Source organism: Cupressus sempervirens, chromosome 5 (genome assembly GCF_028749045.1).
Source record: "Cupressus sempervirens isolate cs-2001-9-10 chromosome 5, ASM2874904v1, whole genome shotgun sequence".
Lineage (NCBI taxonomy): Eukaryota > Viridiplantae > Streptophyta > Pinopsida > Cupressales > Cupressaceae > Cupressus > Cupressus sempervirens.
In genome coordinates this window covers 29014409-29158587 of record NC_143122.1, presented here as the reverse complement: position 1 = coordinate 29158587, position 144179 = coordinate 29014409, and the positions used below count along the sequence as shown (strand labels likewise).

General features: G+C 35.0%; 1 protein-coding gene across 1 annotated transcript; it reads right to left on the bottom strand.

Moving 5' to 3' along the window:
* Window positions 1-88386: 88386 nt before the first annotated feature.
* Window positions 88387-91009, bottom strand: LOC149554431 (uncharacterized). The gene is made up of 2 exons (XM_089828876.1): window positions 90943-91009; window positions 88387-88988 (listed from the first exon to the last, which is right to left on the bottom strand). Exons 1-2 carry the CDS (start codon window positions 91007-91009, stop codon window positions 88387-88389), a joined length of 669 nt encoding a protein of 222 aa, XP_089685002.1.
* Window positions 91010-144179: the final 53170 nt, after the last annotated feature.

The following is a 144179-nucleotide window of genomic DNA, read 5'->3' as shown; positions in this document are numbered from 1 at the left end:
ATTTCAGTTACAAATGGTTATCCAATATAATAGTTAAAAAATAATTTTTGAAATAGGAAATAATAGCCAACTACACATAACTAAATTTCATTGCCAGTATTCTCATCATCCACCATAATTTGTTTCACTAATTTCCAATTCTAGAAGGTGCTTGTAAATTCCTGAACAACATGAGAGTGAGGGTTCTTTAAGCTAAGTAGCTTCAACATGCATGCATCTTTTTGCCACCTTAGTTCTTTGATCCTTCTACTTTGCCTAGGCATGAGCTCCCTGTTTAGATATAGTGTTGATTCAATATTAGCCATTATTGTAAAATCTTGAGAAGTAGGGCTCTCACTATCTCTGATTTTAAACATGGCATCTTGAAACCTTTTCGTTAAAGTCTCCAATTTTTTTCTCCCATCGTTAAACTGCAAGATGCCAATAGGGTGTATTATTTGCATGTCTTTTAGTATCTTTTTATGCATTTCAATGACTTTGTGCTAAACTGTGGACACCTCCTCAATGGACGATTTATCAAGGGACTCTATCTAACTCATATTACTCTTCAAAATGAAGAGCATGCAAGGATCTATGAAATTCATAAGTTTTTCACTCATATTTTACTACACCATACTTTTCCACTTTATGCACCTAGAAAACAACCACTTGACATTGAATTTCATCTATTTCCCATGCAAGAACAAGAGTTTGAACTTCCCCAAATAACACTTCCCCTTCTGCATAAATGGTAGTGAAGTCTAAAATAAATTTGCTTCATTCCTTCATAATGAATCTTACCCATTCATTCATTTCCTCTTAAAGTAGTCCCCCCCTCTACGTTTTCTTAACCAATTGTTGATTTTGGAAGAACTGGGATCAAAAGACTGAGGAACTTGTATCAAAGGGAGGGCACCAACATTCATTAAAAAATTGATATATTCTGCCATGGTGATAATTAGCTTTTCAAGTTCCCTTTTTTCCTTTCTCTCCTTCTCTAACTGATTTAACATATGATCAGCCAAGAACTTGAAAATATGGTTGTTGGTGTCCCTAGTAAAAACTCCCAAGTCTACAGTGGTGACTTTGAAGTCTTCAGCTTCCACTTCACTTGAATATTCCTTCTATTTGTATGTGGTTACTTCTACTATCACCTTCGCCATGAAGGGTCCTTAGTTAGGCATGCATCATTCTTTATATTTTTGTTCTTTAGAGTACGGGAAACATATTTAGTGACTATGTCTTGAACCAACATAAACATTGTCTATAGACTACATTTCTTACTCATGGGATTAGACAACTAGGGTAAAATAATATTAGTCACCATTGATCCTTTATTAGTTCTAGGAGGAGTCATAAATTTGGATTGAACTGTGTTTGGAGTGGCTATCACCTCAACATCCACCTCTTGAGTGCCCGATAGAGTAAGTTCTTCACCTTTATGTTGTTCCTAGTCCATGGTGTTAACTCTTTGAACTGTCTCCTGAGTAGGCATTCCAAACTTCATTTTAGAGCTAGTTCTTGGAGCTATCAGTCAGTTTGAGGAAACTGCTTCTTTCTTCTTTTTAGCTATTGAAGTACCACCTGAAATATTGGATGAAAGTTGAATGTCAAAGGTTAAAGTTTTAGAGAAGGAAACAATCTTTGTATGTTTTTCAATTTGTTCTTCACTGACTAATTTCATATTTCTCCTTCTTAACTAGTTACTTGTGTAAGATAATATAGACTTAGTCTTGAGGTTTATATCATTCTCTTCATCCTAGTTCTAATCAAACTCAAGTTGAACCTATTCATTAACTTCTTCCCAACCCAGTTCAACAACTTTTGAACCATCTTCAATCATTCCTTCCATTTTGAATTTGAGTTTCAATGAGGTGATCTAGGAGATTGTTAACCTCAAGTGATCTCTTTTAATAATCTCACGTTTGATACTACAATCTTCCCACAAATCTTTAAGGAAAGGTACTGATTGAAAATGATCTTTAATCACAAGCACCAATATTGCAAACTTCTTATTATCAAAGTATCTTCTTCCTTGAAAGAACCCAAGATTAAAGTTCAACAGGTCTCTTTTGATTCTAGCAAAATTAGTCATCATATTAGAAGCTAATGAGTCAAGCTTAATAGGAAAAATAGATTCTCACCTTTCTTTAGGAAGATTATCTTTCATTACATAAAATATCTACCAGCATATCTTAGCTATGACAAAATAATCAAAGGCATACCAAGGCAAACTAATATATTCCTCTTCAAAGCCTCCTACTCTCAAATAAGTGAACCTAGGGAACTGGATGTAAAAACTCCCATAAGTTTTAATCAATCTTTGGGCTTCTAGAGATATCCTCTACATAGGATCATTCACGAGACTAAGGTGTACATTCCCCATAAAAACATCATGCAATTTTCTAAATTCTTCTAATGCTTTGTCTCTCTTTAATAAGGGGCAATACTAATATATTATTATATCATTATTCTAGGGTTCATGGGCAATGGAGGTAAGATCATTGGCACATGCAAGGAAATAAGTCAAACAAGAAGACATATTAAACCCATGTCTAGAAGCCTGAGAGTGTTTGAGTTGATTCCTTAATGAGTTAGCTATTAATTCTACCTAGTCTAGAAATTGTTTTCCAATTAGAACAATGTCTATGTAAAGAAAATTATCCACTAAACCCTTAGCTCAATGCAATAAAACCATTAGGTCATGTATGTAGGGTTTCATATGATCTTTAATGATTATTTTAGGAAACTTGTACCTCCATGATAAAATATTTGTATTTATTTTTTGGCCATTTGGTTGCAATATTTTGAAGGGTCTTTTCGGTATTTAACCAAGGACTAGGTAGGACCAAAATCATTAAACAAACACTCTGGTAATTTGAAGATAGATGAAATAGTTTCTCTTGAGATAGATAGAACTAGCTCCCCATTTTTATTCAGTAAACTCTTGGTTTTTACATCATAGTGATAAATACAAAGCTGAAGCAACTCTGGACTTAACAATGCAAGGGGAAAGGTGGTTGCTTCAAGGATACCACTTGTCAGGACCTCTAGAAACCCCTTAACCTCAGCTTGGTCTAGGAAATTTTCTTGGAACTTCTCTATCCCAACTCCCATAAAATTATTATAAAAAGTCATAGGCCTTTTGCACTCAAGACTAGAATCATTCCCAAAGAAATGTATGACAAACTTCATCTTAATAGAAAACAACAAATTTTTCAAATCATTCTACAAGATTACTACAAGCCAATACACATGCTTCAAAGAATTATGATACTTATACATTAAAGGCTCACTTTGAGGAAAATGTCCTTGCGATCATCATTATTCTCTTGACTATATGATTTAGCTCCCAAACCAAATATTTTCCCCTTACCACTTGTGTTACTATCTCATTACTCATATATGCTGATAACAATTCGGATAAGATATTTACATCATCATTTAGATGTCACCTCTAACACCTTAGTAACAACTATCTTTTCAAATTTCAACAACACTCTGAATGTAGATCTTTAGTATTAGAACTACTTTGAACTACTTTGAACCAAAGTTCAAAGAGGTTCAAAGTGGTTCAAAAGAAAGACAACAATGCACTTCATAGGTTCCACATGCAAGATCAAAAGTCAGTCTTAAACCTTTAGTTGAACTACTTTGAACTACTTTAAACCAATGTTCAAAGAGGTTCAAAGTGGTTTAAAAGAATTTACACAAGGATTTCATAACAAGGTTTGACTTTCAAGGCTAAGGTAAAACAAGATCTTGGGAGGTAGAATTATGTATGACTTCAAAGGAAAAAATTGGAGAGAGAAGAACAAGATAATGAAAAACTATGGTGACTCAAAAATTAGGGCTAACAGGGGATCTAACTGGGGACTGTATACATGGAGTGCATAGAGAACTCAAAATACTTGGAACAAAATTGAGTGAAAGTGAAGGAACAAGGAAGAAAAATGTAAAGAAAAAACTAAAGAAGGGAAACAAAGAATATATACAAAGGAAAGGACATGCAAAAGAACTATAACTTGAGTAATTTTAGATCTTGCCCATTGTAAGTAAAGGGAAAATCAGTATCATGAGGGTAACTTAGGCAAAATTCATTTGAATTGATGACTTCTGTGATAACAAAGGGTCCCTTCCATAAGGAATCAAATTTTCCATACATGCCCTATTGAAAATGGATTGAGGAAGACTATTAAAGAGAGAGATTTTTGAGAATAGATTGATACAAGTATGATCAATATACTTTAATCATTCTTTTGTCACCAATGTCAAACCTGCTATTTGCTAGTAAGACAACTTCTTATATGATTTGAGCACTATCACTTATTTGATTGATGAAGAGGATTTGACCAAAAAATGTAACAATAGCACCTAGAGGAAAGGTTGACTTATGATTATAAAAAGGAGTATAGGAATTCGTTAAGACATTGATAACATGATACATTGATAATCTACTTAAGGTTACAAAGGATGGTTACATGAAGAAAGTTTAGAAGAACAAGTTACAAAAAGTTTGTTTCCCAAGCTTGATCGAGTGGATAGTAGGTTCCAAGAAAAGTTTGTGCAAGCCAAGCAGAAAATTAGTTGGAGCCGAATAAAAGTTTATTCTAGTGTATATCAAGAAAAATAGTCGATGTTGAGTAAATTTTAGTTGATGCCAAGCACCAATAAAATTTAGTTCATGTCGAGTCATTTTATAGAGGATGCCAATTAATGTAGTATGTGTCAAGCATTAGAAGCTAGATAATATTGAGTGGCTGCATAATGTAGAAGATTGTGAATTTGATAGATCAGAGCTAACAAGTTTTTTTTCTTGGAATGTGTGAACCAGGTGGAAGATGAGGTTGATGAGCTAGTGGCCCATAATTCAATGAAAACCATTTCTAGGAAAATTCAAAGAGGATTCAAGAAGAAGTTTCTAGAAGAGATGCGAAATGAGGGATAGATTCATTGTATACCACCTAATCCATCATAACTCTAAATTGGATGATGGAGAATGAGCGACAAAAGATATTATTTTCCTATTTATAGGTATGGCTAGTCAAAAGCAAAGGATGTCATGTGTGAGAACCTAAGGAAGACAAGGAGTGAAGGGTTTTTCTTCATCAAGTGACCTAAGAGAAGAGTCTGCATTGGCATGTTAAGCAAGAAGGCTTAAGGGTATGAATGCTTGAAGGGTGAACAAGCTATCAGAGTTGATATGTATGAAGACCAAGTAGAATGGAGAACTAAAATAGTGATATATAATTTAAAAATGAAGTTTTAAGTTGTTATCAAATCAATCCTTACTATTACTCTCTAATAATTGTATCGGTCTAGGGTAAATCCTATAGATTAAGATTGACCTAACAGTAATTTGTAAATCCTTTAACTAGGTGACATTCCAAGTGAATCGTCTAAAGTCCTCTAACAAGGCTCACTCCTAAAAGGGTGATTGAAATTGTTTAACATGGTCACATCGAATAGTGTGTATTGTAACCTTTAATAGGGTTGGGCTTTCACAAGGCATCACTTCAAAAGAGTGAAAAAGAGTAGCATGTTACTAGTGTTTTTTGTAGACACCTGAATCTAATTACATCACTAGGTAATCTTATTTAATCATCTCCTAGGACATTATTTATTAAATATTTATTATTTAATTAAGTAATCATTATTCTCTAGTTAATTAATTAATTTAATTAACTATAGTCCAATTGATAAAATCAAATGATTACCCAAAATGAAATTATCAATTAAAACCCTATTCCTCTATTAAATTAAATAAATCCTCAAATCTATTTAATTTAATCCCACACCCCCTATTTATTAAATAAATCATTTAATAAATTATCCAAACCCCTACAAACATCCCTAAACCATACCTTTACCCCTAATCCAACCCATTGACCCATACTAACTTCACTTAGCCACCTAACTAACCCATCCCATCAAAGCTAAACCACTTGTCCCCTAACCCCCTTCCTAAGCTAAGTCTAATCCCCCTTCTAAACATGTGCACAACTTTAAGAAAGGGTTAAGACATGCTAACCCAAGCCAAACTTCGAAAGTCCCCCTTATCCTCTTTCATTCCTATCCAAGAGCATTAATGGCTCTTGCATGCCATTAATTCCTCTTACATCCCTCTTTATGTCTCTTACATCCCTCTTACACATTCATCCTCCCTTTTTAATACCTTTGACCAACCCTTATCCCATCCTCTCACACTCATCCTCCTTATGACAAGTGTCACTTCCCTATTGGCTCTAAACAAGCACAATCCATGTGCTTCCCTTTCAAAGCATCTTAGCCTTCCCTCATCATTCCCACATCCTTGCATCCTGACCCTCCATTTCTCTACCCCTTAGCCTATAAATAAAGCCCTTCGCTCTCACAATCCATCATCCACTTTTATGCAAACTTATAATGCCATTTTGAGAGCCTAAAAACTACCAAAATACCATCATAATGCTGAAATCCATCCATACCTCCATTGTTAAAACCCTCACCTATATAAACACTTGGTAAAAACCCCTCACCTATTAGAAGCTTGAGCACACTATGAGCATACATCCCCATCCATCAAGGATATATCATTCTTGGGTTTCCTTCCTTCTTGGTTATAACCTTGGTCTATATCATAAGTGTTAATATTTTTAGTATTGTGAATGCTATTGTTATTATTAGTATTCAATATTACACTACTAGTTTAGGTGTTACATTTTGGCACACCCAATGGGACCCCACTATGGGTCATTCATTCATCCATTTCAATCCATTTTTCTTACATAATAAAGATCTAATGTTTGTTGTTGTTTGAGTGTGTTGCATGGTGTTCTTGTTGTTTTTGGAGGTTGAAGAATGCATTTGGAAAGAAGACATATCCTCATATACTAAAAAATCAAAAAAATTATGGAAAAACTCACAACTATTAGTTTTGTTCACATGTAGTGTCGTCTGCATAGATGTACCATCATCTTCATTGTTTCATCATCTTCGAACTATCATCTCTATATTTTGGCATCTTTGAACCGTTGTCTTCACTATTTCATCGAGTCTAAACTATCATCTTTGATTCAATCGTCTTCACTTGAGAACAAACATCTTTGTTGTGAGTTGTTGCATCTGGCACCAATATTATTGTCTCCGCTTAACTATGGTTTCTGCAAGTTTTACAATGACCTCTATTTTGGTGTCTACATTTTTTTGGCATCTTTGAGTTCTATTGTCTCTATTTTTTTGTCGTCAATGTGATTTGGTATTCCTTGCACTTTTTTATGATTTTGAGTTTTGTCATCTATGCCTATTAATTGTTGGTTGCATTTTTAATTTTTTTTTAAAACTATAAATCAAAATTTGACTTTTGGTGGTTATGTGGAATTTGGTCTTTTCTAAGCATTTTTATACCTATAAAAAGGAACAAAAAAAGTTAATTTTTTTTCCCATAATTAAGCTTTCATTTTGTAGACTTTTTGGGTGACTAATCAACTTGATTTTTCTTGTAGCATTGCAGCTTGGAGCATCTTGATAACCTAACTAACCATGTTTTTTTTTTGTTTTTGTTGTTTTTCTTAGAACAAACTTGAGTGTTTAAAATTTTTTCTTTGCATGCATTTTGCTAAAATCAACCTTGAATGTCATGGACTAAAATATAATGTTTTCATTGGAATGCATGATCAAACACACTTTTGAATGTCAAAGGCTAAAAAGAATGAATGCAATAAACATTTGATTTTGGGTATTAGAGAAGATTTCAAATCGACACACTTCAACTTTGGGGCTTAAAAAGAACTTTGTTCAATCTTGAATTCTCTACAGTGAAAATATTCTTATTCCTTCCTTTTTAAAGATTTCATGCTTGATTTACTTTTTGTTGACTCGATTTTTTTTGTTTGCAATGTTGTCAAGTTGGAAAGAACCTTTGAACGCTAATCACATGTGTCTTCAAGTCATAAAATAATGCATCTAAAAGCTTCACAAATAGAATGAATCAAGTGCCTTGCATGTATTAGGATTGTGTCTTTTAGCACATCTTTGACTTCTCTATTTCTTGCAAAGTAGAAGCATTTAAATACATGATGCATGTACCAAAATTTGTTAGCAAGATCATTCACAACAACCTAGGAGTGCTTCTAGTGAGTTCATCCACCTCATGAAAGTGCATCCCATTTGGTGAGAAGCTCAAACTGGTAAATAACCTGGTCAGTATATAAATGAGGGGAAAGGTAAACTTTCTTTCTTTATCACCCAAGTTTTGGCGATGTGTTTCTGGGGGTAGCCCGAAGTGGGAAAACTTTCCCACAATTTTAGCATGTCTAGAATAGACTCTTAAGTGGATCACATACATAACAACTGTTTGGCAAGACTCCACAGACCTAAGTATGAACCAACTTAGTAGCTACCCTTTTATCCTTGGTATGTTATTTGTGATGCAAGGGAAACATCATCCCCCAAGATTACTCACCATTGTTCTCCCCTGGTAGAGGCATAAGGCCACCTTAGTTTCATCTCCAAGGGTCGTTGTTCCCACATAAGGGGAACTTCTATTTCTCATGCCTTGAAGATTCATTGATGTGTATCATTTGTTGATTGACTATTGTATCGACTCACCTCTTCAATTAGAGTAACATATTGCACTAGAATCATGAGACATCAAGTTGTGGGCCATTGAATAGCATATTGCAACCAAAATTTGACCTTAGGGATAAAGAGTGTGTTTGATTTGTCTTACTTGTACTCAAGATCCATGAAAAACATTTGTAAAAAAATACATGGTTTCTATGGTTACTATCAAATCATTTTGCTAAAAAGATCACTTGTTTGACTTTATCAAAGTTTCTTTGTCCTTTGAGAAACTATTTTCTCATAAACCATCATGTCAGAAAGATCCCATTCTTTTTATTTCAAAAATAGTTGTGAGCAAGTCCATTCGCAACAACTTTTGTCTCATTGGTTCAACTTGAGAATTTTTCAAAACTATCGTTGTTATCTCAAAAACAACTATTTAGTAGAATCTAGTTACCAAACAAACCTATTTTTTCTCTCCTTGGTCTAAAGTTGTCTCTTTCAAAATATTCTTGTTACCTATCCTACTTGACTGAAAACAACACATTTTTCTTCAAAATAGGTCTTCCTTACCTTTTCTCCAAAGGGTTGTTAACAAGTTTATTCGCAACAAATCTTAAGCCTAGTTTGCCCCACTTTCCTACTTTACCAGTTTTGGAAACATAGTTATTTCTTAGTTTATTTATGTTTCTAACCCAAGGTTAAAAGGTATACTTAGCATATTCACTGCCTATAAAATCCCACAGTTGTGAGAAAATCTCTTAGAGTGAACTAGACCAAGTTGAGAAAGATGGTGCAGACATTGCATTACAAACTGAGTGGAATTACAAAATTCAGAACATAACTCTCCAATGAGGTGTCAACCATAGCCTTATCCACAACTCTAGTGTTACTTACTTTGATTAAGCCCTTCTTTTTCCCACACCCACTTATGCACTTATCTCCTCATAGGATTAGTCTCTCACATAAATCCACCACCCCATTCAAGAATTTAAATAGAATCATCTCCTGCCATTTTTACATCAACCTTAGGTTTTTAAGAATCCTCAAAATATATCATTCAACCCTAGCACCCTCCACTATTTACTCATCACTTAGAAAAATTTAGCCTCACTTCATTAAACTTTGTTTCCCTAAAGAAGTTTCTATCCATCTCACCATCATAATTATCCTTAAAACTAAGCATTGTCTAGGATAGGTTGTCACTTGTAGCCCACATCTCCTTGAGAAAAAGGTTGGGTTACACACTTGATCCCTCTCTTTTTTCTAGAGTTTTGATATCACCATCACATTTTTAAGATCACACTTAAGTGAAACACAATCTCCTTCACTTAGTAGCATAACATTTAGGTTCTTAAAGGTCTCATTAAACACACTTATAATCATCCTTCTTGTATTTCATCCTTAGGGAAGTTATCCTTTCATGACATCCACCACATGTTTCGGTAAGAACACACAAAAAAAGAAGGACATGGATCCTAGTCATAGTAGTAGCACAACTTAGGCTCAACCATACCCTATAGTTTTCACAACACCATCAAATTCACCACCACAAACTCCTGAGGAAACATGTTCTTCAATATATATTGATGCTTTCATGAACCAACCTAGACATACAACCATTGTTAATGCTATCATAGATAGAAATAGGGAGACCGTCATGGAAAACTTCTTAAGAGACAGTGTTGGCACCTTTGATTTTGGATGACCACCGCCTCCCAACATTATAGATCCTACACATCCTCTATTTGGATGGAAACCACCATCCATAAAGTCATCTATCCCTCATGATCCTTTCTTTTCACCAAACAGTGGGTACTAACCAACACAAGGAGAACTAGTAGACTCTAATTTTCCCTCAATCCAAGTCACTACTCCCATTGCACAAAACACTCAGCCCATCCTCACTCAACCCTTAGTTCATACTAAATCCCTACCAACCACAAATGTATCATCTAAATCTACTTCCACCACCCATATCCCTGCTTCACAATATACCCCTTTTACACTTAACAACACTACATTTTCCTTTCCATCTCAAAACACATCCAATTCATTTACTAGTACCATAAACATCCAACCTACTTCCCTATACACTATAGGAATTCCTCCATTAGGGTTGAATACTTCATCTTCCATTCCCCCCAACATCACTATAAATCCATTTGTTGCTAGTTAAAGTACTTTGGCCTTAGTTCCTTTAGGACCTTGGAGTTTTGGTACAACACAAGCACCTACCACTAGCATCCCTTTCAACACTACATCCATGCCCATACCTTAGTCACATTCATCCCTTCCTCCTCAACTCCATTCATTACCACCCATTACCAACTAATTTTCCATGCCACCCTTAGGCAATAGCCAAATCTCCCCTCCATCATAATACCCAACTGTAAACACTCTCCCTCACATCAACTACCTGGCACCTATTAATACTTAGTTACTTTCTCAAGTAGGAGCACAACCAACATATATTAGGAAAGGTATACACTCCCAAAGCATGGCCCAAGTATTACCTACACTACCATCTTTTTAGCCATATTCATCACACCCATAGTATGCCCAGGGATCCCTGCGAAATTCTCTAGTAGGGAAACAACCTCACACCTATATTCCTCAACAACAATCTACCCAAAAAATGCAATAGTATGCCCAAACTACAATACAAAAACCCATAACATCCATCCCCATAGTAGTACAACCTATTTTTCAGCCACCACCATATGGAAGTCAAGGTTTTCCATATCAACCTTCAACATCTACTAAATATCCTACACCAGGGGCACTTGGACTGCGAGCACTCGTTACTCTGCCTATAAACTTCTAGTGGGAAGAGATGAAAAATGCTCTTAAAGCCATCAAGGATGGGACATACTTGAAAACTTTCAAATTCAAAAATTATTGTGTAAGAATTTGCCTTAGGGAAAAGTCACCCAAGACCAAGAAGCTCAACAACTAGCACAAAATATACCAATAGAGTATGATCAAAATAACAATATGAAATTCAATTGATCTACAAGTACACTAGGAGTGCTTATATATAAAGGCCTCTAGAATGCTTCTAGAATTTCTAGGAGTTAGCAATATGATAAGCCTCACAACTAAGAACATGTCCACCAAGAGTGGATTATATTCCATTAAGTACAGGAGCTAGTGCGATGATGAGGGGATAAGCCTACAAAGGTGTGTCATGTAAAATTATGTTTTAGACACCATGTGATAAATTAGAGCTGCTTACTTATGTGTTTTCAACATGAAAACTTAGTTAATTATGCAAACTCCTAGGTGTCCAAACCTAATAAATAATAAAATAATGTATTAACCTAAGTAAACTTAAGTAATGTATAATAATAATTAATTATTTACGCTAACACCCCCCTTAAGTGCAACTTAGGGGAATGCACTTAAGCTTACAAAATCTATAATGAAAATGAATGATGGGTCCCGATTGCTAGGCCTTGTTAGGTACCCATGTACAAATGCAATGTGATCTCTCTACAAATGGAGAAAGAGGGAAAACCTCATGGGAAAAACCCTCCCCCAAAAAGAGAGATGAAAAAAAAGATGGATGGATGGATGGAGTAATTAAGACCCCCCCATGACAACATACATCATGTACATACAATAGAGAAGTATGAGAAGGAAAAAACCCCATAAGAGGAAAAAGTCCCCCCCATAAGACAGAAGAAGAAGAAGAAGAAAGGAGACAAGGTAGTCAACCCCCCCAAAAATGTAGAATTTCAATCAGTGATAGATGCTCCAAGATGAATGTAGAAGATGATCCATGACTACTAAATAATGTTTCTCCCTTTAGGAAGAAACAATGTCATAGGTATATATGAGATGCTTTTTCAATGTGTAGAAAGAATCCTGAAGATGAATGGTGTCTCTAAAACCTAGTCAACTATCCCTATGTTAATACTGATGGTCACCCCTTCCAACACTACTAAAAAGAAAAAGTTTAGATCTCACAAGGATGGTTGTAGAACATATCCCAAAGAACCAATTTTCTCCTCGAATAATAAAGATACCTCTTGCAACTGCTATTCATAAGGATCCACAATCATATCAACCTTGTAAGACTGATCATGTAGAGAATGAACAAGAGGGTTAGAGTTTCCCCTTGCAACAACTAAATAAGGATCTTCTTCATCAAAGAGAAGATGAATATCATCAATAATGTCTCCCAAATCTGCTATGTAGGTCTCCACAAGAAAACCTAAAATATTTGTCATGTAGTCATCCCCTAGTGCTAGAACTAGAAGACAAGGTGTACCCAACTATATTCAATTACATGTACCTATCATTGTAGCAATGTATGCATGTGGAATGTGTTGATGTTGTGACCTTCTTCTGCATCTATCAATATGATCCCCCACAAGTGAACCTGTTGAATCACTATAATTATTTTCACTATTAGTTTCCACAATGTATGAAGTACGGAGAGGATTAGAGGATAATCTAGGTGAACTTTCCTCAAAGTGAACATTCCTCTCTATGAATATCTCATGGGTCTCAAGATCCATAAGTCTGTATGCCTTAACACTTTCTTCATATCCAATGAAAGTTCAAGGCCTTGGCGGTGGTGCCTTGCATTCCATTGAAGATATGTGTGCCCATGTTGGACAACCAAAAACTCTAAAGTGTTTCACAATTGGTTTTCTTCCATACCATGCCTCAAAAGAAGTCTTTCCATCTAAGACATTATGAGGAGACCTATTAAGCATGTGATTGGAACTGCTTATAGCTTTGACTTCAAGTGATGGATCAAGAGACTTAGCTTGAATCATGCAACTTGCCATTAACTTAAGAGTTATAATCCTCATTGCTATAACATTTGTCTTTTGCAGACTAAATGCTACTAGATTCTTAAGATCAATACCCTCAAGTTTACAAAATTCTCAAAGTCTTGAGTTCACATATCTACTTTCATTGTCCATACAAAGAACCTTGATGGCTTTCCTTGATTGCTTTTCAACATGGCTCTTGAAGGATAGAAATTTATCAAAAACTTTATTCTTGTGATCAAGAAAGTAGACCCATGTGTAGTGTGGAAAGTCATCAATGAAAGTGAGGATATAGTGACCCTTGCTAACTGATGTCACTGAAAAGGGGCTTGCTAGAATCGTGTGAACCAACTCAAGAACAACTGATGCTCTCGAAGACTTCCCTTTGTCAAACTTCTCTTCTAGATGCATATCCATTGAACAAGTTGAACATTCACCTATAGAAAAGTTGATTAATTAGACCTTTGACCATATGTTTTGAGATAAGTTGACGAAGATAGTGGAAGGAAAGATGTCTATACCACTCATGCCATAATTTACTTTGTGATTGAGATTGTATCAACAAGGTATGTGAAGGAGACTTAGGCACAAAGTGGGAGAAAGAATAAAGCCTTGTGTCATGATTGACTTTACCCACTGCAACCAATCAATCATCTTTAAGATTTTGCATAATTAATGAATCAAGAAGGAACTCATCTTTATTTCCACCTCCATAGTGAGTGATTTGGTAAATTGAAAGGAGATTTTTGCTAAGGTCAGGAATGTAGAGAACATCTTTGAACTCTCCATTTCCGATCTCAACTTGTCCTTTCCCTTCAACTTCCATTTTTGTATCATTTCCTACAGAGATGTGAGGTACCTTAGACTACTTAAATGAAGAAAAGTGTCCTTTTGAAGAACCCATATGATATGAGGCACCTAAGTCAAGAATCCATTCCCCTGAAGAACTTGAACTTGCCATAAATGCTTGCCCTTTTTCCTTTAAAGTGGATGGATTTGAATACTTGGAAGCATTTGGCACATTGATTTTGTTCTTCCTAAGTAAGTTTTCCAACTCATCTATTCTCTTAGTCATGTAGTGATGATCATCATGATTTTATTTCTTGCAATATGCACAAAATAATTTATCCTTCTTGTTGTTATTTCCCTTCTTGTTGGAACAAGAATTGCCTTGTTGTGAGAAGGAAGATTGTTGTATCTCTAATTGTGATTTTTGCTTCCACTGATTTTTCTTGTTGTTGGTAGAACTTTTTCCACTTTGATTTGATTGGTTCTCATTAGTAGCCACCAATTCTTTGGTCTTTGATGACGTGAGGATTACCATATCTATTAACTTGGATTGTTTCAATATCAACATTTTTGTGAATGCATCTAATGTAGGCTTAGTGAAGGCACTTCCCACGGTCAACCTATGAGTGTTGTAACTCAAAAAAATATATGCATACTCTTAAGGTAGCCTCTTAAGGATGTGATGAATCAATCTATCATCCTTCATGGGATTACCACAATATTTAAGTAGTGCTCTCAACTGATTAGCTTTGTTGACATAGTCTTGAATTGTGTCAAAAAAATTTAAGATCCAAGAGAAGTGGATCATCCTCAATTTGGAATCGCTTTTCCTCATCCACCTTACCATACAACCCTTCAAGTTTTTTCCAAGCACCCTTTGCATCCTTAAAGCTAAAAATGTGGAAGAAGAGATATCTACGAACACAACTCTTGATAATTCCTAAAGCCTGATTGTCTTTAATTTGCCAATCAACTAGTGTTGTAGCATCAGTGGGTTTTGTAATTGTACCATCAACATATATATTTAAAACTTTTTCCATTAGTATACTCTATACAATATCTTTCCATGTAGTGTAATTGTATGAAGTTAGAAGTAGAGTTTTAGGTGAACCAATGATGCAAAAAATTAAAAGAGCACAAGAGAGAAAGAGAGACACAAGACACATACCCCTATTCACACAATCAAAGAACCCCTCCAAAAATGATGCTTTTGGCACTTTGTATGTAGTGCATTTACAGTAGGCCACTGGTCAAAATGTATAAAGTAGACTTCTAATTTTTGTGTTTATTTGTTGTTTACAACCTCCTTTCGAAGTCTAAATCTGGTACTTAGCATTGTACCTCATTTCTACAACAATTTTGAAGTTTAATCAAAGTAATACAATGCAAAAAAAAGACCAAATTTTGAAAGTGGTATTTTTGTCCACACAACCCTATAATCTAATTATAGATCTAGAAAGTAGACAAAAAATTAAGCACTTTCAAAAAAAATGGAACCTAAATATGTGTCTAAATGAGCCCGTACAGAGTGTTTGAAGTTGTAAAATGCAAGATTGGATAGGTATAGTTGCCAAAAAATGCAATTTCTAACCAATTCATGCACCAAAACCAAAACAAAATAGCACCACTAAAAAGTTTGGGAAATTTTAGCCAAAATTTAAAAAAATCACACCTAATTTGGAGTGGATGACTGAGATATGGCCTCCTTAAGTCAGACTGTCAAATCAAAACTGCATATAAAGAGGGGTTTGAGTAGAAAAATGCTATGGTAAATTTGACGTCCAAATGGTCATCACTGTAGTGCAATCTAGTCTGTTGATGATGATTAAATGATCATTAATTTTGAAGTCATCAAAAGGTGATGTCAGCAAAAAAGCCCTCTTGACTAACGTGGCAGGTATGAATGTTGATGTTAGCTGCACAGAATGTACAAAAGTCTAATGACATGTTAGGGCTACTTAGGTGTCAGTTTTGTTCAATGTGGTAGTGAGCTAGCCTACTAACTTGGCAAGTTGGGGTTTGCACTGGCATGTGGCACCACATGGAGGATGCGTGGCCTAGTCTTTGGCTGACTAGATGGCTTACATGGCAGGGCCAACATGTCCAAGCCTATCAGTGAGGTGGGTCTACAAGCTGTTGCAGATCAAAAATGGTGAGAGGATGTTGTAGTTCATCGTCAATTTTTATATTGATGTCGCCAGTGGTTTAGTTCTTGGCCGCAGTTGAATTTTTCATCGACAAGAGAATTCAAATTGGCTAGAGGAAGCTATGGACAGTCGGTGATGAGTGCTACAGTGGCTGGAGCCAAAATTTGCAACAATTGATAGTAGTAGGGTGGCTGAAGATTGAGTTTTCCAGTGGATTTCGTTAGATTTTTTCCCATATGCATAACAAGGGAGAATGCATAGTAGGTTAAATGAACAGAGCTGCCAATGTTAAATCGGCTTAAGGGTCATTTTATGTGATTAACAGTGATGTGTAGTTCGCCATGTATTAATACCATGGTTTACGCTTGGCTGTGTTTGTAATGTGTTTAGTTGGTAGTGAAAAGTGGATGGAATATTTTGTCGAATATGCTATGGGGGTTGAGATTTCACCACCCAATTTCTACAAAAAGAAATTCTCTATAGGCCTAATCACCTAAAAAATTGAAAAAATATTTTGAAAAATTGCAAACAATTTTTGATTGAAATTATAGAGAAAATAAATTTAGATCAGAAATAAATTTGCAAATCTAAAAAATGATCATAATGAACGCAACAAATTGGGCCTTCGGGTGTCAGATTGCAAATTTTTTTGCCTCAAATCCTATGATGATATCTTCCTTGATGTAATCATCCTTAGAGCCTCTATGCTCTACCAATTATCCCTAAATCTTGTAAATTTGTCACCTGCTCACCTCGAACTCATTGATTGGGACCAACCAAGTGTTGTCCACGTTGATGAATTCTCCACAAAGCACACACTTATTAGATTCATGGGGGTAGAAACACCACATAAATGGCCACCACCACCATCAACATATGTCTAAAAATTGAATCCAATAGGTTACTTTGGGGAGGAGGAACTCTCTAGTCACAAAATTGAACTGAACAACGAAACCAAAAAGTAAACAAGCAAAGCAAAGTAATCCTTTGGTGAAAACTCTCTTGGAGCACCATTAGATGACCAAAAAAATGAAAAGAAAATAAAGGATGCATCTGATGGTGAAAACCTCTTGAGGCACCCAAAGATGGAGATTTCATCATCCCCCCACAAGATCACAGGCCTACCATATCACCAATCTTGAGAGGAAACTAGACTAATCAATATCAGTTTGACCAAAGTACCAAAGATCACATACATTGCAGCACCTCTACCACCTAAATAGAGAGAATTCCTCATTGAAGTCCTCCATGAAAATTTTGGTCACTTTGCATGGTCCTATCAAGACATGTCAGGGTTAGACCCCAAGATAGTGGTACATCATTTAATCGTAGATCCAAAAGCTAAGCCTATCAAGAAAATTCTCTAAAAGATGCACCCCAAAGTTGCTTTATTGGTCAAAGTAGAGTTAGAAAAATTGCTAAAGGCAAATATCATTCACCTGATTGACTATTCCAAATAGATATCCAACATGGTACCCGTCACAAAGCCTTCTGGTGATATTAGGATTTGCACAGACTTCAGAGATCTAAACAAGGCTTGCCTGAATGATGATTTCCCATTACCAAACATAGACATGATTGTTGATCTCATTACAGGCCATGAGCTATTGTCACTCATGGATGGTTTCTCTGGATACAATTAGATTTAAATAGCAAAGACAAACCAGCATAAGACAACATCTACCACCCCTTGGGGGACATTCTATTATAACATAATGCCATTCAAGTTAAAGAATGCCAAGGAAACATATTAGCGTACCATGACAATCATCTTCCCTGACCTCATCCATAAAAATCTTGAGGATTATGTAGATGATATCTTAGTCAAATCTCTTAATGCCCTTGATCACTTATCTCATCTTGAGGAAGTGTTTGATCGACTAGCTAAATATCATCTCATGCTCAACCCTAAGAAGTGTGTCATTGGCATTACCTCAAGAAAGCTCTTGGGATTCATTGTATCATGATGTGGTATTGAGATTGATCCTAAGAAGGTCAAGGCCATTATGGATATGGCTCCTCCTAATACACTCAAACAACTTTTCTCTCTTCAGGGGAAGCTACAATCAATCAAATGATTCATCTCCTAGCTCGTTGATAAGTGCCAACTGTTTACACATTTACTCAAGAAGGATCAAAATTTCAAGTGGGATCTCATTTTCCAATGCAACTTTGAACTAATAAAGAAATATTGTACTAATCCACCTATTTTGGTTCCTCTAGTTGTAGGTCATCCACTCATACCATACATCACAACTACCCCAATAGCACTAGGTGCTCTTCTAGCACAACTTGAGGATGCAAGAAAGGAAAGGGCTATTTATTACATTATTCATACTCTAGTAGGATATGAGCTCAATTATACACCAATGGAAAAGTCTTGCTTAGCTATGGTATTTGTTACTTAGAAGTTGTGTCATTACATGTTAAGCCACATTGTGCAACTCATATCCAAAATTGATTCTTTAAAGTATATGTTGTCACACACAGTGCTCATTGGGTGTCTGGATAAGCGGGTCATGCTTCTTAGTGAATTTGACATCCAATATGTCGATCAAAAGGCTATCAGAGACTAGGCTATAGCAGATCACTTGGTAGATGCACCTTTGGTTGTAGATCACCCTCTCATTATGGAATTTCTACACAAACACCTCTATTTAATAGAAGAAGAACCATCCTAGAAACTATACTTTGATGGATCTTACACCTCCCACGGCTTTGGTGTTGGCATACTCTTGGTCACACCTCAGGGAGATTACATTCCTAAATCTTTTAAACTATAGTTCAAGTGTAACAACAACATCTTAGAGTATGAGGCTCTTATTGCACGGCTCAAAATCATAGTTGAGTGGAATATCATAGAGTTATAGGTCTTTGGAGATTCACGACTTATCATCAAACATGTCCTAGATGAGTATCAGACCATAGAGGACAAACTACAACTTTACAAGGAGTTGGTAGATCAATTAAAGGAGCATTTTACTCAGATTCAATTCATATAGATATCCAAATTGTAAAATAAGGCCTCAGATGCCATGGCCACTATTGGCTCACTTCTGGAGATCCCTTGAGAGGCTGCATAGTATGAATTCTTAGTAGACTAGCTACATAAGCCTGCATATGAGAATGATGAAACAACACAGGTATGTGTCTTGGTTGGTCCCCAATCCCCATGGTACCATGAAATTCATGCTTACCTACAAAATGGTATCATATCTCCCCATCTCACACAAACCCAATGCCAAAACCTTATTTACAAAGCATCCTATTATACTAGCATAGCTCAAACCCTATATCATTGTGGCTATCATAATACTCTCTCTTGATATTTAGACCAAAATGAGGCTGCAATGGGCCTTAAAGAGGTACACATCAAACTCTATGATGCTAACACAAGCAGGATAGTTCTAGCTAAGAAAATCCTTCATGTTGGATATTATTGGCCTACTCTAGAGCATGATGCACGGGACTTTGTGAAATGTTGTCTACCCTATCAACAACATGGTAATATAATCTAAGCCCCAGCTCAAGATCTACAACCTATTGTGCAACCTTGTCCATTTGCATGTTGGGGATTTGACCTTGTTGGTGTTATAGCACCACTCTCTTTAGAAGGACACAAGTGCATAATCACTACCACTGATTATTTCATTAAATGGGTAGAAGAAATCCCCCTTGTCACTACCACGAGAGTTCAAGTTTCCAAGTTTATTCTCTATCATATCATATGTTACTTTGACATCTTGACTACCATTTTTATTGACTATGGAGGTAATTTTGAACATCTCAATATGGAGGAATTGTGTAGTTCCCTTCATATCCATCACCATTTTCTAGGCCATACTTCCCATAAGGTAATGATCAGGTGAAGGCAACTATGAAAACCATACTCAAAATTCTAAAGAAAGTTGTCAATAATTTTGATCGTGATTGGTATTTTCAAATCAACCCCACCCTATGGGCCTATCGTACCTCATTCCATAAATCCACAGGCACAACCCCATACTCCCTGGTTTATGGTGTTGAAGTAGTATTACCTATTGAAGTTGAACTCTCATCCCTATACGTTTCTTTGTGGGGTTAGATATCAAATGAGGATTATAGAGTAGCTAGACTTACCTAGCTAGATTTACTTGATGAAAAAAGAAATAGGCCTATGACAACCTCATGGTCTGCCAAAATTACCTCAAGTGCAACTTCAATAGGAAGATCCATCTGCACCAATTTCAAGAAGGAGACATGATCCTCAAATAAAACATGAAGGTCCAAGCTGACCACAAAAAGAAAGGAAAGTTTGAGCCCACATGGCTTGATCCTTACATGGTCACAACATCTTTTGGCTTAGGTGAAGTCCTAAATGATCCCACCAACACCATTCAACTCAAGAAATTCTATGCCTAAAAATCCTCAGTGTATCCTGCTCCCTCAAAATTGGAAAATGGAAGAGAAAAGAAACACAAAAAAATAGTAAAGAAAAATAAGCATCCAATGGTGAAAACTTGGCTATTCAAGCGCCTTGGATAGGTACCCTGGTGAAAACCTAGCAATTAGGCACTAGGTGTGCTTAACCTTTTTATTATCTATCAATGACATGCCTTTTTCTCCATCACCCACCACACCTCATTGCCCATCTTCCCATTTCTCAAAGTGTTCCAAGCATTCCATCCATGCAGTCCACCACACTCCAAGCATTTCCTTTTGGCATCCATTAGCTTATAACACCTACCTAAATCACATATTCTACAATGATTAGCATATTTATCCCACCTTTGTACCTTACCACATGTACCATATTAGATGTAGTTTATCCTTGTACCTTACCACATACACCATATCAAATGTAGTTTATCCTTGTACCTTACCATATGCACCATATCAGATGTAGTTCATCCTTGTACCTTACCCCATGTACCATATCAGATGTATTGTTATACCCTACCATGTGTATTATATTGGGTTTATTTTATCCTTTTTATCATGGCTATGTATCATATCCTTGTAACAACAATAGTATTCTATGTACCATACCCTAGTAACAAAAACAAACTTTGTGTATCATACCCATGTAACAACAGACATAATGTATCAATGCTATCTTCATATCCTGAGCTTTTCCCCATCATACACGCACACCCTACTATATTCTATCATACATTCTTGAATCATTTGCCCATTATATAGTCCTTCTTGTACACTTTTTTGAGTCTTATAGAGAAACCCCATGTCACTAGTCCATTGTCTGTAGATACGTATAGTTGCCAATTTTGTCCTCCTCCCAACCATACTGTTTCTAGGTCCTTACATGATGCATCCTTCCTCGTCCTTAACATTGGCCTGCCAATATCTATTTATCCCAATCTCTTTGGAAAAAGGTTACTTTATCATGGATTTATTCTTTCTTCTACTCTTTTTTTAATGTATTTGTGTAGGTCATTTCCAAGAGATTTGGGTGATTCCCTCCTCAAGGTTTCCATGATCTTTTATATCATGGTGTGTTGCGAATGGGGCAATTTGAGAGCAAGGTTTTGATCAGGTCTTTTTTGTCTTTTTTTCTAGCTTGTGAGTCAGTTAGATATGACCTTTGCATAGTCCAAACATGTGATCACTTGTGGTTACATGGTGCACTTTGGAAATATCATTTGCTTCTGGGTTACCTAGTATCATTTACACTCTGATTCCTCTAGGATTCATGAGTGATGTTGGGGCAATCCTTGAGTGTTTGTTTCAAGTTAGTCCTATGTAATATTGGTGCAAAGACCTTGATGTGCTAAGTAACCTTGGCATATCCCCAATATTCCTATATCAAAATAAGTGCTCAACTACATGGTGGTGCTCCCCTTTGGAACACCCCCATGCTCAAGCTTCAATAGATTACTTCACATCCCATCCTATCCAAGCATCCCATCCAATCAATCCTACCATCATGATCTAGCCAATCTATCAATCCCATAGTATCCAATCCTACATCAATCATAATCATAGCTCCCACATCAAATCATAATCATAGCTCTTGCATCAATCATAATCTAATTCATCACCAATACTAGAATCATAATCTCCCTAACCTTACCATCTTCCAAATCAATTCCCTAGGCTCAATTTCAAACAACCAATCACCCTCCCCCCTCCCCCTATAACTAGTGTTCTTTACCATTGCTTATCATTGTGCACAAGGTTTTCCTTTGTATCATTCTCCCTTAGTGAGAGTATGAACTTCCTTTAAGCCTCTTAGCCACTCTTAGTCCTCTCACTTACCCTTGATTCTTGTACTTTCAAGAAGCTGTTAGGCTTTGCCTTCTCTCCCCACCACCTTCTTGAGGGGGAATCATGCAATCCATTCTCTCCTCTTCTATTTGAGACTAGGGAAACTTTGTTGCCTTAAAAAATTTCTTCATATCATTTATATTTGAACTTCTTTGAAATAATGTTGTTCCAACACTACGTCAAAGAGGGGAAAAATGTAGACACCTACATCTGATTACATCACTAGGTAATCTTATTTAGTCATTTCCAAGGACATTATTGATTAAATATTTATTATTCAATTAATTAATCGTCATTCCCTAGTTAATTAATTAATTAAATTAACTATAGTCCAATTGATAAAATCAAATGATAACCCAAAATCAAATTATCAATTAAAATCCTATTCATCTATTAAATTAAATAAATTCTCAAATCTATGTAATTTAATCCCACATCCCCATTTATTAAATAAATCATTTAATAAATTATCCAAACCCCTAAAAACATTCCTAAACCCAACATTTACCCCTAATCCAACCCATTCACCCATACTAATTTCACTTAGCCACCTAACTAACCCATCCCATCAAAGCTAGACCACTTGCCCCCTAACCCCCTTCCTAAGCTAAATCTAATCCCCCTCCTAAACATGTGCACAACTTTAAGCAAGGGTTAAGACTTGCTAACCCAAGCCAAACTCAACAAGTCTCCCTTATCCTCTTCCATCCCTATCCAATAGCATTAATGGCTCTTACATGCCATTAATTCCTCTTACATCCCTCTTTATGTCTCTTGCATCCCTCTTATACACTCATCCTCCCTCATTACTCCCTTTGACCAACCCTTATCCCATCCTCTCACACTCATCCTCATTGTGACAAGTTTCACTCCCCTATTGGCTCTAAACAAGCACAATCCATGTGCTTCGCTTTCAAAGCATCTTAGCCTTCCCTCATCATTCCCCCATCCTTGCATCATGATCCTCCATTTCTCTAACCCTTAGCCTATAAATAAAGCCCTTCCCTCTCACAATCCATCATCTACTTTTATGCAAACTTATAATGCTATTTTGAGAGCCTAAAAACTACCAAAATACCATCATAATGTTGAAATCCATCCATACCTCCAATTTTAAAACCGTCACCTATATAAACACTTGGTAAAATCCACCCACCTATTGGAAGCTTGAGCACACTGTGAGCATATATACCCATCCATTAGGGACATATCTATGTCATTGTAGGTTATACCATAAGGAGCCTACCATTCTTGGTTTCCCTTCCTTCTTGGTGATAACCTTGGTCCTATCATAAGTGTTAATCTGTTTAGTATTGTGAATGCTTTTGTTAGTATTAGTATTCAATATTACACTGCTAGATTAGGTGATACAATTTTTTTCCAAATTAGATTTCCATGTAAATCATTCTGTCAAGTGTGTTGATGAATCTGTTCAGTTTCATGTTTACATTTATACAAGTTGATTTGATAGTAACCTACAAGTTTTAAGTGATTGCATAATCTTATGAATACATGCATGAAGATAAATGTTTTATGGGTTCACTTAGTTGTGAAAATTTTTATTTATACATTTGGCCCTTGAATAACTAATTCAACCCCCCCCCCCCCCCCCCCCCCCCCCCCGCCCCCCCCCCCACTCGGTTATTCTAAAAGTATTCCAACACACCCTTCGGCTCCCTTCTTTTATCCCATAACATAACTTCATCACCTTTCATGAAGTTGCAAGTTATAACTTTCATGTCAAGTATTTTATTGACCTTCATCTGATGTTCAGTAATATGATCCACCAATTTATCCCTTTCTTCTTCAAGATTATTCAGGTGGATCACCCTCTTTTCTGAAGAATCCTTAAAAAATGGATCCTCAATTATTGATTTCAACTTTGTAGGAGATAATTCTAGTGGTAGGGATACTTGGGCTCCCACTCCATAAACCAATTCAAAAGGGGCCATGCCAATGGCTCTCTTCAATGTGATTCTATCAATCCAAAATGCATCATACATCTTCTTGTGCTAGTTTCAAGTATTGTCACTCACCAATTTTTTATTTATTCTGACTAGGTTTTTGTTGTTAGATTCCACCTACCCATTACCCTGGGGGAAATAATCTAAAGAATGAGCCAAGGATATACTATGTTTATAGAAAAAGATCTAAATTTCTTCAGATGAAAAATAGGTGGCATTATCTACTACCATCTTCTGAGGGACCTTGAATCTAACAAAAACAAAATTCATTAGGAAATCACACACCACTTACGATGTTGCTTTCTTTGTAGGGATTGCCTCCACCCATTTGGTGAAGTAATTGGTGGTTGTCAAGCCATAGAAATGACCAATGATGGATGGTAGATCCAATGGCCCTATAAATCTATACCCCACTGATAGAAAGGCTCATCTATCACTACAAGCTTTAATGGTAATTCAGCGAGCTAAGGGCAGCCAGTGAATAGTTTGCACTTCTCACAATTTTTCACATATAGGTATGCATCTTTGAACATGCTAGGCTAGTAAAAAAATTTCTTAGAATCTTGAAAGTGGTCATCATAGAAGAAAAATTCCCATTGCACACATCTAAATGATACAACTTTAACAAATTCTCCTGTTGCTCACCATCCATGCACCTTAGGAAGGTTCCATCAATACCTCTTTTATACAATATACCCTATGAAATTACATAGTTGGCTACCTTCAACCTAAGGTTACATTTTTCTTTGTAGTTCAAATTCTTAAAAAATTCTCCATAGGTCAAGTAGTATAACACATTGGAGAACCAAGGATCAGTCAAGCTAACTAGTAGTACTATGGGGGTAGCCAACAAGTCTTTTTGCATAGGTTCTTTATTTTCAGCTATCAATTTACACAATCCTTGCCCTCTGACCAAACTAGTAGGTTTTATGGTGAGATCTTATTTTTGGATCCTGGCTACCCATAGAGCTCTCTTGTTCACTCCAGTCTCTTGTTGAATCAACACACTTTTAATTGCAATCTTTAATAAATATATAGTTGAATGCAAATGTAAAATATAATAACTAAATTTTTTTAGCACCTTCACCATAACAAATGCATGTTTATCCAGTTGAGAAAATTTCAACTCATGCTTTTTCAAAGGTATGCTCATGAAGGCAATTAGAGTTTCTTCATCCTTCTCATTTTCTGAGTCAGAATGTTAGATATGGTATGTTTTGAAGCATAGAAATATATGATAAAATCCTTCTTAAAATATGGGTTAATTAACATAGGAGCATTTGAAATGGTTGTCTCGATGTCCTTAAAGGCCTTTTACCTTCCTCTAACTATCTAAATGGATGCTTTTCACTCATCATGTTTAACATATGTTTCATCTTCTTTTAGAACTCAAGGACGAAGCTTCTTTAGAAATTTATTTGACCAAAGAAGGATTTCAAATCACTTCTATTGGTAGAGAGGTATAACCTTTGAATTTCCTTAATCCTGTCAAGATCAATTCTTATACTCTTCTTAGAAACAATGTTTCCTAGGAGCTTACCTTCTTCTATGAAGAAAATTAATTTTTTTATTAGGATTTAAAGATATCCTATGTTACCTACACCTATTTAACATCACTTCAAGGTCTCTCAAATGGTGTTTTCTCCTCGTAGAGTAGATGGTCAAGTCATCTAGATATATCACAATAATGTTATCCTATAAATCTTTGAAAGAAGAATTCATCACTCTTTGGAATGTTGTCCCTACGTTAATCAAGTTGAAAGGCATTTTGTTGTAAGGATAGGTACCTCATGGGGTAATGAAGTTCATTTTATGTTGGTCCTCTTCAAATACACTAATTTGATTATACCTTGAGTATCCCTCAAGCATAGATATGACTTCAATTCCAACAATGGACTACAAGACATGATCCATTATAGGAGGTGTGTAATTGTCCTTTAGGTTGGCCTGATTTAGATTCCTAAAATCCATGCAAATCCTTATTTCACCATTCTTCTTCCTTGTAAGAACAATGTTCACTATCCAATTTGAATGATGGATTGCGTATATAATGTTGGCTTTCACCATCTTTTCTACTTCTCTCAATATTGCTTCTAACACTTTGGGATTATAATTTCTGAGTTTTTTCCAATAGGGGGTCACCTCAGGTTTCAAAGGAATATGGTTTCTAAAGTCTTTTTTCCTAAAAGATTTTAAATCCTCATACCCCCAAGAAAAGACATCATTGTATCTTACCAATAGCTTCAACAGATTCTCCTTCTCTCTTTTAGAGAAGGTTTTCCAAATACAGATCCATCTAGGATCACCTTCATCATCAATATTAATTTTATCATACTCCTTCAAACCATCATTATGAGCCTCATCTCTTCTAATGGTGTTTTTGTCTTTTTGTCTAAAAATATGTTCAAGGGAAACCAATCCTTTTGAAATTTTGATTACTTTTCATTGAATCACTTCCCCAGACTCATCTAATTCTTCACCCATTGTCTTTCCATTTTCTCTAACCCTTCAAAAAAAAAATCAGCAAAGTTTCAAACACGTCCAATAAAATCTTTCAATTCTAAATCATTATCAAAGAGTTGTCAATAATCCAGATTGTGTGGTATATTAGGCCTATAGATCATTTCTATCCTATAATCATCATTCTTAAAATTAGGACGTGGTAGAAGCAACGAGGTAGAGATAGCCAAAGAATCAACTCTAGAGTTTTGGGACCAAGGGATAAACTAAATGGAGAAAGCCTCAAAGGATTCTAACTTATCCCAAACCAAATTCCTATAATGCTTCAATCTATCATTTTTTATAGAGAATTGATTTCTTACCTATTTCATGATCAACTTAGCATCACCTTTTACTCTTAGCTTCTTTATCCCTTTTGTTTTGGCTTCTTGCAATCCTAACAGTAGGGCTTCCTATTTTTTCATATTGTTTGTGTTTTTGAAATCTAACTTGAAAGAAAAAGGAAATAGTTCCCCTATGGGGGAAATCAAAACTACTCCAACACTCGATCCTAAATTAGAATGACTACCATTGAATTCCATCATCCACAAGGTTGTAACTTCAGGGTTGCTCTCACCTGCTTCAAGTAGACTATCAAGCAGAATTACATAGTTCTTGAATTGGCACTCTTTGTTCAATATTTGGGCTTTGGAATTATCTGAAGGCACCACCATGTTTTTTTTTGACTCTAGCTCCAATTTAATCTTCTTTTTACCCACAGGAATCAAAACTTCAAACTAGTCCATCTTAATCTCCCCTCCCATGTATTTGCAAAATGTCCTACTTAGCAACATTCTATAGCTAGTAGGGATATTGGCCACCAAGATAGTTAGATTTAACCTCTTATTTGGGCAAGTAGTGAGAATAGCTTGCACATCCTTGACTTGATCCATGAGGGGTACTTACTTCTCATCCATGGAGTAGCAAAATCTGATGGTTTTTGTGAGAGGGAGGTCAAGGGCTTTGTCCATAGGGGATAACATGATAGTATCAGAAGCTCCTAAATCATTTATACAATTGTTGAGTTTTTGCCCATTTAATAGCACAGAGATGTAAAAAGGGTTGGATTTCAATTTTTCAATTTCCCCTTCCATGGCATGAGTACTAGGTCCAACATTACGTTCTTCTAGAGTGCCTTCTTATACAAATGGTATTTTTAGGAATCATCGTGATCTCTGTGACATCATTAGTGAACTGAGCATTTGTGAGAGGTTCCCTTTTCACATATTGAACTAGCTTATCTAGTTCTTTGGGGTTCACTCTCAAGTATTCAGTCGAGGAGATAGAAATAGAGGAAGATTAGAGAATTCAATTATATCAAAGGAAAAAGAATTGATTATTGACTCTATTTTGGATAGGATCTTAAAATTTGTAGCTTTAGTATTCATCATGGAATCATTATGCACAAGATCTTTCCCTTTGGAACCTCGGCCATCAACATTAGTTCCTGTGTAAACTTTCTAATTTCTTTGATTTTGAGTTAGGATAACACATGCATGATCTTGCAATGTGACTAAAATATCTCCTCTCTCCATGTCATACTCATATTCTAAGAAATAGGAACCAAAACCTTTGGCTTCCTTCATTTTCTACTCATTGTTCTCCAACAATGACATCCCTTGTTGCATTGATTTGGACACATCTCAGTCAATTGGGACAAGTTCGTCTATCATGGTCTGTGGTTAAGTGAAATGAACACATAGTTTCCTTGGGTACCTCCTTAATTTGTAGCCTTTGTTGAGGGGTAGTTAAGAAGGGAGTTTTTCCATGACCTAGGTGATGCTATCTTTGACAAACGCCTTGATATGGGGATTGGTAAGGAGTGCTAGCTCTATTTTTTTTTTTCTTTTTAGCATAGCCATATCATTCATCAATCTTTGCATGAACGGATCAGTAGGAGTGGACATAGATGCATTCCTAGATTATTGAACATCTATTTTCCATTTTACTATTGTGATCAAGGAATCCTCTAGTTGGATTTCTTATCTTTGGGCAATGGCTAGATCAACTACTGCATCTTTTAGTAAATTAAGACTCACATTAGGTGAGACAACATTCACAAAGAAGATCTTCTAATTCTCACCATTTGGTCTGGAAGCAGCAAGGATTCTCTATAACAATCTATTGAATTTGGACATGAACTCTCTCATAGGTTCATGAATCTCTTTCTTTAACTAACTCAATTGAAGCGATAAGGAGCATCCATTATCAAGAGTTTTAAACCTAGTCTCGAAATCCATTTTCATATCATCCCATTTGGCTATAGAATGATGAGGTAGGTGATTGAACAAGTCAATTGTTGCATCAATAAGCATCTAAACAAAAAGCCTCACCGCTATCTCTTGAGTGGGTACACATATGACATCACATGCTATATGAAAAGCACTCAAGTGGTTATCTATAGACATTTTGTCATCACCAATGAATTTTGGCAAGATCTTAGTTGCACCTTTAGGCAATGCAACAAGATTAAGCCCAAGATTCAAGGCCCCTATATTCTATCCCCAAAGTTGATTAACAACCATAATGGGAAGTCTAAAATGCAATGACTAGATATTAATACAAGAGGGAATTAAAATTCTTGGTGGGAGTAAGGATTGCACAAGAGGTAAGACATGAGAAAATTTAGGAGGAGATCTAGGCCTACTACAAGATTTGGTCCTCCTCTTTCCTAGGGTGTTGAAGCCAGGGAGAAAGTTTAGGTTTTTCAAAGGCTCAAATTTTTCATCAAGGATTCCTTTATCTCTTTCTCCCCCTAGTATACTTTTTATCAGCTAGACTTGATTTTATTTTATGAGCTCAAGGTCCTTCTGGGGCTTGAGCAAGTCTATCCACCATTGTCACCTCTTGGGCTACAAGAAAACCTCTTAGAATTTTGCTGCATTCATCTTCCCTCTCGAAAACATTAAGAACTTGCTATAATTGTTGATTATTTTGTCACAATCTTTAGGCAACAAAGATTAGCTATGAAATCATGTCTTCCTATGTATCTTTGAACCCTAAGTCAGGCTACCAGATAGGGAAAACATCATTATGTGGTAGAACCACTGTAGTTCATTACCACTTTAAAGGGCTTAGACCTCTTTTATAGAGACTCCCCAATAGAGTCACCGAAAATTTGTTAGTGACCAAATTTTCTTTCCTTTTGAAATTTAATAACTTAATCTATGCCCAAGGTAGGAAATCAATAATGCTCACAACACTCCAATAAATGTTTTGTTAACCGTTTCCCTCTAATTTTTCATAGCTAAAACTCCCTTTTCAATTGATTATCAATGAACTTAAATTAACCAAATAGTAAACATAAATGCACCTTTTTGCCTGAAAGTGCTTAAGGATCTCTCACACACTCTTGGGTACAAAGGTAAAATTCACAAATTTTAGAAATTGAAAGAAGAATGAAAAGCACACAATCTTCTCATAAAAGAATAGAAACTAGGAAAAAACCCAAATTCTTCAACAACATGAAACTAAATCAAAATAAAGAAGGGTTCAAGTGCAACAATTTTAAAAACAACAATCGATATTGTCCACAATCAACATAATAGTTCTCAAGGTAATTGCTAGCGACTAAGTTCAAACTCTAAGTTTTAAACTATAACAAATACTGATAGATATATTGATGTAAACTTCTTAAGCACAAAGTCTTGAAAGAAACAACATTTGCATATACCTTCACTTACTGTCAATTACTATTCAAGGAAAGCTTTCCAAAAAGATACTATTGCTACAATTGTTATTCTATCAAATTAATTTTAACCCTTTCTAAGTTATATGCTTTATCATATATAGTTTTTCAAAATCCAAAATGTCTCAATCAAAACCGAGCCATTTCGATTACAAACGGTTATCAAATATAACAATTAAAAGTAGTTTTTGAAATAGGAAATAATAGATAACTATCGATAACTAAATCTCATTTCAGGTCTTCTCATCATTTGTCATAGTTTGTTTCACCAATTTCCAGCTCTAAAAGGTGTTTGTAAATCCTAAGCCACGTGAGAGTGAGGGCTCTTTAAGTTGAGAAACTTTGACCTACATGCATCTTTCTACCACCTTAGTTCTTTGACCCTTCTTCTTTGAATAGGCATGAGCTCCCTATTCAAATATATCATTGATTTGATATTAGCCACTATTGTAAAATCTTGGGAAGTAGGTCTCTCACTATCTCTGATTTCAAACATGGCATCTTGAAAGCTTTTTGTTAAAGTCTCTGAATCTGTGCCACCATCACTAACCTGCAAGATGCTAGTAGGGTTTATTATTTGCATGTCTTTTAGTATCTCTTTATGCATCCCATTGACTTTGTGCTCAACTACACACATCTCCTATATGACAGCCTTATAAAGGGAATCTTTCCAACTCATATTACTCTTCAAAATGAAGAGCATGCAAGGCTCTATGGACTTCATAGGATTTTCACTCAAGAATTTTATTACACCATACATTTTAGCTTCATGCACCTAGAAAACAACCTCTTGACATCGAATTCAATCTATTTTCCATTCAAGAACAAGAGTTTAAATGTCCCCCCATAATACTTCCCCTTTTGCATACGTGGTAGTGAAGTCCAAAATAAATTTTCTTCTTTCCTTCACAATAGATCCTCCCTATTCATTCATTGCCTCTGAAATTAGTCTCCCCCTCTGCATTTTCTTAACCAATTTCTGACTTTTGGAAGAACTAGGATCAAAAGACTGAGGAACTTGTATCAAAGGGAGGGCACCGACATTCACTAAAGAATTGATATATATTTCCATGGTGACAATCAACTTTTTGAGTTCCCTTTTTTTTCTTGCTGTCCTTATCTGACTAAGTTAACATATGATCAATTGAGAACTTGAAAATATAGTTTTCAATGTCCCTAGTAAGAACTCCCAAGTCTACAATGGTGACTTTAAAATATTTAGCTTCCACTTCACCTGAATCTTCCTTCTATCTATATGTGGCTATTTCCACTATCACCTTCCCCATGATAGGGTCCTTAGTCAAACATGCATCATTCTTTATCTTTTTATTATTTGGAGTAAGGGCAACATATTTAGTGATTATTTCTTTAAGCAACATAGACATTGGTTGTAGACTATGTTTCTTACTCACGAAATTATACAACTTGGGAAAAATAGTATTAGTCACCATCACTCCTTGATTAGTTCTAAGAGGAGCCATAAAGCTGGATTGAACTATGCTTAGAGTGTCATAAAGTGTGATTGAACTATGTTCAGATTATCTATCACCTTAGCATCCACCTCTTGAGCACGTGATGGAAAAAGATGTTCACCTTTATGTTGTTCTTGGTCCATGGTGTTAACTCTTTGAACATTCTCCTAAGTAGGCATTGCAAACTTGGTTTTAGATTTCATTCTTGGAGTCATTAGTTAGTTTGGAGACATTGCTTCTTTCTTCTTATTAGAAGTTGAATTACCACATACAATATTGGATGAAAGTGGAATGTCAAAAGTTAAAGGTTTATCGAAAGAAATGGCCATTGTATGTTTTGAAAATTTTTTTTCACTAATTGATTTCATACTTCCCCTTCTTAACCAATTATCTATTCAGGCTAATATAGACCTAGTCTTGAGGTTTATATCATCCTCTTCATCCCACTTCCAATAAAACTCAAGTTGAACCTATTCATTCACTTCTTCTCAACCCAATTCAAAAACTTCGAAACCATCTTTAGTCATTCCTTCGAGTTTGAATTTAAGTTTCAATGAGGTGATCTAGGAGATTTTTAACGTTGAGTGATCTCTTTTAATAATCTCACATTTTCTACCACAATCTTCTCACAAATCTTCAAGGAAAGGTACTAATTGAAAATGATCTTTAATGCTGAACACCAGTGTTGCAAGCTTCTTATTATGAAAGTCTCTTCTTCCTTGATAGAACCCAAGATTAAAGTTCAACAAGACACTTCCAATTGAAACAACATTAATCATTGTGTTAAATGCTAAATAGATGAGCTTAATAGGAAAAATAGATTCCCACCTTTCTTTAGGAAGATTATCTTTCATTACATAAAACATATGTCTGCATATCTCAAGTATGATAAAAAAATCCAAGGTATACCAGGGAAATTTAATAGTTTCCTCTTTGAACCCTCCTACTCTCAAATAAGTGCTTGGGAACAGGATGTAAAAACTTCCATAAGTTTTAATCAATATTTTGGCTTTAGGATCTATATCCTCTACATAGGAGCTTTCACGAGACTAAGGTGTACATTCCCCATAAAAAAATCATGCACTTTTCTAAATTTTCTTCTACCACTCTATCTCTCTTTAGCAAGGGGCAATACTAATATATTTTTATATCCTTATTCTAGGGTTCATGGGGAATGGAGGTAAGATCACTGGCACATGCAAGGAAATAAGTTAGATAAGAGGACATATAAAACCCCTGTCTAGATGCCTAAGAGTATTTGAGTTGATTCCTTAACAAGTTGGCTATTTATTCTACCTAGTCTATAAATTGTTTCCCAGTTAGAACAATATTAATGTAATGAAACATCTAGTCCTCAAAAAGAAAAACATCCATTGAACCCTTAGTTCAGTGCAATAAAACTATCAGGTCATATATGTAGGGTTTCATATGATCTTTAGTGATTATTTTAGGAAACCTTGAACATCCATGATAAAACATTTCTATCCATTTTCTGGCCATTTGGTTGCGATATTTCAAAGGGTCTTCCTGTTATTTAACCAAGGACTGGGTAGGACCAAAACTATCAAAGGAAGACTCTAGTAATTTGAAGATAGATGAAATATTTTCTCTGGAGATATATAGAACCAGTTCCCCATTACTATTTAGTATACTCTTGGTTTTTACATCATAGTGATAAATACAAAGCTGAAGCAATTTTGGACTTAACAATGTAGGGGGGAACAATGGCTGCTTCAAGGATACTGCTTATAAGGACCTTTAGACGCCCCTTAACTTCGACCTGGTCTAGGAAATTTTCTTGGAACTTCTCAACCCCAACCCCCATCAAATTAGTATCAGAAACAACAAGCCTTTTGCACTCAAGACTGGAAACATTCCTAAAGAAATGCATGATAGACTTCATCTTAACAAAAAAGAATAGAATTTCCAAATCATCCATCCAAGAGAAAATGACAACACAGAAGGAGGAAAGGGAGATTTTTCACATTCTCACCTATAATCTGCTTAAACCTAGAACACTCCCCTTCTTCTCCTACTGCTCAGCCCTCAACTTCCCTTAGTGTAGGAAAGAACAAATGAATTTTTAACTTTGGGATTAAAAAGGAAACTAGCATGCCAAAGAAAGTACCATTGAATTAAGAGGCATTTATGGTGAGATTACTATGGGCTAGTACACATGCTTTAAAGAATTATGATACTTATATATTAAATGCTTAGTTTAAGGAAAATTCCCTTGCAATCATCATTATTCTCCTGACAATATGATTTAGCTCCCAAACAAAATATTTGCCCCTTACCACTCATGTTACTAGCTCATTACTCATATATTCTAATAATAATTTGGATAATATGTTTACATCATCATCCATATATCACGTCTGACATCTTAGTAATAGTTGTCTTTTTAAATATCCACAACACTCCCAAATGTAGATCTTTAGAATCAGAACTACTTTGAACTAGTTTGAACCAAAGTTCAAAGAGGTTCAAAAGAAAGCCAATGAAACACTTGTTACGTTCCACTTGCAAGATCAAAAGTCAGTCTTAAACCTTTGGTTGAACTACTTTGAACTACTTTAAACCAAAGTTCAAAGAGGTTCAAAGTGGTTCAAAAGAATTTACACAAGGATCTCACAATAACATTTGACTTTCAAGGCTAAGGTAAAATGAGATCTTGGGAGGGAGAATTATGTATGACTTCAAAGGAAAATATTGGAGGGAGAAGAACAAGCTAATGGAAAACTATGGTGACTCAAAAATTAGGGCTAAAAATAAACAAATACAATTATTAGATATTTGATAAAATCTATCTTGCTTGGTATCCATTTGTGACGAGTATTTTTCTCGTAAGTGATTTCAAGGACTTATGGGATTACATTAGCAACTTAATTAGGAAAAATATTTTTAAAAATGATGAAATGAGCACATAGACCTAAAACCCTTACATATGGAATCCTAAGTGAAGCCCTAGGTTGTTGTAAGATTAGACATTTAAAAGAGTTGGTGTATAAATACTAAAACATGATGATGTAGAGTTATAGATATTTTATAGTACTCCAAATCAAAATATTCCTAGAATGATTTTTTTTAATGTGTAGTATTTTCAATGTTTTTTGAATGATAAATGTATGGACCTTAAATGCATTCAAATATAATACATAGCTTTAGATTTCATGGGAATGAGAATGAAAATGATATCTATTATACTTCAAATCATAAATCTCAAGGGCTAGTACTATGCAATGTGAGATTGTCTATAAAATAAGATTGATTGAGTAAAAGGTGTACTAATATTGTCCCACATGGTGAATATGTAGCCATAAAGGGCCCGTTCGTTGCAAGTATAGGAATGGAGAATAAGAATGCATATTGGGAATAGGAACAACTATTACAATAACAACTATTTTTTGGAATGGGTATAAGCTCATTTTAGAGGCAAAATGGGAATGTGTATTCCTATTCCCTATTCCAATTGACGAACCAAATGGAAAATAGAAAATGTATTCCAAATTTTATATTCGTATTCCAACAACCAAACAAACCCAAAGAGAATAAAATTTCAATATAGATAAGACATGGTTAGAAATACATGGGAGGATATGTAAAAAGGGAGGATAATAAATTGGGGGAAGACCAAACTTTATTCTATTGTGTATTTCATCTATAAACTCTTGGTTTTATCAAACCATTCCACTAATATGGACCCAAATCCAAATGGAAAGTGAGATAAGTATGGAAATTTCATCATTGTAATAAATTCTTTTTTATAATTTGTTTTTAAGTTTTTTTTTTTTTCTTTTTGACTAAATTCAAAACAAATTGTCTTAATAGAATATAAAATTATTGATTTGTTTTAGCTTGTATCCATATATAAGATATTTTTTGGTAATATTGTAGATGTTGTGATTTTTTGTGTATCTAAATTGACTTCAAATTTTTTGTTGAGTAGCTCTCATTAAATATCTACAAGCACTATCATTAATTATACTTAATACATTACTTACAAACATGATATTATATTTATTTGAGATATTTTGTTAGTGGATAAGAAAATAATCTTTATATTCATAAAAAAGAAAGGTAGGTGGTAGAAGATATCTTATCGAAATTCAAGTGGAACTCAAGTCCAAAAGAAAAGAAAAGAATGGTATAAATAAGGTCAAGCCCAAACATAAAAGAACAAAAAGATTGTTACACAAACGTATCACTTGAATGACTCAATACATGAAAAAAAAAAAACCATCACCAATTACTTTCCAACCATTTAAAACTATTTTATTAAGTACCTAAATTTTGAATCTTACGTAGTACCTAACATCATATATTTAATTGTTGGTAAATATATTGATTTTTTTTTTTTTAGATTATTATATTTCTAATTTAATTTGTAATATTTTGGGAGATCTTGTGGCAAACATTGTGACACTCTGATCCCATGCCCTCTTTTATCTCGACGTGACTTAATGCTCACTGTCGCTTCCCCTATATTCTCGGAGTCCCATTAAATATTCTGAGCCTTGATTGCTCTTGAGAAATATTCTGGATGTGCAAGACTTTAAATTGCTGTTGTCTTTTTTCTACATTTCCCATTAGTCTCTCTGCAAGCCAGCCTTTCAAAATTATTGTTAGCCATTCAATTCTGATTCCTCAAAAACACGAGCTGTTTTGTCCTTTCTTATCACGACAAGCTCGTGAAGAATTTGGCTGGAATTCATCTCTTGATGGCAACTTCGGGTGTTTATAAAAAATTGGGTGACAATTTCTATGGCCAAGACTGAAGTGAAACGCAAGTTCTCATCTTTCTCTCTCGTGTAGAAATTATATCCAATTCTCTGCATAGAGGATAAAGATGTAGTCGAACCAACAAAAACTATTCACAAAGTTTGCCACAGATCTCTCAATCAAATTGGTATGGTTTCTATTTTATCCTTCTCTTCAACGTTTTTGTTTGGTTTGCACGATGTATGACATTGGCATGAAATTGCTACGTTTGAACAGAATTTAAGCAATACCATTCAATCTTAAGAATTATTTTTTGATTCATGATTAGTGGTACAATAGAAATTGTGAGCAAATGCATATGTGGGTCTGTTTATTTTAATAGAATACAATGAACTCTTCAATGGCAGTGTTGGGCGCAACAGAGCTTCCTCGTGGCAATTCATCTCGCAACATTGTAGAGATGATATTCAAATCAAGCTGGTTGAAGTCTAAAATGGAGCATGTGAGAGTTGAAAGAGTTGTCAAGATAAATCACAGAGAAGACGTTCAATACAGATTTGAAGAATACAGAGGAATGGTCAAGACAAAAACTGGTAAGGAATGTAGCCGTTGTATGGCTGATGGGAATGAAATGCTGAGATTCCATGGCACCTCTTCCATGTGTTCTCTGAATGTTATCAATGGAGTAGTGGAGCTTTGTTCATTGAATGGTTGCAATGTCTGCAATATTCTTAGAAGCGTGTTCTACTACAAGTGTAGAACTAGTCTAACTGTATTATACACTGCAGCAAGTAGTCGATTGGCTCATGATTCTTTTCAGGACGAGGGAGGTGCATTCAAAGAGAGGATTATGCTGGTTTGTAGAGTGATACCAGGGCATTTACATTGTATAATAGAAGAAGAAGCATATTATTCAAATGCTAGAGCTTTTCTGCCGTGCTTCCTCATTGCATATTCTCTGAGAGAGTGATATCAGAGTTGATTCATTCTCAACATATGTGAGAAAGATGCGAGAAAGATGGGCTCATGCATCAACATTGCTGTAATAAAACTGTTTCTAGTTATCTTGTGAGAGTGCTCTTTTCCTCGTGCGTTTATTTTCAGTTGTCATAGATTTGACGTGTAGAGAGGTTTAAACTTTTGTCATCAGTCATCTTTAAACATCACACATTAAGGAGAAAATTAAGCTTAGGAAAAATAAGTTAAACTACTTAATATTTTTAGTCTTGGAATGAAGCTTATTGTGTGATGTTTAAACCATTCAATTTGTTGTCTTTATATCTTTTGAAGTTCAGACTCTAGCAAAGATTGCTAGTAGAGTTGTGTGTCCTCTTAATTAATGCACAATAAGAGTTCAAGTTTGTCTCATTGCTTATGTCTCTATAAATTATTTTGCTTTGATTCAATAAAAAATCATAAGTTTCACTTTAATAATTATTTATTAGATATTTTAAAAATAAATTTAACAATTAAAATCAATGTTGGGAAGGCAAATTTATGGTAGGCAAAATTCATGATGGTCTAAAGAATGACAGTTGTCAAACAAGTATGGTTTGAGTTTTAACAACATAGAAGTATACAAAGGTTGAGTTTCCACATCAAAATCAAAGATAGTCGAGAATACAAGGTGTAGATGAAATGATAAATTATTTGAATTCAATTTAAATAAATGTATCATCAATAGTTTGATGATTGGGTATATCTTTTATAGTGTACTCTTTTATTAATAAAGGGTCAAGGTCGATATATTTTAATAATTATATAGCATAAAGCATAAAACAAGTAAAGCTATCTTGAAAAGAGTGTAAAGACAACTCCATAGAAAAATATTTCTCATAAAACAATCCATCGATATTTGTCGGGGCAATGTTGGAATTCCCAAATAATATGGTCTTAAATAATTTGAATAACAAACCCCACAAGCCAAAAACCAAATAAGTAAAGTTTAAACTATGAAATCTAAGAAAAGTATAATTATCTTCTTATTTGATCGCTGACAATATCCCCCCACATGAAATCAATTATTATTCTCCCTAGATTTGTTCCTAGACTTAGGCTCCTTTTATGGATTCCTAAGCACAATTAAAGCTTCACAAACTCTCTAAAATTGTAAACCAAATGAAACTCAAACTAGTCCAATTTCAAAATTAACACTTTGAACTTCTCTTTCAACTCCACAAGTATTGATAAAGGATACAACCATCATGTAAGATACCATAATCTTTATTTTCAATATATAGACAACTACCCTCAACCCTAGAAGTTAATTTGGTCTAATGTGTGCTAGCACCATCAACTTAATGAGAACAAATTTACATAATAAACAATTTATAAGATAAAAATTAAATGGATTATAATGTTACAATTAGAGGCCTAGCTTGATTCACAAGAGTTTTATGTGGTAGAGTATGAGGTCATGAGGCATAGTCTCCCACTATACATGTGGTACTTGAGGATGTGTTGCACTAGCATCACCAATCACAATAAAAAGTTGACCTAGTGTAGAGAAATTAATAGAGGGTTCTTTACCTAACTTCTACAATCTAAAAAATGGGGTTCAAATGTTTGAATTTTCCTTATCCATATTTTTCCAAATATAAATTCTATTCTAATGACTTTCATGACATACTTAGTTTAATGGAAAATTTGAGTCATAAAATTTATAAATCCCATTAAATCATAAAAATTGCATCATATATTATATATGTTTCCTAGTACAAGGGACAAAATTGCCTCTTACATTATATATTTTTTCTTTTACAAGGGAAAAATCACCTCAATTATATCAAATTTTACTATGTTTGGAATAAAATCAGCACTAAAATTAAAGTGTTCCCAATGTTGAAAAAATAATTTGCCAAAGAAATTAATTTTTGTCCCCAAAATTAATGTTGGATTTACAACAATTTTATAAGTTTCTCCAAAAAGAAGATTGTTAAAGTTATCTGTAGCGAACACTTTTTTTTTATTCACACGATAAAATAGGTTATATTGTTTTATATCAAATCCATTCATCTTCCAAATTGAGGTGTTTTTATCATGAAAATGTTTTAGTTGGCTTCACAATGGAGGAATGACATAGCACGAGCTTGTTCTTTGTCAAACATTAAGATATATGAGCCTTGGAAATAATCGATTGGGCAAAGAGAAGAGTAGCTATGAAGTAGGTTCTTTACCATTATTAATGTTGATAGGCATTCTACAATGGCAGAATGGGTGAAGTGGGAAGGTGTGAGCATGTTAATGTCAACATTTACTTTTTAGGTTAAATTTGACAACCATCTACATGTCAAGATATTAATATTTATTATAAATACGATATATTATTTTTTTAAAGTTTAATTAATGGTCCATAAAGTATTTAAAAAATTATAAATTAAGAGATATAAATAATTTTTTTAAAAAAAATTAAAAAGAAACTTAAATGTGTGCAAAAAAGAGGCAAAATATAAAACAAATTAAGTGCAAAAAAAGAATAGAAATAAAAATATTTTTAGATGTATTAAATTAAATTTTAATCATGCTTATAATGGATATCTATCAACATTTCTTTAGATAGATTTATTTAAGATATCTATACTAGTTTATATAATTTTATGTTGGCCTCTTTTCCATTGGAGATGTATTTCCTATTTTAAATCATCAATGTGACTTGTAGCTACTTCCAACATAAGGCAAGTGGATGAAAAGAGTATAATTGTTTATATATTGATCATATAAAATATTCATGGGCCTGTTTTGTTTGCTGGAATAGGAATAGGAAATGTATTCTATGTTTGGTGCTCCAAATTAGAATAGAGCATAGGAAAACATATTCCAATTTTGCCCTAAAATGAGCATATGTCCATTCCAAAAAATAGTTTTTATTGGATTGCGCCATTCCTATTCCCAATTTGATTTTTTATTTTTATTTTTTTAAAATTGGTTAATTTATTTTTTGTAATTTCAATTTTTTTGAATTTTTTTTATTTTAAAAAGATATTTAAAATATTTTTTAATTTTTAATTTTTAAATTTTTTTTTCATTATATCTATTTTTAAAAATAAAAAACTTCACCTTATTCCTATTCCATTCTTGTGCAACCAAACAAGGTAGTAATCTATTCCTAGTCAAATACCAGGTTAACCAAACAAGAATAGGATTGCTCTTTTCCATTCCCATTCCACATTTTGATTTGTATTCTAATTTTCTATTCCTATGCCAACAAACAAATGGGCCCTTAAGTATCAGTTTTGTAAGAATTTGGTATAGCTCTAATACCATGTAAGAATTTTCCTAAGGGTGAAATTCACCTAGGAACTAAGAACACAAACACAAGCACAACTGTAGACCAGAAAGAGACAGTATGATTAGAATAATGATATATTCAATATGCGTTATTTAGAGTACACTAGGATTGCCTATATATAAAGGCCTTTTAGATACATCTAGAATGTCTCATAATCAGCTACATGATAAGTCATACAACCAGGCACATGTCCACCAGATATGGGTTATCCTCCATCAAGCACGGAAGTAAGTGTGGTGGTGAGAGGATAAGCCTACAAGGGTGTGACACGCAAAACAATGTTGTAGACACCATGTACTAAAATAGAGTTGTGTACTCTTGTGTTGTCAACATGACAACTCAAAAAAGGTGCACAAACTCTCAAGTGTCTCACACAATAAAATAATAAAATAATGCATTAACCTAAGTAAACTTAAGTGTAAATAGTAAATACTAATTTACACCAACACCCCCCCTTAAGTGCAACTTAGGGGGATGCCCTTAAGCTTAAAAAAACTAGGATGAAGATGCAAGATGGGTCCCGGCTACTAGGCCATGTTAGGTACCCATGTACATAATGAAATGCAATCTCTCATAAAGTGGAGAAAGAGGGAAAACCTCATGGGAAAAACCCTCCCCCAAAAAGAGAGATGAATAGGGATGCATGTATGGATGGAGTAATCAAGACCCCCCCATGTAATGACCCTTACCAACAGACCACTTTAAAAAAAACCCTAAATTTAATACATTGCTAAAAGTATATTGCTGAATTAAAGAAATTGTTCTACTTAAATAACTGATGTAAAATAGTGCCAATGTATTCATTCAATGATAACCAAGTGTTTTTTCATATGATATGCAATTTTCAGCATTGAAACATTACAACATGGCACATTACAGACAAACCCTAACTGGCTGAAATCAACTGAGAACTTGTTACAACTACAAACTGAAATGAAAAACCTGGATTGATCAAATGCTAGAGACTGAATGCTAAAGATGATATGATGAAAGTGCAACTCCAATTGAAACTCCAACCCAGAAATTAAGCACAAGTGAAAGGACTGAAATATCCTTCCCACAACTGCAATAATTCAAGTGATCTTTCACACCCTCAAAATTGTGCACCAATTGAGAGTTTTCATTCTCAATGGCCAATTGTGACTACTTGTAGAAAACCTAGGCTCCACAACTTACATTAGCAAATATCAATAATAAATCTCAATGATAGGCAATGAGCCCTCAATGCCTATTTATTCTTTTTTTCCTCAATAGGTCAGCCTCCTTTTTAATTTTTTCTCTGCTTCTTCTAGAAACCTCTAGAACATTATTTAATTTAATAACTTTATAAAATATATCACTTTATTAAATTAATTAAATATAAAGTTACCTTGTAAGATATTTTTTAATTGATAACATTATAAATAATTAACTCCTCCAAAATGGGGACATTACACCCCATTACGACATACATCTAGTATATACATAAGTGAAGAAGGAGAAGAACTAAACCTCATAAGAGGAAAAAGTTCCCCCCCCCCCCCCCCCCCCCCAAATGAAGAATCTGGTCCAAGAGTGTTGGATGACGTTCCTCCCCTAAGGAAGAGACAAAGGAAAAGGTACAATCCTGAAGATGTATGGTGGCCTTGAAACCTACTCAAGTATCTATGTGCTGATGCTGACACTCGCCCCTTCCAACTGTACTGAAAAGAACAAATGCAGATCTAGCAAGGATTTCTATTGAACCTATTCCAATGAACCATCTTTCTCCTCTACTAACAAAGAGACCTTCGACAATTTTTGTACATAAGAATCCACAATCATGCCAACTTGTGAAGATTGATCATGTAGAGAATGGACATGAGGGTCAGAGTGAGCCCTCACAACAACTATAGAAGGATCATCATCATCAATGAGAAGATGTAGATAATCAAAAAAGTCTTCCAAATCTACTATGTGTGACTCTACGAACAAAGCTAAAATGTCTGACAAGAAGTCACCACCTAGAAGACAAAGTGTACCTTGTTGTGTTGAAGTACATGAATCTGTCACTATGGAAATGAATGAATTATTTGCCTCAAAGAGAAGACAAATATCCTCAAGAGTGTACTCCATGAATAGGCTTGCAAGGGCAGAAAGGAAGTCGTCACATGAAGGTAGAGTAGGAAGACATAAAGGGTCCTATTGTACTAAATTTGAAGTGTATGTGGCTAGAACAGGACCAATAAGACCAACAGGAGTTGGAGGTGTGATCTCATCTAAAGAGGAGTCAGCTACAACTAGAGGTAAAAGATCTCCTGGGAACAAAGGAATGTTTGGATCTCCATACTTCTCCCAAAGATACATCCAAAGATCATGTGGAGACCATATCGTGGCAACCAGCTTATAATAATTAGAAGAAGAGAGACTAGTAAGAATGATAATGATCAATCTATCAACAGGTGGCTATTCTTCAGTGTCAAAGATCAAGTCATTGGAATATAAATAAGGAAATACTTCCTTGCGCTCTCTTCTAAGATGATCAAGGAGTGTGTCACTCCATGTGTGATAGTTTCTTTTTGTCAACCTGGGTCTAACTCCATGTTGACATGTGAAAAAAAACTCCTCCATGAGATCAATCAATGAACCCCCAAAGAATCAAAGAATAATGAATCAAAGAACCCCCCCTAATGTATGATTTAGGCACTTGATAGTCACTTGCCAATTTAGGGCCTATTTTTTAAAGTAGTATTTTTGTCTATAGAACCTATAATATGATCATAGATCTGGAAAGTAGACAAAAAAAAATGCACTTTCAAAAAAAATGGAACGTAATTTGGATCGAGATGAGCCTGTACTAAGCATTTTAAGTGGCAAAAATTGGGATTTGTGAGTTGCTAAAAAATTTAAGAACAGAGATCTCAAACCACCTACACCAATGTGTAGATCATGAAATTCTACCCCAAAAAAAAAAAAAAATTTGCTTGCAAAAATGAGTCTGTATGAGGGAGATATTACTATTTGAAAATTGCTACTACTGTTATTTTTTCTGAATCGTCGTCGTGCCTCCAAAAATCAAATGGCTCTAGATTTTGCATCAAATGTTCGATTTGGATGAAACAAAATTTGATCTAGGGGTTTTTGGACCTTCTAAATGTGATGCAAATATCTGATTTGCACTAGCAAGCTTCAATCTTCACCTGCAAAAAATCTCTCCTATGGTCTGATGGCCGAAAAATTTCCAAAAAATAATGTACATCCAAAAAAAATAGTAGAGATGTAGATGAAAAAAAAATGCAAATCTGAAATGATCATACAAATGCTACAAATTGGTTCTTCGGGTGTTAGTTTGCAAAAAAAAAATTGCCTCATAATCGACTTTGGCCTAGGGTAGCCAAGTTTATAGTTAATCTTCTTTGATTTAGTGTTCTAGACTCAATGGCGAGGTCAAATCTATCTCTAGACACTCCCAATTTATGTAATACTCTGGATTTAGGTTGAGGTGCTAAAGCAACAGTGGTCTCAAAATGGCTATGTGATGAGAAAATCTCCGAACTCTAATACCATGTAAGAATTTTCCTAAGGGAAAAAATCACCCAGGAACTAAGAACTTAGAAAAAAGCACAACTATAGGTTAGAAAGAGAGAGTATGATCAAAATAATGATATATTCAATATGCGTTGTTTAGAGTATACTAGGAGTGCCTGTATATAAAGGCCTTTGAGATACATCTAGAATGTCTTGCAATTAGCTACATGATAAGTCATACAGACTAGGCACATGTCCACTAGATATGGTTTATCCTCCATAAAGCATAGAAGTAAGTGTTTTGATGAGAGTACAAGCCTACAAGGGTGTGACATACAAAATAGTGTTATAGACACCATGTGCTAAAAATAGAGTTGCATACTCATGTGTTGTCAACATGACAACTCAAAAAGGTGCACAAACTCCCAAGTGTCTCACAAAATAAAATAATAAAATAATGCATTAACCTAAGTAAACTTAAGTAAGTGTAAATAGTAAATACAAATTTACACCAACAATTTTGAATCTTATAGTAGGAAGGTGCATGGAGTCCACAAGATTAATGACCTATACAAGAAAGTGCAAGTGTAACTGAATGTTGCAGCCTCAATTTATCAAGATAGAACACTAAGTTGAGTTATCTTTTGTTATTAACTTGTGTAATAGCTAAATTCATTCCAAATATAGAAAATTGTTGAATGTGTTGTAGTTTGTACTCTAAAATTGTATCACAATATTGATTGTGTGGATAACGAACCTCTCTAAGCAATGTTGAAAGCTACAACAATAATTCTCAAGCATTAAGCAATAACTTACAAGTATACAAGACCATGTCTAATTCATATCATTGGAAATTTTTGAAGCATTATTAGTGAGAATATTAATAATAACATAGGGTAAGTGCACCAAGTTTTGGTACCAAAAGGGGGGTATAAGTGGACACCCTTTTTCTGAAATTAGCAATTTCTGAACTTCAACAAGAATTTGAAGATAGTTACACTCAAAATTTTGAGATATGACAAAAACAAAAGTAGTAATCCTTTGAATCTAGTTTTTTAAATTACTAATTTTTTTCAAAATGGTTTAGTTTTAGGTCCTCAAAAAAGGGGCCCACAGAAAGTGGTACTATTTATTCCAAAAAAACATAGCACAATACAAAGTGTGGCCCTCCTAAAATTTTAACTTTTATTTTGAAATTCTTTAATCACTCTAGTCAAAAGTTACTTAACACTATGTAGTTTATCTTAGATTTTTTTGGGTAATTTTATAATGTGTATTTTATTTTTTATGAATTTTTAACTAGACACATCCCAAAAATGTGAAATATTTGTGTACTCCCCCTAGAAATGATTGAAAACTAATCTAAAATCAAAACTTCTTTTTTTCAAAGTGTGTAGAATGGAGTATAGTTTCTACAAAACTAAGTTGTTGCAAAATTTGATGAATAAGCTAAAATCTATAGCCCAATTAGTACATGTGAGTTTTTGACAAAAAATGGACATACATTCAAAATAAATTATAGATGAAAGACTTGAAATAGTTCAAATAAAAATTAAATCATATGGTTATATAGCTAACATAGAGACCTACAATGTCATGTAACCTGATCTTATTTATGCTCAATCATGAGGAATCTTGAAAGAGAGCACACAAGAAAAATCAATCATTTTTTGTATGTTTGCCACAAAACACATCTTAGACCATTTTATAGACTCCAAACCTTTGGGTTGGATCCCCAAGGCAAAACCAACCCTTAGGCTTGGTAGAATGCAAAGGTTTGAATAGCGCATACACCCTATAGTGCATGTTCACTATAGCACGCACATGCTATTTAAAGATTTTTAAATTTGGGTCTCAATAGCGCATGCTCTCTATAGTGTGCACACACTATTGAGACCTAAATAGTGCATAGAGAGGGAAGAAGAGAGGCAAAGCAAGAGCGATAGAGAGAGAGGGGGGGGGGGGATGGGTGTGTGTGTGTGTGTGTGAGAGAGAGAGAGAAGGGGATGGGAGAGGAGAGAGAGAGTAGGGGGGAGAGAGAGAGGAAGTGAGAGAGAGTAGGGGTGGTAGAGAGAGTACAAGATGGGAGAGAGAGGAAGTGTGTGAGAGAGTAGGGGTGACAAAGAGAGAGTATGGGATGGGAGAGAGAGGAAGTGTGAGACAGTAAGTAGGGGTGGAAAAGAGAGTATGAGATGGGAGAGAGAGATTGAGAGTAGGGGACAATAGAGAGAGTAGGCAATGGGAGAGGGAGCGAGAGAGTGAGAGAGAGAGGAGGATGGGAGTGTGTGAGAGAGAGAGTAGGGGTAGTAGAGAGAGAAAGTAGGGGATGGGAGAGGGGAGAGAGAGTAGGGGATGTGGGAGAGAGAGTAGAGAGGGAGAGAGTGAGAGAGAGAGACAATAGGGAGTGGGAGAGGGAGTGGGAGAGGGAGAGAGGGGGGATGGGAGTGTGTGGGTGTGTGAAAGAGAGAGAGTAGGGGATGGGAGAGAGAGGAAGTGTGAGAGAGAGTAGGGGTGACAGAGAGAGAGTACAGGATGAGAGAGAGAGAGATTGAGAGTAGGGGATGGGGGAGAGAGATTAGGAGTAGGGGATGGGGGGGAGAGAGAGAGAGTAGGTGGTGGGAGAGGGAGTGAGAGAGGTGGAGCAAGAAAGAGAGGAGGACAGGAGTGCATGTGTGTGAAAGAGAGAGAGTAGGGAATGGGAGAGGGGGGAGAAAGAGTAGGAGATGGGAGAGAGAGATTAGGCAGTGGGAGAGGGAGTGGGAGAGGGAGAGAGGGGGATGGATGTGTGTGTGTGTGTGTGTGTGAGAGAGAGAGAGAGAGAGAGAGAGAATAGGGGATGGTAGAGAGTGTGAAAATTTGAGAGAGAGTAGGGGGTGGCAGAGAGAGAATAGAGAGGGAGAGAGAGAGAGAGAGAGAGAGAGAGAGAGAGAGAGAGAGAGAGAGAGAGAGAGAGAGAGAGAAGGCGGTGGGAGAGGGACTGCGAGAGGTAGAGGGAGTGAGAGATAGAGTAGGGATGGGAGAGGAGAGAGAGAGAGAGAGAGAGAGAGAGATGAGGGGATGGGTGTGTGTGTGTGTGTCTGAAAGTGAGAGAGTAGAGAGGGGGGATGGGTGTGTGTGTGTGTTTGAAAGTGAGAGAGTAGGGGATGGGAGAGGGAGAGAGAGATATAAAGAGAGAGAGAGAGTAGGCGATGAGAGAGAGAGAGAGTAGGCAATGGGAGAGAGAGTGGGAGAGGGAGAGGGAGAGAGAGAGGAGGATGGGAGTGTGCATAAGAGAGAGAGTAGGGGATGGAAGAGAGAGAGTAGAGAGGGAGAGAGAGAGAGAGAGAGAGAGAGATAGTAGGCAGTAGGAGAGGGAGTGGGAGAGGGAGAGAGGGGGGATGGGAGTGTGTGTGAGAGATCTAGAGAGTAGGGGATGGGAGAGGAGAGAGAGGGGGAATGGGAGTGTGTGGGTGTGTGAGAAAGAGAGAGTAGGGGATGGGAGAGGGGAGAGAGAGCTCAAAGTAGGGGATGGGGGGAGAGAGTAGGCAGTGGGAGAGGGAGTGGGAGAGAGAGTGGGAGAGAGAGAGAAAGGGGGAATGAGAATGTGTGTAAGAGAGAGAGAGAGTAGGGGATGGGAGAGGGTGTGAGAGTGTGAGAGAGAGTAGGGGGTGGCAGAGAGAGTACAGGATGGGAGAGAGAGAGTGAGAGTAGGGGATGGGAGAGAGTGTGAGAGAGAGTAGGGGATGGGGGAGAGAGAGAGAGAGAGAGAGAGAGAGAGAGAGAGAGAGAGAGAGAGAGAGAGAGTGCGAGTAGGGGATGAGGGAGAGAGAGAGAGTAGAGAGTGAGAGAGAGATAGTAGGTTGTGGGAGAGGGAGAGAGAGAGGGGGGATGGGAGTATGTGTGAGAGATCTAGAGAGTAGGGGATGGGAGAGGAGAGAGAGAGAGAGAGAGAGAGAGAGAGTAGGGGATGGGAGACCAGAGAGAGTGAAAGAGAGTAGGGGATGCGAGAGAGAGAGTGAGAAAGAGTAGGCAATAAGAGAGGGAGTAGGAGAGGGAGAGCGAGAGAGTAGGGGATGGGAGAGAGAGAGTAGGGGATGGAAGAGAGAGAGTAGGCAGTGGAAGAAGGAGAGAGAAGGGGGATGGGAGTGAGAGAGAGAGAGAGAGTAGGAAATGGGAGAGGAGAGAGGGTGAGAGAGAGTAGCGGATGGGAGAGAGGGTAGGTAGTGGAAAAAGGAGTGTGAGAGAGAGACAGTAGGGGATGGGAGAGGAGAGAGGGTGAGAGAAAGTAGTGGATGGGAGAGAGAGAGAGAGAGTAGGCGGTGGGAGAGGGAGAGCAAGAGAGAGAGAGAGAGAGAGAGAGAGTAGGGGATGGGAGAGGGGAGAGATTAGGGAGAGAGAGTAGGGAATGGGAGAGGGGAGAGAGTATAGGGAGAGAGAGAGAGTAGGGTATGGGAGAGGGGAGAGAGAGAGAGAATAAATCAAGAGAGAGAGGGGGATGGGAGTGTGTGAGACAAAGAGAGTAGGGGATGGGAGAGGAGAGAGGGTGAGAGAGAGTAAGTAGTGGGAGAGGGAGAGTAAGAGAGAGTAGGGGATGGAAGAGGAGAGAGAGTGATAGAGAGTAGGGGATGGGAGAGAGAGAGAGAGTGAGAGAGAGTAGGTGATGGGAGAGGGAGAGTGAGAGAGAGAGAGTAGGGGATGGGAGAGGAGAGAGAGAGAGTAGGGGATGGGGATGGTGGGATAGGGAGAGATGTGTTTTGACATAGTGCGTAGGCACTATAGTGAGTACGTACTTTATAGTGCATATGCACTAAGTGAAATCACCTAAAAATTGTCAAAAAACAAGTTTGGGTCCCTTTTGATCCATATTTTTCTTTTTGTCTATTGTGCATTATGTTGTTCTGATAGAAAACATAGGTTTCAAGCTATTGGAAGTTAGCAAACACTATTTGAAGACTTTTTGAAGCTAGTAATTAACACCAAATTCAATAATTGGATTGGCTTTTTGAATATTCTTTCTATAGAAAAGGTTAGTGCAATCCTTTTTAAATATTGTTTGTTTTTTATTAGATAAACAGGTTTTACAGGGAACCTGAAACCTGAAAGTTAGTACCTTTAAATGTTTTTTTTTGATATATAGAAACAAATTTGATTATAATTTGACATGTTGTTTAATATATAATGAATTCATTGAAATTTGTATGTTTGAATGAATTGTTATTTAGAAATGGTTAGAAATTTGGGAAGTTGTTTGATATATACTATGTATTTATTGAAATAATTGTAATTTTTATATGTATTTGAATGATTTGTAATTTACAAATTGTAAGTAATTTAGATGTTTTAATAATTTGACATGTAGAAATCATTATCATGCCAAGGAAGAAACCAAAAACTCAAACAAATGAAGATAGGGAGAGAGATTTGGCAATTAAAAAAGATAAAATGAAATTACTACGTGAACAAAGAAAATTGCAAAGCAATAATGAAGAATTGACTTTTGAAGAGGATCAGGAACCACTAATACAAAGAAACAAAGAGGAATAATTGGAAAGACAAAGAGAACGAATGAGACTATTACACTCAAGAAGACAATTGAATTGTGAAGCTACACCATCTTCCAATGTTGGATTCATATCATCCTCTCATGTTTCAAAGAGACGCTAATTTGTAGATCCGACAATGTACACACTCCATCATGTCATGTTGAAGGCACAACATCAATATATCAAGTAGGTGATATTCCATCTTTTGCATCTTATTGCCAAGGCACATTATCTTCAGTTCAAGGTACGTAAAACACTCAACCTTATGTTGATATTCAAAATGTTGAGAGAATGGAATAGATTATAACACCTTCTAGAATTCATTTTAGAAGACCAAAATATTTGATTGATATTGATACTAACATTTTGAATTCAATGCTTGACAAGATTAGCAAGCATACTTGTCAAAGAAAAGTTAATCGTATGTGGAGATTATTCTTTGAAGAATTAAATATTATAGGTCAATGCCAATTATTTGTTGAAATAATGAAGAATTTGAAATTTAGGCCTATCATGAAGATTCTTGGGCTAAGAACAATGGATGATTCAAAAGAAAAAAATATTGTAAAGAATCTAATGAGTGCTTATGACAAAATGGGTTCTAAATCATGCACCAAAGATGGTAATATCACAAGATGAGTACTTACATTGACAATAGTAAGTACCCAAATAAAGAAAGCTTGACTCATGAGAAAGACAAGAAAAACATTGAAAATTGGTAGAGGTACTCTATGGAGAGCAATGCTAAGGCATGAGAGATTAGAAGATCCAACAACAAATGAGTTATGGACATTTAGCGGTGGACTACCATGAAAGGATAAAGAAATTAGTGAAGCTTTGAAATCATTGATAGAAATTTTTTGAGAAAATAACACACATATTTCTTTCAATCAAAGAGATATTGTAAGAAGGAGGATTGGTAGCCAAAATCATGACCCACATGCGAAACATTTTTTGGACTCAACTTAGATACAATTTTTTCCAAAATTTATTGGTATGTATCCTCAAATTCAAATAATTGAAAGATTTTTTGAGATGGGTAAAACTTTTTATGTAAAGATAAATCACACATGCACAACTTATTGTTGTAGGATACATATTAAATTTTCTAACTATTTTGATGTTTTTAGGCATATATGTGTGTTTTTGCATTCTAAGTTTGTTTTGCAAGATTGTGACATGAATGAGCCACCAAGATCTTCAAAAGAATTCATATCCAATATTTTATGTGAAATAGGGGAAGGCCAACAATTTTACAAGACATCATGCTTGGATGGTACATGCTTATTTTGTGGCTCTTTGCAACTTTTATCAACTTGTGAACATATGGATAGTACACATGCAATTGAAAATAAAATAGTAGATTACAAAAAATTTAAGACAATGACATATTCTCTAAAAGATGGGAAATAGGGTAAAAGATATGATTTAGTCATTGAAAATATTCCAGTGTATGAGTTCATGAAGATTTTTTGTTAAAATATTATTTACGAGTATGCAAGGCATACACATAGAGCTTGATGGCTAGATTTGCAATTAAAATTGTGCAAGGATACATTTCCACTAGATACCATTGTTTTGATTGTAGACTTCGCAGAGAACTACACATGACAACCACAAATGAGGTTCAAGAAAAGTATTATACTTCTCAATAGGTTTTCATATTTTTTCACATAACATTCATGCATTCACCTACAAGTACAGAGGATGACATGATGATTTTGAGGGAGGACCATTTTTACATTAGCAATGATTGATCACATTCTATAGAGTTTGTATATGATTTTTTTAAATTATTTTATGGAGATTTGGCTAATAGGGGCATAACATATCATCAGCACATTATTTGGTCAGCAAATTGTGCATCTCAATTCAAGAATGCATGGATGTTCTATTGATTGAGCAAGATGCACAAGTTGTGTAGAATTCAATATATGTGGAATTTCACAGAGGCTAGTCATGGAAAGGAAGAGCATGATGGTGCAGGTGCATGCATCAAAAGAGCCTTAGTGAAGAACTAAAGTACAAAGATGGAGCAATATTGATAGATGCAAAATCCATCGTCCAGTGGTGTAACACTACAATGGGTCCAGGTAAGGAAGGTGAGTCTACAGTTCATAGATTATTTTGGCTAATAGATAATACTAACATTGCACCATATGAGGATTATTGCACACTAATAAGATCCAGTGAGTTGCACTCTTTTAGAAGCTCTAATGCAAGTTCATGGAGTATCCACATACGAAAAATGGCATGCTATTATCCATCATGTGCAAAAGAAAATTGGGATGACTGTGAGTCAACTGAATGGGTGGACAAATGGGATATATGGGTTTTGGACCCAATTGACACCTATCATCCCCCACAAGCACTGAAAATGATAAAGATGGATTCTTCTATTGACTTTGACCACTTTTCTAATCTAGTGCAACTTCGTTATATATATATATATATATATGTATGTATGTATGTATGTATGTATGTATGTATGTATGTATGTATGTATGTATGTATGTATGTATATATATATATATATATGTATATGTTGGAAATAATCAAGACTAACAAGGTTACTGAGAGGGGAGGGGCGAATCAGTAACTCTAAAACTTTAATTCAATTTCTGCATAATAATATTTTTACCACTCATCCATCTAATCTACTGTATGCATGAAAAGATAAACATCTGTAACACATGAACACACAGATTTGGTGACCCAGAAACCTTCCAATTAGAAAGTAAAATTGGGGTGGGGATGATACCCACAAAACTTCAATACTGCACTATAAAATTGGCTGGTTAAGACTTACAATGATCACTTCTGATGATCTGCCCTGTTAGGAGCAAGTAGGATTGCTAGATCCACCTTGTTAAAGGATTTACAAACATACAATGAAGTATGCACTCTGTTAGGAGATTTACAAAAGACTGTTAAGTCTACCTAGTTAAAGGATTTAGAAAACTAATTCACCTATTAGGATGAAGCAGTGGACCTAATTGCAACTGATTGATGATAAGATCTTTGTACTCTAATCAGTTGATGTGACAAATATATCCTTTCTGCATCAATGTTGACCTTGTTGTATTCCTCTATTCTGCTTGTGATTCACTTTCCCTCTTCTCAAAAAAAATTCAACACATCACAACCAACTATCTTCAACATCTCATCATTTCAAATGATATATGCCATTCCAATATTTACACTGGCAAGGTCATCCAAACACAAGTGAACAAATATTACTGAGTTGGCCAGATGGTAGAAAACTCAGGTTCCACAAACTGACTCGGCGACCTTCTGACACTTGGCATCCACTACAATACACTGCATCGTCATGCACTCGGTAAGAGTAGAGGCATGGTCCATACTAATCATTCTAAGTAGCTTGGAACTCGGTAACCATTGGTGACTCGGTAAATATTGTGTCACTCGGTAAAAACTGAATCCATTGATAACCTTCTTCACTTGGTAAGTATTGATTCCTTCATTTACCTTGTTTACACGATAATCACTAATTCCTTTGTTTACCTTGTTCACTCGGTAAACACTAAGTTCTTTGTTTACCTTGATCACTCGGTAAACACTAACTTCTCAGAGAACATTGTTCTACTCGATAACCACTAACTGCTCAGCGAACACTGTTTAGCTCAGTAACCACTAACTGCTCAGAGAACACTATTCTGCTCAGTAACAACTGTTTACCTATGGATTTTATAAGGTAACCATTGAATGCTCGATGTGAACTATAGACTAGGTGATGAGCTCGGTAAGCATTCAAAATCGAATAAGTGTTGTGACTAATGAAAAATATATCATAATTCCAACAATCTCCCCCTTTGTCATTAGTGACAAAAACACTTATGAGCCAAAAACTTATATACAATATCTGACATACTGACAACTGATTCTGTTGAATATACATAGCTTCCTTAAATATGACTCCCCCATACAATATACACAAGGTATTTACATGAGCTATATGACTTTTATTAACAATATCTCTTTGTCCATTTTGTTACATTTATCTCACCAATAACTCTTTCTAAGTATCTCTTTCTCCCCCTTTTTGACAATAATGCCAAAGAATAAAATAAATGTATTTACATAGAAACACCAAAATGTGAGATAAACTCTGAATGTACCTGAAGAATGAGTTGCAGAGTCTTGTCCCAATTCTCTTGCAGGATTTTGCATGTGGATAGAGCTATCTAAACTTTTGCAGAGAGTTCAATCACATGGTCTGCAATGGAGAAATTGTTGTCATGGATCAATGTTTTGGAATGGGAAATGTGCTTTTGCATTGTGTCCATGATGGGAAGGATCATATTCTGAATATCTAACAATGTAGATCAGATCCTTGACTCTTCTCTCAGCAAATCTGCTTATTTTTCTGACAAAAATTTGATTCTAAGGTGATGAGATGAGGTTGAACTGGGGTCAAGCTTTAGGTTTTGTGCGCTTGCCTTCAGATCCTCATCTATCTTATTCAATTGGTCTCGTATCTCCTTGGTATACTCGGTAACATCACAAAGCTTATCAAAAAGAGATGTTACATTATTAAAAGAATTTTCAATGTTGGCCAAAACTGTGGTTAATTCAACCTATTTTATTGCTATGTGTTGAGCAATGTGCTCAAGCACCTTATGATCAAATTTATTTTCTGCCTTCTCCATCAATTTTTCTTGATCGGAGGTGTCCTCATTGAATTTATTGACTGCCTCTTCTAATTGTAGCAAAATGTGTTGAGAAGTATCAACACCAACACTTATAGCCTCTGTAATTATATTTTTTGCTTCATCAATAATTTTAAATTCTCTATCTCTCTCATTCCTTAGTTGTTTCTATTTTGCCTTCAGTTCAATGCGCTGACTGAGCAATCTTAGTTCATCAACTGAAGCAGTATTTGTATCTATCTTTGGAATGACAATTTTAGTATCCAAGTCTACATCCTCATCAATTTCCTTGCCTGTAAATAGAAGTTTTAATGGAGTCTTTGGTTTTTCTATTGTACTAACATCTTTGTCTTTGATAATAGAGACAATGGTTGATGAGGTTGGACTGGCTGTCAAAACTAGAATAGGACCACCTAAAGGAAGATTGAGAGAGGGGCTAAATGTATCCAAAATTGATATGCTTCTCAGAATTGATTTGCATACCAGAATATTTACAATTGAAGAGCTTATTGGTGCAAAAATTGGTGCTAAAGTAGCTGAAGTTGACAAAATTGGAGAGAAAATTGGAAAACTTACTGTACATACTGCAGGAGTAATAGATACTTCTGATGTGGTGACTGTTACAGTGGATGACTCGGTAACTGAAGAAGTTTCCTATAGCTTGGTAGATGAAGTGGTAGACACTTCCATTGATGATACCTGGAGCTGAGATGTGGCAGGTGCAGATGATATATCTGATGAAGTTGTGACCAAACCTGCTGAAGCTGACTCCAACCTTGATGATATCATAGTTTTAGGTGGAGAGTGAAGAAGGGATGCAATAACTGCTACTGCAATTTTCTCAGGTTCATCTACCTCTTCAACTTCTTCCTCCTTTTCTTCTTCCTCCTTATCTTCCATCAGTGCATGCAACTCTTCTGGTGAGACTGTGACAGATGGAGTGCTATCAAGCTCATCATCACTATTGTTGTCATCATCTTTGATTACTACTGGGTATACACTGGGCTTATGTAGATGATATATGTTTTCCCACATGTTTGTAGCATCATTTACAACATTTTCAATGTCTTTAATCAAAATCAAACAAGTGTGGAATCTAATCATCATTTTACCTTCATGGTTTTTCATTTCAGCTTTTACTTCTACTCCAGTGAGACTCGGTCAGAGATTCTTCAGAGATTGCTCATAAATATCTTTTACCGTTTGGGTGGCTAACTCCCATCTTGATTGCAATCTCTCCAGTAGTTCTTTTGAGATTTGAGGGGCAATCTAGTCCGGGGAGTATTTCCATTTACCCATCTTGCTGAGTACCAATTCCTCAATCTGCATTTTCTTAGCATCAGTTCTAGTTTCAAATTTCAATCCTTTAAAATTTGTGATGCTAGCTCCTTCCTCCAATTTTTTGAGCCTTTGCTCAAATGTGGGTGCAGGCCTAACTAGTATAGGTTCCTGCTTACCTTTTCTGGTTCTTCTCGTGAATACTGTAGTAGGCTTCTTCTTGGGTTTGGTAATGATTACCTTACCTTTCTTCTTTGGTTGTTTTTCTGCAGATTCTTCTTCTCCTTCTTCTTCACCTTCTTCTTCTTCTCCTCTTTCTTCTTCTTCTCCTTCTTCATCTTCACCTTTTCCCTCGGTGAGCATAAGAGAACCCGTAGAAGTTTTTAATTTTGCTATTTTCCTCTTGCCCTTGCTTATGGCCTGTGGTAGCTTGATTTCAAGCTCAATTCTGGCCTTAGCTTCTTCATAGGTTCCAAAAAAATTTTGCCTTGGGTCTACTAGTTAATTTACCAGTGCCTCTATGATGTATCTAGTTTCATCAATATTTACCTCATAAGGAAGAGGTTTTACCCATGCAACTCAGGGTCTGACTGCCTGAATGTACACCTTTTCACAGTCAACCATGAAGCACACATCATCTTTGTAGTCCTCAACAAGCTTAGGAGGGATTCTGAATCTGTTATTCATTCTTTCCTTGAAGTCTTCAAAATAATTATCCATAATACTATCAAAATTTTCACCCATCTCTACTACAAACTCATTTATTTGATACAAAATTGGAATATCTTTCCTCCATACAACTGTACCTTTTGAAGGGAAAAATTTTTGTACATAGAAAAATAAACAAACTAACAAAGAACCAAATTTACAAGAGTTGGTTTTTGAGGTCCTTATACTGTCCATGTTTTTATTAAGTTGTTTTAGCAGCACATCTGCTAGGTCAAACTCCATGTTTTTCTTCACAACCTTATAGGCTAAATCTACAGCCTCACAAGGCACGCTATTCAATCTGTTGGAACTATACATCTTATATGAAATTAAATAGAGTCTGAATCTTAACTCTGCACCAGATACATTGTTAGGTTTTAATCCTCTTCCATCCCATTCGACTAAGGTTAACTTCTGAAGTTCATCCCAACTTAGGGTTTTAGTTGTTTTTGATTTGCTTAACATTGGCAAACCCATGATCTTATGAATCATTTTCTTCATTAGCAGGACAGGTTGCTCTAACCACAACTGACCATTATGCACATGGCTTAAAATGTATCTTATCCATTTCATTTGGAAGTTCCTTGGCAAATGTGGGATATGGGTCAAAACTTTGGTTTCCAGATGTTTGAATTCGGGTTTGAGGGTTCCATCCACACACAACTCAGCTAAGGCATTATCCATATCTAGTGTCCCTATTTCTTGAATAGTGCATTTGAAATGAGTACGAATGTCGTTTATAAGAAGTACCTTTGGTGGAATTTTTGATTGAGCTCCATGAGGGTCGAGCGATTTAGCTATGGAGGGAACAAGCTTGAAACTAGGTGTTTTCCATTCTACTCCCTTGAAAAGCATTTCAGAGCCTCTTTTTGCCTTGATGTTGCTAGTGCTTGTGGATGCCATTTCTACTTGGTGAGTGAATGATTTTGTTAGACAAAGTCTTCGCTGGAAAATCACTTCAAATCTCTTGAACTCACTTTCACACTCTTGGAAACTCTTCGCTCTGTATATTCTGAATTCGCGATGAAAAATGAGATCAAACTCTACCTTTTTGATGAAAAATCTGCCATTAATGTTCGGGTACAAAGGTAGCTTAGATGACCTAGGGTTTTTTAGATAGTCACCAACTTACTCGGTAAACCTTGCAACTCGGTATACAAACAAAATCTTTTATATTACCGACCTGGCTCGGTTAAGTCTAAAACCAACCTTGCTCGGTAAAATGCATCATAGTGAACTATGTCTTGTATCTGAAATACTAATTTTTCATTTGCACTTCTACATTCTAGAACTGCTTAGGATATTGCTTGAAGATGTAGTCCCTAGTCCTTCTTGATGAGTCTAATTAGAAATGGTGGAGTCACCCACTTCTTGCATGACATAGCCATTATTTGAATTTTTTGGCTCAGTAGATTTTGGAATCCACTGTTGTCTCATTTGTTTTCGAATGTTGTCAGCTCTGACTTTCTTTTCATCTTCAATTCTTCCTATATTTATGCAATTCTTGGATATATGACCAATTTTGGTGCATGTATAACATCTTATAGTAGTATCCTTTTTTCTTAGGTGATGCCTTGCACAGTTTATTCCAATGTGTCCATATTCTCCACAATAGTGACATCTGCACCAAGTATTGTAGTCCCAACCAAATAATGCATTGACAATTTGTTCTGGTGGATTGAATGATTTAAATCTACATTCAGATGCCTTGTGACCTTGTTTCTTGCATTTGTGACATTTGCCTTCAAACTTTGGTTTCACTTTGCATTGATTTGCTTTGTGACCATGTTGATTACAATTGTAGCATTTACCATTGAATTTTCTTTTACCATTTCTCCAACATATGTTAGATGTATGACCTAACTTTCCACAGTGATTGCAAGTAGGTTTTTGATTCTTTTGGGTACCCTATTTGGAAGATTCACCTTCTTCATTGTATCCAAGGCTTGCTTTACCTTTTTGTCTATGAAGATTCTGCTCATTTTGCAAATTCAATTGATCCATATCTACTTGAGATTTTATCATCCTTTCATTGACTTGTTTTTCAACATTTAAGTCATTTTTAAAACTTTCATTGATTTGTTTTTCAGATCTTAGATCACTTTGCAAACTTACATTGATTTGTCTTTCAGTGATTAAATCATTTCTCAAACTTTCATTCTCAGATCTTAGAATCATAATTTCTTCATTTGCATTAGATAGTTGTCCTATAAGATCTTCATGCTAAAGGGATAGATTATTTCTTACCTCTAAGTCTTCATTTGCCTTGTTTCTCTATTCCAAAACTTCACATAACCTGATGGATTGGACTTCTTGTTCTCTTTTGAGCTTTCTTACTTCTTCCTACAAAGAACCATTCTTTGCTAGGAGTTCCTTGATTGCTTCATTAGCTTCATTTGAACTGCATGATGGTAAAAGGTCTTCAATCCTTTCTTCAATATATTGATAATCATTCATTTGTCTTGCAAGTTCCTTCCTTCTTTTTAGGGATTGAGAAAGATGCTCCTTTGGTTCATTGAATTGAGTCATGGCCATTTCCAGGTCTAGTTTTTCATTCTCAATAGATTTGTCAAGTTTGAATATCTCCATTGTCCTTGATCTTTGCTCAAGCTGTCAAACTTTTATCCTGAGAACCACAAAGCTCTGATACCAATTGTTGGAAATAATCAAGACTAACAAGGTTACTGAGAGAGGAGGGGTGAATCAGTAACTCTAAAACTTTAATTCAATTTCTACATAATAATATTTTTACCACTCATCCATCTAATCTATTGTATGCATGAAAAGATAAACATTTGTAACACATGAACACACAGATTTGGTGACCCAGAAACCTTCCAATTAGAAAGTAAAACTGGGGTGGGGATGATACCCACAAAACTTCAATACTACAGTATAAAGTTGGTTGGTTAAGGCTTACAATGATCACTTCTGATGATCTGCCCTATTAGGAGCAAGTAGGATTGCTAGATCCACCTTGTTAAAGGATTTACAAACATACAATGAAGTATGCACTCTGTTAGGAGATTTACAAAAGACTGTTAAGTCTACCTGGTTAAAGGATTTAGAAAATTGATTCACCTATTAGGATGAAGTAGTGGATTTGATTGCAACTAATTGATGATAAGATCCTTGTGCTCTGATCACCTGATGTGACAAATATATCATTTTTGCATCAATTTTGACCTTGTTGTATTCCTCTGTTCTGCTTGTGATTCACCTTCCCTCTTCTCAAAAAAATTTCAACACATCACAACCAACTATATTCAACATCTCATCATTTCAAATGATATATACCATTCCAATATTTACACTAGCAAGGTCGGCCAAACACAAGTGAACAAATATTACTGAGTCGGCCAGATGGTAGAAAACTCAGGTTCCACAAATTGACTCGGTGACCTTCTAACACTCAGCATCCACTACAATACACTGCATTGTCATGCACTCGGTAAGAGTAGAGGCATGGTCCATACTAATCATTCTAAGTAGCTTGGAACTTGGTAACCATTGGTGACTCGATGAATATTGTGTCACTCGGTAAAAACTGAATCCATTGATAACCTTCTTCACTTGGTAAATATTGATTCCTTCATTTACCTTGTTTACATAGTAATCACTAATTCCTTTGTTTACCTTGTTCACTCGATAAACACTAAGTTCTTTGTTTACCTTGATCACTCAGTAAACACTAACTGCTCGAAGAACATTGTTCTGCTCAGTAACCACTAACTGCTCAGAGAACACTGTTCTGCTCGATAACCACTAACTGCTCGGAGAACACTGTTCTACTCAGTAACAACTGTTTACCTGCGAATTTTATAAGGTAACCCCTGAATGCCTGGTGTGAACTGTGGACTAGGTGATGAGCTTGGTAAGCATTCAGAATCGAATAAGTGTTGTGGCTAATGACAAATATATCATAATTATCTAGTGCAACTTCGTTATATATATATATATATATATATATATATATATATATATATATATATTTATTTATTTATTTATTTATTTATTTATTTATATTTATATTTATATTTATATTTGTAATTTCAATATGTAACTTTATAACTTTTACCTAAGTATTTTCTGAATTAATGACCACATTTTGTACATTTGTCACTGTAGACCATGTTTTTACTGTTATTGCACTTGAAAACAATGAAGGGATAAATTATTATTTTTGTCATTGTGTTCAAGCCAAACAAAAACTAGATCACTCAGTTATAGATGGTGAAGGTTTAGAGTACCATGTCGATGTGGTGGTTGTAACTGGCACATGGCTTAAACAATATTCTATGAAGAACCCCAACTTGTGGTTATTCGAGGATTGGCAAAAAGAGAGGAACATTCTTCATTATTCAAACTTTGTTGTCGCATCAAATGTCCACTTGGAAAAATATGGTGGAAAACCACATAATAAGATTCTTTGGAAAGTTTACGAGTTAGACCATGAGGGAATACTTGAGACATTAAAACGTAGAGTATATCTAGTTGGTTCATTAGATTGAATAGGGAGAGAGGGAAAGAGAGAAAGAGTGATCAATTGGATCCAAATACAATGTTGCAACCTCTCCCCCAAGACTGTCCACATGACAAGGTGGGTATTGTTATTATGTGTAAGTGATGAGATAAGTTTAAATCACAAATTTTATGTTTTGATTTGTTTAGAATCTAGATATATTATTTGAATTTATATTAGATTCTTTAATAGGACCCATTTTAGATTAGTCATTTGAATAAGTGAAAGTTTCAAATTTGTTGTTTGCATAAAAATGTAATGAAAGAACATGAAAATTTTTAGAATGTGAATGCTTTGTTATATAAAGTCATGATTGTGTGCATGTAACCAAAAACTTCAAACTAGTGAAAGCAAGGATACAATGGGAGAAGTTTCCAAGACTCATCAAGCCATTCAGTAAGGTTAGAGACAAGGCGAATGGCCTATTCCTTGTGCCACTTTCACCTATTCTAGTTCTCTCTATCTACACCTTCACAAAATCACACAACAACCCCCTTACACCTCACCACACAACACCTCAATCACCTTGCACCTCCAGGATCTTTATCAACACCATCTCCCTATAAGCTTCCAAAGGAATTAAGTCATTGCCAATATAGTACCTTCACTATTCATAAGGTTCTAAACACCTTAGAGACTTCAAAACACCAATACAAACTACTCTATCTCATAGCCTCCCTTGAAATGTAGGTTAAAACTCAAATCCCTTAAATCATCTACCAATACTAAAAGTAGATTATGTTGGGGTAAATAAGTATTTACTTATTACACTTACTTAAGTTTACTTAGGTTAATGCATTATTTATTATTTTGCACTATTTTATTTTTTTATTTGTGAGACACTTAGAAGGTTGTGCACCTTTTGAGTTGTCATGTAGACAACACTGGAGTATGCAACTCTATTTAAGCACATGGTGTCTACAACATTGTTTTGTGTGTCAAACCCTTGTAGGCTTATCTTCTCATCACCGCACTTACTTCCATGCTTAATGGAGGATAATCCATATCTAGTGGACATGTGCTTGGTTGTATGACACATCATGATGCTAACTTCTATGCATTCTAAATGCTCACTTGAGGCCTTTATATTCAGACACTCCTAGTGTACTCTCGTAAGGAACCAGTTATTGAATACATTGTTATTCTGATCATACTCTTTCTCTCTTTGGTCTATTGTGTGCTTGTGTTTGAGTTCATAGTTTTTGGGTGAATTTTTTCCTTAGGCAAATTTTTACATGGTATCAGAGAAACTTGGAGATTTTCTCATTACAAACCATTCGAGACCTCTTGCTTGCTTCATCACCTCAGCTCGAATTTGGAGTGCTACAGAAATTGAGAGTGTCTAGCACCAGATCTGACCTCGCCATTGCGTCTAGAATGTTGAACCGGTGAAAATTGACTATAAGCATGCCTACCTTGGCCCAAAGTTGACTGTGAGGCAAAAAAAATTTGCAAATCAGAACCCGGAGGCCTCGATTTGCAGTATGAGTATGATTTTTTTTTCCCCAGATTCATTTGAATTAATTCAGATCTGCACATTTTTTTCTTTGTTATTTAATTTTTCATCACGAATATTCGCAAAAATTTTTAGCCCATAGCAAAGAAGAATTAATTTAGATCTGCACATTTTTTTCTCTGTTATTTAATTTTTCATCATGAATATTCGCGGAAATTTTTAGCCCATAGCAAAGAAAAAAATTTACACAGACCCGGGCAGTGACACCTTGGATCTACGATTTGGAGGGTTTATTATTTGTTTACAGGGCATATTCAGAATTAGGTTCGCGACCCTCCCTCGCTGGCCTAGCCTAAAGACAAATTTACCAGCATCCATCGCTGGCAGACGGAGACCTTTCCACCCAAAGGTCCGCACTTTGACTATTACTCTGCGGCAGTTTGTTTATATTAAGCGTATCAACTACTCAACTCATGCATGTGGGATCTTTTTAAAGACACCCAGTACCATTTTTGGCTTTTCGATCCCTGCAGTTTCATCAACATCTGCACGTTCTTTCAGCCTGCCTACGGTGTTTCCCTAGTGTGAGTCTGCAGAGATAACGACAACGAACGCTAATTTGCGAATTCCATACTTAGTTTCAGAAAGGGTATTTGGAATATCCAGTGTGTTCATTTTCTTTCCCACGCAGTCCAACCGTGACACACGGCACCCTGACAACTGCGACACATGGCGCTATTTAATTAGCCTGTGCCAACTCAACTCAACGCATCCAAAATTGCCACATCACCCATGGACAGTCAAACCTTTTTTCCATGTCATTGTATGGATTGCCACGTGCATTTTTGTATAGTACGAATGGTTGAATCATCTTGCCACATCACCCCAGGGCGAGATTTTTTTGCTGATGTCATCTTTTTCCTAGGTTAAAATTGACGCTCATATGAACGTCATTCCTAGGCATTTTACAACTGTGTTGATGGTCATTTGACCATCAAATTTAGACTCACAATTTTCCTTCCAGACCCCTCTCCAGATTGCTTTTCAGTTTGGCTGCCTGACTTTGTGAGCCCATAACTCAGACATCCGGACTCCGATTCAGGTGCAATTTTTTTGAAATTGGTGCACAAATTTTGCAAAATTTTCATTTTTTGTGACTGTACCTACATAATCCTACCTTTTGCAACTTTAGAAGCTCCCTACGGGCACATTTGGTCACTTTTTCAGGTTTTTTTTTTTTTGAAAGTGTGTTTTTTTGTCTACTTTCCAAATCTAAAGTTAGATTCTAGGGTTGTGTGGAAAAATTTCTCACTTTTAGAATTATGCCTTCTTTGGCATTGTATAGCATTGATTCTTTTTCAGAATTGTTGTAAGACTAAGCTACAGTGCTTAAGTGATAGATTTCAGCCTCATAAGGCAGTTGCAAAAGCAAAATCAGAAAGTCCACTTTGTTCATTTTGACAAGTGGCCCATTGCAAACGCACTACTTATAAAGTGCCAAAGCATCTTTTTTGGGGGGGTCTTTTGAGTGAGTGAAAAGGGGGGGTGTGTATTGTTTTTTTCTGTCTCTCTTTTGTGCTCTTTTCCTTTCTGCATCATGGGTTTTAAATATCATCCTTTAACTTCACGCAACTATTCTACATGGAAAGATATTGCATGGAGTAGATTAATGGAAAAAGGATATAGTTTGTATACTGATGGTACAATTACCAAACCTACTGATGCTAAAGAACTCATTGATTGGACAAATCAAGACCGATAAACTTTAGGTGTCATCAAGAGTTGTGTACATGGGGATCTTCTCTTTCACATTAAAAAATGTTCAGAATCTAAGGAAGCTTGGGATAAACTTGAACAGTTGTATGGTAAAGTGGATGAAGAAAAGGGATTTTAGATTGAGGATGATCTACTTCTCTTGGATCCTAAGAATTATGACACAATTCAAGATTACATCATTAAAGTCAATGAGTATAGGGCACTTCTTAAAGATTGTGGAAATCCCATGAAGGATGACAGGTTGATTCATCACATCCTGAAGAGGCTACCTTCTGAGTATGCCAACTTTGTTTCAAATTTTAATACTCACAAGTTGACCATGGGATCTGGTTACCAGAAGCCTTCCTTTGATGGATTTGTAGACATGTTGATTGTTGAACAATCTCACTTGGTAGATTTTGGACTTCTCAAGTCATCTAAGACCAAAGCCTTGGTGGCTAGTGATGGTCACAAATCAAGTCTAGGGGGAAAAAGAAACAACAAGAAGAAGCAATGGAAGTAGAAAACACAATCTGAGACACAAAAATCCTCCTCTCAACAAGGCGATTCTTCTTCAAACAAGAAGGGAAGTAATGAAAAGAAGGAAAAACTCTTTTGTACATACTGCAAAAAGCCAAATCATGACAAGCATCATTACAAGACAAAAAGAATCGATGAGTTAGAAAATCTACTCAAGAAGAATAAGATTCAAGTGTTAGATACTTCCAAGGATTCAATTCCTACCTCTTCAAAAGGTAAAGGTCAAGCACTTATGGAAAACACAAGTTCTTCTTCAGAATGGATACTTGACTCAGGTGCCTCTTACCACATGGGTTCTTCAAGGGAAGACTTTTCTTCATTGGAGCAGTCAAAGGTACCACACATCTTCATGCGAGATGATGTTAAAATGGAATTTGAAGGGAAAGGACGTGTTGAAATGGAAGATGGGGAATTCAAAGATGTTCTCTACATTCCAAATCTAAGTTCCAATCTACTATCAATTTACCAAATCACTCACCTTTGAGATAGTCATAAGGTTGATTTCCTTCCTAATTCTGTGATGGTGCGAAGTCTAAAAGATGATTCATTGGTAGCAGTGGGGAAAGTCAATGATGACAAGAGGCTTTATTCCTTCTCCCACTTTGTGCCTAAAAGTCCTTCTCAAGCCTTGTTAACTCACTCTACTTCAAACAACTTATGGCATGAGTGGTTTGGTCACCTTGACTTTCGCTCTCTTCACCAAATTTGCCAAAAACACATGGTCAAAGGTCTACCTAATATCAACTTTTCTAAGGGACAGTGTTCATCTTGTTCAGTGGATATGAATCTCAAGGAGAAGTATGATAAAGGGAAGTCTTCTTGAGCTCCAGTTGTTCTTCAACTAGTTCACATGGTGTTAGCAGGAACCTTTGCAGTGACTTCAGTCAGCCAAGGCCGCTACATACTCATATTTGTTGATGACTTTTCAAGATTCACTTGGGTCTTCTTCCTTCATCATAAGAATGAATTTTTTCATAAGCTTCAAGACTTCAAGGCTCATGTTGAACACAAGTCAAGGAAATCCATCAAAGTACTAATGGTGGACAATGAGAACAGATATGTTGATAGAAGACTCAAGAACTTTTGCAAAATTGAGGGGATTGATCTTCAGAACTCACTAGCATTCAGTCCACACAAGACAGATGTTGTAGCTATGAGGATTAGGACTCTCAAGACCATGGAAAGTTGCATGATTAAAGGCCAAGTCTCTTGATCCAACACTTGAAGTTGAAGCCATTAGTAGTGCTACTCACATACTTAACAGATCTCCTCATCCAGCCTTAGATGGCAAGACTCCTTTTGAGGCATGGTGCGACAGAAAACTAGTTGTGAGTCACCTTAGAGTCTTTGATTGTCCAGCATGGGCAAACCTTTCTTTCAAGAGTTGCAAGCCACTGACACCTAGGCCTTGTACCTTTATTAGTTATGAAGACAATGTGAAGGCTTACATACTTATGGATCTAGAGACTGATGAGATTTTTGTGGAGAAGCCTGTTCACTTTGACGAAAGTTCTTCGAGCTTATCCTCTACTCCTCTCCGCACATCATACATAGTGGAAACTGATAGTGACACTAGTGATAGTGCTTCAACAGGTTCAGACATGTGGGGTTCTATTGACAGTTGCAATGAGAGGTCACATCAGTCCAATCCACATGCTTACATTGCCATAGTGAAAGGTCCAACACAGCATGGTACATCTCGTCTTCCAACTCCAGCTTCACTTGACTTGGGAGACAGACTTGAGGACATACATCTTCTCATTGATGATGATTCTTCTACAATTGTTGCGAGGGCTCACTCTGACCCTCATGTCCATTCTCTACATGATCAATCTACATAGGTTGAAGTGATTTTGGACCCTTATGAATAGCAATTAGTGGAGGTCTCTTTGTCAGTAGAGGAGACAGATGGTTCAGTGGAACAGGTTCAACAAACATCCTTGCCAGATCTGCATTCGTTCTTTTCAGCGCGGTTGGAAGGGGTGAACTTCAACATTAGTACAAGGATACTTGAGCAAGTTTTAGGGCCACCATACATCTTCAGCAGTGTACCTTTTCCATTTTTTCTTCCTAAGGGGAGGAACACCATTCTGCATTCATGGACCAGCTTCTTCATTGGAGCAGCTTTCACTTGCTGGCATTCTTCTTTTGGGGGGGGAGCATATTCTGTCTCTCTTCCTTCTTTCATTCTCTTATGTATATACTGGATGTATGTCATAATGGGGGGGGGTCTTGATTACTCCATCCATCGATGCATCCTTACTTATCTCTCTTTTTGGGGGAGGGTTTTTCCCATGAGGTTTTCCCTCTTTCCCCGCTTTATGGGAGATTGCATTTTCATTATGTACATGGTAACCTAATATGGCCTAGTAGCCAAGACCCATTATGCATCTTCATCCTAGTTCGTAAGCTTAAGGGCATTCCCCTAAGTTGCACTTAAGGGGGGGTGTTGGTGTAAATAAGTATTTACTTATTACACTTACTTAAGTTTACTTAGGTTAATACATTATTTATTATTTTTCATTATTTTATTATTTTTATTTGTGAGACACTTAGGAGTTTGTGCACCTTTTGAGTTGTAATGTAAACAACACAGGAGTACGCAACTCTATTTAAGCACATGGTGTCTACAACATTGTTTTTCATGTCACACCCTTGTAGGCTTATCCTCTCATCACCACACTTACTTCCATGCTTAATGGAGGATAATCCATATCTGGTGGACATGTGCTTGGTTGTATGACACATCATGATGCTAACTTCTATGCATTCTAGAAGCTCATGTGAGGCATTTATATTCAAGCACTCTTAATGTACTCTCATAAGGAACCAGTTATTGAATACATTATTATTCTAATCATACTGTCTCTCTCTTTGGTCTACTGTGTGCTTGTGTTTGAGTTCTTAGTTCCTGGGTGAATTTTTCTCTTAGGAAAATTCTTATAGATTCTAATACCTTATACTGCACCTTTTTTTTCAATTCCAAAATCTAAGATTCTAACTTGCTTATTCAAGCATATAATTCAAAGAGTTAGGCCTATGCTATTAGGCATACAATCCTCACTCAAGCTATGACTCTTAACATCCTCAATCAACTCTACCAAATGAACTTATATACATCATTACCTCAATAAAGTCTTTCAAGTTGCTAATGTTTGGCTCCCAATTATTGAGGAGATCTTTAAACTGTCAAACCCTTGTATTGATTAGAATTTTATTGCTAATTACTATGGTTGGCTTCTAAGTTCCAATATCCTACCTTTCCTTCTCTTTCAAATGCTTCTTTAGTGTCTTATGAACAAAAGAAATATCCCAACAAGCATGTAGACCACACACCAACTTCTGCCACATTTTGTTTATTTTCAAATTGTTGATTCACTGTTAATGTACGCAACAGTAAGTAACTTGCTGATTTATGGGAATCTCCCTTACAAGGAACAAGTTAAGGTGTTAACTTAGTAAGAGGACAAACTAGAACAACCATGTGAACCGTTAATACCTTCCACTATCTCCACGAATGAGAATATGCAATCATTATCACACAATATTCTGAGAAATTATAGAATTTACTGTCCAAACAACAAGTAATGTATTCCTGGTAATAATATTTAATGATAACATACAAATGTTTTATTGACCATAGAAGTATTATGCTCTTCACCATAAATAGGAAACTTTAAAAATCATCATAACCATGAATTCCTAAAAGAGGATAGAAGGACTATAATCTAAATGCCAATATAGCAGCAATATTACACCAAAACACTGATTTCCATTTCACAACTATATACAAAACACTTCGTTTCTCTTCTTCGCAAATTCTGCCCTTCACTCTATATCTCTCTCAATATGAGATTACATTTATTTATAGCATAACATGACTCTTTACCTTCCTAAGAAAATCTAACAATATGAATGACTGTTCATCTTCTACACTTTCTCAATTTTACACAATTTGTTGATTGCACTTTTTACCAATTTTACACCTTTTCCATATTTTGCATTTTAAGTTCTAATATACTTTCCTAGGTACCTTAAAAGGTTTATCATCATCTTATAACTTCCTAATACTATCATATATTCCATTTATGCCTTTGCATGGCATTTTTCTACTTTTTATTCACTATAACTCATAACATTTAAAACATGAAATTGGTCAACATGACCTTAATTTGAACACCTAATAACATGATATGAAACAACTAATTCATGATCTATCAAGACTCAAACCATACTAAATAAGATTCAAGATTCCATGGGAGATGGTCAAAGTGCCCTACACCAGAAATTCTTGTTGAAGACATGGAATTTAAACAAAAATATTAGGTTGATGGATGTCTTCGATTGCCAAGGTGTAGGATGGTGCAAAGTTGAGAAGAAATGATGGTGGCATTTATTCATCAAACCTTGTATACAACAATTTTTAAAGATCTCATTACAACCAACTAACTATAAAATAGTCAAAGAGAAGAGTAGACATGATTGTAGTCAGTGAATTTCACATTTGGCATTTGAATTTTTGAGGAGTTTGAAGGCATTTTTACAATAAGAATAAATGAAAATTAGATTTTGGACAAAATTCAAGAGTTTAAAAATCATAAATTCAAGCCTAAAGAGGTGTAAACTTGTAGATCTAGGAAAGAAAATTAGAATATAAGGAAATATGACACAAGTATTAAAGTGGTCAACTCAAATTATATTTCTACTCTTAGCATTTCATTTCATGCAGTAGAGAATTTTTTAAGCACATGCTTGATGATAAGAATAGATAACCATCAGACCATCCTACTCTCTCGCTACACGAATATTGAGTTGTGGAGAGAGATAGAACCAAACCTTGTAGTTAGACAAAGAAGTTGTTCCAAGACATTGCTTTCATTTAAGTTGTTCTATTTTTATGAAATGGGCAGATGTTCACTATCATTTGTCAAGATTCGGGTTTTGATCTTTAATTTCTAGTAATTTGGTGGATAAATTCTTTGTACAACTAGGTAGTATGTTAGTTAATTTGAAGATGTTGCTAAAATAATAATTTTTCTCACAATTTTAAATCAACTTGAAAGAAGAGGGAAACCAAGATTATGGATTCCAACATGAGAGTTGTCTTGGTCTTGGTAGTCAAGATTTAAGAGCATGTAGATGGTCTAGATTCTAGTGAGAGACATTTCTACAAGCTTGGCTACAAGTAAGAGATTTGAAGAGAAATGAATTTGTTTAAGACTAAATCATAACCTTTGATTTTCATAGGAGTGCATCAAAACTAAATCATTACCAATCAAATAGTAGTTTTTTAGTTTGAATGTCATTGGTCATTGGTCAAGTTGATCACATTAGGCTCCAACAAACTTGGGTCTCAATTAGGCTTTAGGGACACTAGCCCTCAACTAGGCCAAATAGGGAAGATTAGAGAAAATGATTTCAAGGGTTCAAAAAAAGACTTTTTTTGTCATACTTAGACCTATCTCATTAGGATTCATCCACTTTTAAGGTTCAAACACCACCAATAGACCAAGTTCCCAAATCTAGGCCTAGGAATCCTAATAAGTCTATTTCTAGCTTTCAAGGGTTAACTCCCAAACTCCCCAAAAAAAGTGGCAAAAAAAATACATTTTCGGATACCCTTTTCCGAACTCTTGAACATCACAATGTCTTATGGGCTGATCCTACTCCAGCATACCCAAACACCAACTAGATTCATAGGCCTAATTAGGTTGGCTTTCCAAAGCAAGTGCCAAGAGATGGGGTCATAGAATCAACACAGCCACTTGAGACTCTTCCTCACCATGCCAAAAAACCATTTCACCCTTCCCCTAGATCATGGAGACAAGTTTGGGAGTTCTAGACCACTTCTTCTTTAAAACAGGGCTAAATACATGGTGATATTTAGCATAGGGCCTACAAGAAAAAATAGAAAACCACATTTTCTGCCCCTAAAATTTTTCCATATGTGAAAAAACTCCCCTAACTTGCTTCCCACCAAATATTAACCTGGTCCCACCATTGGGTTGCAAGTTAGAGGTCCATGAATGCAAACTAGTCACGTTACAACACTAACTAGGCAACCCTTAGTAAAATAGCAATAACTTGCACAAATAAATAGATAAAAACCTAAAACAAAATGCAGATGAAAGTTGATTTAAATATCTATCCAACCATATCACTCTTTCACATGTTACAGTCTATACAACAGCAAAAAATAGGAAAAAAGTCAGAAAAAATAGGTTTTATTGCTCAAAAACACTTCAAATCTGTACAACCAACACCACTTTAGGTCTGTACAGTCATCTCATACATATATATGTCCATCTCAATGGTTATAACCAGATTTTAAATGGTGGTTGCAACTTTTACATGTTTAAGCAAAAAAATTGTAAAGTTGTTAGCATTTTTGCAATTTTTTGCAATTTTTCACATTTGATGTCTTAAACACTTGAAACTTAACCAAATGATTCTAAGGACCTCTAAAATCATCTAAGAAACATGAAAATCCCTTTTTCCTTGAAAAATAAACTATTTTTCACATTTTTGACCCCTTGGTTCAATTTGGCACTTAGGTTTATAATTGACACCTAAAGTCCAATTAACTTTACATCTTGGTTCTTTTTACAACATTTTGAAATTATGTACCTAATTTCCAACTAGGATCTCTACCAATTTTCCTTGGTACCCTGTGCCAAAATTTAATGCATTTTCATGCACCCAAGCACTCCAAACTTGTTCAGTTAGATGATCATTGGTGCAGGGCACCAAGGAAAATAGATAGGTGCCATCCTAGTTGTGAATTAGGAACAAGGTTGCAAAATGATGTAATAAGACCCAAGATGTAAGGTTAATTGGACTCTAGGTGCCATTATAAGGCAAAGTGCCAAATTGAACCAAGGGGTCAAAACTGAGCAATATAGGTGATTTGTAAATGAAAAAAGGATTTTTATATATTTTAGAAAGTTATGAAGGTCCTTAGGGTCATTAGGTTAAGTTTTAGGCATCTAGGAGTTAAGCCGTCAAAAATTGCAAAAAATTGCAAAAGTTGTCAAAGCAAAATTGCAAAAATGTTGACAACTTTGTAGGAGTTTGAGAATTGGTGAAGGGATAAGCATTTAAAAATAAGTTATCTTAGTGTTTTTGAACCTTTTCCAAGTCATAGAAGTGGAATCAAGTGAAAAATGTAAAAATTGCACTTTTTGTGCAAAGTTGCATTGTTGAAAGTTGTAAAAGTTGCTCAAATTTGCAACTTAGTGGAAAAAAGGTTCGTGGGATTGAATTGTCTATTTTGTTAGCTCTAGGTGGCCAAGTAAATTCTAGCCCCAAGCTTGTCCCATCCGATTGAGCACTTGAACATTCTTGGGCACACCGAACTAAAATGTCCCTAAGGGTCACTAAATGCCATAGGGCAGCGATCTTTAACGAGGCATATCTCGGAGCTCGTGTGAGGTATTGATGCAATTCTAGTTCCTAAAGGACCATGTTGTGAAGACCTACAATAAAATCTCTCACTTTTTAGAGACCTTTCTGCATTTTTATTTTGTGATGCCATCTTGAGTGATGCTGATACTTGTAGTGTTGACCAATACAAAGTTGCCAACTACCAAATCTCTCTCACCTTTTGTCGTGAGATTGAACTGTCTATTCCATTAGCTCTAGGTGGCTAGGTAAACCCTATCCCCAAGCTCATCCCATCCCATTGAGCACTCAAACATTCTTCAACACACCGAACCATAACGTCCCTAAGGGTCACTAAATGCCATAGGGCAGTGATCTTTGATGGGGCATATCTCAGAGCTCTTGTGAGGTATGGATGTGATTCTAGTTCATATAGGACCATATTATGGAGATCTACAATAATCTCTCTCTCTTTTTGGAGATCTTACTCTATTTTGATTTTATGACGCCATCTCCGGTGATGCTGAAACTTGTAATGTTGGCCAGTACAAAGTGCCAACTGCCAAATCTCTCTCACCTTTCATCATGGGGTCAAACTATTTATTCCATTAGCTCTGGGTGGTTGGGTAAACCCTATCCCCAATTTTTTTCCATCGCATTGAGCGCTTGAATGTTCTCGGGCACGCTGAACCGAAATGTCCCTAAGGGTCATTAAATGCCATAGGGCAGCGATCTTTGATGGGGCATATATCAGAGCTCGTGTGAGGTTTGGATGGGATTCTAGTTCCTATAGAACCATGTTGTAGAGACCTACAATAACCTCTCTCACTTTTTGGAGATCTTACTCCATTTTGATTTTAAGATGGGGTGATGCTGAAACTTGTAGTGTTGGCCAGTACAAAGTTGCCAACTGCCAAACTCTCTCACCTTTTGTCATGGGATCAAACTATCTATTCTATTAGCTCTAAGTGGCCAGGTAAACCCTATCCCCAAGTTGAAACATCCCCAAGGGTCACTAAATGCCATAGGACAATAATCTTTGATGGGGCATATCTCAGAGCTCGTGCAAGGTATGGATGTGATTCTAGTTTCTATAGGACCATGTTGTAGAGACCTACAATAACCTCTCTCACTTTTTGGAGATCTTACTCCATTTTTATTTTACAATGCCATCTCGGGTGATGTTGAAACTTGTAGTGTTGGTCAGTACAAAGTTACCAACTATCAAATCTCTCTCACCTTTCATCGTGGGATCAAACTGTCTATTTCATTAGCTCTAGGTGGCCAAGTAAACCCTATCCCTAAGCTTGTCCCATCCCATTGAGCACTCAAACATTCTCGGGCACACCGAACCAAAATGTCCCTAAGGGTCACTAAATGCCATAGGGCAGTGATCTTTGATGGGGCATATCTCAGAGTTCATGTGAGGTATGGATGCAATTCCAATTCCTATAGGACCATGTTGTAGAGACCTATAATAACTTCTCTCATTTTTTGAAGATCTTACTCTATTTTGATTTTGCAATGCCATCTCAGGTGATGCTGAAACTTGTAGTGTTGGCCAGTACAAAGTTGCCAACTGCCAAATCTCTCTCACCTTTCATCATGGGATCAAACTATCTACTCCATTAGCTCTGAGTGGCTAGGTAAACCATAGCCCCAAGCTCATCCCATCCTATTGAGTGCTCAAAGTTTCTTGGACACATTGAACCAAAATGTCCCTAAGGGTCACTAAATACCATAGAGTAGCAATCTTTGATGGGAAATATCTCAGAGCTTGTGTGAGGTATGGATGTGATTCTAGTTCCTATAGGACCATGTTTTGAAGACCTACAATAACCTCTCTCACTTTTTAGAGTTCTTAATTTGTTTTGATTTTGCAATGCCATCTTAGGTGATGTTGAAACTTGTAGTGTTGGCCAGTACAAAGCCAAATCTCTCTCACCTTTTGTCATGGGATCGAACTGTCTATTTTTTTAGATCCAAGTGGCTAGGTAAACTCTATTCCCAAGCTTGTCCCATCTTGTTGAATGCTTGAATTTTCTCTGGCACGTTGAACTGAAATGTCCCTAAGGGTCACTAAATGCCATAGGGAAATGATCTTTGACAAGGCATATGTCAGAGCTTGTGCAAGGTATGGATGTGATTCTAGTTCCTATAGGACCCTATTATAGAGACCTACAATAACCTCTCTCACTTTTTGGAGATCTTACTCCATTTTGATTTTGTGATGCCATCTCAGGTGATGTTAAAGCTTGTAGTGTTGGCTAGTACAAAGTTGCCAATTGCCAAATCTCTCTCACCTTTCGTCATGGGATCAAAATGTCTATTCTGTTAGCTTTGGGTAGCCAAGTAAACCCTATCCCTAACCTCTTCCCATCCTATTGAGTGCTTGAACATTTTCAAGCATGCCAAACCAAAATGTCCCTAAGGGTCACTAAATGCCATAAGACAGTGATCTTTGACAAGGCTTATCTTAGAGCTCGTACGAGGTATGGATGCGATTCTAGTTCCTATAAGACCATGTTGTGGAGACCTACAATAATACCTCTCACTTTTTGTAGATCTTACTCTATTTTGATTTTGTGATGCCACCTCAAGTGATGCTAAAACTTGTAGTGTTGGCCAATACAAAGTTGCCAACTGCCAAATCTCTCTAACCTTTCATCATGGGATTGAACTGTCTATTATGTTGGCTCTGGGTGGCTAGGTAAACACTAGCCCCAACCTCATCCCATCTCATTGAGCTCTCAAATGTTCTCAGACATATTGAACCAAAAATTCCCTAAGAAAGACTATAGAAAGTGTTGCATTCCAAGTAATGATTGGTTGGGATGTACGCCATAGACTAAGGGAGATGATATTCATGAAGGGTTTCAAATAAAAGGCTACTATAATTGTCAAAATAATGTTAATGATAATCAATGCATAAGGTAAAGGCATTACAAAGGAATGAGATGGAAGGAAAATATTCAAGGCAACAACAGTGAGTGTGATGAACAACTTTTTAAACCTTTATACTAGTGTAACTATCAATATCTCTAAAAAAACTCTTAAATATTTATCAACATGCTAATTTCCATGAAAACAATGACATGGTATTAAACTTAATATCCATGTTCATTTCTAGGGATTTGTGGTAGGGTTAAAGAAAGTGGAATCATTTCCTATGTAGATGGAATAAGTAAAAGAATGTCAAGTGGCAAAGTATGATCATGAAAATCTTTAAAATCATTCTGACTTTTCTTTCAACTAAGAACAACAATAGTGCTTGATTCAAACAAGTGAAAAAGTACATGTGAGAAGCCTATGTAGTGGTTATGTGCAAATGGAATAGAGGTATCCAATTGAGATCGATGATTGATTAAAGTATAATTAAAAGCCTCTTAAAAGCTAGTTTACTACTATATCACATACATTATAGTCATATGGTAAAAAGCATGGAGAACCTTTAAGGTAGAGGTATATAAGAACTAATTTAATGGATTGAATATGATAGTGAATTTAAAAAGTAATAAGACATAGTGAGACAAAAATCTTAATAAATCTAGTAATCATGTGTAATAGAATAGAAGACATTCAGTACTATTTATAGTAGGAGTAATAAATTAAAATGTTTCAAGGATCTTTTAACAAAACACCTAGTTTTGTACATGCAAGATGACTCACAATAAAATACTACAATGAGTTGTAAAGTTGTGAGTTAGTTCATAAAGGGATAATGATAAAGGAACAATCACAATTCTAAAGCTATGAAGAGGAGCTCCAAATGCCATTTAGGTGGTGATAGGTTGGTAGTTTGAGGAAACTTAATATCTACTCCTATTTTTTCGATGTTGAACTCTATTAGAATAAATTTACAAGTTTCACCTAGCATGAACTGAGAAGTCAACAAAGGCTTTCAAATATTTTTGCATACATGTCAATGCACTAGTGATATATGGTGATTTTGAGGCTACACTATATCAATATAGTATTATATTGTTATTATGAATGGTGATCTAATGAATAAGAACCTAACAAATCTAGAGGTCCAAAGTTGTGCCATTGTCATAGCATTAAGGATAAGACATTGAAATAGTGAGGTTTTCCCTTTGGAGAATGTGACAGTTATAGCATTATGGTAAAAGTAGAGTTAAAGAAGATGATAATAGGCACTCCAAAATTCACGCCCTAAATGAGCAAAGGGATTCCAAAAGATGTCAAAATAATGAAGTCCATGGTTGTCTTATTGGTGATGTGAAAGATGATTTGTATAGTAGACAAAGCGTCAAATTCAAGAAGTTAAAGAACAAAAAGGTTTAGGAAAGTAGTTTTTCACAGATGAACATAGGACATGCATCCCATTATCTTAAAGCACTAGCATAATACACTTTTAAGGATATTAATGCCATGAAAGTAGAGCCTTAAGCCAGGATACATGGATTGAATGAGGTCAAGTAATAGATATATTAAAGTTCTCTATAATAGCTAAAAAACATTAGATTCTTGTAGCCTCTATATTCACCATGCATTAGTTATAGTTTGTGACCAAGTTTTGAAAGGTTTTGTAAATTTCTTCAAAGATACCTATCTGTTGCCAGTTTTGGAGTTGTTTATCATGAAAGGGCAATAAGTCTTGTCTCCATTGTGGAAATTACATGGTCTTTTGGATTTCACAACTATAGACCCTAATGTATTATATTATGCAAGAAAGGGCCCTAAAAGTGAGTGCAAATAATTTTTTGACCAAGCCCTAGGTGAGCTAGGCAATGCTAGGCTAGGGACTATCAGCAAAGAAAGAGCTCTTGAGAGCAAAGCTTGAAGAATGAAGATTTTCATTTATGAGGGATTGAAGAGGGGTATGAGGAGGCTCAAACTTGTGGAGGAGGAGTTTTGATGAAGTGTGGAAGGTGTCTTAAAATTGGGGACAACAAGTAGCCAAGAAAACCCTACCAAACCCTCAATTTTGCTATTTTTGTTGTACAACCTATACGCACCCAGAGAACCTAAAAATCCTTGAGTATGGGTCCTATGTATCAATTTTTCTTAAGGTTAGAGGTGTTGAAATCTAAGAAAAAGGAGCTATTGGCCCTAGAAATCTAAGTGGATACCTAATTAGGGGCTCTCCTTGTAGCCCTTTTGTGAAGAAATCTTGAAATCAGGTACAAACCCATTATTTTTATTCATTCAAGCATAGTACAAGTGTTGCAATAACACCTTAGGACATCATGGAAACCTTGGTTAGACTGGGGATTTCTATGGTCCCCTAGTAGACCTATAAAACCTTTGGAGGGATACTGTTCCTAGAAGAGTAAGGGAGTGATGCTGCAAGTTTGGATCAATTAACTTGGTGAGGAGGTTGGGCAAGGTCAGGGGATGTTCTAAGTAGCAAGAAATCCTATGGACCACATAGGTGTACAAAAAACACCAAGATCCACATATAATATACAAGGTTGCACAGGGATGGGGTACTTCGGGTACTTAGGGTATGGATATGGGTATGGGTATGGGTACATGTACATCTATTTTTTATAATAGGGCACAGGGGTACTTGGGTATGTCAAAATTTATTTTTAATTATACTTTTATATTTATAGAAAACTTGAATTTATGAGTTGTGACAATGATTTTTCAAATCAAGAATAGTGATAAAGTTTGCAAATGCAATGTATTGATTTCAGTTTCAGATTTGTTATATGTTTGTAATAATTATTTAAGATAAATGTTTAGATGCATAACATAGAAGACAGGTTTAAAAATGAACAAGAAGATCATAAATCATATGAGAATGACATACTGCAAATGATAAATTTCTAGCTTTAACACTGATAAAGTTTATTGTTGATCAATATTGTATCAAAGTTTCAAATTGATTAGGTATTGAATTAAGCTTGATAAACAAATAACAGAGAAGGAAAACTTTAAACATGAACAAGAACATAAATCATATGACGATGACATATTGGAAATGATAAAATTATGCTTAAACAGTGATAAAGTTCATTGTTAATCAATATTTTATCAAAGTTTCAAATTGATTAGGTATTGACTTAAGCTTGATAAACAACAAGATGATACACAAACAAACAACTGAAAAATTTAATCCAAAATCTCAATCAAGTTACCTAAGGGAAAAATTCACCCAAGAACTAAGAACTCAAACACAAGCACAACTGTAGACCAGAAATAGAGAGTATGATCAAAATGACGATATATTCATTCAATATGCCATGCTAAAGTACACTAGGAGTGCCTGTATATAAAGGCCTCTGAGATACATCTAGAATGCCTCGTAATCAGCATTATGATAAGTCATACAACTAGGAACATGTCCACTAGATATGGGTTATCCTCCATTAAGCACGAAAGTAAGTGTTGTAATGAGAGGATAAGCCTACAAGGGTGTGACACACAAATCAGTGTTATAGACACCATGTGCTAAAATAGAGTTGTGTAATTCTGTGTTGTCAACATGACAACTCAAAAAGGTGCAAAAACTCTTAAATGTCTCACAAAATAAAATAATAAAATAATGTAAAATAATAAAATAATGCATTAACCTAACTTAAGTAAGTGTAAATAGTAAATACTTATTTACGCCAACACCCCCCCTTAAGTGTGACTTAGGGGAATACACTTAAGTTCACAAGAACTAGGTTGAAATGCATGATGGTTCCTGGCTATTAGGCCATGTTAGGTACCCATGTACATAAAGATATGCAATCTCTCATAAAGCAAAGAAAGAGGGAAAGCCTCATGGGAAAAACCCACCCCCAAAAAGAGAGATGAAAAGGGATGCATGGATGGATGGAGTAATCAAGACCCCCCCATTACTACATGCATCTAGTATATACATAAGTGAAGAAGGAGAGAGACAAAACCTCATAAGAGGAAAAAGTACCACCCATAAGAAAGAAGAGGAAGAGAGACAAGGTAGTCCCCCCCCCCCAAATGAAGAATGCCTACAAGTGAAAGTTGCTCCAATGAAGAAGCTGGTCCAAGAGTGTTGAATGACATTCCTCCCCCTAGGAAGAAACAATGGTAAAGGCACAATCTTGAAGATGAATGGTCACCTTGAAACCTACTCAAGTATCCCTATGTTGATGCTGATGTTTGCCCCTTCCAAATGTGTTGAAAAGAACGAATGCAGATCTAGCAAGGATGTCTATTGAACTTGTTCCAATGAACCCTTTGTCACCTCAACTGACAAAGAAACCTCCTACAATTTTTGTACATAAGGATCCACAATCACGCCAACCTGTAAAGATTGATCATGTAGAGAATGGACATGAAGTTCAGAGTGAGCCCTTGCAACAACTACAGAAGGATCATTTTCATCAATGAGAAGATGTAAGTCCTCAAGACTGTCTCCCAAGTCAACAAAAGGTGGAGCTGGAAGACGAGATGTACCATGCTATGTTGGACCTTTCACTATGGCAATGTAAGCATGTGGATTGAACTAATGATGTGACCTCTTACTACAACTATCAATAGAACCCTATGTGTTGAAATTTAATGAAGCACTGTTGCTAGTGTCACTATCAGTTTCCACTATGTATGAAGTGTGGAGAGGATTGGAGGATAAGCTAGGTGAACTTTCATCAAAGTGAACATCATTCTCCACAAAAATCTTGTGAGTCTCTAGATAGATAAGTTTGTAAGCCTTCACATTGTCTTCATATCTGATGAAAGTACAAGGCCTAGGTGTTGGTGCCTTGCAACTCTTGGAAGATAGGTTTACCCATGCTGGACAATCGAAAACTCTGAAGTGACTCACAATTGGTTTTTTGCTGCACCATGCCTCAAAAGGAGTCTTCTCGTCTAAGGCATTATGAGGAGATCTATTAAGTATATGAGTAGCACTACTAATGGCTTCAACTTCTAATGTAGGATTGAGAGCCTTGGCTTTTATTATGCAACTTTCCATGGTTTTGAAAGTCCTAATCCTCATAGCTCCAACATCTATCTTGTGTGGACTAAATGCTAGTGGATTCTAAAGATCAATCCACTTGAGTCTGCAAAAGTCTCTAAGTCTTTTGTCTACATATCTTTTCTCATTGTCCACCCTTAGTACCTTGATGGCTTTCCTTAATTTGTGTTCAATATGAGTTTTGAAGGCTTGAAGCTTATGAACAACTTCACTCTTGTGATTAAGGAAGTAGACCCAAGTGAATCATGAAAAGTCATCAACAAATGTGAGGATGTAGCGGCCTTGGCTGACTGAAGTCACTGCAAAGGGTCCTGCTAAAACCATGTGAACCAATTGAAGAACAACTAGAGCTCATGAAGACTTCCTTTTATCATAGTTCTCCTTGAGATGCATATCCACTGAACAAGACGAACAGTCTCCCTTAGAAAAGTTGATATTAGGTAGACCTTTGACCATGTGTTTTGAGAAAAGTTGCTGAAGAGAGTGGAAGTCAAGATGACCAAACCGCTCATGCCATAAAGTGATTTGTGAAGTAGAGTGAGTAAATAAGGCTTGAGAAGGAGACTTAGGCACAAAATGGAAGGATGTAGCCTCTTGTCATCATTGAATTTCCCCATTGCAACCAATGAATCATCTCTAAGACTGCACACCATCACTAAATCTAGAAGGAACTCAACTTTATGACCATCTCCAAGGTGAGTGATTTGGTAAACTGATAAGAGATTGGAGCTAAGGTTTGGAACATAGAGAACATCTTTGAATTCCCATTTTCCATTTCCACACATCCTTTTCCTTCAACTTCTATTTTAGTATCATCTCCTATGAAGATGTGTGGTACCTTTGACTGCTTCAATGAAGAAAAATCTCCCTTTGAAGAACCCATATGGTAAGAGGCACCTGAGTCAAGTATCCATTTCAAAGAAGAACTTGTGTTTGCCATAAGTGCTTGCCCTTTACCCTTTGAAGAGGTTGGAGTTGAATCCTTGGAAGTACCTAGCACTTGAATCTTGTTCTTCCTGAGTAGATTTTCTAACTTATCAATTCTTTTTGTTTTACAATGACGCTTGTCTTGATTTGGCTTTTTGCAGTATGCACAAAAGAGTTTTTCCTTCTTTTCACTGTTTCCCTTCTTGTTTAAAGAGGAACCGCCTTGTTGTGAGGAGGATTGTTGTGTCTCAGGTTGTGTTTTTTGCTTCCACTACTTCTTCTTGTTGTTGCTTTTCCCTCCTTGACTTGATTGGTGCTCATTACTAGCCACCAAGGCTTTGGTCTTTGATGACTTGAGAAGTCCTAAATCCATCAAGTGAGATTGTTCAACAATCAACATTTTTGTAAGTGCATCAAATGAAGGCTTCTGGTAAGCAGATCCCATGGTCAGCCTGTGAGTATTAAAACTCGAAACAAGAGAAGTGTGCTCTAAAGGTAGCCTCTTCAGGATGTGATGAATCAACTTTTCATCCTTTATGGAAATTTTACAATCTTTTAGAAGTTCCCTATACTCATTGGCTTTGATGATGTAATCTTGAATTGTGTCAAAGTTCTTTGGATCCAAGAGAAGTAGATCATCCTCAATCTGAAATCTATTTTCTTCATCCACCTTACAATACAAAGATTCAAGTTTGTCCCAAGCTTCTTTGGATTCTAAACAACCGGTAATGTGAAAGAGGAGATCCCTATGTACACAACTCTTGATAGCTCCTAAAGCATGTTTGTCTTGTCTTTGCCATTCAATGAGTTCTTTAGCATCGGTAGGTTTAGGAATTGTACCATCAACATAAAGACTATATCCTTTTTCCATTAATCTATTCCATGCAATATCTTTCCAAGTAGAATAATTGCGTGAAGTTAGAGGTGGACATTTAAAACCCATGATGCAGGAGATGAAAAGAGAACAATAGAGAGACACAAAAAGACATAGTACATGCCCCCCTTTTCACTCAATCAAAAAAACCCCCCAAAAAAGATGCTTTTGGCAAGTTTCGACTTCATATTTCTAAGGCCAAACTCCTGATATCATGAGATGATTTCTAAATAATGGATATCTTCTAATCAAAGATGTACTCAATCATGTCAACTTGATATGACATTGAGGTAATAACTAACCATGTGCTTATCCTCCCCAACTATGAGGGAGTGTTGATATTTTATAGCTTCAACCAGATAAACACTATGACTCAAAACTAATAAAGATGTGTGTGTGTGTGTGTGTGTGTGTGTGTGTGTGTGTGTGTGTGTGTGTGTGTGTGTGTGTGTGTGTGTGTAAATACACACACACACACACACACACACACACACACACACACATTTGTCATTATATTAATTACATAATATTGAATAGGCATGTTCCATGAAGGAACATGCCTCTTCTTGGCTCCTTCTAAATATAAATGCAAGAGACTATTGCTTTTGAAGAACACATACTTAGAGGTTGTACTAATACATTTGCAATCATCCTAAAAAGATGTTATGGCTAGTCTTTTCCCAATAGCTTACAGTCAAACAAACTTGTAATTTTGTGATTGATCAATAAATGTATTAATTAACATTAAATAAGACTCATAGTTTAGAGAGGTCAAAATGTTGAACAATATTTTAGGTAACATAAATACTATCACATGTATTTATTATATTTGATGATATGATAAATTTATTTTTAGTAGTGTTATATAACTTATAAATTAATCTTTAATATCTTTAATTAAATATGATAAAAATATAAAGTAATTGAAATGGTTTTTCAATAATCTTCAAAATAAAGCATAAGATTTTTGTGTTCATAAGATGCTAAAGGATTTTTCATTAGAATGAGAATATAAAAAAGATTATTTAAATATGAAAAATAGTCATTGTTATGGAGGCAAGAGGCTAAAACGTAACAACAAATTGTGAGGCTCTTATCAGAGAGGTCTTGAGTTTGAATCTACTCAAGATTAATACATAATAATATTTGATTTTAACAATAATAATAAATGAGTACTAAATAATATAGTCTTCAACCGATTACTTATCCAAAAAAAATAGTCATTGTTATATTTTATGATTTAGGCTATATGGTTATTAAATATGTAAAATAATTATAGTTTCTGTTTTATGTTTAAATGTATAAATATGTATCTTTGTTGCTATTATTTATTTAATTGTTAAATTGAATATTTCATTTTCTCTTTGTAAAAAATATCGTAGTATTTTTATTTTATTTTAAATTAATTAATGATAATAGATTAACTAATCATATTTTAAAATATTTTTATAATTATATAATATTATATAAAATAATAATGAATCAATATAAAACTAAACATAAATTTAAAAATGGATAAATCAAATCAAAGATTCAAAAATTCAATTTAACCTAGATTATATTTTATTATAATTTTTAAATACTAAGGGTCCATTTGATTGTTGGAGTATAATTTTGGAATTGGAATTTATAATCTTAGATTTGGAGTTCGGGAACTTGAAATTCAGATAAGGATTTTTAAAATTTAATTTGGAACATTTGGAAACAAACCCAAAAATATTTGATATTCCAATTTTTAATTTCCGAACATGTTTGCTTCAAACTAAAAAATTTGACATTTGTCAAGGAGCTATAAACTCTTCGAGAGTGCTACATTTCCCAAACTCTTGAGGCAGACTTGACAAGCTCTTGCAATTATACAAATTTAATGATTTCAGTCCTCCCAAGCAATGAAAATCGTTACACGACTCTTGTATGGTTTCATATTTACTTAAGGACAAGTACTACAGACAAGAGCTCATTGAACAATGCTGGGAAGCATCTTCAATCTGGTACAATCATTTAAACTTGAACACATTGCTAAACTTATTTTGGATGGCCACACGGATATCAAGCCATGAGGAACGCACGTCACACTTGAACACCACCAATCATTTTTTTAGGCTTCAAGAGTTGGTGTTTTCTTTACGAATTACACCTCGATCCCTTCGCTTTCTTCCTCCATACATTGTGCTTCAAATCCCCTTTGAAGATTGAAAATATGATACATTCAAAACTTCAAACACTTATGTCCTAATTCTTGGCGAAGATTTTTAATGCACACACAAATGATACTTAATTCACTTTTATTGGAAATTTTGCAAATTGGTGTTTCTATTAAAGGAAAATAGTAGAGTTCGAGCAATAAACTAAAAGAGTAAAAAACTCAGCAACTCCCCAAACTCAGCTGGCAACTACTTTAGAATCCTACACTCACTCAAATCCAACGTTAATTAGTGCTATTTGACGATGACGACATTGTTCACAGCGAGATCGTTATGTTTAGTAATAACATTGACCAAAAAAAATTAGATTGAAGAAAAGTATATCTCAAAAGTTTTTCATTTCAATGCATATGTAATCTAAGTTTTTGACAAATTAGAATTAAAGTGGGAATTGCCTATTTATATGGAATACCAGATTATAGATTTGAAGGTAAATGGAGATTCTATTTTTTTCAAATTCTAATTTCAATTTTGCCTACCCAAACAATAGATTCGAAATTTTTAAGAATTACAAATGTCAATTCTTGTCTAGTTCTAGCAACCAAATAGACCTTATGTCTTAATTCCTAAGCTAATAGTATTAAATAGATAAAACTTAATTCTTAAACTAATAGTATTAAATAGATAAAACTTAATTCTTAAACTAATAGTATTAAATAGATAAAACTCACTTTTATTAATGCATGATATTTAAAGATGACCATGGCCATGACCATGGCCACCGTGTAAATAGATTTGGTGGCTATAAACAAGTGTAAAAGTTGGGGAACGGCCGACTTGACCATGAAACAATTGTAACGAGTATTATAAGTTGATGAAATGGGTGGCTCAGAGAAGAAAAGGAGGCGTCCTTTGGGCGACCATTTTCTTCTTATAAATGATACAGAAGAATATCATATGAAAAGCATCACTAAATAAATGTGAGAATGTTTGGGTTGTTCCTTGCCGACTGCGCAATTGTAGATGATTTCACAGAACACGAACACAACGAGTTCTGGGAAGAAGTTAAGAGATCATACCAGATATCCCTGCAAACAATCCCCTTCGAACGAAATCTTCAACGCAGACAAGCCAAGCAATTACTAGCAGAGAAGGGATGGGCAGACATGACGTACTTCAGAGGAAACCTTCGCAGCAACAACATCTATTTAGACATGGCGGACTGCTTGAGAGAAACACTGGAGCAGTGTGGAGCATCTTCAGACAACTCTGAAGCCACTTTGGGTCTAGAGTTCATGGAAAACAGATGGAAAAACTTCTTGTATTACAACTGCCAGTTTCCTGAAAAGTATATCAGGCTCTTCGTTCTTTATCCCCCTCTGGGGAAACGTTGGATTTTGAGGGAAACGGGGGATAGTGGATGTGACACGGTGTTGTTCTTGGCTATTCATTTTCCTACCATTTTCCCCATTGATGTTAGTGGAGAGGAGAATGAAAATGCTAAAGTTGTGAATGATGGGTATGAGAGGGTGAGGAGGCTTTTCATGGAGGAGATCAGTGTGGTTTCGGAGAGGATGCAGGGGCTTATGTTTTCACTTCCTCGTACAAGTATAGAGGAAGTTAGTGAGGAATTACATGCTTATCTAGTGGAGCTCTGGGAAAAGGTTACCAAGGTGTTGTTGAGCTTCATGAGAGATGGAAGGAGGGAGGCCACTAGAGAGCATGTGCAACCATGCAAGGGAACAATCAATGTAGGTCAGTTAAATGAATGAAACAATCAAGTAATCAATTTGTTTAGGTTCAATTGGAAAAATACATTTATAGAATTTAAATAAATTAAATATGATATTATTTTGAATTTAGATGGAGGGCTATGTAATTGTAGATGTTTGATGTTAGTTTATAAATATATTAAAATTGATGAAGGGACAATTTATGAAAGTGGTTTGATGTGCAGTGACGGTTATGTTGTCTTTAGTTAAGTTATTGTTCAATAGTTTTGACCCAAATTTGAAAATAACATTTAATCAAGCAATTGTTTAAGATGATACATTCATCAATGAAGATACTTGACTTAATTTACTTATTTCATATCCATTATTTAGGTAGCTCATTTAAATACATTAGCATATTTATAATACCTCTTTATTTTAATTATGCATCTTATGTAGGTATGTTCTCTTATTAGTTCATCTAACCAACCAAGGGCACTAGTCTACTTATATCCAACTCAATTTTAATTTGGAATATGTATATTTGAATATTGATGCAAAAAAACTGAATGAGTTATTGTAAATATGTAATTTTGTAGTGAGGTTTAATTGAAAATAATAGTATGCTTTGACATTAAATATAAGATTGTGTAGTGTAGAAAAAAGATTGATTCATGACCCTAAAAAGATTAATATAGTGAAAAATATTTATTTTGATTGACTTATGCAAGATTAGGAATGTCATTTATAAAGACATCACCATTTCTTGTGTGTACTTCCCAAACGCTAATACCCACCCATACCATATTAATTGAATTACATCTTTTCCTCCTAAGAATATTGGAATTGTATGTTATTTCATTGTTCAAAAGCTTATTCAAAAAATCCTAATATTCTTGCACATAATAAGGTATTGCTTTATAGGTGAATCTTGTAGAAATTTTGCATAATGAAATTATTTGAGTTGAAGGAACCAAAATTAAGTGGTCTTCTCTCTAACAAGGTATTATGAAGTTGAACATTAATAGGAGATCATATAACATTATTGAGTCTTATAATGTTGTGTTCTCAAACATGTAGAAATGATAAACATCATAAAATTGACAAAAATATAGAAATATGTACAATGAAAATTAATTACATTTCTATTAAGGTGCAAAGTCACTTATCATTTGGTTATTTCAAAGGTAATAGAGTTAATTTGATTGTATTGATCTAAACTACATTTTCTATTTAAAAAAATTAACATATATTTTTGTAGTAGTTGTCTGTATGGTGAAACTCAAGAATGTGGTATCTTACATGATAGTTGTATTATTTATGAATGTTCCTAGAGTTGAAAAAGAAGTTCAAAGTGTTAGTTTTGAAATTGCATAAGTTTAAGTTTCGTTTGGCTTATAATTTAAGAGAATTCAAAATTAGCAAAGCTTAAATTGTGCTTAGAAATCCATAAAAGGACCCTAAGTCTAGGAGAAGACCTAGGAAGAAGAAGAATTGATTCTATGTAAGGGATATTACTAGTTGTCAGATAAAATGATTTTTTTTAGTTTTCTTAGATATAATTTTAGTTTATAGGTTTTAAACTTTGGTTATTTGGTTTTTGGCTTATGGGCTCTCTTATTCAAATTGTTTAAGATCATATTGTTTAGAAATTTTGATATTTCTCCCCTCCATTAGACAAATAATGAGTAGTTTTATTAGAGACATTTTTCTATGGTGCTACATTAAAAAAATTCTTTTTTAGGATAATTTTCTTACATATAATTAATAATATATTTCGACCTTGGCCCTTAATTATTAATTGTTATTTTTATAAAAGATATATTTAATCATCAAAAAGACTAATCCTTATATTCTCAATGATCTTTTATTTCGATATCATACCATACTTGTTCCACTACATTTCATTCCTTAGACCAACATGAATTTTTCCTACCATAAATTTGTTGGAATTTGTTTTTCCAACAATGATTTTAATTATTAAATTTATTTATAAAATATCAACTTAAAAAGTATTAAAATGAAATATATTTTTTATTAAATCAAAGTGAAATAATTTGCACGCATAATTAATGAAACAAACTTGAACTCTTATTGTGCATTAATTAAGAGAAGGAAAGACAACTCTACTAGCAATCTTAGCTAGGGTCCAAGCTTCTAAAGATGTCAAGACAAAACCAGGCCAAATTTTTTCTAGGCTGTAAACCTTCTCTACAAGTCAAATCTATGGCCACTCAAAATGAACGGAAGAGGAAAAGAGCACTCTCAGAGGATAACTTGCAAACAATTTTACTACAGCAATGGTGATACATGAGCCCATCTTTCCCACATATGTTGAGATTGAATCATGTCCGATATCACTCTCCGAGAGAATATACAATGAGAAAGCATGGCAGAACAGCTCTAGCATTTGAATAACATGCTTCTTCTTCTATTATACAATGTGAATGAATCCCCACCTGCATCCAACATGATTCATGGCTATGTAAATGCCCTGCTATCACTCTACAAATCAGCATAACCCTTCTTTTTAATGCACCTGGCTCATCATGAAAAGAATCATGAGCCAATCGACTACTAGCTGCAGTGTATAACACACTTAGACTAGTTCTACACTTGCAGTAGAACACGCTTCTAAGAATATTGCAGACATTGCAACCCTTCAATGAACAAAGTTCCAATACTCCATTGATAACATTCAGAGAACACATGGAAGAGGTGCCATGGAATCTCAGCATTTCGTTCCCATCAGCCATACAACGGCTACATTCCTTACCAGCTTTTCTCTTGGCCATTTCTCTGTATTCTTCAAATCTGTATTGAACGTCTTCTCTGTGATTAATCTTGACAGCTCTTTCAACTTTCAAATGCTCCATTTTAGACTTCAACCAGCTTGATTTGAATATCATCTCTACAATGTTGCGAGATGAATTGCCATGAGGAAGCTCTGTTGCCGCCACTGCAATTGAAGAGCTCATTGAATTCTATTAAAATAAAGAGACCCACATATGCATTGGCTTACAAATTCTATTCTACTACTAATTTTGAATCAAAAATTAATTGTCAAGATTGAACTCTATTGCGTAAATTACTTTCCCACATAGCAATTTCATAACAATATCATGCATTGTGCAAACCAAACAAAAATGTTGAAGAGAGAAGCATAAAACAGAAACCATACCAATTTGATTGAGAGATCTGTGGCAAACTTTGTGAATAGTTTTTGTTGGTTCGACTACATCTTTATCCTCTCTGCAGAGAATTGGATAGAAGTTCCACAGAGAGAAAGATGAGAATTTCTGTTTTAGTGCAGTCTTAGCCATAGAAATTGTTACCCAATTCAGAAATATTTTATAAACACACGAAGTTGCTATAAAGAGATGAAATCCGAGCAAATCCTTCACGAGCTTCTTGTCATGATCAAATAAGGCCAAAAGTGGTCATGTTTTTGAGGAATCAGAGTTGAATGGCTAACAATAATTTGGAAAGGCTGGGTTGCAGGGAGAGTTATGGGGAGTGTAGAGAAAAAGACAACAGTAATTTAAAGTCTTGCAGATCCAAAATATTTCTCAACAGCAAGCAAGTCTCAGAATATTTAATGGGGCTCCGAGAATATAGGGCAAGCGACAGTGGGCATTAAGTCACGTCAAGATAAAAGAGGGCATGGGATCAGAGTGTCACAATGGTTGCCACAGATCTCCCAAAAATATACAAATTTATATTAGCAATATAATAATCTATACACACAAAAAAATCAATATACTTTTCAACAATTAAATATATGATGGTAGGTAGTAAGTTAAGAATTGAAATGTAGGCGTGAGTATGTAGGTAGCAAATAAAATAGTTCTTAATAGTTGGAAAGTAATTGATGATGATATTTTATTTTTATTAATATATTGTATATATTAAATGCTTGAACTATTTAACAATCTTTTTGTTCTTTTATGTTTAGGATTGATCTTGCTTACACTATTCTCTACTTTTGTTTTGAACTTGAGTTCCACTTGGACTTCGATGGGGTATCTTCTACCACCTACCATTCTTCTATAAGATTATTATTTTAGTCACTAACAAAATATCTCAAATAAATATAATATTATGTTTGTAAGTAATGCATTTAAATATAGTTACTAATAACACTTGTAGATATTTAATGAGAGTTCCTCAACAAAAAATTTAAAATCAATTTAGATATATGAAAAGTCATGGCATCTACAACATACCACAAGATATCTTATATATAGATACAAGCTAAAAAGAATTAATAATTTTGAATTCTATTAAGATAATTTATTTTCAATTTTATTCAAATATAAAAATATTTTTAAACAAGAAAATATTATAAAAATAATTTATTACAATAGTGAAATTTCCATGCTTATCCTACTTTCCATATAGAATGGGTCCATATTACTAGAATGGTTTGATAAAACCAATAGTTTATAGATGAAATGCATAATTGAGTAAAGTTTGGTTCTTCCTGCAATCTATTACCTTCCATTTTTACATATTCTCTCATATATTTCTAACCATGTCTTATCTATATTCAAATATACTTCATATACATTTATATTTTCTTAATTCTCATTGTGTCTAAAAATTCACCATGTCTAGATAATCAGTCTTTTGTTATGTGCAATCTCATATTACATAGTACTAGCCCTTTAGATTTTTAATTGAAGTGAAATTCACCATTTTAATTCTCGTTCCAATGATATCTAAAGCTATGTACTATATTTAAATTGCATTTACTTTTCATATATTTATCATTCACAAAGTATGTAAAATATTCAACCCACTCCACCAAGAGATCCTCAACAATGCTCTCCAAGAATCTTGTGTCCCCATTGATATCGACACAATTGAATCTAGAATCCTCCTACGACACCTACTCACATCATGTTCCATACCATTCAAAACCTCCAACATCCCTGAAGTTGGACCAGACCACAACCTTCCACTCCGCATTGTCGTCATGGTCTCTGACTTTATTGTCAAGTGGGTCATGATAGATAATGGGTCAACTCTAAACTTATGTACTTTGAAATTCTTCAAACAGACAAGGTAATATGCATTATAAAAATCATTCTAGGGATATTTTGATTTGGAGTAATATTTTTTTTAAAAATAACTCTACATTATTATTTAATAGTATTTATGCAATAATATATGCATGTACATGCATATCTACATCTACATCTATATCCTTTAACTATCTAATCTTACAACAACCTAGGGCTTTAGATCTTTGTGTTTTATTCATCTTCGGATTCCTTATGTAAGGGTTTTAGGTCTATGCAATTTCATCTTTGTTTTTAGATTTTTCCTATTGGAATTACTAATCTAATCCCACAAGTCCCTAAAGTCACTTACAAGAAAAGTAATTGTCCCAAATCGATGGTCAAATATTAGTAGAAATGATCTAAGGAATTCGAGGCATAAATACCAGGTGAAGGTTAAATCCACATGGATGGAAATTGTTTGTGCATCATATGTAATGAGATAAAATGTTTAATATTTAGCTCAGTCTAATAAAATAAAAGAAACCTCAAGTTTTTCTTAAGTGTGATAAATTAACAAATAACATGATTAGATACATTGTATCTTTTTTTGTGGGACCAATTCTATTTTTTTTCTAATAGCTTTGATGGTTAGATATTATTAATTAGATGATTGTCCTAATTATTCCAACACTTACTCCTAGAATTATCTTGGAGAGAATTTTAAAACCCTAATGGTCAATGCATAAATGGATGTGTATAGGATACTAGGATACAAGGCTTGATGAGGAAATCATGTATAAACCAATGGAATCTCTCACGAATAGAGAAGTAAATAAACTCCTCTCCTCTCAAAAAGAGAGAAAGAGAAATAAAATGTGTACATGTACAAAGAATGTGGGACTAAATAGTGGACCTAAAGACTATTTCATTCACATAAGTACAATCAATATCCTTCCCATAAGATATTAGTGAAGAGGTTATGAATTCCACCTAAGGAAGAAGATAAGATTCCAATAGTGAATACTTGAAGATAAATACTAATGATGATATAAGATTAGAAGAAAAAAATGATCCTCTCATTAGGAAGAAACAAATCCAATGGTTAGGGTAGAAGATAATCCTTGAAAGGATATGGAAGGATATTAAAAAAATTTACCACCTCAAATTCAAACAACATTTAAACTTGATTCACCACACATGCCCTTAACCTTTTAACCATGCATCGTCATGTAACAACATCTAATATCAGATCTACCATCTACTAACATGAATGAAACACATATAAACAAGTAATCAACATATAAAACAAGATTTGGTAATGCATAAATCCTCCATGATGAAGGTAAAATTGTGGTGGGGATAGCATCCACAAAATATTTACTATTGTAGTAATGAAGTGCATGTATGGACTAAAATTTGGTCACTTTTGATGATCTATCGTGTGAGGGTTTTGCATTCTTTAAAGATATTAAGATGGTTAAGTCTACCTTTACAAAAGGATTTTAACATCACAATTAACTAAGTTATCTGTTAAGAGATTTATAATAGGCCTATTAGGAAAAATCAGTTAAGAGATTCACCTAATACACTTGTTAGAATGTAACAATTCCTTGATCCTTCAGTATGCACTGAAATGCTAATAATGAATTTTCTCTAACCAACCTATAATCACCTCTCTATAACTAATTTACAATATATCCTCACTACATTACTTGGTTGCCTTACTTCTTCACAACTTGTTGATTCACCTTTAGCTTCACATTCATGCATTCCTCTCACTCACAATAATTTCTTGCTTGAAACCCTTCTTTTATAGCCATATAAAAAAGTTTCTAGAACACAATAAACAATCCACATTCATTCATTTTTCCATTTTAGCTTTCTATTTTTCGATTGGTCCATCACACTATACATGGATTAATGATGCGTAATCATAGGCATAATTACCTCCTTTTTGTTCACCTCAAACTTAGAAACATGATTCATGCTTGGTAAAACAATTTACATAAGATTTTGTCATTTCAAAATAATATAGGGTATGTGTAGAATCATGGTATACCAAACCAGTACCTTAAGTGGCCATGAAAAATAAGTAAATCAAGGTTAGTCAGTTTGATGTGAAATTTTGAAGTAGTTATGAATCTTACATTAAAAAGTTGTAAGAATGCAATGTATAAGAAATTGAATGTAGTTTCTAAACTACTAGCCCTTTTCTAAAAAAATGATAATTTGATTGGTCAATTTTTTGGATTTCAATACAATGGTACAAGTTGTTTAGGAGAAAATTTAAAAAGTAGGTGTATGTTTGACCACCTTAATTACAATCAAATAATAATATTTTTTTATAACATTCTACGTATAACAAGTAGACTCATACTTTGATACAACACATATTTTTGAGTAATTTTATTACAAATAATTAATTAATTATAAATTTTCTGCAACAACATTTTTACAATAAAAAAATCATGTTTCTAATCACCTTAACTCATTTAGAACTTAACAAAACTCAAATTTTTTCCCTCGTAGTAGGCAAAGAATAGAGTACAACACACCTTTTGGATTTTAAAAAAGGTTGTACCATTTGAAATTTATAGGTAATTTTTCAATGACAATGTCAGTCAACACATGTAACTCCATTAGAAAACAAGGAATAATTACCTAATGAGCTCATATTTGGATAGCAATTATAGCGATGGAAAGATGACAACGTTCTTAAGAAACCCTTTTCGTATCATCAAAATTAGGTGGGAAAAATGTTGTTAGGTACACCCTTGAAGTATAACTCAAAGAAAGAGAGAAAACACACATTTTTGTTATTTTTTTGGCATTGACCATTTAGGCTTAGTTTTTACCAAGCCTAATTAGATACCTGATATTTTGGGTACCCAAAAAAGCCCACCAAATCCAAAATTCATTTGAAATTTGGAATATATTTAATGTTTCAAACTAAATGACATGTATGTCATTTCATAGGTTATACATAGTATACTATAATAAATATATTATAAAATATTATATTTTAATATAATCTATATGACATATTACAATATATTAATTATTATACATTACAATATAATATCATACATTATAACATAATACATTATTATATATTATAATATATAATAATATGATATATTTTACTATATATTATGATATAATATCATGAGAAAGTAGTATCTCTTTAGGGCATTAATATAGGTAAAGAATATATTATTATATTATATGATATATATTATAATATAATATATGTGATATTATCATATATTATTCAAAAAATATTATATTATTATATATAATAATATAACACATTATATTGTTATGAAATGTGTTGAAAGGGGTCATAGGTTTCAATACATTTGAACAATTGAAATAGGTCTCTAGGGGTCCTAGCACCCCTCAACACATATGTCATCATGAAATGTGTTGAACCTATGACCCCTTTCAAACCCTATAAACAATTCAAATAGGTCCTTAGGGGTCCTAGGACTCATAGGGACATATGTCATCATGAAATGTGTCGAAAGGGATCATAGATTGTCTTATGACCCCTATCAACCCATTCACATAGGTTCTCCTACAAACATATGAAACACATATAACATGTTTAATATAATTTATATTATGTTATTAAACATCTATATTAGTAAAAAATGTTAAATTATTATACATAAGTAGTTAATAATGTATGTGAAATTAATATACATATGTTTAATGACATGTGTTATTAATTATATGTGATTAAACATATATTAAATTAACATATGTGATTAAGCATATGTTAAATGAACATTTGATATTAAACATATATAAAATATATATGAAACATGTACATCACGTCAATATATGTAAAAATATACATGTATATATGTGAAATATTTACACTTCATTTGTTTTTTAGATTTGGTAGGAGACATCATATACTATTGTACTATGGAGCCTAATCAGACTCATAGGTTTATTTGGCATGATTTCCCTCCAAATTATTTCTATGGGGGTTTCGGGAAGTGCTCCCAAGATGAAGTCAAGGGGTAGCACCCCTGTGAGGTCCTGGGGCAATGCCCCAAATGCACTCCCTGTTGTAGTACAAGGTGGGGTCAAGGGACAATGATCCCATGGGAGTTTTTAGGGGCAACACAGCCAAAGCCAAAAAAGCCATTATATTGTAAAAGACATCGGCTACTATTTTTCTATTATTTTAGCCCTAATTTTGTAAGCGGCAAAAGCTTGTATAAAAAGGCTTAGGGTTAGGGATTTTTCATAATTTATGATGTGAAAATTGGTTCTTGCAACATTATTGAGCTATAAGGGATTACAGATTGTAATTAAGTTATAATCACTGGATAATAATAATATTGGACTTCTTGTTGGTGGATGTAGCCCAGGGATTAGGTGAACCATGTTAAATCTTGGTGTCTTGTGTTCTCTTTTATGCGATCTACTATTTTCTAGTATTGGTTATATTTGCATGTAACTATTATTTCTATCTGAGGTTAATCCTAACAAGCGGTATCAGAGCCAGACAATCATCATTTTTTTTAGCTAGACTATCATCATTTTTTTTTAGCAATCTTCTGCAAGAAGGTCTCATGGTTGAGTGGGAGTGATGGAAAACAAGGATAAGCTAAGGGTTGACAAGTTTAATAGGCAGAACTTTCAATTATAGAAAATACAAATGGAGGACTATCTTTATCAAAAGGATTTATGGAAGCCATTGGAAGGAAAAACCAAGAATTAGGGATCTATGACAAATGACAGCTAGGATCTTTTGGACAAAAAGGCACTTGGAAGAATTCAATTATGCTTGGCACCATCAATGGCATTTAATATTACAAAAGTGAAGACAATGGAAGAGTTGATGGAAACCCTAAAGAAATTGTATGAAAATCCCTCTGCTTCAAACAACGTATTTCTCATGAAGCATTTATTTAATATGAAAATGATAAAAGGTGGATCTATTGTAGATCATTTAATGAGCTTAATACTATTACTAATCAATTATCTTCTATGGGTATCAATTTTGATGAAGAAATTAGGGCTCTCTTGATTTTGTGTTCTTTGTCTGAAAGCTGGAATGACTGGTAATTTGTGAATAATTCTATTTCTTGATCTAGTACCCTAAAATATGATGATGTGATCAGTGTTATTTTGAGTGAGAAAACTCGTAGAAAAATCTTTGGTGGATCTACATCAGGAAGTGCTTTGAACACACAAAGTAGAGGCAGAACAACTGAGAGAGGAAATAATTCTGGAAATCATGGGAAATCAAGAGGAAAGTCAAAGGGGAAGAGGTCTCAATCTAGAGGACCGAGAGATTGTTGGTACTATGTGAAATCAAGGCATAAGAAGAAAGATTTTTGAACTCAAAAGAACAATGAAGGAGATAAACCAAAAGGGGAAAAGGAGGCAAATGTGGTAAGTAACAAATCCAAAGAGGATGCTTTGCTTTTGTCTTTAGAAATTGTTGATAATTTGTGGGTTTTAGATTATGGTGCTTCATTTCATGCTACAACTCATAGAGGTTATTTCATTGATTATGTCCAAGGGGATTTTGGGCTTATTCATTTGGGGGATAATGAACCCTATCAAATTGTTGGAAAGGAAAAAGTTAAGATTAAATTGTAGAATGGGAATCATTGGCTACTACATGAGGTAAGACATGTTCCAAGGCTGAGTAGGAATTTGATTTCAAAAGGGAAACTTGGTGATGAGGGTTGTGTAGTTACTTTTAATAATACAAATTGGAAGGTTTCAAAAGGTTCCCTTGTAGTAGTAGAAGGTGTGAAAGTAGGTGCCTTATATCTTTGTACAAGTCATATTGTTCCTTCTACTTTGATTGTTTCAAAGAAAAATAATTTTTCAAGAATAGTTGTTGTAATTGAGCAAGGAGAACAAATAACTACTATAGATTTTGAAAGAGTGTTGTGGCACAACAGACTTGGGCACATGAGTGAGAAAGGTATAAAAGTAATTCATTCTAAGAATGTTTTACCAGGTCTAAAATGTGTTAATATGGATTTTTGTGAAAGTTGTATATATGGAAAACAAAAGAGAGTGAGTTTTGTGAAGACTAGGAAGGAAAATAAAACTGAAAAATTAGAGTTTGTGCATATAGATGTATGGGGACCAGCTCAGGCATCTTCCCTTGGTGGCTCTCATTATTATGTTACATTTATTGATGATGCAACTAGAAAAGTATGAGTTTATTTCCTTAGACAAAAATCTAATGTATTCCAAACTTTTAAGAAATGGAAATGCTTGGTTGAAAATGAGACTGGAAAAAAATTAAAATGTCTCTGATTTAATAATAGTGGTGAATATTGCAAGTATTGCAATCATGAAATTGAAGATTATTTCTCTGCTAATGGTATTTGTAGATAGAAAATTTTTCCAAGGAATCCATAGGAAAATGGAGTGGCTAAACACATGAACAGGACTATAATGGAGTGTACAAGAAGCATGAGGTTGCATGTAGGGTTGCCCTTAAACATGTGGGTGGAGGTTGTTAATACTATTGTATATTTGATTAATAGAGGTCCCTCTACTCCTTTGGGTTGTGGTATTCCAGAGGAAGCATGGACTGGTAAGAAGGTGAGTTATTCTTTTCTCAAAACCTCCAATTGTGAAGTGTTTGCTCATATAGATTCTGAAAATAGAACCAAGCTGGAAGCTAAGTCAAAGAAATGTGTATTTTTTGGATATGGAATTAATGAATTTGGTTATAGGCTTTTGGATTTTTAAAATCATAAAATTATAAGTAGGGATGTCATATTCAATGAGAAAGTGTTGTACAAAGATCTGTTGCAACAACATGAGAAGAAAGAAAATGATTATGTAGTGCTGGATGATACTCCAAAAGCTAATGTTCTAATAATTCCTCATGATGTTAAACAACCACAAAAACATATACCACACACCCCAGTGAATGTTAGATGGCCAACAAGGATGAGTAGACCTCCAGAATGATTTCTTACTTCCTTGTATTCTATTTTACTTACTAATGTTGGTGAACTTAAATGTTATGATGAAGCTATGTAGGTGGATACAAAGATTCAATGAGAGTCTGCAATGAAAGAAGAAATGGACTCTTTGTTGAAAAATAAGATATGAGATTTATGTAAGTTGCCTACACTTAAAAAGGCTTTACAGTATAAGTGGGTTTATAGGTTGAAAGAAGAGGATGGAGGTAAGAAAATATTTAAAGCCAGGTTAGTTGTAAATGGATTTGCACAGAAAAGAAGGCATCAATTTTTATGAGATATTCTCTCTTGTTGTTAAAATGACTTCTATTCACACTATTTTAGGTATTGTGGCTACTAAAGATTTTCATTTGGAGCAACTTGATGTTAAAATAGCCTTCCTTCATGGTGATTTGGATGAAGAGATATATATGGCTCAGCCACAATGATTTGAGGTCAAAGGTAAGGAGAACTTAGTGTGCAAATTGAAGAAAAGTTTATATGGCTTGAAGCAAGCACCTCAAAAATGGTATCTAAAATTTAATAGTTTTATGCATTATCATGGATATAGTAGGTGTCATTCAAATCATTTTGTTTATTTTAAGAGGTTAGATGATGAAAACTACATTATTTTATGTTTTTATGTTGATGATATGCTTGTAGTTGGGTCTAACATGGATCATATTGAGGGCAGAAACGCCAATTAGCACATGCCTTTGTTATGAAGAATTTGTGGGCAGCAAAACAAATCCTTGGTATAAATATTTGTAGAGATAGGAAGAATAGGAAATTGACATTCTCTCATGTTGATTCTATTGAGAAGGTGTTGCAATATTTCTCTATGGAGAATGCTAAAGCTATCAACACACCTTTACCTAGTCATTTGAAGTTGATTAAGGAGATGTGTCCCAAGACACAAGAAGAGGAGAACAAGATGTCTAAGGTACCTTATGCTTCAATTTTAGAAAGCTTAATCTATGCTATGGTATGTACTAGGCCAAATAGTGCATATGCAGTGGGAGTTGTTAGCAGGTATATGAGTCATCCAGGGCTTGAGCATTGGAATGCAGTTAAATGGATTCTTAGATATTTGAGAGGAACATCCAGTAAGTGTTTACACTTTGGGGGCTCTACTGCTGATTTACAAGGCTATGTTGACTTAGATTTGGTAGGGGATATTGATACCAGGCGGAGTACTATAGGTTATGTATTTACTATTGATGGGGCAGCCGTGAGCTGGGTTTCTAGGTTATAGAAGTTTCATGCTTTATCCACTACAAATGCAAAGTATGTTGCTACTATAGAGGCAACTAAGGAGATGATATGGCTTTAATTCTTCTTGGAAGAATTGGGACACTCTTAGAAGGATAATTATTTGTTTATAGATAGCACTAGTACATTTGACCCCAATTTTTGACCAAAAATTTTGACCATCTAATAAATTGAGGTCAGTTTGGTTAAAATGTGCAAGGAAACATATACTTTTTGTTAAATACAAGCCTGTGTTGGTCAAAATTTTGACCAACACAGGCTCACACTATGTCAAAATTGAAAAAAGCATCGTTTGTCACCCTAATTTCATTGCTACACGACCTAGAAGATAACTCGTGCACTCAACCATTTTCTACACTGCATTTTGTGGCCAAGAGTACGCACCAAAAGGGTTTTATAGCTTTAGCACCAATAGGGTTTGACATCTTGGGTTCTTTGGTGCTTGATTGTAGCAGAGGAGAGCTCGTGAATGCTTCAAAGTTGACATTGAAAGAGATTTCAGAAAGAAGGTAGCGTGAAAGGATTAAATAACACCTGAAAAAATTGAAGAGTCTCCTTCCTAGCATTACAAAGGTGAGTTGAAGTTTTTATTTATAGATTGACATTTGATTAATCACTCTCTGCTATTTTGAATCTGTTTGACCTCTCTATTTAGGTGAAAATGTTTGTTGAATTTTTAGCTATCCTAGTTACTGCATAACTTTCTTCTGTCATATAATTGTTGTTTGAAAGCCCCTCATATTGCTTTTAAACTTGTATCTACACCTTACATTTGTATACTTTTGAGCACATTAAGACCTACTTTCATGTTAACTAGTTAAATTTTTCTTAGTATTATTATGATTTGTTAAATCTATACCTTGGTTGTAGCATCAAGATGGCGCCAAAACTCTTCATCATGTGTCTTCAAAAGTTCTGTCATTCATACCATTGTAGAATGGATGCCTATAGTAGTATTGTCTAGTTTCTAGGAAAAATGGTCCAAAAAATTACTCAGCAACTCTACAAAACAAGAAAAAGTATCTACTTCCTCATGCAATTTATTGATAGCCATAACCTGAACTTTATATGTATTGCAACTTGTAGACCACTTTTCAAACTATCACGGTGGGTGAGGTAGGGAAGACTACGAGAGTGATGCTATTGATTAGGATTATGTTGTACTTAAATAAAAAAAAAATTATATGTATTCTACATCTTTCATCCTTAGTTTTAACCAATGACAGGGAAAAGTCATAAAAATGCTATCAATAAATGATGGGAAAAAATCATCAATAAATGAAAGAAAATAGTCATATTAAATGTAGTCCAGCCATTGCTTCATTTCTTTATTAAAATTTGATAAATACAATTGATTATTAACTTTTCACTTAATCCAACAAAGTACATCAACAAGAAGTTTGTTGACTTGTGTGTCTGTAACTGAAATTGTACAAAACAATAACTAGAATAGACTATCTATGTTTACATCACAATATAAATTAGATTTTTTTGTACAAAACTAGATATTGTAAATTCAACTTAACTCATAATACATGCAATATGCCTGAAATCCAAGGTGCAACTCAAATCTGATCCAGTATTTATTCTGCAAGATTAACATCTATTGCTGGAACAATATTGAAACTACTACCATTCATCAACCTACAAGTTAAGGTTGCCCATATCTTAACCTACTACACATGCTTTTAGAGCTGCTAAGTTCAACTACTCGGGTTTGTTACATCAGCAATACTAAAGCAAATCCAACTAACATTGAAATGAGTAAGACTCATATAGTCATCAATCTGTTGCTATTATGGTTTAAGACCAATTACAAAAGTCAAATAGCTACTGCTTAAATGAATTGACTATTTCCAAACTAATTAAGTGCCTTTTGAACAGTGACCCTTATGAGTCGGCAAGGTGATTTGGGGGTCTCAGTTGGGGTCTCAAAACTTCTTAATGTCAAACTTCTAAACTTAAAAACAAAATGAAAATGTCATCATTAACTCTACAATCAAGGAATGAGCATTAAACACTTCTGATCCACAAATAATAATAATTTGGCAGAGAGAAATTTGGCAATTCTTACCAATACATCGACAGTGATCACAGTGAGGATGAATCGAATTATGAAATGACTCTTCAATAACAAAAAGCAAAAAAATGACTTAGAATCAATTGAAAAACAACACACGATAATCTAATCAACTACATAAGAACTTCATTCAAATCAGGTCAAGTAATTTACACAAAGATTTTGCATGATTTTGTTCTACTGTTGAGAATGTTGATAGGAAAAATGACCACAGGTTGCTAGATGAATATTATGACCCAACTAAAGAAGAAATATTTTTGTAATGAAATGAACCAAGACTGTTCTTCTGCAACTGTTGCTACAATCCATAAATGCCTATTCATAAACAAGTAGCATTTATAAAATGTATAATCTATGTCTGAAATGATGATTGATAAGATACAATCCATAAGTAGGAGATATTTTAACACAGCAAATCAAATTGTGATATTGCTATCAGGATTTAACTATGTGATTTTTGAGTCAAACTCGTCGATACATATTTAATGAAATGAATGGAACCCATCTCTCATGAGAATGAATGGAACAATTAGCACTCATTGGATCTAAGTGATGCTCACAGAGGTGAAGCACCAAGACTTCTCAGGAGGTCACCTATCCCAGTACTACTCCAGCTCTAGCATGCTTAACTACATAGTTTCCTCCATGGCTAAACCCACTCTGCTTGCAACTCCATTTGCAAAGCCTTCACCAAGTGTTGTGCCTTATGAACCATTCATTAGAAAGCCCCTTAAGCTCATCAATTGATAAGTAGGAGATATTTTTCCACAACAAGTCACATTGTGATATTGTTATCAGTATTTAACTGTGTGATTTTTGAGTCAAACTCATTGACCCATATTTCATGAGTAGTGGTTCACTGAACCCATCTCTCATGAGAATTATTGGAACACTTAGCACTCATTGGATCTAGGTGATGCTCACAGAGGTGGAGTAGTGGGATTTCACGGGAGGTCACCCATCCTAATACTACAACTTGAGCACACTTAACTACAAAGTTTCCTAATAGCAATATCATAATTTTTATTAAAAAAAATTAACCCTTATATTTTGTCACAATAACTTGCTAGTTCATCTACACTTGTGAGGAATTTGATCACACATTCCTAGATCTACTTAGTAAAGTGCAATTGGCTACACTGAAAAAAGGAAAAGGACTTGGTTTACGTGTATTCAAATCTATTGCTCCTTAAACAAAGTGGCTAAGAGGGGACACAAGGGATTGAGATAATAAGCCCATAACATATTGACTTGGATCTTCCACTTCCCACTTTGCTACACTTGATGTTGATGATGACTATGGGAAAATTTGTGGGCATTGGAGTGCTAGTGCCAATGCCAATGCTAGTGGAGCCTTATTTGTGGTTCTTCTAATTTACCACTACCTATATCATCTAATATAGATAGTGATGATATTTTGTAAGTCCCATATTATTATTTTTAAAATGATGACTCACTGTTAACAATTGACATTATTATTATTTAATTTTAATATATATTATAACATTTGAGTTTCACTAATATATCATTAGTATTTTGAACTGAAATACTGCTGCAAATATACATATTTTTTATTTTATATGTTTTTGTATTGACGAACTCAACACTAGATTCTTTTTGATAAACTCCTCAAACTAGACCTATGAACCTGAACCCAAACCACTACAAAGGCCAGTAACTTAGATTTTAAGTAAACAATCTTTGAGAAATTATTTCCTTATGTTATGGCCCCATCTTGAGCATTGTTTGCTCTTGTCAATTTATGCATGCATTGTAGGAGTATCTTGCCTTTGTTTGACTTGTTGTAGAAAATTATCTCCTACCCATCAATTGATGAGCTTAAGTGGCTTTCTAATGAATGGTTCATAAGGCACAATATTTAGTGAAGATTTTGCAAATGGGGTTGCAAGCAAAGTGGGTTTAACTAGAGGAAACTTCGTAGTTAAGCGCGCTCAAGTTGCAGTAGTATTGGGATAGGTGACTTCCTGAGAAGTCCCAGTGCTTCACCTCTGTGCCTAGATTCAATGTGTGCTAAGTGTTCCATTTATTCTCATGAGATATGGTTTTGGTGAACCACTACTCATCAAATATGGGTCAATGAGTTTGACTCAAAACTCACATAGTTAAATCCTGATAGTGATATCACAATTTTACTTGTTGTGGAAAAATATCTCCTACTTATCAAATGATGAGCTTAAGGGGCTTTCTAATGAATATTTCATAAGGCGCAACACTTGGTGAAGGTTTTGCAAATGGGGTCATGAGCAGAGTGGGTTTAACCATGGAGGAAACTCCATAGCTAAGTCCGCTAGAGCTGGAGTAATACTAGGATGGGTAACCTCTTGGGAAGTCTTGGTGCTTCACCTCTATGAGCATCAACTAGATCCATTGAGTGCTAAGTGTTCCATTCATTCTCATGAGAGATGGGTTCAATGAACCATTACTTGTGAAATATAGGTCAATGAGTTTGACTCAAAAACACAGTTAAATCCTGATATCAATATCACAATTTGACTTGTTGTGGAAAAATATCTCCTACTTATCAATTGATGAGCTTAAGGGGATTTCTAATGAATGGTTCATAAGTCACGACACTTGGTGAAGGTTTTGCAAATAGGGTTCCAAGCAGAGTGAGTTTAACCATAGAGTAAACTCGGTAGTTTGAATCATTTATTAGGAATTGGAAAAGATATATTCTTAGAGTATTTATTGTTGTGTCAATAGTTAGGACATTCAAACAAGCTATTGAGGGGACCCTAGTACTCTTAGAGGGAGCCTGATTCATCAAAAAGGAGTGCTCTCAATTGGTCATTATTGTGGAAGAAGGAAATAGCGATAAGGGACCCTTGCTAGTAGATTTTGTTGTATCCCCTAATTCCCATATGTTTGTTTCTATTAAACATGAGTAAATCAAACTATGTAATTGTGCTTTATTATTTTATGTTGATGATGTCTACTCCTTTCCATCCCATAATTCTTAACTAATTGGTTGAATAGAATACGAGAAGGAAAATTTGGACTCTTTTTTTCATACACTAGGATGACACAAAATAGTTTATTTATTATCTTTTTTTGTGATGCCAAATCCCAAAAACTGATCAGAAAGATATGCTTCTAGAAAGTGGGCAACTATAATTTTAGGTCAATTCCTTGGTCAAAGGAGGCTACTAGTAAAGACAATATTTTGATTACTTCCCTAGATGGATTACAATTAATAATCTCCCACCCTTCCTATGGAACTTTATCCTGCAATCCCTCACGCCTCTTGGAAAAGTTTTGAAGCTTGATAGATCTAACATGATGATTTCTAACACTGATGCCTAGGTCTTGATAGCTCTAAATGCTAATTCACCTATGCCACAAAATATCTAGTTTGACCTTGATGAGTCCACAATTTGATGCCCTATCAATTCCCTAGGAGGCCCTCATTCACATTTTTTTTGCACGAGGGAGGATCACCAATGCTGAAATTGACCTATGATTAAAAATGATTTTGGCCCTTCCCCTTGCGTGAATCCTAAAGAGACAATTATTTTTAACCCTTTTGTTAAGCCTAGAATTTTTGTGGATAGGATCAAGAATCATGTTCATATACTCGCACCCCCACGGACTCATCTGGAATCTAATCAAAACATCAAAAAACCTCTGGACTAGTTCAAAGGTGCTTTTGATAAAATGACACCTCCTCTTAAGATTGGAGACCTCACCCCAAGATATTCGATTCCTTACCTAACATTCAATGTATTGGTTTTGGTCTCCCTAGAAATAAGGAAAAACCTAGGCATGGAAGGATAAATGCCCAAAAAATTGTGATAGAGAAAATAAAAAACAAAGAGGAGGCCATTAAAATAAAACCCTACATGAGGAGAAAGCACTCTATTTTGGACTCTAGGTGAGACACCCCTATGAACTCTAACCTTGATTCTACCTCTCCCTCACCCTCCTTAGTAGAGAAGGTGGAGATGATGCTACCCTATGATATAGAGAAAGTGGAGGGAGGGAAGAATTTTAGTCTAGATCAGCCTAATGGGCTAAAAGTTATCTATGATACTTAACAAGATAACAAACTCTCAAGCTTTGAAGTCACTTTTATTCTAGCTCCTCCACCCTTGCCTCTCTACCCTACATTTTAGAATATCTACCTAAGAGGGGCCCTACACTATCTCCCCCTTTTTTAATGAAGATGATTGAAGAAGAGGCAATGGTTGTAGTAAATGAGGAGAAAGGTGTCTGTGGATAGAGGGACAATGTCTCTAATATGCAGATGGAAGGATTTGGGGTGAGGTAGAAGGTTTTGTTTTTTCTGCATAGAGTAGTCCTCATAAGAGGAGATGTAGGGGATCTAGCAAGCCTAAGGATTACATTGAAAATGAAGATCCAATTATTAAAAAAAAGAAGGGTAGTCCCCCTAGTGGGAACCCCCCAAAACAAAGATTGAACCCTATGAGGTTTACCTACCTAACTTCTTGAAGATCAATCGAGCTTTATTGGATGTTAGATAAAGGGTTAATCAATGAGCTACATGAAATGTATTTCATGGAATGTAAGTGGTATTGACTCCCATGAAAATAATTATATAGTTAAGAGACTATTGAGATCCACAAAAGAGGTTGATTTTCTTATGATTCAAGAGGTGAAGGTAGTTGGCTTCTATCTAGACCTTGCCCTAAAACAAGTTTAGGTTGGTCGGAATGTTAAAGGCAAAAATATATTTTTTTTACACGTAGGCCCCGTGTTGGTTGAAATTTTGACCAACCATTAAAAATCAGAAACATTTCTTATAACTTCTATGATTTGGTGCACGCGGGTTCATTTGAAGATGCACTAGTTGGGAGCATTTGATTGGAATTCTCTTTCCATGTTTCGTTCTTTCTGATTTAGAGCAGTATATATGAATTGGTAGCCCGTGTTTGATTCTGGGGTTTCTACTCTTTCAATGAATTAGGGCTAAAAAAGTTTTAGCTAGAGGCAGGGGTTACTTCTCCTTACAGGACGTAGTTAACGACAGGATTAGCTGGGTCACTGAATAGTGTAGAGCAATTCTAGCATGGTGGGTTGGATAGAGGGGTGAAGCAGTATATGGAACATAACATACAACATTTACACATTGGGATGATATTGCAACTTTTAGCAGGAAGGGTGGTTGGTGCTGTGAGCAAAACCTATACTGCTCCATTGGCTCAGCTCACCATTCTCTTTCAAGTTTGTAAATAAATGTCATTATAATTGTTTAGTTTTATTATGGTAAAATGCAAAGATTAATTGTTTATATGGACCCCAATTTGGAAAATGGAGGTTTCAAGGGGATTTCTTTCCATTTAGCTAGTATATTATTCATAGTTTATTCTTTTTTGTTTTGTGGCATGACCAAACGATTGTTTTTATTAAGGTAAAAATGTAAAATATTACTAATCTGATAGGTAGAAGTCTAAAGGGGAAATGTTTCTGTCTTGACTTACAATTTTTTTACCCTCCTGGATTTTTTTGTCATGATCATGCTTGAGAATAAATTCTAGCTTGGCAATCCATGTGTACTCTAAATAGCTTTTAAAAGGTCCAATTTTTTTGATATGTTCAACTGATTTAGAATTAATATCATTTTTCCGCCTTGAGGATTCTACCGTCTCTTTTAGTGGTTAACCTTATGATGAATATATTCATTAATAACATTTTTATTTTGGTTGATAAGTCATATTCATATGCACAACATTATTAATTATTAGGTTTCATTCTCACTAATTCTTAATAGCATAACCCACTAGCCGGCACGTTCAAACTAAGACGTGTGTGAGACATGTGCTAATAACTCACATTGTAGGCCAATGCCTAGCTGAAAACTTTGTTTACTCATTTTTGAAGAATCCATATCCAGCAGCTCCTTGTTATTTCAAATTTATTTCTTGGTCATTGATAGCCATGATGTAAGATTTGTCTATTCATTTATGTTAAACTTCAGCATATGGTATGCAGATTTTGCACTCTAGGGTTTGACATAAATTGTCTAACTTAACCTTTGATTAGACATGCAATCAAAAAAAAAAGTTGAATTACAAGGAAATAGTTGATTGAAAACCAAATCAGAGTAAAGCTTGCTTTTAGAATATTCTAGTTTTTTGAATTTTGGTTCTGCATTTCCAATGCAAACGAGAGATGCATTGGATTATAAGTAGTCTAGAAACATTATAAAGCATCAAAGTTCTGATATTTTTATGTATTTTCTGAAAATTACTTTTAGTAATGTAGTTTTGGTATGCTGGGGCTTGTTTATCTGATTCTTTATAGAAGTATAAATTTATGTACAATTGTATGAATCAAAAGAAATTGCCCATCACTATGGTAATCTACTCTTGAATTTTATATGAGATTTTAAATAAGATTGATTGATGATGTTAGGGGATTTTCTGAAGAAAAGTGCAAAAAAAAATGGTTGGAGTCGGTAGTGGTTTGTTTTGAATGAGAAATCTAGAAAGGTTAATTGCATTTGATGTGTACAATAGAATTGTAATTTGTTCAATTGAAGTTATACATCTTAATGAATTGGGTTTGATGTTCTCATAGCTTGGTTACACCAAAAAACTAGAAGAAAGGCATTTTAGAGGAGTCATTAATTTGGAGGTATAAGTTGTTGATCTATCTTTTATTGTTACTTTGTTTGATAGTTAAAAATTTTGTTTCAAACTTCTCCATTTCTAAATGTACTACCAATCTGGAGTCCAAAATATCCTATGCATTCAACTATTTTCTATATTGGGAATTGAAAGAGTAGAATAATTGATATGAAATGTGTCTAAAAAGCTCCCAATCTACTTTTGAAAGTCAAAATATGTTTTAACTGCTTTGTGTGTGTTATAATTGATGTACTGATTTGCATTATTCTCCGTTTACCAAATTAGTTTTGATTTCATTCTAGTGGTGGTTGGTACAACTATACTACACTATTCCTATATGTAATTGAATTTTTCCAAATGTACATTGAAATAGTTCATGACTATTGTTTTGAATGCAAATTTGAGAGTGATATGTAAAAGCTCTATCATATGTATATATCTAGTTTGGATAAGCAATAAATGTGGCTTTCTGATTGAATTTTACTCTCTTCACTTGCAAACAGCAAGTGGAGTATCTGTTGAAAGCATTTCAAGTCATCACCAAAGCCTTCATTGATCTTTTGTTCAATGTCTTCCATACATAAATTTTGTCCACCATTATTTCTTAGCTTAATTCTAGCTACAACAACCATTGACATAAATCTTTAAATACAATATCTCTATCATCTTTTATTAACCAGGAGAAATTTATAATCAGTCACCTTAGTCATACTTTATAATGTTGTGTACTCTTTTGGACATGCTTTGCCTTATCCTTCCTACTTGCAAAATTTTCGAACTCAAAAATAGATGGTATTTTGTTTTTGTTTTCTTTGGAGAGCCAAGATTCTAGTGTTCAATCCAAACAACATTTAGGCTATCTTTACTAATATAAATACCATTCCATTAGAACTATAATGTTGCCAATAGATTAAAGTAGGATCATTTTGTCAGTGTTGTAATTTGTAATAGAACTTTGGATACATCTTTGCTGAAGATTTATGTTTACCATATGTTTTAGATATGATTAAGTTCTTAAACCATAGCTTTTAAACATGAAGATTTGGAACTGAAGACAGGTTTTGGGAGTGGGAGGCCTACTCTAAAAGTGGATCTATCCTCTTTAAGAGTAGTCTTAGTCAATAATTCCATATGAATATGTTTTATTTGATTGAATTCATTTATCATTAGTATCGACATGATACCTTCATATCATTTGACTTCTTAATATGATTCCTTATCTTCTAATTCCTCATATTGGTGCACCTCAAACTACAATATTCGCCAATATCTTTCAAAAAATAGTAATGGATGACTAAGATCCCAAATAGCAATGGATGACCAAGTTGTTACAGCGAGTATCCACTGATTAGTGCCAATACTTTTGAGTGTTCTTAAAGGAGTTTGACGTGCCTTGTTCTTGCCGACTTGCTATGCCCAATTCAGGAAATATGATTGACATAAGAAAGTAATGCCTAGCTTTAGATGGCTAGAAGTATGAACTACATAGCTATTTATACCATCAACTGAACATGTGTGGACTATGAAATTATTAGTAGCCCAACTCTTCATGGAAAAGATTCTCACATGAAGATTTATTGCAAACTTTACTAATATATTTCCAGCTACTCTAATAAGGTTTTGATGAGCATACCTTCTTCCTTCACAACAATATACTTTAATTCACCATAGCCTCTCCAACTAATATAAATGGTTAAGTTTATCATAGTGCCTATGTGCCAATATTGTGGTGCCTAAGTGGCATAGTAATTGTAATGTGCGCGAGTCACTTCCAGGAAACTTTACAATGCAGATCTTTATTAACATTTAAGTATACTATAAGTTGATCTCTTGTGATTGTAAAGGCTTTTGGTCTTTTTCAAAAGTTCCCTGAAGGATACAAAAATTGTTTTGTAATTAGAACCTTTAAACTTCTAAATCAAGTAACGAAAAAATGAGATTGAATGTTTCTGTATGTTTATCCATTATGTAATTTTGTATGAAGTATTTGGTTTTCTTGATTATCTAGCATGCACCACAAAAATTTTTAATGAATTAATGTCTTTGCTAAGCTTGCTGATAATTTTTACTGAATGAATGTTTCATGTTACAAGACTATATTATTGAGGAGGTATCAAATGATGGTACTTTTGATTCTCCAGCTCCAGCTAAATCAAGTTCTAAAAACTCAAAAAAGGAAAATGGTCCTGATGTTGTAGCTATAAGTCTTACATTCAAAATAACCAACAAGGTTTCATACAAAAGCTTATTCAATTTCACAAGGTTTCCCACTAGTTTCCAAGGCACTCCAAAGCCAGATACCCACAAAACACTAACTCTTGCCTCCAAATCTTCAAGATGGATGAAAAATATGTAAACAAGGTTAATCAAATAGGTTTTAGTCACTTTTCACTTTTCAAGAAACTCCCAACAAGTAAATTCAACAAAACTGCCAATTAGGCCTTTTAGCCCCAATTAGCCCTCCAATGGTTGTTTTCTCAACTTTCCTCAAAACTTCTTCAAATGACTTCACAAAAAAAATAACTTTCCAAATACCCTTTTCTGAGTTCTATAACATACTCAAAAATCAATACTATCTTCTTTGGAAAATGTGCCCACAATCTTGACTGTCTCAATTTTTAAGGGGTAAAACATGATGTTTTACAAAGAAACTATGCAAAATACATCTCCAAATTTCACCAAATTCATTGAATCATCATATTTCATGCCCAATTATACAAATCACTCATCAATTTCACTCTATGAGGTGTTTAGATACAAAACCCCCAATTTCATGCTTCAAAACCCTCAAGTCCCAGGGTATCACCAATCTAGGTCAATCACTCACTTCTAGAACTCAAAATTCAAGATTCACCATGCATTCATCATTTTTACAAAGAATATCAAATAAAATATATACCTCATTCAGCCACATGTACGGCTGTGTAACAGTTAGCACTCATTTGGGTACCCAAATCAATCCTTCCACCACTAAACCTTGCATATTCTTCATATTAGCCTATAAATCTTCATTCTTCTTTCATATTAAAGGTTAGTTGGACATGTTAGCACTATAGGTTCCATCCTATGGATCAGTTGTACACAAATAGGATGGAACTCTCATTTCTCCATGGAAAATAATGCAAACTGTGTATTTCAACGTGACAGTAGTAATAATATCTGAGATTTTGTATTCAATGCACTAAAATTTATGCAAAAATTCACAAATATACCTTACCCACATAAATGAAGGATTGTCACATTCAAAATCCTTCAAAATTGCAAGAAAACTTCAGATTTTCATTCAAACATTGCTTGTCCGTACAGATTTCTGAGTTTTTCTGTACCTTCATTGTGATTGTATGTGCTTGTAACATATTTTTAAATATATTTGAATTATGTAGGAATAGTTTTTATCATACCAATTACATGTCTGTCTGCAGATGCGGGTCATGTTATGCAGCATAAATAACTTTGGATGAAAGTTTAATGTTTTTACCAGGATCAAGAGAAAAGAAGAAAATTTGTCATTGTAATATTTATAAGACTCTTTTCTATTACATATTTGTATTGCTATTCTGTTTCTTCTAGATAGAATAGCTGGGTTGTATTACATATATTAGAAGAGAAAAGAAAAAACTCAACACAGATGTAGTCTACTAGAGTGTGAACTCAATGCACAAGTCTTCCTGTCTTTTCTTAGCTCAATTTTACACAGGTCATGAGATGGAGTCAAGTAAAGAAGCATTCATGAACAATACAATACACCTATGGTATCTGAGAATCACACGTAAAAGTGAACAATGTGGACTATACTGCCTTCAAATGGGGATCAGTTAAGGGAAACTACACCATGTTTGAATGGGGAATCAATAAAGGGAAACTGATTTTGTCTTCACAAAAGTTTAAAATTATGCACGGCTTACTCTAGTAGCAGGGTAAAGTGCATGAACTATTTAACTTTCATAGTTATTGTATGAGATCGAATATTTATCCAGGAGACCACAACCTATAAATGATCATATCTTGGAAAATGTTTAAAGGTTTTTAACATTCATATATTTTAGATTATGAAATGAAGCATAATGCACAAAATGGTGATATAAAATAGTAATTTACAAGGATATGTGATAATTTCTCTCTGATCTTCAGCAACCTGTAGTCAAGTGTCCCCCATGAATGCAAAGATCATTTCCAATGGGGTTCCATTATTATAGTTTTAAACTACCTTTGTTGCATATTCTTACTTTTAACTTTAGAGTGAAAGAAACTTAGAGAACTAAGAATAGTTGGAATTGGTATTTTAGGCCTGAATGAAGAAAATTTCTAGTCAATGACATTTTAGTGCATATATAAAAAATACATATGGCTTGATTCCAATGATGTTGCATGATTTTTTTGATAGGTTTTCTTATTTTGATAGCTTTTAAATTAAACATCTGAGTCATTAGATGTGTAGTGTTTTACATGATTATTTTTTCTGCTTTATAAAATTTAATCTTCCATTGTTAAAATAAATAGGAAAATGTGGATGCAACTTTGGAAGTGGCAAAAACATTCAATGAGAAGATCTCAAAATATTGCCAAGTCATGTTGGAGTCTTGTGCATATGTTGGCATGGGAAATGTTCTCAAGGTGCTTGTTGATCAGCTTGAACTTGGCAAGATAAAATATTGTATGTAGTATACCCATATTTCCTGCATTTAGGTTTAAGTTTTAATTATCTTGTAAACTATTTTTCTCCCATCAGGTACAAAGTCTTTTAGGACTGCGCAGAACACCTCGAGAAGGGTGAAAGTCATCAGACACCAGCTATAATTGGAATTGCATTAGTTGCAATGGCTAAAGAACTAGGACTTGAAATGGTCATTCATTCTTTGGAGCATCTCCTACAGTATGGAGAGCAGAATATTAGAAGAGCAGTCCCATTGGCTCTAGGCCTATTGTCAATATCAAATCCAAAAGTAATGTTCATTGTTTTGTCCTTCTGTTTGCTTAAATACTCAATTCTTGGCCCCTTAATTTTTCTTGATTATTTATGTGATAGAAGTTTATTGTTGAAATATGACATGTAAACATCTATATTAGGTCAATGTGGTGGATACTTTGAGTAGGCTTAGTCATGATACCGATTCAGAAGTTGCTATAGTGAGCGGTATTTGTTATAATATTTCTTTGTAATCTTTCCAATTTCCACCAGAAAGGTTTTTCTTATAAATTTTCTTAAAATTTGACAATCTAAATAACAATGTGTACTTATAGGCTAGAAAGTGGCTCTAGGATTAATTGGTGCTAGAACAAATAATGCCCAAATAGTTGGCATGCTATGAAATCTATCAAGCTATTATTACAAAGATCCCAGCCTTCTATTCTGTGTATGCTATATTGCCAATTACTAATGTTGATGCTGCAATTTTATTTTCTAGGTTTAACAATTTCTAACAAATCTTAATTCAGGAAATCTGACATAAATAGATATATTGTAGGTCTACATTGCTCAAGGTTTGGTTCATTAGGAAAAGGGTTGTTAACACTGAGTCCATATCATTCAGACCGCTTTTTGTTGTCATAGTAAGTACCTACATATTGCATTCCTGAAGAAACATTTTAAAATTGCAAACTTTTGAACCCATCTGCTTGTATTTAATTTGCTTCACTCTTTGCACTTGTTTTATATTGATTAGGATATGTTGGGACTTTAGTAGCTTGTTATCTATATAATTGGCCTACCAGGTTCTTTGCACTCTTTTTCTATTTATTTGTTTCGTGTCTTGCTAATCAAAAACCTAAATTGATTTGTAGCTTTGTAGTAGCTAGTAATATAACTTTGCTTCATGTGTGTTTGGACATGAAGTCGATTATCTTCGAAAAATATCATTATGTTCTTTATTTCCTTGTATTGGCCATGCAGGTTTGTATCATGTATTGGATGCATGTATCATGTATTGGATGCATGTTTTTTATAATTTTAACTTGACATATAAACAAATTCTTAAAACAGAATTGTCTTATATTTGCATTGACACAATATTGGCAATGAAATCATTGATTAACTTGCATTGATTAACGTATGAAGTTCTCTAAGTTAGATGAAGTTTTTGCAATGAAATCATAAGCATATTGGCTATATTCTTTACACCGGTGCTAAAGCATTGTGGTCTATGTGATAAGACCTAGTGAAATCCATGAATAACACTAACAATAATAGCTGGCTTGCATTCTCCCTCTTACCCCATTTAGGGGGGAGGGATCCTCTTTCAAGTATAACTCATCACAGCTATGGACAAGGTGGAGGGGGGCCATTCTATACTACTATGCCCTTGAGGTCTGATGGTTCTCTCTCTATCATGGAGGTTCTCAACAAGTCCCAAACTGAAGGTAAAGAAATGGTAGCCAACAAGTCCATAACCAAAACCTATGGGTTATCTTCATGAATATCTAAGGCTCTTGAAAAAGCTAGTAGGAATGAATAGTTCTTTTAAACATGAACTTGGTTTAGTTTTAGGTTATAGAGTGATGATTTGCAGTTGGTTTTGTAAATATTATGTATTACCAAAACCATATTTTTTTCCTTTCTTTTGGTTTTGTAGATTTGAATGATTTGAAGCCCCTTGGACTGCAACCAACAAGCCTTTAGTCAACAAACATGGTGGACGAGAGGCTTTCAAGAGTATAGGCTACACAATATGATGCAGAGGCAGCACTTTGGAAGCACCAAACAAGTCTAAGCACCTTGGAGGTATCAAGCAAAATCAAGTTGCTACTTCAAATTTCCTTAAGACCACAAGCTTATTTAGTGTTTGGCTCACATAAAAAGGGACTATATTGTTGTTTACCACTATCCAAGAGGTTTCACAACCCAATACTCCACATTAGGCTGAACCCCAACTTCTTCTCCCTTGCACCAAGCAAGACTCCCTCCACACTCAACTTAAAACAAAGTGGTTTCAACCCCCTCAAACCTTCTAACAATAGCAGAGGCCTAGAAAACATCTAACACAAGAAAACTATACCAAATAGTGATAAGATTTATGAGCAGCTTGACTGTTGTTAGCACCCAAATAAGAGTGCAGGATTTAGGCTTGTTTCACAAAGTAGCAAAAGTGGGATTTTGAGACTTCACGACTTCCAAACACCAGAGATGGTTTAAGACACATTCATAATGATCCAAACAAGGAATACCATTGATTAGAATCTCTACAGCCAGCAAATAATGAACATTGATACCACAGACCTAGTAGGCAATTAGGTCTCTCAACACTCTTTTTCACCAACCACTTAATTTTGTTACAAAGGACTTGGCAATCTAAGACCAGTTTCAAATACCCTTTTCAAAGTGCTAAAATACTCCAAAGTTTGGAACCCTGACTCCACTCCAGCATGCATTAACCCAACCATGCACTCAGGCCTAATTAGCAAGTTTAGGCTTGGTCTACAAGGAAAATGGCCATGATATGGGTTCATGGATCAAACTCCCAACTTTAGAGTGTGCTTCTAGTCCAAATAAAGGTTCTTTGTCTTCACACCAAGTCCCAACTTCCCTCTTTCACACTGATTCATCAAATTGCATCAAATAAGGTCTAATACATGGGCATATTAGACCTAGGGCTTGCTCCCATAAATCCTTGCTGCAACCTCTTGCCTCCAAACCTTCAAAATATGGAATTTCATTTCCCTAGCTTTCCCCATACAAATTTGGAAGGATTTCCAATGGTGGGAGTTCAAACTAGGGCCATTTCTTTGGCCAAACCCTTGTTTTGAGGGTTTCACAGGCAGCGAGGAAGAAAAATGTGTAACTTTCAAATGGAGATTGATCTTCCCTCCAAACCAACACCAAAATTCTCTAAAATACAACCTCCAACTAAACAATGCAAAACAGCAACCTTTAAACCATGAAAAATCCGTACAATACAAAAAGAGAGAGTGAAAATGCTGTAACAATAGGTTCTCTATTAGATTTTGGAAGCAAAATACATTTGAAAACTTCTCTTGCCCTCTCATTCGAGTGTACAGGGCCTATAAAGGAATTTTCCAACAGTTTTAACTGACTAATGACAGTTTTATGGTTATTTGCAAAAAATTGCTAATTTGTTGCAAAAATTGCTAATGCAATTTTGCAATTTTTATGCATTTTTGGAATTCCAACTAACCTCCAACCTAAATGGGTTCTAACCATTACAAGTGATCATTCTAAGACTGAAAACTACTAAACCAACCTAGAAAACAAAATCTAAATCAAATTCCACCTTTGGACCAATTGATGCCCAAGTTCATATTGTCACCTTGGGGTTCTTGTGTCCATCACAAATGGTGGATGGCCTTGAGGACATTTTTGTCAATCCTAAGGCCTTATTACATTGCATAAAATTTTTTAAAAAATTTGATTAGGTGCTCTACACCACAATATGGCATGTCTCAAAAGAATTTAGGAGGGCATGTGAGCCCTAAACTGGAGGACTTCTTAGGATAGTACTCCACCAACAGGGATTCAGTGCTTCTGAGCATGGAGGGCATGTATTATGAGTAACATAATAACAATACCACTCCTAGTTTTGATAGGGATTCATGCAACTCAAGGATCAATGTTAACCAGCTTCCACTTTCTAGGCCCATGGAAGTCCCAACTGCTTGGAACAACACCACCACCACCTATGAAACTCAGCCTAATATGTTGTTTCAAGCTGCATTGGAGCATGATGATGATGACTCATCCAAGGAGAGTATGTTTATAGATTTTAGTCTTCAATTCAATCCTGAAATCTACAAGTAGCAAGTCAAAAGAGCAATGCAAGTGAGCAATCTACAGGATTTTTTATAATCATCATAAAATACTTGAATTGGTGATTAATGGGAAGGATTACTTGCCTTATAATACTTATTATATAGATATGATCTTAGTTACTAGATGCTTTCGTGAACCTTCCAGATGCAGATGAGTGCAGATGTTGGTGTTCTCTTGGTGCGCACATGAAGCACATCCCAAAAAAATTCCCAAAAGCAAATTTTTTTTGTCATTTGTCATTTAAAATGTTTATGCAGAGGTTTTCCCTTTACAAGCTATTGCCTACTAAACTTCAACATACTTAGACTATCTCTAGATTAATCATCCACCCTCTGGTGATCAGGTGTTGTTGGAACCACAGGGACATAGAAATCTGCCACAGAGAGTTCCATTTATGGTGTATTAATATGCATGCCCAGAACTATAGATGACATTCATTTGTAGAACCTGAGATGACCTCATGAAAAACATTTTCAGCTATTTACTTTGTTGGATTCGATTCATTAGAGTTGCAAATGTATGGGGGGGAAGAATGCATTTTGAAAAGCTCCTTGCCAAGGTTAGTTGGGTGGTCACTGGTGCATACTTAATCATTGATAGCAATTTAGATTTTTTGCTGCCAATGTTAGATTTTGAACCATTGACATTAACTATTTGATCACGAGAATCAAGGATCGATAGAGTCTTTTGAAGCTAAATGAATTTCTTTAAGTTCCTCAAGCTTGGTCACTCCTATAGTTTAGAAGTACTTGGGCATTTTACTTAACAAATCCCTTACACTGTTAGCACTTTCTCTACTCTTTACAAATACTTTATTTACTACTAGGAAAATTAATTACTATTAATTAGTGTTTGCCATGTAGTGTGTTTACTTGACCCAAATATAAATTGGTATATTTCTTTGCATATGTAATTATATAATAATGAATACAATTATGTTACTTAGGGAACATACACATAGGTCCTATAGGAAATATTTATATCCACTATCCTCTCTACATCACTACTTAGATTACTGTGAGGAAGATTGTCCTACTTGAAGAAGGAAATCAATCATTTCCTCCTATAGTATCTTTAGTAAGAATGAGTAGCTTTTGCATGTCATAGCTCTCAAAAAAAAATTCAAATCTTCTCAATGTTTGACAACATTCTTTAGTATTGTTGCTTATATATTTACTTTGCAAACCAAAAAATTATATGACCAGCATATAAGGGACAAACTAAGTGATTTATTTATTTAGAACTATTTTTGGTATTTCCTTTTACAAGATAGATTTCTTACATGAAAAATTAGATAAAGGAGAATAAGTATTATTCTGAGCTTTCTGAGGCATCTTGTCAAACAGTTCACATGACTTATCTATGCTTCCATTTTGCAAGCATGTCTCTCAAGACAAATGCTACTACTTCATCTACACTGCCTGACAAAATCCTTTATGCTTTGATGGATGCCTATAGCTTATTCTAAAGCTCTCATTCAACAATTATGAGATGATCAATCAAGAGGAAATAGTTGAGAGCTTAAAGTGACACAATTTTTAGAAGATCATATAAAATAAAATGGGTGTGCGAGTAGAAAGAAACTAGAAAGACATTGTGTACAGATGAAGGCATGAAATGGGTGGTTTTTGAGCACTCAGCACAAACACTCAGCATTCAGTACATATCATTCAAGCTCAAATGGGTGTGTAGGATTATACGCACAGTAAATAATAAAGGAGGGCATTGAACCCTCCCTAAGGCTCTTACTTGTTGAGGTCCACTTTAGTAATGGCCCTTCCTGTAAAATTGTTGTCTAAAACTTTTCTAATGAGATAATGTGTTATGAGCTCTTCATCAATGGGATGGAACATGAATCTAGGAGGCAGTTGTGCATTACCCATATCATGACTATATATAACTAAAGTTAAAAGCCTCTATTATTGGATTCTCTTCCCTATCACCTATATTCATTTCCTTTGCTATTCATGCTTCACATGGGAGTCTTTTTATATGATGATTTATTGTCAATCATGTCCATTCACTACCAAACAATTCTTATTCTACAAATTCGAGATGCTGGAACTTTTGTGGATGTGCAGGCCATCGAAACATACTGTAGGGAGGATGATGAACTTATTCTCAACTTTCAGACTGAGGCAAGTGATACAAATTGTAGAATCTTCACATATGGTTGTTCAAATTTTGTATCTCCTAAATGATTTCCTTTTAGCCTATAACTTGTTGTGCATAGTTGCCAAGTTTTCTTATTGTATCGGGTATATTAATGAAGAAGCATATTAGTTACTATCAATGTTTATGACAGTTTGATTAGTTATTGTCGATATTTTTCAAGCATTCTATAAAATAGTTCACATGCCTTGCGTATGATATGACATTTTGCATGCATCCTGCACTCTCTCATCCGGCTGATGATGGATTACGGAGAGTGATCTGAAATGATGACGCTAAAAAACACACAATCAAATCCAAAATGAACTTGCATTACAAATGGATTGTGGAAATCTGATATTGTTGATATATATCAACAATATCAGATTTCCACAATCTGAAACGATGACGCTAAAAAACACACAATCAAATCCAAAATGAACTTGCATTACAAATGGATTGTGGAAATCTAATATTGTTGATATATATCAACAATATTAGATTTCTACAATCCATTTGTAATGCAAGTTCATTTTGGATTTGATTGTGTGTTTTTTAGCGTCAACATTTCAGATCACTCTCCGTAATCCATCATCAGCCGGATGAGAGAGTGCAGGATGCATGCAAAATGTCATATCATACGCAAGGGATGTGAACTGTTTTATAGAATGCCTGAAAAAAAAATTACACCTAGGTGTTGGTAGAAATTTTGACCTTCATTGGTCAAAATTTCTACCTTTCTTGGTCAACATTTTCTACCATCATTGGTCGAAATTTCTACCTTTCTTGGTCAACATTATCTACCTTCAATGGTCAAAATTTCTACCTTTATTGGTTGAAATTTTCACCTTTCTTGGTCAATTTTTTAACCTACATTGGTTGAAATTTCTACTTTTATTGGTCAAAATTTTGACCAATTGCAGGCAAAACTTGCACTATGGCTATGCGAGTTTTTCGACCAAAGTATTGGTCAAAATTTTGACCGAAATTTTTTTGACCAATGAGTTGGTCGAAGTTTGGTCAAAAATCGAGTCAAAATTTTGACCAATAATGGTCGAAAAATGGACTCAGATGTAGTAGGGTAGTCAAAGTGTCATTCATCTTGCAAAGAATTCAGCTTTGCATTCAAAGACAAAACACATAAAGTTGCGGTACCATTTCATTTGATCAGTTTTAGATGATGGATAGTTAAAGCTGGAGAAGATACATACAAACGATAATCCAGTGTTTACAAGATTGTGACAAGGGAGAAGTTGAATTCCTCTTTGGCTTCAGTTGATCTTCTAAACTAAACAAATTAAAATAACATCAGAGTCTAGGGTGGTTTGATATTCCAGTGGGAGCTACAAGTTTAGCAATGCTATGATCAGTCTCCAAGTGGGAGGTTATTAATTGTGGAATCCGATTAGTCTCCAAGTGGGAGATTGTTGTGATGTGGAGCCTAATTAGACTCAGAGGTTTATTCGACATGATTTCCCTCCAAATTGTTTCTATGGGAGTTTGGGGGCAGTTCCCCCAAGCCAAAAATGATCTTATATTGTAAAAGACATTGGCTCTTATTTTTCCATTATTCTAGCCCCAATTTTGCAAGTGGCAAAAGCTTGTATAAAAAGGCTTAGGGTTAGGGATTTTTCATAATGGGTGATGTGAAAATTGGTTCTTGCAGCGGTATTGAGCTATAAGGGATTACAAATTGTAATCAAGTTGTAATCACTGGATAATAATAATATTGGACTTGTTGGTGGTGGATGTAACCCAGGGATTGGGTGAACTATGTTAAATATTGGTGTCTTGTGTTCTCTTTTATGCAATCTACTATTTTTTAGTATTAATTATATTTGCATGTAACTATTATTTTTGTCTGAGGTTAATCCTAACAGATACCTGATATATTGGGTACCCAATTTTAAATCAGGTACCCAATTAAGTTTAATTATAAAATGCACAAGATTATTTTCTTGGTCTGCAAACCCAATAATCATGAGTTTTTCTAAAATTTTATGGATTTTATGAATATTGCATAGAAAAAGACAACTTTTGGATCCCAATTTTTTTAAAATAGTTATATTAATTTGTTTTTTGTCCTAAAATTATTGTCATCATGGGGAGCATTTTTTGTCCAAAGTATACATGCACAAGATGAAGTAGACAAGTGAAGAAATTGAAGCTTATAGGGAAAAGGATAAAAATAATCACCGGTTGAAGAGCCAAGGTATGTTAAACGTGACTGAAGTGTCCCCTATGATTATGGTTTCTATTGAAGATAATGTTGTCGAGTTCTACAATAAACTCTCTCATTTTTGAGAGATTCAAATTCATTTACATTTGACATAACAATCTCGCTTGATGCCAAATCTTGTAGTGGAGATTAATTGAGCTGAATTTAGTGCATTTCTTTCAAACCATGCATCGTATCATTAATTTGTCTGCTCTACTCCTAATGGGCATGTGAACCCTAGTAACAACCCCATCTTGGCCATTGAGTTGATAGAACATTCATGCCAATCCTTGTCCAAAGTGTGCCCAAGATGCCCAAAGCAATATTGGGAAGGAATTTTCAGAGGGAAATAGCTCAGAGCTTGTGAGGTGTATGTACAAACTATTAGGCACTACAAGACCATGTTGCAAAGGTTGACAATAACGTCTCTTAGTTTTGGGAGATTCAAATTTATTTACATTTAGCACAACAATCTTGTTTGATGCCAAATCCTATAGTGCGGATCAATTGAATTGTCACTACTACATTTGGGCCCAAATTGCAATGGCGGGTTGTCACAATTATGACAATCAACCATCACCCAACTGACATTAGTCAAAATTGGCTTCCGCTAGACTGGTGTCAAAATTTTGTTGTCACAAGTTGTGATGGAAAGGGTTACCACCACAATTATAATGCATAGAGGTGTCATAAATTGGGCTATCATTCTGGCAAACATTCATTTTAACCATAAGCATTGCGATAGAAATCTATTGAAGACACTATCATAATTGTAATGTTTGTATGACATAAATGTTATGTGTCTGATAGCTAGCCATCAGAAACTTCTCTTGCAATGGGGACGAGCATGTGGCTAGAATATTATGGGATTGATGGCCATCTATTGCAATTGCAATATCGTGTTGTATTAATAAATTAAAAAATTGGCAACAAACATTGAATAGCTATGATAAAATCATAGGTTAATATTGAGCTTTAATTGGTTCCGAGAATAGTGTAATATTCTCTACTAATCAGGGCCAACCATGTGAAGGTGGAAGCCCATTTGGCCCCATCCCCCCAACATCTAAATTCCCCATTAACATCTAAAATATTTAAGAAATGATCAATGTTTAAAGTAAAAAAAAAGGTTCCAAACTTGCAAAAGTGGCATTACTTTCCCATCTTCTAGCGCATGTCATTTTTCTATCGCATCTAAAATAAGATTATGCCACTCTGAATCGAGAATGCATGTGCAACTACGTTCTTTATGCATGGACAATAGATGGAGCTGAAAAAACACAACACGATTACATTTATTTAATATGTCTATTAAGTTTTTAAAATTATAGACCATCATCATGAACAATGTTCATGATGGTCTGTAACTTAAAATACCTAATTAAAGACCTCTAATGAAAATGCAAACCTATTGCATTTTCAGTTTCACCTAATGTCGTATGCATATGAATTGACATTGCATATTCAACAATGGCATGCTCCTGTATTGCTTAAAACCAAGAGATTCACACAATTGGCTGTCATAAAATCATAGGTTATTGTTGAGCTTCACTTGGTTTTGAGAATAGTTTAATATTCTCTACGAACAATGTTCATGATGGTTTGTAACTTAAAATACCTAATTAAAGACTTTTAATGAAAATGAAAACCTGTTGCATTTTTCAATTCCACCTAATGTCATATGCATATGAATTGACATTACATATTCAACTATGGCATGCTTTTGCATTGCCTAAAACCAAGAGATTCACACAATTAGTTGTCATACAATCATAGGTTATTGTTGAGCTTCACTTGGTTTTGAGAATAGTTTAATATTCCCTACCAATCTGGGCCAACCACATGAAGGTGGAAGCTCATTCCCCCCCCCACTTCTAATATCTAAATTCCTTGTTAACATCTAAAATCTTTAAGACATGATCAATCTTTAAATTGCATGGAATGTGCTCATTGCCTCCTGCTACTCTTAGGGGAAGTCCATCTTCATTACTCATGGAAAATTCATCACATGGGTACATCTAGGAATGTCCTCATTGCCCCCTTCATAAAATGAATCCAATATTAGAAAATTCCCCCTAAGAAACAATAGTTCAAGAGAAATAAACGCAAGAAAAATGAGAGAGAAAGAGGAATCTACTTACCAATAGGCATTTCCCTTGCATCTGTGTCCATGCTACCTATTCAGTGAGTTTTATTGTTTTTCTATTGTGCCAAGATCTCTATGTTTATACAAATACATACATACATGCATGCATAGAGATCACAAGGGTACACCAATGAGATGCAGAGATCACAAGGGCATGACAACCTCTTGAGTGAGTTTTATTGTTTTTATGTTGTACCAATATCTCTTTGTTTAGCAACATACAAATGGGGAATGATTGATTTCATGTTTTCTTTTCTTTTTTGTTTATAATCCATAATCAACAAGATCTCTTTAGTGATGCTCAAATTAACTTCAATACCCAGCTAATCAGCAAGTAGACCAATTTAACAAGGTTATGGATTGGGGATGTGCTATTTTCATTTATCATATGGTTTCAATGTTGGAGGAAACATTTTTACAAAAGTGGCAGCAATTTTTGTGTCATTGACCTAATTTTAATGAAGTAACAAAGTGGTTTTTAAAGTAGAATGGACTATTTTTCCCTATGCCTCTTTCTAATGAGAGGATAAGAAGTTGGCTATAGAGGGTACGAATGTGGAACAACATGGGGCTAGAGAGAATGTAAGCTATCTTAGGGTGATGGAGTAGCGCTAATTTGAGGCACTTCAGCAGTAACAAGCAATAGCAATATATGCTCAAACCAAGCCTCAGCTTCCATGGGTAGTGGGATTCACCTAAATAATTCCATGGGTACACCTCAGTTGAGTTTGAAGGAAGTGATTGTAATATATGCACAAGAACATGACATCCAATTTTTCCCTACAATGAAACACACACATGATGGTCTCCAAGTTTATGGCTTTGGAACAATCAATATCTACAGATAGATTCTGTAAATGAACAAGTGCTGATATAATCTGGAGATAGATGGGTGATTGCATCATTAGAGAAGCTAGTTGAGATGCACTATAATCAAACTAGAGGAAATCATTGATAAACCAAACATATAATGAAGAGGAAACTTGAAAACCTAAATGTTGAAATGTTGAAATAAAAGCTATCGAGGATCAAACACCTATGCCAGAGTTACAACACAATGTGAAGTTTATTCTAGATATAAAAAATAAAAAATAAAACATGACATAAATCATTTCCAACTTTATATTCACAACTTAAATGTTCTCCCATGGACCGAGATAAAACTCTCATTACTGCATCCAAAATTAAGGAATAAAATGCAATTATGTCCCAACAGAGAATTGAAATACAATTTTTTGGGTTCCACTTAGCACTATGTCGATAAATTCAAGAAATTCTACTACCACATGAAAATTAGCTTACATTGATTCCAAAGCTTAGGCCCTAACAATAGTCGAAAGGTAAATTGTTGTCAAAGAATGTGCTAAAAAAAAGCAAGAGTTCATATCTAGAATGAACATAGATATTGGCAACAACAAAGAAACATATAAGCCTATTATACATAATAATAATTATGTCAGAGATGAACTCAAGAAATTGAGCAATATAGGAGGTGCTCAACCAGATACTCTATCCATCTTGGGTGATTTGGCGAGAGGCTTTTGCAAGGGAACAAGCCTCATAAGTTAAATAATAAAATCTTAAAATAATTAAGTGCTACTTAACTATGTCCAAGGTGTCTGCACACTAGAGGCATACTCCACCTACCCGACTACCTACATACCTGTATCCATAGTATCAAGACCCTTGAACTACTCACTCTAACAAATTTGTACTTATGGTTTCTAATTGTTTTGATGTAGCTATATTCCTAAAACCACTAGTGAACTTTACTCACCTAATATAGCTCTTCGCCATTGTACACCCACTTGGGAAAATTAGGTAGTTTTCTATACTTACAATACTGTAATACCATAGTGCAACCTTTGTGTTGTAGCTTACAATTAATGTAAGGTTAACCTATATATGTCTTAACTCACTCCTTATATAGTTCAAGTGAAATAAACACATGAAAAATGAGAGAGAAAAAGAGGAATATACTTACCAATAGTTGTTGCCATTACATCTATGGCCATGCTACCTATTGAGTGAGTTTTATTATTTTTTAGCTATGCCAAGATCTCTCTATCATTGTGGTAGAGGTTTCTACAAGGAAATGAGCCTTGTGATTATGGCATTTACACAAAATAAAAACTTGCATCTTCAACTCCTTACGTTCGACTCTTCACTAAAGTTATTCTTCTAGTAGTGAGAATAGCTACTACAAATTCCTAGGAGCCAAGGGACCCTAAACCTATGCTACATTTTATGGAGACATGGGAGAAGTTACTACCAGATTCAGTACTTCATAACATTTTGGATCATAGAGTGATGCCCAAATTAACACCAATAGTAGATACTTGGGATGCAAAGATCACAAGAGCACCGCAATGAAATTCTAGATCTCCACATGATACATACATATGTAGATACATATAAACATACATATACATGTACATACATATATATACATACATATAAACATACATATAAACATACATATACATGTACATACATATATATACATGTATGTATGTATGTATAGAGAGAGATCTTTTTTAAGGTGCTTTTTACATATTAGCTACACAATAGAAAAATTAATCTAGCTACATACATATTCCAGAATCCAAATAATAAAACAATAAAACTCACTCAATCCATGCTAAGTGACTTAGCTCAAGATGCTGCACAAAAGTAATGTTGATTGTTCCTTTTATTGTACCTAATTTGATGACAGTTCTACAGGAATTTGTAATCAACCCAACTAATTAGCAACTAGACCAAATTAATAGCAGTAGTAGATACTTGGGATCCTCAGAGGGAGAGCATACCAATACAATTCAAAACCCATAGAATTTAAATCAAGTTATTTATCTGCAATTCCTTTAAACCTTTAATAAGATAGGGATAATATACAAAGTCTACTAGATCCAAACATTCTAGTTAAATTTGTTGGAAAACATAAAACAAATAATAACATAGTCCACTAAGTTTCCCAACATGTTCCCACATTGCTAATACCTTGTCTTAGCTAATTTTCCTTAATCTAATTGAAGTCAAATTGGAATTTCAAAAACTCGTATTTCTTGAGCACATAGAAAAAATAGTTATAATTAAGAGGCACAGGTAAGTAAACATATTTCAAACCCCATTGCAAAAGAAAGCAATCATTAAATATAGATACTCTTTAAAAAGATGTACAAATTTTCCCTTAACAAAATTAGTTATATTCTATGATTCTATATGATATTTCAACTAGATTTTCCCATTACAAATCATGGCATTTGGGAAAAAAATATAGATTTGAAATAAAAATTTGTATTAGCCAAAACCAAATAAAAATAAACTCAATTAGATATATTCCAGGATTTCTATTAAATTAAGAAACAAGTCTTATCACAAGACAAATGTCTTATCACCTACCTAATTAGTTTGGAATTTTTTTCTCACCAAAAATCATAAAATGTAAGAACAATTGTGCCAAAAATAACATAAAAAGATGATTATCGTGCACAATTATTTTTTAGCTCTCTTCACACAATTGTTGTTAAAAAAATTTGGCTCAATCTCCAACTAGTCAATATGTGTTTTGAAAAATTATTCTTGGACCATGAGTCAAGAAAAGGAGAAATATCAAACTTGAAAAAGATGTACATAAATGCAATTAATTTTTAAACTTCAATTTTATAAGCTTAAAAAGGCAATTATAGAATTATAAGAAACTATTGTGGATTGTACTAAATTTGAAAATTATAGTTAAAAGTGATAAAGTTATAATCTTTGATTGAAAGAGTGCAAATAATGGAAATGAAGTATTGCTGAAGGTGCAAGCTCAATTACCACACCCACCCACACCACCCACCCACCCCCCCCCCCCCCCACTTGCCCCCCCCCCTACATGCCCCACATGCGGATGGAACTGTTAAGTAGAGAATAGTTACATACATAGATAGATAGATACATGGATAAGTGCTACCTAACTATGTCTAAGGCATCTTCACACTGGAGACATAATCTGCCTACTAGGCTCCCTACATGCCTGTATTCACCGGATCAAGACCCTTGAACTACTCAGTCTAATGAATATGTAGTTCTAGTTTCTAATTGTGTTGATGTAGTTTTATTCCTATAACAACTGGTGAACTTTACTCACCTAATACAACTCTTCACAATCATACACCCACTCGGGTGAATCAAGTGGTTTTCTATAATTAAAATAATGTAATACCCTAGTCCAACCTTTGTGTTGTAGTTTACAGTTAATGTAAGGTTAACCTATATATGTCCTAACTCACTCCTTATATAATTATGTTTAAAATCTTGTGACAATACCCATGGCCATGCTACCTATTAAGTGAGTTTTCTATTTTGCCAAGATTTCTTTTGTTTATATACATACATACATATACACATATACACACATATATGTATATATATATATGTGTATATACATACATACATACCTATACAAAGATCACAAGGGCATGACAATGAGATGCAGAGATCACAAGGGCACAACAACAAAATGTAGCTATCACAAGGACATGACAATGAAATCCTAGATCTCCACTGATCTCCACAATCCACAAGATCTCTCTCTATATATTTATATTCATACATACATATACTTGCATACATCTATATACACATACATACATACATACATCTGCATATGCAATTTTATCAACTTGAAAAACTATATTTGATCCCGCTAGCTAGGAATAGTTGATTGTTCATTTTATTGTACCTAATCCAATGACAGGTCTACAAGAATTTGTAATCAACCCAACCAATCAGCAACTAGACCAATTGAACTAGGTTATGCCTTGTTTTTTTCTAAAAATATCTTCTATGATATGTTCTTTTAAAATTTCTTGCCCATTAATCCTGGTCTACATTATTTTTTGTACAGGATCTTGAGCTAAGTTAGTTAGCACAGGTTGAGTGAGTTTTATTGTTTTATTATATGGATTTTGGAATATGGGCTTTGTTTTATCATTGGCTTTGTTCAATTCCTAATTTTAATGAAGTAACAAAGTGGTCTTTAGGGTGGAAAGGACTATATAATGAAGAGAAAACTTGAAAACTTGAATGTTGAAATGTTGAAATGAAAGCTATCAAGGATCAAACACCTATGGAAAAGTTACAACACAATGTGAATCTGATTTTAGATATAAACAAACAAAAAAAGAAAACATAGCATAAATAATTCCCCATTTGTTTTTGTAAGAATTTTCCTTAGAGAAAAATTCACCTAAGATCAAGGAGCACAAGCACAATCACACAGTAGACCAAAGAGTATGATCAATATAAAAATGCTTTCTATTATTAGAAGCATGTACATACACACTAGGAGAGCTTGTATATAAAGGCCTCTAAGATGCATCTAGAATGTGTCTAGAATGTACTAGGAAATAAGCATGAAAACTAAGCACATATCCTCCACAATAAGAGGATAATCATGATGAGGTGTCTAGAATGTTGTAGACACCATGTGCTCAAATAATGTACTAACTCCTAAGTGTAGACAAAATTTGCATAATTAGAGTCCAAATTCATGTGTTGTCAATATGACAACTCACAAGAGTACACATACTCCAAGGTGAGTAATAAATAAATAATAAAATATATGCATTAACCTAAGTAAACTTAAGTAAGTGTAAATAGTAAATACTTATTTACACCAACACCCCCCCTTAAGTGAAACTTAGGGGAATGCCCTTAAGCTTACATAATCTAGGATGAAATGCAAGATGGGTCCTGACTACTAGGCCATGTTAGGTACCCATGTACATAATGAAAATACAATCTCTCATAAAGTGGAGAAAGAAGGAGAACCTCATGGGAAAAACCATGCCCCAAAAAGAGAGATGAAAAACACATACGATGTATGGATGGATCAAATAATCAAGACCCCCCCATTATGACATACATACAATAGAGAATTAGGAGAAGGACAAAACCCTGAACAGGAAAATGTCCCCCACAAAAAAGGAGAAGAAGGAGACAAGGTAGTCCCCCCCCTAATGGTAGTGTGCTGATCAGTGAGAAATGCTCCAATGTAGAAGTTGATCCATGACTAATATATAATATTCCTCCCCTTTAGAAGAAACAACGGAAAAGGTACATGTGAGATGCATGCATTGTGTGTGGAAAGAATCCTAGAGGTAAGTGATGTTGTTGAAATCTTCTCAATAGGCTGAAAAACCTGTCTCAAAGAACAGTCTGTCTCTACAACTGATAAAGAACTCTTCTGCAATTGGTAATCATAAGTATCCATAATCACTTCAACCTGAAATGATCAATCATGTAGAGAATGAACAATAGGGTCAGATGGAGCCCTCATGACAACTAAAGAAGGTGCTACTGCATCAAGAAGAAGAGGCAGATCTTCAATACTATCTCCCAAATTTGTCACTAAAGCTGGACCTAGAAGACTGGATGTACCTTGCTATGCTGGACCTATCACTATGGCAATATAGGCATGTGGAGAATGTTAATGTAGTGACCTCTTGCTACATCTATCAATAGAACCCCACGTATTTGAATCTGTTGAAGCATTATCACTGGTTTTACTATCAGTTTCCATAATGCATTAAGTATTCTCCTCAACAAAGAGAAGATAGATGTGATCGATGATGTCTCCCATATCTTCAATGTGAGACTCCATGAACAACGTTGGAATGGTTGGAAGGAAGTCGTCCCATAGAGCTAAAGTAGGAAGACATGTAATTTCCTACTATACTGAATTAGAAGCATCTAAGGTTGGAACTAGATTAGTAGTAGCAAAAGGAGCATTAGGAGGTGGGATCTCAACTAGAGTTAGAGGTACCATAACAGGAGTGACTGAAGATAAAAATTCCTCAAGAAATGGAGGGATTGTTGGATCTCCATATGCTTCCCAAAGAGCCGTCCAAACAACATGAGGAAAACTTGTTAGTCTAAGAGGAGCAATAGATTCCTTACTCATATTGTTATATATAAAGCCAAGAAGTTTAGAAAGATATTTGAATGAAAGTGGTATCTTCGAGTAGAGAGAAGGAATCACTTCCTAATGTTCTCTTAGATGATCAAGCATCAAAGAACTCCATTTTTTATAGTTCCTCAGCGTCAACTTTGGTCTTATACTAGACTAACATATGTGACAAGACTCCATGTAGTGCCTCTCCCATTTGACTTTTGTAAGTCGTCCTGATGGATGCAACCTTGTTGATCTTTTGTTGTGATGGGATCATGATTGTGACCCTGAGTGGTCTACACCGTTGAGGTGTTTGGATTTATGTTTCTTTGTCAGTTGCTTTGTTTATGCTTTTGTCTGTTCTTTGAGATTATGATGTGATTCTTGGTTCACTGAGGTTTATGCCAGTGGTTACCAGGATCGATGTGGTATCATGAGGTTGTTCCGTGATTACCTTGAGATGTGTGCAGAGATTGCACTATGTTCTTTTACCATGCTACACTAGACTAGGTTCTTGTAGCAGTGGTTAGTCATGTTTTTTACTATGTTTGCTTATGTGTTTTAAATGCCTTTTTATGCAGAGTAATCAATAATTATTAAATGTGTAAGTAATTAGAATGGATTATTCTTGTTGGATTCTTTGGTTATGTGTTGCAGACATTTACCTTGTTTTATTTTGATCTGAGAGATATCTATTCTCGTGTTATGTTTGCATTTGAGATGACCTGAGGGTCAGATGTTACTCTTTGATTCCAGTATCATAGATCATAGACTACTATGTTGTTCAGTTAATCATATTGCATGATGATGCCATTTTGAGATGACAGTGTGTTTTATGATGTTATCTGGTTATTTGGTATTTGGACATACCTCTGATTTTGTTATGTGATGGATTTAATGCTATGGTTATTTACTTCATTCCTGCGTTGTTATGCTTTATGCGAACGTGAGTGATGTAAATAGATTATTTTAATATAATTAAATAAATGGTTAAATTAGGTGATTTAATGCATTTATTGCTTCGACTATATTATTATATGCAATTGCACTTGATCGTGTTGTTTAGTGTGCAGGATTTATATCCCTGGCAGTGGCACATGGAGTTAGTGATTCAGCCATTCATATTTTACCAATGTCGTCCTTGTATGGTCGACGTATCCTTAATTAAATGTTTAATTTAAACCTTTCGGTGATTATTAAATCCGAACTCTTTTACATTATGTGATTAGACCAGTACGCGTGTCTGTGCATTTAGAGTTTCACTTTGTCACGAAAGTTGTTTAAGAGATTTATGTGTTTTTGGGTTTTCGGGCTTTTTATTTGATTTATTTTAATTTCTGGCAGCTTTGCCATAGATGAATTCCTATTTATAGGAATAGGCTGTTTTTGTTTGGGTCGATTCGGGGTTTAACTGGATTAGCTGGTTAAATGCCCTAATCGATTATTCACCTGAAAAGTGAATAAATATCCAAAAAGGAATTTAATTCCTCACTTCTCACTTTCAAATTGGAAAGTTGGAGAGTAAAACCCAAAATCCTCTTCATGAGGATTTACTGTTTTGTTCGTTATGGGAGCTACGGGCATGGGATCGTCGCGAGGTTGGGCTCTTTGGATCCATCTCAGGAAAACCTTGGATTGTCGCAATTTTCAGCTACTTCTGCGGGATATTTATTTTATGGTTCAGATTCCCGTTTTGCCCTTTTGGCTGTGAGGTAGGGCTTTCCCGTTTTATTGTTTCTACTCCGTTTCAGCTTCTATTTTTGGTAGTCATTTGTTTGGAGGCTGAGAACTAGTGTTCCACTCCGTTTCTGTATGTTAGTTCTACCCGATTGGGCGGGTATGAACATTTCTCTATTTTTTGAGATGAGGGTTTGGAATTTTACGTCGTTATGCTGGCCGTTTTTGCATACAGTGTCCGATTTCATTTATTTTTGGATTTTTGGAGTTTTTGAACCCAAAGGCCAAATGGGTTTTAATTTTGTAATTTTCCAAATTTTTGGGGTTTTCACCTCGTTTTGCGTGCCTCCCTATTTTCTCGAGTTTTCTTGGCACAATGTGGGTCGTGGACCTTGATGATCCGTTTGGATATCAGTCATACCACTTTAGCACTTTTATGTTGCATTAGGATGCGTGTTGCATCCATACTCCCGACGTTGTGTTCGGTTGAGTGATTTTATGCCTGGTGTTATGGTTTCCTTTAGACCTTTGCTTTTGTTTCGTGAACGCTAGGATTCGTGTAGAATCCATACTCTCAGATTGAGGCCGATTGAGTGAGTTCATGATGTTTGGTCTTGTTACATCATTGGGATTCGTGTAAAATCCATACTCTCGGATTGAGGCCGATTGAGTGAGTTCATGATGTTTGGTCTTGTTACATCATTGGGATTCGTGTAGAATCCATACTCTCGAATTGAGGCTGATTGAGTAATTTTATGATGTATGGTTTTGTTGGCTTTGGGATTCGTGTAGAATCCGTCCTTCCCGTGTTGCTTTCGGTTGGGTGTTTTCTTTGCATTGTGTTCTCATTCCTGTCCTTGTGTTATGATCTTCGTGATGGTGGTGCGCCACACACGAGTACGTACGCGTACATTTGCTGGGTGATTTGCGAGGTCCGATCTTCCGTGGATTTGTCGGAAGTTATGATCATTGGGGTTGGGATGGGAGTATGCATGCCCACGGGCACTTGTCGTAGGATGAGCATGGGTAGGGTAGGGTAGCATATGGAGGGGGCTTCTATCTCGCAGCCTGGTGACCTTAGTCCCATAGGGTTGGCAGAGGAAGTTTTAAATAAGTGATAATTAAAGAAAATGTGTGACTGGTAATAAAACTTAAGATAATAAAATGTGTGTGCGGGGCCCTCTGTTGAGGAGTTGAAACGCACAATCTGAGCTTGGGCTTGTCGATGCCAAGCGACTCTCCATGATGTTAGCCCCTACTTAGTAGCCTTTTGAGTGTCTGACTAGGACCTTTACTCCTTGCATTGTCTTAGGTTCTTGGTTGCATCCATCATACTGTCTGGCGTGAGTGTTAGCCATGGATGTTCTTTTGTGTGTTTTTGGTTGGATCATTATCTCCATCAGCATGGCGGGTGTGGACCTACGGGTGCCACGTGGTTGGGAGGCGTAGCTACCTTCACCACTGCTAGGGACTGGTGTACAGAGACAATCTCTTATCCTAGTGTGACCGTTGCTGGATGTTTTCACTTGGTACTTTGGGTTCCGGAGTATGCTTTCTTGTGATTTATGCTTTCATTGGGATGCTTGTATATCATGTTTAGATGATGTTAGTTTACTTGATGCATTCCCTTATCATGATGTTTAGCATATGATTATATGACGTTATTTGATTTAGTAGTATATATGTTGCTTACTTCTGTTTAGCATGTGATAGGTGATGTTATCTACTGTAGGATTATCTTTATGCTTTACTACTAGCATGTTAGATTTCTTTATGCTTATATTGTTACATGTTTTAGTAGTGACATCCCTATTAAGACAGTACTGACGATCTGGTCGGTGGCTTGGGATGTTACGCGTAGGGGATGGCTAGGACCCATGATGGTCTTATGATGCTATTGACGGTTGGGAGGAACCGTGTACTTAGTTTGGTTGTTTTGTTCCTGAGATGTATTTATGTACATTGTGATGTTGCTTTTGTTCTCTGCGATGTTTATATTCAGTGTGTTCTATGCTGTTGTAGTTTAGATGGTTGATGTTCTCCATTTTGTGTTGTTCTTGCACTCGAGTGTTCATTCCTCGAGCCTTTGTGAATCCGGTACTCCCTGGTGTGGAGGTTCTTTGCTCTATTTTGGTCCTTTTTGCTTCTGGGAGTGTTTTCGTGTTTCTATGGGCGACATTTGTTCAGCATGGTGCGACACTTTAAAAAGTATCGCACGCCCATGCAAACTATGTCGTACGACACTGTAACGTATCGCACGACTTCTTGAGAAATGTCGTACGACATTGGAAGAGTGTCGCACGCCTTCTTGAGAAATGTCGTACAATGCTGAAAAGTGTCGCATGCCTTCTTGAGAAATGTCGTACGACACTGGAAGAGTGTCGCATGCCTTAAGGAGAAGTATCACCCTCCCATAGTAAAAAGTGTCGTACGGTTTTTGTGAAAAATCTGCGTGTGCCATCAGCGGGTACTTTTCTTCATGATCAAATCTTTTTGAGATTGGTTTTGGATACCCTTTTGGGCATTCTTCGACCCTATGCTGTTGCATTTTGAATTCTGTCAGTTTCTCTTGAAATCGAGTTTTTGTGTTTCTGTTTTAGTCTCTTGGAGTTTAAAATATATCATTTAAGTAGATATATTTTAATATATGCGAAAAATCATTTGAGATAGGTTTCAGACCTCTCAGAGATAAGTTATGGATTCTAGGAAATTTCAGGGCTTTAGAAATCCAGATTTAGCCAATTTTCTGGGCTTCAGGATTTCAAGCTTAGCCAAATTTCGGGATTCTGCATATTACCCCAGCTTGGTGTTTTGTCAATGAGTGGTCATTTCTTGTGCCCTCATCTTGTTGTTGTCGTTGTTGGCTTTGTTTGTGTGTGTCAGTTTGGTAGTGGCGTTTGGAGATTCGTTGGTTGCGGGGATTGTGTTGAAGTCTTCCGTTGCGATCTTTGTGATCCCTGTATGATGTTGTCTTGTGCATTCATACTTGTAAATATATATATATATATCTTGGCTTGATTTGAATCCTTGTGTCCAAGGATCTCTGGGCGGGGCATTACACTCCATGAGATCAATATACATATGTACCCCCCAAAATATAGAAATAATCAATCAACCCCCCCCCCCCCCAAAATGTATGATTTGGGCACTCTATAGCCACTTGCCAATTTAGGGCCTATTTCAAAAAGTAGTATTTCTATCCATAGAAGCCTATATCTAATTGCAGACCTATAAAGTAGACCAAAAAAAAATGCACTTCCAAAAAAAATAGGACCTAATTCTGAGTCTAGATGAGCCCGTACTAAGCATTTGAAGTGGCAAAAATTGGGATTTTCGAGTTGTAGAAAAATTCAAGAACAGAGATCCCAAACTACCTACACCAATTCTACCCCAGAAAAAAACAAAAAATTCTCCCAAAAAAGAGTTTGTATGAGGGAGATATTGGTGTTTGAAAATTGATGCTATAATTATTTTTCCTGAATCGCCATCGTGCCTCCAACACTAATACATTAGGGGTGGATTTGCAACGGCGGCCAGATGTAATGTGTATTTGGCATTTTTTTCAATTATAACCTGACAACGTCACAATTGTGACCTTAATATAATTTAATGTCGCAATTGCGACATTGTCGAGTTATAAGAGAAAAAAAAAGGCGCGTTGGTCACAATGTTTAAGCTTATATGCATAATGTTTAAGAGTAGCCAAAGAAAAATTGTGAACCAGATCTCCTAGGGCCAGGGTATTATCTGTATGGAAGGGTTTCTATCAAAGTGGCATGAACTTCACCGTAGTTGACTGCAACAAGTATCTGCATCAACAACCACATTTTAGAAATTCATCCTTAATGTGCTTGAAATTTTTTCTTTCTACATTTAAAAAATGCCCTTGCACAAAAATGTTTTGGCATTGTTTCTTCTCTTTTTGCAGCACATGTGTTTTGATAAATATTATTGTGGACTAGGAAATTAATTGGAGCCAGATACTTCTACGCGAGACATGAGGCTAGAGATGGGTATTTCGAAAATGGAGATCTTGCTACACCACGAGACATAGAAGGGCATGGATCTCACACTCTGTCCACGTCATATGGGAATTTTGTGAAACATGTGAGTTTGTATGGATATGTTGAAGGGGTTGCAAAGGGAGGAGCTCCTCATGCGAGAGTTGTAGGCTACAAAGTTTGTTGGAGCGAGGGTTGCACTGTTGTAGATATTCTTGCAGCATTTGAGGCATGAGAGAAATTATTAAAGTGTATGTTATCTTCTCATCCCATATTGTAATTCTAGATTCATACTACTTTCAGAAAAATAGAGGTTTGGTGATTGAAAATGTGTTAATTATTGGTGCCCATGCCATACTTAATTGATTGAAATGGGTCTTGAAATTATGTGGCCTTCTCAATCCTTCTAAAGGATTTAAATCTTGTGTCTTGGAATCTCATTTCACACAGACCAAGTCTTCATCATAATACCAGAACTCCTCTTCTTGCAAACTTTAAGCCTGCATAGGGATTTTCTTGAAATTCAAGTGGTTCAACAACAAAAAAGGACACCAATGAAGTCTAATACTCTGGTGGATGTTGATGATCACCTCTTGATTCATTGCCAAATCCTATCTTGAGATAGTAAGTAGAGAAATGTGGTAATGGAAGCTATTGTGAGTGGTTATGTTGTGATGGTTAGTTTTTAGTAGGGTGTGGTTTGATTCATTCTAGTAGGGCTTTTGATAGTGTGAGTGGGGTTCCACTAACTAACACATTTTCTAGTGTGGACATGTACATCTCTCTCATTCCATCTTGGGAAATTCCTCATTGATGACCATGTCATCATCAACTTCACCAAGGAGGAGATAAAGCATTAGTTCATGTAATGATGTTTGGGGCTCTTGTCTCTTTCTTTATCTTTTCTATGCCATGGTTGTCCTATTTTGATCACCCGGTGATCTTTTTTGCTTACGAAATGTAAAGGGTAGAATCTTCAAGGATAGGTGGTTGTCACTATGGGGATCTTACTTATCAGATGATGGGACTATCTTGGTATCCCAATTTTGTACTTCTTTTTTAATGTTTAATATAAATATATACCATTACCAACCAAAAAATAAAATAAAAAGAGAGAATGAGTTTGAATAATAAATTTACATTTCCCAAACCTTTACATTATTTTAATCAAGCTATCTATAACAATGATATTGATTTTACTAATAGAGGATAGAAAATATTTAAGAATAATTATTTTCTACATAAATAATAATCATGGACTGAATCTACTCTTCACAAATAAAAGCCTAATCTACACTAAAGTAATTATTGATCCTTACAAAAATAAGGATTTCCACACTTTGAAAGTTAGTCTATAGATGCAAATCAATACGTGATCGATATGTAGTCATTAGAACCAAGTCTCCATGGTAATTAGTTGATTATGTTTGAATCTCAAATGTAGGGTAACTCAAGTGGATGAGTTGGAACATTAAGGAATATTTTTTATTAGGGAAAAACTAGTCTTTGAAGGGGATCCAAAACCCTTTACAATAAAATGTTTAAGGGGACGTGGTACCCCACTAAAATAAATAGCTACAATAGAAAAAGTATTACAAGACAACAACCCAAAACAAGAAAACAATTGACAACTAAAATAAAGTTAAACAAAGATCCACTTGCCCAAAAGTTAGCACAAGGTTAAAGCCACACATAACATAATGATTCTATCTATCAAGGAGACCCATGGGGTTTAGAAAGGCTCCCTGAACCTCATCATTGAGTTTTGACTTGGCTCCCATAACCACTACTATGGGTTTTAACATGGCTCTCAAAAAACATCATCATCCATAACCTTAGAAGATCAATCATCAAAAATCCAACTAAAATTTTGGGGTTTTGGAATGCTCCCAAATTTTGAATTGGATTGCACAATTATTTTGATAGGATTTCCAAGTCTTTTAAAAATCACATACATCATAGAAATTATCATTAGAAAGTGATCTAAAACTCTAGGGTTTTAGAAGACTCCCCAAACCTCCATGGGATTTACTTTGGATCCCACAAACATAATTATTTCATCTACTAGGTTGCATTACAGTTCTTCATTCTAGGTTCTTTGATATTGTTGTTTGTAGGCTTGTCTCAGATGAAGAGTATTGATATTGGTCCAAACTTGCTAGGCAACTTTCTTGTTTCATCAACATTTGTTCAAGAATCAACCATTATCATGGTGTGGTGGATGCAATTTGTATGAGTTGTACTAACCTGTTTGAACCTTGGTCTATATCATCTTGGATTTTTGATGGTTTCATAGTCTCACAAAAGGTTAGTGGTCATGAATTAATGGATTAAATTTTTTTAATTTTCCCCTGTATCCTAGCATTGATAATGTTCTATAGTTTTCTTTATCAATGTTCTATAGTTATCAATGTTCTACAATTTTCTTCAATTTTTACATGTACTTCAAATGATGGAAAAAACAATGGTGAAGAAAGCATCTAATTTGGAGTGTGAGGTGATCAAAGATATAGATTTTCCTAGATCAATATGTGACTAAAAGCTAATAGAATTGAAGAAAGCATTTCTGCTAAAGAAAAATGTCAAAAAGCAACAAGATTTGCAATTTGGGTTTCTTCCAAGTGCTATAATTATCTTGAATTTAGTTTTTTAGGAGATAATGATATACTGACATAGTATGAATGTTTCGATGTTATTTTATTCTAACATCTGCTTCTGCAATTGGAATCAATAAACTCATATCAATATGCATTAAGAGTAGATTGAAATTAATTGAAATGCTTCACATTTGGTCTGGTAATGAACTGATAAGCTATATTACAAGTTAGGTTATGTTTTAAAGCCCTTGTTAATGCATTGAGGTACAAGTTGGCAACAAATTTTAATCACTTTTGCAAATTAAAAATTTTTGTATGACCTCACAAATTACTAAGTTGGGCATGACAAGAAAATGAAAACTTCTTGGGCATCATTTTGGTGACAATTTTTGAGGATTTTACTGAAAAAGCCCTTTTACTTTTTAAATTTAGGTTTTTTTAATGGAAACTTTAGTATTTTTTAGGGAAGTAATTTAGTATCTTTCAAATGAAAAGTAATTATAAGTTTGTTAATGGATGATTGATAAGACTGATTTTAAGTTGTAAAAGGTTATTTGGGGAAGTTGGAAAGCTAGCATAATATTTCATTTTGAGTTTTGAAATTGAAACTTTACCAAAATACTTCCAGTTTTGGTGATTTTCTAGGCCATTCTTGGCATTTTGTTGTGAAGTCTGTCTGTTTCATGTGTTGTAATTGCAGGGACTTAGAACACTAAGAATGATTTGTGCTTATATTTACTTTTCTTATTTAAATTTGAGTTCTAAATCTTTGGTTTTCTATTTATAGAAGGGATATCATCTAAAAAAACTTGGAGGATATTCATTCTCTTGTTAGAAGCTCAGTGAAATTGTGGGTCATATCTTTGCTAGAGAAGGTGCAGAAGAGTCACTACCATCTATTGTTTTATCACTTAGTGGTGAGGACAGTTACCAAAACAATTCTATATCTGCTCTGGGTGGAGAATTTAACTTTGAGAATCTATTTGCTGGGAGTTTTTTCCTTCGTCCACTTTTGAAGGTATGCATAAGGTTGCTGATATTGTGGTTATTGTTAGTCTTTAATTTTATTGATAGTCTAAAACAAGTTTCAGGCAGCAATTGATTCCATGAAATAGTGCATTAATGAATTAGTTTCTTCCATTGTTATACACAATTCATTGTCATATTGTATAAAGGAGGGAATTTGAAGATGTTAAATGCATCATAGCTACGAATTTCCAATGCAGTTTTTCATTTCCAATGCTGAGTTTCCTTCCTAGTATTTTGTGAATTTGTTGAACAATCTTAGGAATAAGCAGGTCCCCAAGCATAGTTTATTTAGATATTTACTCTAATCACTCCTATTACTAATTAAAATGGGACTGTGTTATCTTGTCCAATATTTTCATAGATTCGACTATATTGCCTATGAAGGCTATTAATTGTCATCACATACGTCTATTGCAAAAGGAAACATAAGAAATTAAAGAAAAAACTCTTGCCAAGTAATGCAATTTGGCTTCATATTTCTTTAATCACTATCTCTATACTACTAAATGTTTTCCTATCCCACACCCTTTTATCAAGATAGCACGTGTACGCATATCCAAACTCTTGATATGTGTACCAGATACTAGTAGGCCTATCCCATGTTGGGTACTTGCCTGGGTAGATACCCTGCAGCTAGAAATGCCACATCAGCTCACAAATTCCACCCCCCTTGGAAAACGTTAAAAACTACCATGTAGATTAAAATGTCTGATATTGTTTTCAATTTTACATTTGCATATCAACTTGTTGTTTATCAAGCTTAATTCAATATGTAATCAGTTAGAATCTTTGATACAATATTGAGTATCAGTAAACTATTGAACATTTTTTTATTTTCATTGTTCAAGTTAGAACTGGAAGCTTATCATTTGTAGTATGTCGTTATATGATTTATGATCCTCTTGTTCATATATAAAGTTTTCCTTCTTTGTTATGCATCAAAAGTTTTAACATTCAGCATATATATTTTGACTCGTGAATCATATTTCCAAATTTTCTATAAAATATAAAATCTATATTTTTTATTTGTTTAGGCAACCACATACCCCCTTTCCCTGTTTTGAAAGATAACTATACTTGTACCCGTACCTATAACCAAGTACCCCCATACCCATGCAACCTTTCCTTTTATTAGACATTATCATCATTAAATCTCTTGCAAAGCCAAACATAAGAAATTAAAGAAAAAGATCTTGCCAAATGCAATTTGGCTTCATATTTCTTCAATCAACATATCTATACTGCTAAATTTCTTCCTATCCCACACCTTTTAGGTATACCCTAACAACTCTTTTACTTGTCATCATTTCAAAGACAAACGTGTGCAATGAGGGATTCCTATACAATTTTCTTCTAGTGTGTGGGGTAGCAACCTTGTAAACACTTCCATAAATTAGTTCTCACCTTTTCATGAACCTCTCTCATTGCTTCTACTATATCTTCAGCATGAGAACTCCTCTTATCCATACTCTTCATATCCCTCAATTTAAAATATCCTCTATCTTTTTTGATATACTATCTTAAAAGGACTAATAAGATTTCTCCTATTTGTCCATTCATTATAGGCATATTGTTCCTATGGTATTAATGCATTCCATTCTTTCCCATGATCCTTTGTTGGACACCTTGACATGTTTTTGTTAAATAACTAAGGAGGGAGGGGGGCTCAATTTTCCTCGGCTATCGAATAGGGCCTTAAAAAACTCTTAGCGTCTTACAAACTTAAACTTTTCCTATATCAACTTGGTAACTATATTAAAACTTCATAATAATATCTAATTCATCCTTCACTAGTAAATTGTTAGCTTTCACCAAGTATCGGAGTAATAAACTTTTAACTATATACTTCATGTACTGAGTTACATCAACAAGAAGTATACAAAAAATAAGAATAAAATAACATGTAACACAATAATCCACACATTTAAACACAATAATTTTTAACATGAAAACCATATTAAGAGAAAAATTACCTATGACTGATCACATCAAATTTGTAGTATCAGATCTTCACTTCCTTTCCTTTACTGATTTATTTCTCCTTGTTATATATTCATTCATTTCTATCCCTTGTCAACAATGCATATGTATATTTTAGCTCTTTCTTAGCTCATGTTCAGATGTTCTCTTATACCACGATCTTCCTTCCTTCCATACCTACATATTTCATGTTTAGATCTTCTCTCCCTTTGAAAAAAATGCCAAAAAAAAACTAAAAACTTTAACATAATGGTAGTTGTACCTTGTACCTTACATGTGCTAATACATTTTTGTTTTAATAAATCTTTTCTTTCTTTCTTTCATCTTCTTCACATATTTAGGACTACATAAAGAGTGAACTCCTTCTTCAACTCCAAATAGATATTCCTAGGTTATATTGGTTGTAGTGTTTCTTTATTAATTTTTGGCTCTAGTTTTAACAGTCCCAACTATCTTTTTGTGTACTATTTTCTCTATTTGGTGTGTATGGTTAGCTCTGTGCCATGAATCTCCAACCATGAAACCCTAGTCTTCCATAGAAAACCTACACTGTATCCCTAGTTCTGCCAATAAAAAACACTGTAGCTTTGCAATAAACCTGATGAATAGCTTCATAGTTTCTGAAGTCAGATGACAATGCAGATAATAACTAATTTATGTGCTTTTTCATGACTATGTTTGACTCATACAATTGTGATCTCTCTAGCACTATGATGTCATTTAATATGTCTTGCTAAAGCTTGTAAATTTTGTTCCTTTTGCCATGTCATGTAATGTCTTTCCTTGTAGCTTATATGTTTTGAAATTGTTGTTAGGCCTTGTAGCTTGTATAATTTGATTGCTGGAGAGCTTCTACGGCTAAGCAAGAAATTCGTTGCACGAGTTATAGCATCCACATAGGTTGCAAAAATATATTCAAGAAACTAAATGTATTTCCAGCCAAAAGTACCAAAAACACCATGAGGACAACCACTACCTCGTTAGTAGAAACAGATTGAAGCTTATGAAGCATCTTCCATGTCCTCGGTTTTTACAAGCATTGTCTTGTAGGGGGAATTTTCTTCTAAGAGCAATGCATATTTTGAGGAAGAAACAATCCAATGAAAGGAAGAAATGCACAAAGTTATAGCTTAAGAAGGCTAACATTTTTCTTAAGCAGAAATGCTCTACAAAAATGCCTTTTGGAAAAGAGTATCCAGCTGCGAAAAGTTTTGCATGTTTAGTCGCTTCTAAGTATCCACAAAAATCCTATGGAAAGGGTCTGTCAAACAAAATAAATGGTTCTATTTCTGTGTAGCAAACCAAGACATCTAAAATTACAACTGGTGTGGTTCAGAATGGGTGTAACATTGCTAAATTTTGTGATACTCTGATGCCTCTTGTAAATAGGTAGCTTTCTAGTGGAAATGGTACTAAGCTAAAGAAACAAAAAGAAGTTCTTGGCAGACTTGGTTTAAGTAAAGCTAGACAATATTCTGATGTTGAGCAAGACTCTAACATTAGCACAGAGAAAAACTTGTCTTCTCTCTATGTTTCTGTATAGCAAACTAAGACATCAAAAATTACAGCTGGTGTGGTTCAGAATGGGTGTAACATTGCTAAATTTTGTGATACTCCGATGCCCCTTGTAAACAGGCAGCTTTCTAGTGGAAATGGTACTAAGCTAAAGAAACAAAGAGAAGTTCCTGGCAGACTTGGTTTAAGTAAAGGTAGACAATATTTTGATGTTGAGCAAGACTCTAAAATTAGCACGGAGAAAAACTTGTTTGCTCCCCGTTAGTCAAATAATAGCTTTACAGATAGAGGAGAAACATGCCAACAAGATGGGGCTCTATCTATAAATAATAGCATAGTAGTCTATTCGTGCATAAAATGTTTCTATGGACAATAATCAATTATCTATTTTTATGCTGTTGTGTTTCCATAATCTTGTGTGGTTTATGCAGGGATGAAGAATATGACCGTGGTAGAAGGAAAAAGGTTAAACAAGTACAAGATGAAGATGGCATAGACGACTCTTATGAAAAATATTCCAATTGATAGAGCAATCCTTTTCAATCACTTTCAAATAGAAAAGCCAAGATTTCTAGTAAAGGGAATTCATTCACAAGAACAAATCAAGAGAAACTGCAGCACAATGCAAGATAGAGTTTTTTTATCAAGCTCAATGCCAAACCAATGTTGGGGCAAAACCTATAAAATAGAGGGAAAATCACATTGCTGGCAACCATTTAGAAAACATGGAAGACACTACAGAAAGTTGATAATGAAGTCAAAATATCATGAAAAGATGCATTACTTCAAACTTTTTCAATGATTCAACATTAGATCCCTGCAACCAATATTTCCTTATACTTCTGAAATTCATCAAATAAATGTGAGAAATGGAGACATATTTTTCCTTCTCAAACTTGCAAATATGTTTGTGGTTGAAGCAGCAGGCTAAATACGCTTGTGGTGGGGTTGTTGTGGCAACCATGGCAGTTGGTGTCATCGCCACAACAACCTTGTCGCAATGCTTGTGGAGGATGTCGCAATTGCGACGTTCGATACACCACTATGAAAACCATTGGCGTCGTTGCCACAATGGCCCCATCACAATGCTTGCAATGGACGTCACAATTGTGACTCCGACGGCAAGCATTGCGATGGCCATTGGCATCATCGCCACAGTGGCCCTGTCGGTAGATGCTGTCATGACCCCGTCGCAATGCTTGTGGCAGCCGTC

Coding starts and splice junctions, on each gene's coding strand:
- LOC149554431 (XM_089828876.1), bottom strand. CDS start 91,009: ATGACGACAATGCGGAGTGGAAGGTTGTGGTCTGGTCCAACTTCAGGG. Junction 88,989..90,942: donor GATGTTGGAGGTTTTGAATG/GTATGGAACATG, acceptor CTTCAATTGCAG/TGGCGGCAACAGAGCTTCCT.